Source organism: Balaenoptera ricei, chromosome 8 (assembly GCF_028023285.1).
Source record: "Balaenoptera ricei isolate mBalRic1 chromosome 8, mBalRic1.hap2, whole genome shotgun sequence".
Lineage (NCBI taxonomy): Eukaryota > Metazoa > Chordata > Mammalia > Artiodactyla > Balaenopteridae > Balaenoptera > Balaenoptera ricei.
Genome location: NC_082646.1, coordinates 23,031,442 through 23,175,620, shown reverse-complemented (window position 1 = coordinate 23,175,620; position 144,179 = coordinate 23,031,442). Strand labels below are relative to the sequence as shown.

Genomic DNA, 144,179 nt, shown 5'->3' with positions numbered 1-144,179 from the left:
TCTGGCTTGTAGAGTTTCTGCTGAGAAATCAGCTGTTAACCTTATGGGAGTTCCCTTGTATATTATTTGTCATTTTTCCCTTATTGCTTTCAATAATTTTTCTTTGTCTTTAATTGTTTCCAATTTGATTACTTATCAGAACTTGTAATCAGAACGATTACAAGAGACAGAAGAGGCCGGGTGTGTGGCACCAATAAAACCGCACACACCCTGTACTTCTCTCTGCCTGTTGCTGGTTTGTGCATTTCCCCACCACACCTTCCGAGAGCAGTTTGTTTCCCGGAAGCAGCAGAAGAGAGGTCGGGAGAAGGAGATGCCTTATTGTTGTGAATGTGATGGACGTGGTGGCACCACAGGGGACTGGACACCAAGGCAAAGACTCCAGTGTCTGATGAACTTACTGGTTGAACTTACTGCTTACTGGTCTTTGGCAGGTAATCAGCTTCTAAGAGTCTCTGTTTCTTCATCTGTAAAATTGGATCACGGTACCTGCACTCATTGATTTAACAAATAATATAAACATATAAATCCATACTCTGGCGTAGTCTAGGTGCTGGAAATCAAGCAGTAAACAGAACAGTCTCTCCTCTTTGGATGTTAATAGTCTAACATGGGAAGATGGAAAACGGCAATGACATCTGTGTCAGGTGGTTATGATACTTAGAAGAAAAATAAAGCCGGGCTGAGGGGTAGGGGAGACAGTGTATGCATGTGGGGTGACTTTTCTTAAAGGACAGTCAAGGAAGGCATCTTTGATAAGATGATACTTAAACAGAACCTGGAAGAAAATGAGGTGCCATATAGATGTCCAGGTACGGCAAAGAGCTAGTTCAAAGGTGCTGGAGTGGGAGAGTGCTTGGCAAGTTCAAGGAGCATGAAGAAGCTCTGTGTGGCTGGAGGGGTGGGAAAGTGGGGGTCAAGGAGAAGAGGGCAGAGAGGGTGTGTGTGTGTGTGTGTGTGGGCACGCAGGGGCTGGTTGGATCATACAGCCTGGCAGGGTTACTCTAAGTGAGATGGGAAACAACTGGTGGCCTTGAGCAGAGAAATGACCTGATGTATATTTTAGAAAGACCACTCTGGTTGTTCAGTGGAAAGTAGCTTTTAAGACTGTAAGCTCGGTGCTCTGTGACCACCTGGAAGGGTGGGATGGGGGGGAGGAGGGAGGTCCAAGAGGGAGGGGATATATGTATACCTATAGCTGATTCACTTCATTGTACAGCAGAAACTAACACAACATTGTAAAGCAATTATACTCCAATAAAAAAAACAACAACACTGTAAGTGGAGAAGCCAAAAGACCAGGTCGGAGGTGACTGCATCTCCACGTGAGAGAGGAAGAGAGCTTGGATTTCTGCAGTGGTCGTGGTGATAAGTGACCGTCAGAATCTGGAAATATTCTGTAGGTAGAACCTGTAGGATGAGCTAGTATGAGGGGTGAGTTGGGTGAATAGTGAGACACAAAGAGACACCTCGAGATTTTGTCCTGAGATTGGGATTGACACATACACACTACTGTGTATAAAATAGGTAACTAATAAGGGCCTACTGTATAGCACAGGGAACTCTACTCAATACTCTGTAATGGCCTGTACGGGAAAAGAGTCTAAGAAAGAGCAGATATGCGTATCTGTATAACTGATTCACTTTGCTGTAAGCCTGAAGCTAACACAACATTGTAAATCAACTCTACTCCAATAAAAATTTAAGAAAAAAGAAACAACACTTTTGCAATAAAAAAAAAGATTTTGTCCTGAATGATGGGTAAACTGGAGTTGTCACATATTGAAACGGAGAACTGGGTGAAAGGAGAACCCTTTGGTTGTGGGGTGCAGGAACCAAGAATTTGGCTTCAGGCGCATTAAGCAGCAGTAGTCTCTTGGATACCCAAGTGGAGGTGATGGGTAGACAGAGGCGTGTGAGCATCCGGGGCCCCGGGAGAGGCCGGGGCTGGGATACGCTCATCAGTGTGTAGTTCATTAACAATCTTGGGGCTGCATGAGATCATCAAGGGAGTGAGTGAGGATGGAGAAGAGGAGTGGGTGGGACATTCCAAGGTTTAAAAGTCAGAAAAATGAGACAGAACCAGCATGAGAATCAAGAGAGCCTGCTTAAGACGGGACATAGTACAGAGTGGGTGCTCAGTAAATCACAGCCACTGCCATCACCATGACCATCGGTATTTTCATGGTTAGAGTACGGAGAAGTGAAGTTTGAAACCAAAATAGCAAGCGTTCAGGAGGACGCACTTCATCTACTTTTTCCTCTTTTCCTTCCCTTTCCTCTGGTTGTGCATCAACCGTGGTCTCAGACTTCCAGCTACTTAATAAAAACAAAACCATAAAAAATTTCTGGGCACCTTACAAGCCCACAACTCAGTTCAGGATATTCAAGAAGAGCTGAAGTCTTTGGGTTGTTGGTAGCGTGAGTAATCACTGAACAGAGTCAGGGAACTGGATGTGACTTTCTCCTCTTACCAACTCACTATATGACCTCAGGCAAGTCCGTCCCTGCCTCAGTCCTGGAGGAGGATAGAGACTTCCATTCAGGGGAGAATACTGATTAGCTCACCAAGTTTCCTACTTGGATGGCATCTCTGCCATTTGCTTTTCTCCTCTCCAAAGCATATAGATCCTATCCTCAATTATTAAAGCAAGATAACAGTGCTTTTGATTTCCCTCTGAGAGTCTAACCTCGAATTGTGGGCTGTTTAGTACTTACAAAGTCTGGGAGAGGAGTGCCCTCTAGGAGTGACCATCCAAGGTCCCCCGCCCCATCCACCCCTGTAGGCATTCTGAGGCAGATGCCTCTCACTGGTCTACCAGAAGGCCAATTACTTGAACCATATTAGTTTATTTCCGTGTATAATTATCTTCACTGAATCGCATTTTAGGAATCATGCCCTTGGCTTTCATTAAACATCCTTGAAACAGTCATGCAAAGTTCACTGCTGCATTTGCACGAGAACTACTGTTGCAGACACGACCTATACGCTTCTGGAAAAGACTTCCTGAGTGTTGTTGTGAAGCACAAGTCTGCAGGATATTAATAAAAATTTCATTATGGGAAAAGTTGAGTGAGTTTGGAAAAAAACCCAGGTGTCTTTCTTAAAGGTTATCTAAGAGGCTTTACTAACAAGAAGTACAGTGGGTCCTTAGAAAGAGGACAAACTGCAAGATTTCCCATTTTGTCGACCCTTAGAATCCTGTTTTGGTGGTGCATCTCTTGGGATCAGTGCTCTGTGCACCCAGCAGAAGAGGCTCTGAATGCTTCGGGCTCAGTTAGTCAAGCACCGTGAGCTGCAACAGGGAACATACAGACAGGAGGCCAGGTAAGCAAGTGACAGGGGAGCCTGCAGGGGGATGAGCAGCGAGTGGGCAGCTGGCTCTTCCGTGCACAGCGATCCTGGGTGCCTGGGGTCTCAAGAGGCTTTGCAGCGTCCTGGCTGCATCAGCTATTAACTTTGCTATTCATGGAGTTAGGGGTCCTAGTCTCAAATATATCCCTCAGTGACCCTCCTGTACAACAACACACAGAGTTAAAATATTTTAAAAAATAATTCATTGTTAGGAAAAGGACACAGAGACATGTGCTGTGTTTACAGTTTCATGGGCGAGATGGCGAGGAATGCCACTCGCTCCGACAGCTCACTACCTAGGAAGACCACTGAGAGTCTCTCCCCTCCTCTCCCGCAGCTGGAGTCTCTCTCTTTCACTTCCTAACGTGTACACCCCGTCAACCCTCAAATTTCAGCCTCCGAAGCTCCGAGAAAGCCCCTTGGGGAATACTCTGCTCCTCCCTTTCACTGGGCAGAGCGACCAGCACAGGTGTGTGTGCAGACTGCCTGCCCTCCTGTCCATGCAAGGTGCATTATTTAGAGGCTAATGATTTCATTTTAAAGTGGGAAGTGGAATATGTTTCGCTAAAGCTTCCAAAGTGAGGGAGGAAGGAGGGAGGAAGAGGGTAGGTCAATGGGTAAATATGATTGCCTGATGGTCTGGGTCCAGCCATCTTCCTAAGGCTGTGTCTTTAACTGGGAGGTACAGCAAGATGATCGATAGATATCACAAGCAACCTTAGGAGAACCACACCGGCCAGCCCGGATCAGCAGAGTCTGTGTGGTGAGATTTAAGGGGGTGCTTAGTTGGGCCTCCAGCTGTAAGTGTTTGCCAGATGACTTGTAACTTCACCACTGGAGCTAAATTCCTTTGACTCTTAGGGCTCTTTCTGCATTCAAGAGCCCTTGGAAATGAGAAATCCCTGAAATGGGTTGTCCCCTGCTGTCAGCTAACCCTGACGCTCAGGAGTAGAGTTGGGGTAACGGGACGCCGTGTACCCGGGGTCCTTCCTGGGCGTGTGTAACTCTGAGGCTAAGACAGTGAGACTGGCAGTTTAAGAAGAACCTCCAGGACCATGTCACCTACTGGCAGGCGGAGTAAGGACCCTGCAAGGTGGACAGACATACCTCTTCTCTTATCATTTGAGGGTTTGAGAGAAGAGGCACCGGGAGTTTAGCCTGAGCCCTTCCCACAGGTCTAGAGGTGGGAAGAGAGAGGGATGGGCTTTGACCCTGGGCGGCTCCTCCCTCCAGGCCAAGACCCTGGAGGAGGTTTAGTTTGTATCTTCAGAGGGGATGGGGTGCCCAGGCAGGTGACTGAAGACTTTATCTCCGAAGGAGCCAGCATTAGAGAGCTGAACAGCCCCAGACCCCGCAGGCCGGGAGAGCTTCTGGGCATCCTTCCGTGGGGTCCCATCACCTCCCTGCTGGAGGCAGACTGGGTACCAGGACCCTGCGGTGAAGCCGACTGGGGAGCAGCTTCCTCCAGCCTCTCCAAGCACAGACGTCAGCGGCGAGGCTCAGACTTGGTGGCTGTGCTCTGTCTCTGCACAGGCTTGGGTACGCGCAGCGGGGGACCCACGCAGGGGACCGGGGTGGGGAAGCACACAGGAGGCAAGTGCAGAGTGGCGGCAAGTGGCGGTGGTGATGCTGGGGCAGTGCGAGCGGACAGCGGCTCTCCTGGAGGCTCCACCCCTCGGCGGGCTGGCGTGGGACCTGGGAACGGACAGTCCACGTGGAGGGGCAGCTACTCAGGGCCGCCCTGCCGGGGGGGCGGGCGGTGCTGTCAGGCGGGGGCTGCCTTCAGGGTGGAGTTGTAGCAGAGAAGTGGGGTCACCCCTCTTGGAAGCTTTGAGAATGCGTATGAGGAGGGAGCTGCGAACGGAATCCGGAAAAGGTAAGGAGTGCCAGCTTGGTGGAGTTGGGTGCTGGCAGGACTCGCCTTGGAGTCCTTCGAGCGTTCCCAGGAACATCCAGGGGATCGCCACCAGGGCCCCAGTGGTCCCACAGGCCTCCTGAGGCTGGCTGTGCTGTGCTGAAGCCCATATCAAGGGCCCTGGGGATGGCAGCAGAGGCCAGCATGGTTGAGGGTCCCCCGCACCCACCTCATCTCTGCAGGGACCACAGAACTGCACGCACAGTGGGTGTTCTTCACCTGCTCACAAAAGAGCCGGGTCATTGCATGCAGCAGGAAAGGCTTGACGGGGGGTGACGGGAGGAAGGGCAGGAGCAGAGATTCTCCACCTTGATGGTTTTGTTCAAGGCCAGCCCAGAAGCAGCTGACGTTGGCTTCATTTATCCAAAGGGCACGGCGAGTGACCCTCTACAACCCAGGGATCCTGAAATATTTAGAAGCTCTAATGTTTGGGTGGGAAGAGAACCTCTTTTGGATGAGAAGCTCAATTATTCAGGAAGGGAGAGCTCCCGTTGTCTGGGGCGTAGGGGGGGCACCTTCCTGTTGCATTGGCGGGGTGCCGGGCGCGGGGCACCCTGCCTGGGACACTTGCCCTGCTCTGTGGGTGAGGCCTCTCCCACAGTGCTGGGCTCTGGGGGACTTCTCTCGTGGCCAAACTCTTCGGGAAAGTGACACAACGGCCTGTTTCTTCCAACAGCACCTCTGATTCAGCCTAGGGTATGGTTCGAGGTTGCATCTCTTGTAAACCCCCCTTCAGCTGCTGTCAAGGGCTGGCACCGGAGTTCTTGAATTTAGGCTGATGTGGGTCCTGCTAGAGCCTGCTGTCATCTGCACCTGTCAACAAATGTGTATGCAGGTGTGGACCAGCTGGATCTCTCTCCTTCTCTGGGAAGCGTGGTTTTCAGCAGCGTCAGGCTGGGAAGACAGACATTTCATGAACCCTGAAGTCCTGTGCAGGCAGTTGTCACACAGTGTTCCACCAGCGGCCCACGGCCGGCACAGAACACTGCAAAGCTCCATCTAGCACAAGTGACCACGGGGAACGGGTTGAGAATCCTGCTGCCTTGTACACGTCTCCTAAGGGAAGAACATCAAGAAAGATGAGCTCGCCGCGGAATTGGCGAACTGTGTGGAAGGGGCGGGATCTGTAGAGCTCAGCAGCGGCGAGCTCCTGTCATGGCTTGGCCAGTTCGGGTCTCCCCCTGTCACTTATGAGGGTGCGGCGATGTTTTCCCAGATGCGGTCCCCGTGTACAAAACAAAGAATCGCTTTGCACAAAGCCAGAAGGGATACATTGAAAGAATTATCAGAAGAGAATAATACATAGGAAATGTTTGTGCTCGCATGCAAGGAAACTTTGTGGGGTATCTGTGGCTGCCAAAGTGACATCTGGCAGGATTAACTGGATCACCAGAGCCAAACAACGAGGACTGGGAAGGCAGCAATAACTGTGAGGCCTGGGCCCATGTGGGGGCAAGATTTTGAGAATGACCACTTAGGTGACAAAATGGGATTCCCACGAACCGCAGCTCTGGTTAGTTTCTGGTCTGGAGCCAGATCCTCTCTCTGATGCAGACGTGGGAGGACGGAGCGGCAAGAGCTGCCCAGCTGCTCATCTGGGAACTCATCCTCCAAGGGACTCTGTCCCTCGTTCTCCTCCCGTACCTGGAGGCGGCAGTCAGCGGGCAGTACCTCTCACAGCACCCCCACGTACACCTGCTCAGACCACCTGCTCAGAGCTACTCTTTTGCCCAGCCCAGCATACCTGTTCCACCTGTCTGAAGACCCGCCGCACGTTTCCTCGAAGCACACCCCAGAGCTCTTCGTCACTCCAGCCACGCCTCAGCAACTCCTCTATCAGTACCGGGTATATGGACACGTCCTCCAGCCCCTGTGGGAACCTGTGTGGCCGCCAGCCAGCCAGCTATTGGGCCTCAGACCTGTTCCCTGGTCCTGAGTCAGAACCAAAGCCCTATGTGTCCAGGGTCCACTGAACCCCAGCCCTGGTCAGATATGGAAAATGGAGACTTGGAGAGAGTAAATGATTCACTCCTGCTCTTCATCCTTCAGAGGAAGGCCCCAAAAGCGCCTCGACTATTCGTCAAAACTCATTGACTTGTACTGTTAAGATCTATATGCCTTTCACTGAATGCAATTTTTGCCTCCATTTATAAAGAGAAGAAAAGCTTTTTAAGAACTGGGTTGACCCCCCTGCATGCACAAACCCAGCTGCAGGCAGAGAAGATGGTCAGCCCAGCCCAGACCTTGCGAAGAGTCTGCTCAGAGGCCGTGGGTCTGCTGGCACTGGATGGGCGCAGATGCTGGGCAGATGAGCTCTGTGTGGTGTTTTAGACAAATATGATGACCTAGAGTAGGGCCAAACAGACAGGAGAGCCCAGGAAGCAGACCCTGGGAGAGGGGAGATACCAGTTGGGCCAGCACACCTGAGGCTATGGTCAAGGCCATGAGGACCACAGTGTGGTGGGCACGGTGGCTGTGAAAGCCCCACTGCTGCCCAGCCAGCCCGAGACAAGCCATGGGGAAGCACTCACCGGCCAGCCCCGTCATAATCTCCACCAATCCCGATGAACTTGCATCCAGTGACTGCCCTGATGTGGTCGAAGTGATCTGAAGAATGGGAAGTCAGCAGTGTGGGGCTTCCAGGGCAGGGGTGGGGGTGATGACTGGCCTCTGTTGATTCCCCTTTTTGCAGCCTGTAGGCCAAACAGTCCAGTTCCTTCGTGGCCTGGCACCGAGAGTACCAACTAGAGGGCCCTGAGGTTTGATCTGAAGTGATCCCAGCTGGCTCTAGACTGGACTTCAGATTTGGAGTGGACCCCAGAGCCCCCTGTTTGGGCCATTTCCCACCCACGATTCACCCTGCCTCCCAGTCTCCTTGAGAACCTGTGGGGGCTCCTTTCCCCGGGTGTGGAGGATGAGAGAGGAACAAGAGTACAACTGATGAAGACCCCAGAGACCTAAGGAGCTGTCCAGTCCCTTGGCCAGAGGTAGGGGCAGTGCGCTTTAGGAGCCCCTGCAGAGGCACCGATGGGCAGCACCCGGGCTCTGTGTCTGACAGCCTCCCTGATACCCATCAGTACCGCAGTTTTGATTCCGTGGCTCCAGTTCCACATGGCACCAAGGTGCTGTGTACCGTCCATTATTGGGTTTTTGGGAGCTGTACCTATTGCCAACAGGTGGGTCAAACCACTGGGGCTCTTCTGAAGTCCTCCCCAAGTTTGGACCCAGCTTCAGCTCCAAATCAGAGTTTTCAGAGAGCCCAGGGTGAGGCTCACCTGCCACAGTAGGCACGTTGGCTAACGGGTTGCACTGCAGCACCCGCACGGACAAGGGCACCATCACGATGCCACCGTTCTTCTTCTGCAGGGGCGGACCGGTGGACAGTCAGCTTGGCCCCCAGCACAGCCACCTGCCTGTTCACTCTCTCGGCCCCTGTGAGGAAGGTGTTGAGGTCAGAGTCGTCTCCTCTCTGGGTTTGTGTGAATGGAGGAGCCTCAGCCCTGGTCTGGGTGGTGTCTTGGCCCTGGGTTTCCGGGTTTGGTGGAGTATCTTACCACCTAGACCCCCACCTAGGGCTCAAGAGTTCAGGGGCTGTGGACCGTGGGTTTTGGGGGCAGAAGATATTTAACCTGGGGTTTGAGGAAATTGAGGGAGAAGAGGCTCAGGTTCAAGGGCTCCCGGTTTGAACCTCTTGCTTTAGGTTTGAGGGCCAGGGCAGTCTCTCACCAGAAGCTGCAGGATATCATCAGGATCATTCCGAGTGTTCTTGCACACACCCCGGGCAGCTGAGTGGGAGAAGATGACAGGTGCCTGTGACACTTCTAGGGCTCGCCGTGCCACAGCATCGAGACATGGGACAAGTCCACCACCATGCCCAGGCGGTTCATTTCTGCCACCACCTTCTGCAGGGACAGGATGGGGAGAGGGCATCAGGGCTGCACTTACCTTGTGTGCATTTATCTGTAGGGAACAGGCGGGGCTGTACATTCATGTGGGGCAGGGTATGGAACCCGGGTCCTTACCTCGCCCAAGCCGGTCAGCCGACTGACATTGCTGTAGAAGGGGTGGATACCCTTTGCTGAGCTCTGTGCCCTGCAGGATGGCCAGGAGGCAGTCTGACTGGTGGCCATGACTTGGCTACAAGAGCCTAGAAAGAGGTTCTGTCGAACCGTCTACACCTGCAACTCCCTGGTGCAAGAGGAGGGACCCAAACTGGGCTGTGCCTGGCAGTAGGAGGGCCCTTCTGGGGATTCAGTCTTGTTCTGCGAACCTCCATTCCCCTCCCCACCCCAGGTTCAGGGCGGATCCCAGGGGTAAACTTGCTTTGGGCCGCAGCGTGATCTTGGGCAGATCCCTGCCTCACTGGGCCCTTACCATCTGCACTGCGCTCACCAGGGCGTGTTGCAGGTGTGGGTGAGTGTCACGTAGCGCACACCCAGCGCATAGAAGGTACGCAAGATGGAGAGGCTACTGTCCAGTGAGTGGCCGCCCTCCACACCAGTGAGGCAAGCCAACTTCCGGGTATTGTTGAGAGCTGGGGGCAGGTAGGTCAGATGATCATTTTCAGAGGCAGGGGTAGCTTACTGAAGTCCCTAGCACCTACCACCACCAGTCTGTTTACCTTTTTTTTTTTTTTTTGGTCGTGCCGCGCAGCATGAGGGCTCTTAGTTCCCCCACTGGGGATCAAACCCGAGCCCCCCCTGCAGTGGAAGCGTAGAGTGTTAACCTCTGGACTACCAGCCAAGTCCTCCGTCTACCTTTAAGTGAGGTCACAAGCTCCAGCTCAGAATAAGAGGCACACATGAGGCGGATGAGGTCAATTTGATCCAGGGTGAGGCGCACAGCATCCCGTTCGTGGGTCTGGCATGGGACGTAGGCTGACCAGAACTGAGGGAAGGCCAGGGCTTGGTTTGGGCTTTGGAACTCCTTGGGCTTCTCATAGCCTCCTCAGCTGGCACAGCACTCGCTGTGCCCAGAAGTCACATGGAATGCGTTGCTTTTTCTGTGGTACTTGGATGCCCGTCAGGTTGGCTCACTGTGACCCCTGTAGCCCCCAGCATCCATGGCATGGCACTTTCTAGGCCACTATGGTAACTTAGTTCCAGTGTGACTCACCTGTGGTCTCTGAGGCCCCCAAACTGCCCCACATTCCCCAGCAGCCATGGTGGCACCTTGCGTGTCCCTTTGGTACCTGGGCACCCACGAGACCGTCTTTCAGCCTGTCCAAGCTGGTCTGGCCATGGCTGAAATTGCACAGATTAACATCCTGGAGCCCATTGCGGTAAAACTGCCTCAGGACCAGGGGCATGTCGTTGTGGCTGGAGGGAGGTCAAGGCAAATGGGTGGGCTCCTTAGGTCTTGGGATCAGGCAGGACACGTTGCCTGGCCTGGGCCAGCCGGGGGGTCCCCCACCTCACACTGTCACACAGACTATACTAGGAGCAGCTGAGGCCTGGGCTGAGGGGTTCCCACCAGGGAGGGGATGACAGAGAAGGGGAAGGGCATCCATAGATGATGGAGAGGACGTCCAGGGGTGGTGTGAGGGAGCCTCCCCCACTAGCTCTGCATGCTCCGGACCTCCTCCCCTGCCCAGGGCCAGGCTAGGCCCCCACCGGCCCCCACCAGCCCACACACTGCAGCCCCCCCCCGCCCCCCGTCCACAAACGGGAAGTCCCGCCTCAGGGCCCGCGTGCGCTCCCGCGGACTCGGGGTGCTGGAGGTGCCCGGCGTGGTCTGGACGCGGGTTCCCGGCCGCAGCAGCAGACGCAGCAGCAGCAGCAGCAGACACAGCAGAGGCCGCTGGCTGAGTGCGCGGGGACCTTCGAGGCCCCCGGGCCGCAAGCTGCGCAGGGCCAGGCAGGTGGGCAGAGGCAGGTGTGAGAGGGGCGGGCGATGGGGTTGTGCCCGTCCACACAGGCCACGCAGCGGCGCGGCCTCGCGAGGGGGGCGGGGTGAGGGAGGGGATACAGAGTCACAGGGCCCTGCGAGCCGTGTGCGGAGAGCCGCGATCCGCGAAGCCCGGCAGCCCCGGGGCGGCACTGCCCTCCCGCCCCCTGCTCAGAGGCAGCTCCCGCGGGCTAAGCTGGCCTCTGCTGAGAGCCCACTCGCCTCCCGTCGTGGCTTCCCTCCGCCCCTGCGCCTCTTCCCACTCCCACTGCTCCGAGGGGGTGCCCTAGGCTGCTCTCCCCCGCCTCTAACCTTCCTGGCCAAGCTGGGCCGCTTCTCTCAGAGGGCCACCTTCAGCCCGAGGCCTCCCGGGAGCACACCGCGTCCCCATCTGCCTGCAGCCGGCCCCGCCCACTCCGAGGGCTGCGTGCCAGTGTCTCTGCGGCCATAGGTGCTCTGGGCTCCTGGTTTCCCGGTACGGGGCCATGTGGGCTGGTGTGGGGGAAGAGAGAGTTTCTGGAAATGGGGGGGGGAACCTTGTGAGCTCTTGATTCAGGAAGGGGCCCTCTGCCCCCGACCTTCTCTCTCCACCTACTTGACTCCCCAACCTGCATGACCATTCTCTGGGGACTTCAATCAGCACCCGGGAACTCTCAGGACCCCCCCCCCCCACTTCTGTCAGCCAGCCTCAGGAAAGAGTGCCCTCAGGAGCTGCTACACCTCCCCAGGGCCTGAAGAGAGGGACTTTTGGGATGTGAACTGAACACCTTCTGGGGAGAGTCACCGACCCTTTTCCTCAACAGAGCAGGAACCCAGTCAGTAGGCTATTTGAGTGGAAGGAAATGAAGTCATTTCCATGGCAGCAGAGCCCCCATCGCAGCAACCTTCCTCCCAGAGCTGCTGGCCGACCTTCTGGCCAGGATCCCTCCTACCTCAGCATGGAAGGCCTGACCTCGTGAAGAAGTATAGGTTCTGAGGAAAGACCTGGCACCTGGGTTCTGCTGCTACACTTGCCTTATCTCGTGGCCCTTGTGACTCTAGCTTTCCCAGAAACCTCAAGGGCTAAGTGCCTGTGCTTGCTCAGAGGCCGCACGCCACTCCCCATTTCCAGCCTCAGGCCCTCCCCCTAGCTGCCTCCTCTGGAGACCCCCTCCCTCCAACACACACACACACACACACACACATAGAGGGGATGTGCCTCCTCACAGAAGCTCAACCACTGAGATGCCTTAGGGACTGTGCCCAAACTCCTTCATCCCCAGCCTCTCAAGTTTTTGCTCCGATCCCTGGCACCCCCTGGAGCTGTTCCACCTTTGGAACCTTTCCTGGGTAGCAGGAGTGCTTAGCACAGGGGTAGTGACCTAAGTGTGAGCACTGGCGACCCTAGAAGTCTGTTACAGAAAAACATTGAGCAGTAAGGGACCCCCCTGGGGACAGAAAGGGCTGGGAATAAAGGAGCATGTGAACCTCGGGGCAGGGTGCGTGCTGCTTGACTCTCCATCCTGGTCTTGCTTCAGGGAGCAGGTCTTCCTGGGTCTCTCTATCCTGCCTCCTGAGACCCCAGGCAGGAGGCTCTTTGGGAAGCCACAGATTGCTGCTTTCAGTTTCAAAAAACCCAGCTCCCCCCTGGTTTGTGGTGGTGGCCGCTGACAATGGCTCAGAGCAGGAGCCCATGTGGTAGACTGCTAAGGCTTCTCTGCACCCTGTCTCTGCTCCTGCATTCTTCTCGGCTCGCAGAGTGCAGACTTTTCTGTCTTCAGCTGACAAAGGGGCCCCTGAGGATTGAGCAGAGGAACGTCACGTTTTCTTCCAGGCCAGCTTCAGCCCTGGGATGTTCAGGGCAGACTCTCATTTCAAACCTCAGTTTCTGAGGCTCCTTGCTTTTGGCCATTTAGTGTGGCAGGAGGCTTCTGGCTGAGGAAGGCTCAAACAGAACGACGCAGGTTGTGATCTGTGGCAGTGGGCAGTGGGGGGACGGGGTGGGTCACTGCAGGAAGAGGCATTCGCTGCCTTAGGCAGTTAAACCATTGCCCTCTCTTCAGAGTGCCTCAGCCAGCAAGATGCTGTGGGGTCTACCTCCTGGCACCATGCTCCAGTCGCCGGATTTTGGGTCTGGGGCAACCCAGGTCTTCGTCTGAGTCTTCCGGAGTGCGCTTTCTCTTGGGAGCACGTCTAGGGACTGGCTTCTCTGCTTCCACCTTTGCTGGCGTGGCCAAAGGAACTGCTGCTGCAAAGAAAATCAGAACTGATCAGTCACTTCTGCTGTACACAGTCTCCTGCCAGAATTTCCCTCTCTCATGTCTCTCCCAGTTTCTGGCTGAAGACCTTTAATCGACTTGACATCCAAAACACAGCCTTGGCCCATCACCTCTATGAGTCCCTAGAGAAGGGACACTGGCTGCAAAAGCAATTCCTAGAGCCTACGGCTGCAGCACACGAGGAAGTCTCTTCACCGTTTCCAGGGAAAACAGTAGAACCCGAAAGTCATTGCAATCATGAGCCTCTCCATCTCTCCCTTCCACAACAGAGAAAACATTTCTTGCAGTCTGTCACTTCTGAGGCTTTAATGGAAATGTCTTTCAAGTTTTGGAAAAAAATAATCTAATCTAAGTCGGTTAAGAACCCCGCCCACCTTGGCAACCCCTCTTGGGCCCCATTTATCCTGCCTGTTTCGACCACACTGAACTCTAGCCCTCTGATACTTTTATGTAGATTAGAACAAGGCCAAATACTGAGGCAGAGTGATCAGGAGACTGAGACCCGCGTTCTGGGTACCAAGTCTAGGCTCACATCAACCCAGCCTCCTGGGACACCATCTCCTCAGCCCTCCAGTCTCATTAGCACTTCAACAGCCCTCTTGGTTCTTCCGGTCTTCCCATCAATATGGCACCACCCTCTCCCCTAGAAGTAAAAATCATTATAATCCTCCCTCTCTCCACCATGAAAGGATGAGATAAAGGCTCAGCAGCAGCCCCCGTGAAACACATGGTCACCACTGTGAAGAGGTGTTACTAAGACGATTTGGTCCGACTCAGAGAAGGAAAGAGACAACTTTGTCCTTAGCCTGATCAGGCCCACAGGAAGGAAGCACACTGGGGGCAGCCTTTGAGAGTGTGGCAATGCGAGAGAACCTTCTTTAAGAGGGGACTCCCTGTTGCCGACCTTGAGAAAGTAAGGATGGGGCATTCGTTTACTGGGGCTATTGCAGAGGGGATGTGCCCAGAGGTTGGGCCCCCCTGCTTGAGAATCAAAGCACCTTGTAGTCCGAAGCTCCTTGAATGCTCCAATCGCCGGATTTTGGGTCTGGGGCAACCCAGGTCTTCGTCTGACTCTTCCGGAGCGCGCTTCCTCTTGGGAGCATGTCTGGGGACTGGCTTCTCTGCTTCCACCTTTGCTGGCGTGGCCAAAGGAACATCCCCGTAGGCCCGGTAGCCACCAACCAGGCAGTATGTCTCCCCATGCCAGCCCAACTGCATTTCTCCACACCCTCGGTAGAGGACATGGTAGTGACCAGGGTTAGGGGGAGAAACGGGAGCCACTGCTGCTGCAAAGAAAATCAGAACTGATCAGTCACTTCCGCTGTACACAGCCTCCTGCCAGAATTTCCCTCTCTCATGTCTCTCCCAGTTTCTGGCTGAAGACCTTTAATCGACTTGACGTCCAAAACACAGCCTTGGCCCATCACCTCTATGAGTCCCTAGAGAAGGGACACTGGCTGCAAAAGCAATTCCTAGAGCCTACGGCTGCAGCACATGAGGAAGTCTCTTCACCGTTTCCAGGGAAAACAGTAGAACCCGAAAGTCATTGCAATCATGAGCCTCTCCATCTCTCCCTTCCACAACAGAGAAAACATTTCTTGCAGTCTGTCACTTCTGAGGCTTTAATGGAAATGTCTTTCAAGTTTTGGGAAAAAATAATCTAATCTAAATTGGTTAAGAACCCCGCCCACCTTGGCAACCCCTCTTGGGCCCCATTTATCCTGCCTGTTTCGACCACACTGAACTCTAGCCCTCTGATACTTTTATGTAGATTAGAACAAGGCCAAATACTGAGGCAGAGTGATCAGGAGACTGAGACCCGCGTTCTGGGTACCAAGTCTAGGCTCACATCAACCCAGCCTCCTGGGACACCATCTCCTCAGCCCTCCAGTCTCATTAGCACTTCAACAGCCCTCTTGGTTCTTCCGGTCTTCCCATCAATATGGCACCACCCTCTCCCCTAGTACTCAGCAGCTCAGGATGGGATGTGTCTGAGGGCACCGATATAGATGTCTACATGACAGCACAGAGGTGCCTGGCTTTGAAGGTGTGTCTCAAGAGTGGCCCTCTTCCTCAAACTGCTGCATTTACCATTTGCCAACAAAAATGCACTTGTCTTTTGCTAAGAGGCCAATCAGGAAAGGGTCTGAATGGAAGCATCCTGTAGCCCAAAGGGGAAAGCTACATTTATAAAGATCAGGACCATCCTGCACACTTGTCCAGGGATGACCTTTCACTTGTCCTCAGCAGTGAGCACTGTGGGTCCCTGAAGGTGTCCCAGGTCACTGGTATTACTTACAGCTGGGGCCGCGCTCAGGTATACGTAGTGGGCAAGGCCCACAGGAACATGAGGCAGCCAGGTGAGGTTGTGTGTACACCATGCCTCCGGGCGGTCTCGGTGTACCTGCCGCACTGCCCACCCATGGAACAGAGCACAGGTCTGAGTTAATATAGACGATCCAGTCACACATTCTCTCTCAGACAACCAAAGAGATTGGTATCTGGTGGAGAACTGTCAGGGAAGTTTCTCTGAGGGCAGCACGTTGGCAGTTACGCTGCCAGTTACGCTGCCATGGCAACTGTGAGAAGGCCGGTGAGGTCATCACTACCCAGTGAGGTCATGATAAGGAACGTGTGACTTGGGGGTCAGGCTTCAGGAGGAGGGGCAGTTTTGTGGAGGAGATCAGGGGGGAGGCAGAGGTACTCTACCTGGCCCCTCACACCTGGGCCTCCCCACCCATGCCCTAGTCTAGCAGACACCCCACGTGGGGCGTGCCGGTGGGCTGGCACAGCCCCAGGGGCCCCAGGAGGGCAAGAGAGACCCACAGTCTGAGATTGGCTTGAGAGGCAAGATTAACGTAAGAGACAGCTAGGTTGTATGGCATTGACCCTAAGAGGCAGAGATTTGTGTGGACTGGGGAATCAGGGAAGGCTCCTTGGCAGTGGGACTGAAGGACAATTGAGATTTGGACCCATGGGGAAGAGAGGGAAGACATTCCAGTTTGGAAGAATAAAAGCAAAGACACACTCTCCTCGACCTTGTCCTGCCCCAAATATAAATTCATAGAACCCTCACATTTTCACAACTGAGGACTGAAGAAAACCAAGAGGTTAAGGGGCCTACCCAGTGTTACACAGGTAGTGGAGAGGTGTTCTGCTCAATGGTTAGGTTCATGTTGGGGCTCCGGATTTACAGCTGATAGGAATGTGAGGACAAGCTCATGCCATTTCAAACATTTCCAAGTGATACTGAGAGAGATGTTAAAGGTGCAAAATGAGAGTGCTGAATGACCTCACAAAGTGGGAATGGTGGGCCTATTTTCATATGAAATTCAAAACAATTTCATGACCAAAGGACATAATACAAAATGACAACATAATCATTACACTCCCCTCTCCCCTAGAAGTAAAAATCATTATAATCCTCTCTCTCTCCACCATGAAAGGATGAGATAAAGGCTCAGCAGCAGCCCCCGTGGAACACACGGTCACCACTGTGAAGCGGTGTTACTAAGACGATTTGGTCTGACTCAGAGAAGGAAAGAGACAACTCTACCCTTAGCCTGATCAGGCCCACAGGAAGGAAGCACACTGGGGGCAGCCTTTGAGAGTGTGGCAATGCGAGAGAACCTTCTTTAGGAGGGGACTCCCTGTTGCCGACCTTGAGAAAGTAAGGATGGGACATTCGTTTACTGGGGCTGTTGCAGGGGGGATGTGCCCAGGAGGTAGAGACTGCTTGGACTACTGTTTTAGAGGTTGGGCCCCCCTGGTTGAGAACCACAGCACCTTGTATTCCTAAACTTCTTGAATCAGCGGGTGCACGTTAGGACAGACGAAGTCAGGCCTCATTGGAGCAGACTGCCTTTGGGAGTGGTAGAAGGTAAAATGTGAAGGGAAATGCTCTGGAGGAGGTTTGTCATGGCAGGTGGGCCAGCACGAGACCATCCAGATTCTCCAAGGCTCCAGAGATTACTTGGCTGGGAGCATCCCTCTGATGTGGTGCGGGGACTCCTACCTTAACAGGACCTGGCTGGGCATCTGCGGGAGGCAGAATAAATGGTTTATTAACTTAAGAGAGCGAGAGACTCACCTGGGGGGTTCCACAAAACCACTTAAAAAGACTTGTACCTGGATTCTTGAGCGAACCCTCAGAAAACTTATCTAGATCTGGAGTAGGGCTCAGGAAGCTGCACTTTTAATAAGCTTCCTGGGCAGTCCCACCACCGTGGTCCATGGATAGAGTGACCAAATTATTGTGTATTCTCGGTTGCTTTTGGGAGTCAAAGTGGGCAATGTGAAAAACTGCAGCAGGCATACTTATAAACAGGGAATATTCAAGGCAAACAGAGGTGCATAGTTATTCTATGCATGAATCAGATTTGAGAAAAGCTAGCCTGGTGGTTAAAGAACACAACCCTTGGGACAGACAGACCAGATTCCGTCCTACTTACTTGTGTGATTTTGACCAAGTTCTTTTATCCTTCTGACTGTTTCTTCATATGGAAAAGAGCTATGGCTGTACATTTAGCACAATATTCTCTTTTGGCAAAGGTTGCTCTGGGTCCATTTGTGTTCTCTGCAACTTAATCCTTTCCGGTATGCAAGCATTTTTAAGTTGTTTGGTGAAGTATTACATTTGACTTTCAACTGTTCATTACTTTGGGCAAAGCTTATAGAATGCTGCAGAGACTAGAACCTATGCAGAGATAGTGAGAGAATATGATAAGTTTATTCTGCCGGTTTATAAAAAAGTTTAACCTTTTCTCCTCTTCCTCTGCCAGCCACCAAGAGACAAGAAAGAAGGCAGAGCCTGGAAATGCACACCAAGCAATACTTCTGTGTCAGTTTGCCTTTTATTCCTCTGCCAGTACTTCCCAGAGAGATTTCACCAAAAGTGCCTAAGCTTGCCATGGCCATTGTTGTGAAGAACATTTCTCTCTATTGCTAGTCACATCCCCTTTTCCTTCTCCTGGGCACTTAATGGATGTTTGGGGGCAGGAAATAAAATTTAAACTAAAACATAAAAAAAAAAAAAAAAAAAAGAAAGATGAGCTCAAGTAGGCATTATTGTGGTTCAGATAAGGTTTGGTTCATTCACTCCCTCGATTAGCATTTATCCCCCTTTGTGCCAGGCATTCGGGGAGAGAGAGAAATGTCTTCAAAGAGTCTGTGGTTGTATGGGGGAGGGAGCTGTGGAAATCTGTCATTTAGAAACAGCATGGAAGTGCTAGGGAAAAATTGTTTTGTTCATTTATCACTCACTCATCCGTTCACCCACAGCAACTACAAAGGGTTTCACCCGGAGGAACTGGATGCCCTGAACTTGACATTCTCGTGGGGGAAACAACAATGTAAACCACCAGCAGTGGTAATAAGTCACCAGTAGTGATTTCAAGCCAGAAGGAACCACTCACCAATGGAGAGAGGCACAGGGTGAGCAGTGACTTGCAGAAAGGAGGGGTTATTCATTCCAACTGCTGAGTTCAAGTTCATCTGGGTTGTTGTGTGGTTCGTGCTTACTGCATCTTTTTTTGGAACGTAGCTCCACCCTCCAAGAAGGGTGAGGCTGATCACCCTTCTTTCCTCCTGCTGTGCCCCGGGGTCACCCAGCGAGTGTCTGCAGGGATGATCTGCTCTGTACTGGCTTTTCAGTCCCACTCCCGGGAGAAGAGAGACAAAGCTGTGTCTCCACCGCAGCTTGGCCTGATTCAGTCACTGGGTGAAAAGGTGGGAAGAAGGTCAAGTTCATGAGAACTGATACACTGCAGAGTCATTTAGTCCTGAAGTATACCAGCTCTGGTTGCTGGTGAGTTGCTAAATCCAGGGACCTGAATTTAATTCCTCCAGAGCCACTGAGACATCACTTCCAGGCCCATGGCAGGCTGTAGGGGTGCTGACTTTTCTCAGTGCTAAGGAGCAGCCATCTTCCACTGGGAGAGGACTCTGTGTCAGCAGGAGCAGGACCACACCAGGCACCAAAAAAGGTTCTTCATCCCAGCATCTTCCAACACAGTGATAGATAAACGGGTAGAAGATGTGACAGGGCATTCACAATAGAACAGAAGCGTATCCCCAATAAATATGGAAAGATGTTCAACTTCACTACCTAACAAAGAAATGCAAGTTATAAATCTTTTTTTTTTTTTTTTTTTGCTAATCTAATTGGTAGAAAGTTTTAAGAATGCACAAAATTTGCTGCTAAGGATGTAAGGAAAAGGCCGTTTTCATCTGTTGCTGCTGATGGGGATGGAAATTGGTACGAACCTTCTGGAGGGTAATTTGGCAATTTGTGTATCAACAGCCTTAAAATGTTCATACACTTTGAGCCAGTAATTTTGCTTTTAGGATCTTATCCTAAGGTGAAAGTCAAATTTATGTACAAGACTTATGTTCAAGAATATTCAGCTCAGCCAGTAGTGTAATAGAAAAAATATTAGAAGCTACCTAAAAATCCCACAATAGGGGGTTGGTTAAATAACTGATGGCCCAACTTAAGAATGGAAAATAAAGACGCAGACGTAGAAAATGGACTTGAGGACACGGGGAAGGGGAAGGGGAAGCTGGGACGAAGTGAGAGAGTGGCATGGACTTGTATATACTACCAAACGTAAGCTAGCTAGCTAGTGGGAAGCAGCCGCGTAGCACAGGGAGATCAGCTCGGTGCTTTGTGAACACCTAGAGGGGTGGGATAGGGAGGGTGGGAGGGAGACGCAAGAGGGAGGAGATATGGGGATATATGTGTATGTATAGCTGATTCACCTTGTTATAAAGCAGAAACTAACACACCATTGTAAAGCAATTATACTCCAATAAAGATGTTTTTTTTAAATAAGGATGGAAAACAGTTCATTCATTAAAAATGAGTTTCTCCAAGAATATTTAATGGTGGGAAGATGTAGTGTAAAAGCAGGGCACAAAATACTAGATGGAGTATTTCATTTTGTTAAAATTTTAATAATACAAGTGCAGAAAAAGTGATTAAAATAACAGTACTGATTTGACTACGGGACATCTTTTTCTTTAAATTTTTCTGTATTAGGTGTTATAAAGCATCATATATCCTCTCTGAGTCTCAGTTTATGTTCTGTGAAGTGGGACTGATCACATCTACACTGCAGTGCGCTCGGGCAGAGCAGCACAGTATTTGAAAGTACCATTGACAATGACCAGCCCATTGTAATACTCCAGGAATGGTTATAATATCATTGCCAATGACACCCATAGTCTGGATATTATCCGTAATGATTACTAAGGTTGTTTATGAACTTCTTTTCACTTAGGGACACCTGTACAAGGATAATTAATATTCCAAGTGACAGTCCTTGGTATTTGACAAACACAAGAAAAACTATAAATATGTAAATTCACTATATGCTACACCCTACTTCATGCTTTCACTGGCAATGTACTTTCATATACATCTCTCAAATACCAATTTTTTTTTTACTCTTTCATTCAGTTAACCAGTCTCTATTAACTGGGCTCTAACATTGTTAGAAGAAATTTAGTAGTTTAAAAAAAAAATGGATTCTTATTAAAATTTCCTCAAGGTGAAAGCAATTTGATGCCTTTTTCCTCGCTAAATAAATAAATAACCACAAATAATAGCCTCACTATGGAATTCTCTTAATGTGAGTTGAATTCCCTATTGATGAATGATCTTCCTTGGTTTGAAAAATCTGATCAATGCTTCAAAGCCTGACTACAGTTAAAAACACACATCTGGTAATGTGAAATCAGTTGTATTATTTATGTAATAGATGAGATTTAAAGGTAGACCAAAAGCACATGATATTTATACTACTTTTAAGGTTACAAACCTTTCTTCTTGGGAGCTATATTCTCAAACCTGAAAGTAAATGTAAATCAATAGATGATACAAGATTTTTTCTTCTCAAAAAATGATCCCTCTTAGAAATTAACTTCAATATAATATGCTAGGTTTGATAGAGCCGAAGTTGATTCTAATACTTTAAAAACCTGGAAATTCTATTTAAAGTCCTCCTGATTTCAGATTGCCATGAATACAAATTACATTTTTATAGAATTTAAATTATTAAGAGATTTAAAACTTAAAAATTCCAAACTTCGAAAAACTTAAAACCTTTTGTTTTTTAAGGGAACATACAGACAAACTCTTCCTCTGGAACTACAGTGTATATTACTCACCATTTGATGCTGATGAACACGGAGTCAACAAACTAAGCGGGGGAAAAATGTTATCTGTTAAAGTTAGCAGCTGTGGGTGCTCCTCCAAGGGGTGGCCCAGGTCCATACATTTGACCTCCTGAAAGGTTTGAGGCAAAGTTTCCCAAATGTGTAGAAGAAGGTGTTACAGAACCATATGGTGAGTCCATATTGACAATACCTATAATGTAGAAGATAATCATAATTTACAATAGTTACCCCTAGGAGATATAATTAGAAAAACCTAAAATTCCAAGAGGTCCCTAATATATCCAAAAATATTTTAGATTAAAAAAATTTCTCCTTGCTTACTTCTTCCAGTCATTCCACTCATTATTTCCCCCTTTATTTTATAAAGATAAAAAAGAAATTACCAAGGAAAACATTTTACATTTACTTTTAATTTTGACATTTTACTGCTTATTATAGAATACATATAGATTTAATATTAACACTAGAATTTAAATAGGTTTGGTGGCCAAGGAGTTGTATAAAATTTTACCTTTAAAAAACGTATGGGCAAGGGAGGGATGAGTGGGCAAACCACAAAGGATTTTTAAGGCACTGAAAATACTCTGGATGATAGTATAATGGTTACTATACTAGACTTTCGTTCAAACCCACAGAATGTACAGCACCAAGAATGAACCCTCATGTAAACTACAGACTTTGATAAGGATGTGTGACTGTAGGTCCATCAACGGTAACAAAAATACCATTCTGGAGTGGGATGTTGGTAATAAAGGAGGCTATGCCTGTGTGAAGGCAGGGGGTATATGGAAAACCCCTGTACTTTTCTCTCAATTTTGCTGTGAACTTGAGAGTGCTACTAAAATAAAAAAACAAAACAAAACCAAAAACACCCCACAAAACTAAAAACAAACCAGAAAAAAACTATAGGAGAAAAAAAAAGATTGTAGCTATACTTTATAATAGAGAGATCTGACAATCAGCATCTTAACTAAGTGGCCATGCTTTCCATAGATAAGAGAAGAACAATCTGTCATTGAGTACCTCCTGATACAATACAGTGTGAGATTCAAACATTACCTATCTGATGTTCCTGCTAGAAATGTTTAACCAGAATGGAACCACAGATTGAGAAAACGGGTGAATCTGAAATGCAGGATATTCTTCAGTACAACTGGACTCTTCAAAGGATTCAATGTCAAGAAGAACAAAAGAAGGTGGTGAGATGTTTTAGACTGTGGGAGATCAAAGAGACATAACAGCCAAAAGCAATGTGTGAATCTTGATTGGTTGGATCAAAAGGAGAGAAAAAAGAAACATACAGGCATAAAGGGTATATTTGGGATGATGGTACTACATAATGGGTGCTATTACTGAATTAATGTTAATTTCTAGGGTGTAGCAATAGTGGTATAGCTGTAAAGGCAAACATGCCTATGTTGACCTGAATCTAATACTTCCCTCTGATAGACTCTTAAGTTAAACTTCATTGCTAATTTTGGCTCTAATCAACTGCACACCCCAAAACCTTACCTCCCGATGGAGCGTCTTTTTTCTATACTTTTCCACAAAACAAGAATTTACTTCTTTTTTCTCTAAATCTTAATTTTAGTCTTTCTTAACACATTACCTAGATTTCACATTTTTTGAAAAGTGAAGTATTTTCACTAAATTCCAACTTTACAAAAATGAAATATAAAAGCATTTCCAATTACTCCCCAAAATATACAAACAGCTCATGCAGCTCAATATCAAAAAAAACAAACAACCCAATCAAAAAATGGGCAGAAGATCTAAATAGACATTTCTTCAAAGAAGACATACAGATGGCTAAAATCACATGAACAAATGCTCAACATCACTAATTATCAGAGAAATGCAAATCAAAACTACAATGTGGTATCACCTCATACCGGTCAGAATGGTCATCATCAAAAAATCTACAAACAATAAATGCTGGAGAGGGTGTGGAGAAAAGGGAACCGGCCTACACTGTTGGTGGGAATGTAAATTGGTACAGCCACTATGGAGAACAGTACGGAGGTTCCTTAAAAAACTAAAAGCAGAGCTACCATATGATCCAGCAATCCCACTCCTGGGCATATATCCAGAGAAAACCATAATTCGAAAAGATACACGCACCCCAATGTTCACGGCAGCACTGTTTACAATAGCCAGGATATGGAAGCAACCTAAATGTCCATCAACGGAGGAATGGGCGAAGAAGATGTGGTACATATATACAATGGAATATTACTCAGCCATAAAAAAGAATGAAATAATGCCATTTGCAGCAACATCAATGGACCTAGAGATTGTCATACTGAGTGAAGTCAGACAGAGAAAGACAAATATCATATATTGCTTATATGTGGAATCTAAAAAAAGAGTACAAATGAACTTATCTATGAAACAGAAATAGAGTTACAGATGTAGAGAACAAACTTACAGTTACCAGGGGGTAAGGGGTAGGGAGGGACAAATTGGGAGATTGGGATTGACATATACACACTACTAGACATAAAATAGATAACTAATAAGAACCTACTGTATAGCACAGGGAACTCTACTCAATGCTCTGTTATGGCCTATATGGGAAAAGAATCTAAAAAAGAGTGGATATATGTATATGTATAACTGATTCACTTTGCTGTACACCTGAAACTAACACAACACTGTAAATCAACTATACTCCAATAAAATTTTTTAAAAAATAAAAAAAATGAAAAAAATAAAAGCATTTCCAATGTACTAATTAGCATATGAAGCTTTTACAACCAAATTATATTGATTCTATTTAGTATTCAAGAGAAAGTGTTTTTGAAAGTACATGAAAATATTTCAATCAACCCCCAGCAAGGAAATATTTACTGACCATGTTCTTTACATTATATTTATGTGTTATAGAAAGACGTAAAAATAACAATCAGTTCCCATTATATTTAGAAATTTTTAGTCCCAGAATGTCATCTCTTCAATAACACGTAACAAGTTGGCAACCTTTCTGTAAAGGGCTAAATAATAAATAGTTTTAGGCTGTCAGCAGAACATGGAAGCAGCCATAACACAATATGTAAATGAATGGGCATAGGTGTATTTCAATAAAACTTTTATTTATGAACACTGAAATTTGAATGCACTATTTTTTTTTAAAATATTTATTTATTTATTTATTTATTTTTGGCTGCATCGAGTCTTAGTTGCGGCACGCGGGCTTCTCTGTAGTTGTGGCACACGGGCTCCAGAGCAGGTGGGCTCTCTAGTTGCAACACCAGGACTTAGTTGCCCCGTGGCATGTGGGATCTTAGTTCCCCGACCCGGGACTGAACCCACATTCCCTGCACTGGAAGGCGGATTCTTAACCACTAGACCACCAGGGAAGTTCCGAATGTACTATTTTTTGTGTCACATATTATTCTTTTTAAAAATAAAAAAAAGGTTTTTTTAAAATCTTACACAATTGTTATAACTCAATTAAAAAAAACCCACAAATGTAAAATCAGGTAGTATGCCATACTTGGCACATGGACCATAGTTTGTCTATCTCTAGCATGAAATTATCTTTATTTATTCTTATTTTGTTATTGCTTTAATGGTAGACTTTTTTTTTAACATCTTTATCGGAGTATAACTGCTTTACAATGGTGTGTTAGTTTCTGCTTTATAACAGTGAATCAGCTATACATATACATATATCCCCATATCTCTTTCCTCTTGCGTCTCCCTCCCACCCTCCCTATCCCACCCCTCTAGGTGGTCACAGAGCACCGAGCTGATCTCCCTGTGCTATGCGGCTGCTTCCCACTAGCCATCTATTTTACATTTGGTAGTGTATATATGTCCATGCCACTCTCTCACTTCGTCCTAGCGTACCCTTCCCCCCTGCCCGTGTCCTCAAGTCCATTCTCTACATCTACGTCTTTATTCCTGTCCTGATCCTAGGTTCTACAGAATCATATTTTTTTTCCGATTCTATATATACGTGTTAGCATACAGTATTTGTTTTTCTCTTTCTAATTACTTCACTCTGTATGACAGACTCTAGGTCCATCCACCTCACTACAAATAACTCAATGAAATTATCTTTAATTATTTGAAATATTCATATTAAAACACAGAGCTCAAAATGCAACTTGGTATCCTGGACACTGCAACAGAAAAAGAACATTATTGAAAAACTGTGGAATCTGAATAAAGTCTGTAGTCCAGTTAATTGTACTGTACCGATATTAATTTCTTAGTTTTAATAAATATATGGTGTTCAGGTAAGAATGTTTAATTAGGGGAAATTGCGGTAATTATAGAAGAACTCTTCTATAAATCTAAAAATATTTCAAAGTAAAAAGTTAAAAAAGAAAAAGCAGTCACTCAAAACCAGATCTTTAGATCCTCTTTAGATATCAGCACTGTCTAACAGAACTTTTTATGTTAATAGATGTGTTCAATATCTGGGCTCTCCAATATTGCAGCTACCAGCCATTATGTGCTTATTAAGGAAGCACTTGAAATATGACCAGCCTACAACCATCATGGAAAACAGTATGGGGGATCCTTAGAAAACTAAAAATAGAACTACCACATGATCCAGCAATTCCACTTCTGGAACTATATCCAAAAGAAACAAAAACACTAACTCGAAAAGATACCTACACTTCCATGTTCGTAACAGCATTATTTACAATAGCTAAGACATGGAAACAACCTAAGTATCCATCCATGGATGAATGGATAAAGAAGCTGTGGTATGTATACATATATGTATATATACCACACACATACACACACACAATGGGATATTATTCAGTCATAAAAAAAACACACACAAAAACACGAGGAAATCCTGCCATTTCTGACAAAATGGATGGGCCGTGAGGGCATTATGCTAAGTAAAATAAGTCAGACAGAGAAAGACAAAAACTGTATGATCTCACTTATATGTGGAATCTCAAACAAACAAACTCATAGAAAAAGAGATCAGATTTGTGGTTACTAGAGGTGGAGGTGGGGTGGGGGGGAATTGGAGGAAGGTGGTCAAAAGGTACAAACTTCCACTTACGAGATAAGTAAGGATTAGGGATGTAATGCGCAACATAGTAACGGCAGTTAACACTACTGTATGATACATGGGAAAGCTGTTAAGAGAGACTAAATCCTAAGAGCTCTCATCACAAGGAAAAATATTTTTTCCTTTTTCGTTTTTTTTAAAAATTGTATCTATAGGAGATGATGAATGCTAACTAAATTTACTGCCGTAATCATCTCACAATGTATGTAAGTCAAACCATTATGCTCTACACCTTAAACTCATATACAGTGATGTACATCAATTATATCTCAACAAAACTGGGAAAAATTTTAAAAATGGCCAGCTTGACTGAGTTGAATTTTTAATTTCATTAAATTTAAATAGCACATATAGTTAGTACCTACCCTATTGAACTATGTAGCTCTATATTTTTCTCATTATTTTTAAAACAAAAAAGACAGTAGGAAGTGAAATCAAATTTTAAAAATCTTTGGTAATTATTTTTTATTTGAACTAAAAACAAACTTCTGATGTCATTATCTTATTAAATTAAAATATGAGACTTTTCAAAAAAATTTTTTTTATTTATTTAGAAAAAATATTTATTTATTTATTTGGCTGCTCCCGGTCTTAGTTGTGGCATGTGGGATTTATTCCCCTGACCAGGGATCGAACCTGGGCCCCCTGCATTGGGAGTGCGGAGTCTTAACCACTGGACTACCAGGGAAGTCCCCTTTTCTTTATTTTGAGAGAGAAAAATATACCTGATGAAGAAATTTATTTACAGTAAATTTAAGATAAAAATCCATTACAGCTTCTAAAAAGATTTAAAAAGTAATAATGCCCTACTAGACACACTCAATACTCACAATAGCATTTGAATTAGTACTACAATCTGTCTATCTGACCCAGTCACAGAGTAAAAATATTAGAAAATAACCAAGAGTTTCAACATCATTTGTAGAAACGAGCAGCTGAAGAATGTCAGAAAATACAAACTTATCTGAGGGACTTGGAGCAGGTCTCTGTAATGGTGGTCTAAAACCTGGAGCTTTGGAAGGATCAGACTGATGTAAAGGATCTGAATTTGGCAAATATGCGGATTTTCCTGATAGCGTAGATTCTGGTGTTGACTGAGATGAAACAACAGATCCTCCCCAGAAGGCATGAGCAGGAGTAGGGCTACTTTCACACAATGTGCTAAAGGGCCCAAATGGTAAGGGGGCACTGAAATTGGGAGCAATCGGCTTATTTGCTAGATGTACTGAATTTTGACAAGCACTTTGTGTACTTAAGGTCGAAGGTAGCTGGACAGAAGAGGGGACACTGTGAGGTCTTTTAATGTGTTTGACACTGAGGACTGCAACAGATGAATTTTGCACAGGAGCTGGATTCTTGTGAGGGGCAGTTGTGCCATGAGAGGGTGGTCTCATAGCAGGGGGTTCCATTTGAGGTGGAGGCTGGGAGCATCCCATTTGTGTCTGAGGCATAGGGTAAGTCACTGGGGCAGTAGAAGGCACCGCCACTGGAGCAGAACTTGTTGTTCCTAAAGGAGGAACAGTCATTCTAACTTCCGGGGGAGGAACCTGAGACTGCTGAAGAGGTGGTCTTGGCTCCTGAGAAACAGATCCCGGAGGTTGCTGCTGAGTAGAATGAACTGATGAACTCCCAGAAGAACTGCTGCTGTTTGGAGGTCTACTGTTTGTTGTTTCTACTATTGGTGGACTACCTGCTTCCTGTTCAGAGGAAGATGCCCCTTTATTTGGAGATGCTGTTCCACAATCCAAAGGTTTCTAGAAACCCCTCCTGGCTGGGCTGGTGGTGATGGGGAAGATGGGGATGATGATACTGGGTAGTGTTCTTTGGCAGTAGGCATAGGATATGTGGCATTTGTGGGTGCAGTGCTGTTGTTACTTGCTGTGGTGGTGACTGTTGTGGTGGTGGCATTGGATGCCTTCACAACTGTGACAAAAAGCTGCCTTCTAACAGAAGGTGAACTTGGGCTGCCATTTGTAGATGTACCAGGCACCGTTGAAGCTGATGAACTGGTTGTAGTTGTTGGACTTGAAGTTACAGAACCTGCTGAATTCACCTGAGAACCACTGCTATTCTGATTGCTATGGCGAGGCACCATGTGAGGCTTAGGCGAGTTAGTAGCTCTGGCAGGGCTCAAAGGCCTGACAGGAAAAGGACCCCAAGTGGATTGAGCTGGTGGAAAAGTACCTCCAAAGTGCGTCATGGGCAACCTTGGTGGACGGATCTGCTGGAAAGTCTGAGCAGCAAGCAAAGCCTGTGCACACTGTGGAGGAGGCTATGCTAATGGAAGAGAAACTGGAAGACCAGGCCTCGCATTATTCACGGGTTCTTAATGGTTTTGTGAGTAGATGCAGAAGAAATTGCAGGCACAGTGAGTGCTGCGGCAGTCTGAGATGTTGATGACAGAGCTACAGTCGCCATTTTAATTCCCATTAAGGAACTGTTAGCAGCAGTGGTGGCAGGTGCTGATGACCCAATTTTGGAATTTGCTGAGGAGCTTTTCAAATGATTCTTTGGAATAAGTTCATCAATTTCTTTGTCTGGATCCTTGATCAGAGCATTGATCAACTGAGTTGCTTGTCTTGTTGATTCAGTGCCACCCCTATAAGTTGACAAAAAAAAAAAATTAGGTCCAATTTCGCCTTTTTAATATGTAAAGCCTAAATTAATTCGTGTGTGTATGTGTATGTACACACATACAAAGAACAGATAAAAGTTAAGAAGCAATTTTCTGACTATTTTTGAGGTATTATGCAAACAAAGCAATAAACTGTCCTGACACACCACTATATTTTTCAAAGGAAAAGTAAATGACTTCTTTTCCAAGAAATTTAATTTCACTATTGTTTCCTCAGACTAAGCAATCATCTTCCTACTGTGAAATACATTCTAGACAGAAAAACCATTGCACTTTAAAATCCTATGTAATCCATATTGTTACCATGAAGTTAAACAGCTGATCAATATCAAAAGCAGTACAAATAAGCAAGAAAAATAATACCACTGAGTAAGAAAACAGTATTTTATTTTAAATCCTGGTAGCTTAGATGACCCCATTTATATTTATTAGTGGTTTCTCTATTAGTAGAGTGATTATTATAACTCTTTTGGACAGATGTCTCAAAATGAGAGAAGAATCCTGATAATGACAACCATGGCCATAAGGTCAAACTCCAGTCTTGGATGTTCAGGAAAATATTGGATTGAGCGGAAAGCCTTATGGAGACCCTAAGGGGGAAATTACTTATAAAGGGTATATGCTTCCCCTCTTCTCTGGGTAAGGCAAGTTGTGACTACACCTATCCCAGGGGAGGGATAAACAAGATAGGAGAAGGGGATAAGTGCAAAACAGAGCTGGTTAATTGCCTCCTTCCTCTTGAGGCAGGCTAAAAAACTATCTGCCCCTCTACCACTGGGAAGGGCATCTGTCTCTCACAACCAAATTTATGATTTCTTAGAATATCATCTTTACTCTAAGGGTATTCGACATAGACATGTTCAAATATTCAATTTAAAACAAATATCCACTTCAGATTTAAATCTATTACTGAGCTCATATTCTAAGGATACAATCTCAGAATAACAAATCTCAAATGCTAATTTAAGAGAAAGATGGAAAACTACAGATTAGAATGTGTTAGAAACCCATTCCTTCTTAAAAAGAAGTTTTTAAGAATGTCATATTAAAATTTTTTATAAGGAAAAGATTATTCAAACCTTTGCCATACACACACAAAAGAAAAATTCCTTTAAAGCCCTTTGAAATACTTCACAAGATCATATGAATAAGAAAAAAAACTGTAAAGCTTATCTTAAACACGAATCAAATTCCCATTTAAAAAAGTATGCTATTAAATACAAAGTTCCATTGAAAACTCAAATGCTTATATATATTGATAATTAAGCTCTAGTGCAACAAAATACAAAAGAAAAAAACCGTAAGAGACAAAACTTTGCCTTATAGTTATTATCCGGTCTCCTGTCTTGTCTTTCTGCTGATCAATATCTATGTGTGCACCAGTGAACTCCCGAATAGCGTTAATATGACAACCTCCTCTTCCAATCACTCTGGATATCACAGTTGATGGAACAGATACTTTCTTTGACCTGTTTAACAGTTGCAAAAATAAATTAAGATAAATCACAAGTATCAGTGGTTGTACTTAAAATAAGAATTATTACTAAAATATGTGTCTGTAAATGCAGAATATTGTCGAATAAGCCTCTTCTACCTACTCTCACTCTAAGTGATAAAAGGCAACTAAGAGCCACAGAAAAAAGAGAAAGACAGAGAGAGAGTGAGCTTTACCACAGCTTCTCATCTCATTACCAAAAACTGTTTGCTTTTTTGACTTTCGTCCTTCATTAATATCTGTGAAGCACATACATGTAGATATACACTGTGTTAATGCAAATACTAATGGCAAATAAGACAGACAGGGGCTCTTGCCCACATATACTGACTATGTAGAAACCAAGTAAGAAAACTACAACACGATGTTGTAAGTGCTCTAATAGGGTATCATAAAGACACATTGCTTGGGGCATCTAATCTACCCTAAGGAGTCAAGAAAGGCTTCTTGTGGGTACCTTTGGGTATTTGACTCACATGATTGTTTTTATTCCCTAATACATAACTGAAAGGATGATACTAAAAATTCATTGCTGCCTTGCATTCTTCTAGAGGCATTAAAATGATTATCCACAAATATGGAAACTTGCTAAGGGATGTTTAGTTGTGTGAGGAAAGAGAAAAGCCTGCTGGAATTCCAAAAAAAGCAAAACCCACCTAACACAAAATTACATTACAATTTTAAACACTCAGATTCAGGAAAGGTAGATATAAATTTCTGACAAGTCTAAATTAAAGAGTACTTCTAAAAGAAAAACAGTGTAACTCTCAATAAAAAGAAGGAGCCAATTGTGCTTCAATGAATAAGTAAATTATTTATTTAGAATAGATTAACCATGAAATTATACATTATTTTTTTAAATGGTAAGGTATGATCCCTGCCCTTTTGTATACATAACTAAGTTACTTGATAATTCCTTTTTCCCTAAAGGACATAATAATCAGTCAGTGATCATTATTTTAAGTTAGTTAAGAATTTGCTTGCATACTACAATATAAAATACATGCAGGAAAACTGAATTCTCTTACTTTTGTACAGAGAGTATTCTGATGTTGTGATTTCAGTTAGTTCAAAAGAATGTGTGTGAGACAGAGAAAGAGATAAAGATAGAGATGGGGGTTGAGGGGAAGTGTTGGCCCAAAATAAGATAAAAAATGTACAGTACGTCTTGAGATTAACAGTAATAAGCTTGGTTCACTACAGATTTTGTTTTAAAACAATCAAAAGTTTAATTATTTGATGGAATTTCTGGAGAGTTCCTTAAAATAGGTTATTAAAGATTTATAATGGATCACATCCTTTCTAGGTCTTTGGTATCTTACCACCTTTTAGTTTCTGGGATGTTGTTTTACTTTTTAACACATATTATTTAAAAGTTCCAAGCAAAATACAGCAAACTATTTTAGTCCTAAAACCCTTGAAATAAAGGTATCCTATGATTTGAAGACAAGAGTAGTTTAAAACCAATACTTAATTCATTCTCCAAATATTTACAAGTTTGTAGTAGACACTACATATTGGGCTCTGAGGTTACAAAGCTGAACAAGACAATCTATCATCTCAAATAAATTAGTTCACTACCAAATACCAATACCCATGGGGGTCAAGCAGACACCACAATGATCTAACTTTTTATGTAAAATTTCCCAATTTTAAAAGTGTTAACATATACTTTTTTTTTTCCCTCTAAAATATAGTATAGGTTGTCTCTGTTGGCCAGATGCAGCCTTGGGCCACCAGTTTGTTTGCAACCTTTGGAAGAGTTAGGGGAATTTAACTGTAAGGTAAACTATGCTTCATTGTGAAATAGAGCACATATAAAAATGAGAAAAACAATCAAAGAAATAATCAGTCACCTTCTTACAACTTCTTTCCATCCTTCTTCCCTCTTTTGTCCACGCTTAGGACTTGCTACTGTTAATTTCCCATTTGGAGAGGAAAGGGGAGATGGACCAGATTTTGTGCAAGTGGAGAGAGAATTACTGGTCACTTCACTGATAGTCTCTGACAATCTTTAACAGGGAGGAAAAACACATTAAATATAGAAGAGATGTAGAATTTTTTAATGATAAAGGCAAACTATTATATGATTTGATTCTTTATTTTAAGAATACTATGATGAATAAATGAGAAATTTATTTTTCACTTTTCAATACTTAGCATAATATGAAGGGCCAATTTTAAGAAGATATTATCTAGAGGTCAAATTTAGCAGAACTGAAATACAATAATAATCCCTGAGAAACCATAATCAATACTCTTCATGGGTTCAGTTTAACAACCAAAACGAAGAAATTACACAGTAATTCTTTAATTCAAATGAAATCATGCCTTCTTTAGAGCAAAGACAAACCCTTATTTTGTCAGTTGTTCATCTGCCTGCTTTACTAAAAAATTCAGCAACAAAGTGTTTCATAATGATATTATAAATCATGAAAATGAAAATTGGAACTAACTTTACTGAAGCCTTGCCAGAAACAGATTTTCTCTCTTCCTTTGGAAACGTAACCAGAACTGATGGCTGCTTCTTGCTGGTCACAGTGGTGGTGACCATAGCAGGTGAATGATTGTCACTCTTTCGGCTGCTGTTGCTGTTGCTACTTTCATCACTGCAATTGGAAATTCTCATGTTATCACTGTCTCCACTCTCGCTGGTACTGCTGCTCTTGGACTCTCCATTCACCTTCTCTGGCTGACTGTATGAGATTGGTAGTGGATCATCAAATATAATTTGAACATTTTCTGGAGTAATTTTATTTTTCCTGTTTTTCCTCTTTGAACTGGTTGTAGTTATGCTATTGTTTCTTTTACCATGGGAACCTGCCAAAGTGGTCCAGGTTGCAGATATACCTATGGTAGTAGTGGTTGTGGCACTTGGAGGCTCTGTCGAGACTGCAGGCTCATCTGTAGAAGTAGCAATATTGAATTAGCAAGTTCTAGCGTTCTTGGCATATATTTAGCTTTAAGCACTCGACAAAATAAACGCTGAATTTACTTTACTACTACTATTAGATATAAAGTTATCAGTCATTCCAGCATTCACTGGTAATGAGATGGATATGACTGATCTATTCTCTCTGTCCCTAAGTTCTAAACAACGCATAGTAGGCAGTTATAAAAAATATTTCAGGGACACTTTGGGAAATATGAATATGTACTGTATATTACATATTATTACATAATTATTAAATGTCTTAAGTGTAATAATGTTATTGTGGTTATATAAAATAATGTTCTTTTACTGGGAAACACTGCTCAAGTATTTAGGGGTAATTTCGTATGATGTGTACAACATATATAAGACTATTCAAAAAAAGAGAGAGGAAAAAAGATAAACAAATGTGCCAAAATGTTATATGAATCTAGGTGACTTACAGGTGTTCATTATACTAATCCTTAAACTTTTCTGTAGTTTGAAATTTTTCAAAATAAAAGGCTGGAGGAGGGGGAAATTAACACACACACACAGCATAAATATTTGGTGGTTTAATGACAATGGTTCATTCTAACAATATCCTCATCTCAAATAATATTTTAGTTAGAACCTAGTTAAAAATAATCCCCTCATTTAAGAAAAATCTGAATATGGTCTTGACTGTAGATGAAATTATGGAATTACTGTTAATTTTTTAAGGTATTATAAATGGTATTGCAATTATGTAAGCAAATGTCATTCCTTGGATGTGTGCTGATGTTTTATAGATGCAATGTCAGATGTGTGTAATTTACTTTCAGACGGCTTAGGAAAAAACTATGTATGTATATTTAGAGAAAAACATAAAGCAAATATAGTAAAATGTTTATTTTTAAATTAGGTGAAGGGTATTTCAGGTGTTTGTTTCATTATTCTTTCAACTTGTGTGTAGGTTTGAAATTCTTTATAATAAAAAGCTGGGAAGAAGTCAATAAATGAAAATAGCATATAAATACTTTAGGCCTTAGTAACGTAGAGATCTTTTTTCACCTGAAGTTACTGATATTTAAGGAAATATAATTTTGAGTAGCATGTATTACATGAAACAAATTAGATGGTTTAGAGAAAATACCTTCAACTTTATGCTTTTCTTTTTCTTGAGCAGCTTGGAGTTCAAAGTTTTCTTTATTTTTGGCTTCGATCTCTTCTAGTTTTCTTCTTTGTTCTTCTTTTTTCTTTCTTCCCTTCTCCTTTCTCTTTTCTCTTTTTGCAGCCAAAGCCAGCCTCCGGCTTTCTTCCCTTAACTGTTAAAGAATCAATAAAACAGAATTATAAGACTGGAATTTACCTTGGAAAAAAGTTGTCACATAATGTCATTTTATCATTAAGAGTACTGGGATACCATACAATTCAAAGTCATCTTAGTTCAATTCATTGTTTGATCAAGATCATACTCAAATCACTGTAAAGAGAAAATAATATTTTTAAATGTCAAGATCAAATTAATGATAAAAGACAACCTAATCTCAAAATGGATGAATGTAAAGATATACATAACTTCATAATCACTACGGAAATATAAATTAAACTATCAAGCTACCATGTTTTGTTCATTAATTTGGGAAAATTCAAAAAGATATCAGGTAGCAAAAGTTTGGGAAAATTAATTCTTCCCTACACTGCTGTCAGTATAAACATTAACATTTTTAGAAAGGTAATTTGAAAGCCTCCTATGAAAATTACAAAGTGCTTATCCTAAGAATATATTCTATAAAATGACTACCTCTAGTGGAAAAATATAGGCTCAGTACTTTCCATTGCAAAGCTGATTACAATAGTAGTAAATGGAAACTAGGTAAATCCATGGGGTGGGGTCGGGGGTGGGGATAAATTAACAACAGTATACATTCACAGAATACTAGGCAGCCATTAAAAGTTATAAATGTATAGCTGGGAAAATGCTCACAATTTACATTTGCTAGGGAAAGAAAGGCAAATTGCAAATCAATGATCTCATTTATGGGGGGGCAGTGCTTTATGTGAATCTATCCGTGGGAATTTAAAAAAAAAGGCTAAGAGGATACAAATCAAAGGCTTCCTAGTGATGACCTCTAGAGCATGGGCTTGGTCAAGAAGTAGCAGAAAGATGGTGACTTTCAATGTTACTTTATATGACTGTACATTGTTTCTATTTGTTAAACTGGATACATATGACTTTCACAGTCAAAAAAACTAGGAATAAGTTTTAAAGTCCAATAACATCTCTTAATAAGCTATTTTAACTATTAAATTTTCCTCTTTGGCTCATAAAATGGTAAAATCATCTACAAACTCTTTTGTTTGCGTGTTCTCTAAATGACATTTTCAAAGTACATATTCCTTGATATAATCTAGCTTTCTATATATTTTGTGTGTATTTTAAATATGTGTCAAAACAATGATACTCAGTTTATGGAAAATGTCACAATATCCTAACTGCTGAAACCAGCCCGTAAAGACAAACTTATAAGGCAAATCAGACTTACTTTTCTTGAGAAAAAGTCTGACGTTTAATTAAGTCTCTAGCTTTTGCTAGACACTCCTCCTCCCTTTTGAAATAATCGCTGTTGGGTGCCTAAAAGGTTTTGCCCACCTTGAAAGTTTTCACACCCTGGGGCAATGCACCATAATTACATTCTCTTGGGTAAGAGATATGACCTTTGCTTCTGAAAAGGTAAATAAGGAGAATCTATAGAACACCAGATACTTTCTCAAGCAGATGGATTTTAGGAAAGAACACAAATGGAAACTGGAGATATAAAAATTGTCTGCATAGTACCTACCCCCTAGAAATTTTTGCTGGTCTTCCAGAAGTACCCAAGTTTCCTCTGAAGACCAGTAAAGGAGGAGCTTTTGACCTTTCCAAAGGACTGAGAAGAAAACAGTAATTGGTGACCTTCACACCCTAGTTCACTACAAGGGAGGAGTACTACCTGATTGGTGAGTTTGAAAGAAGGAACTGAGCGTGTATGACTCAGCTCATTCAGCCTTGCTTTAATGTAGCTAAGATGCCTGTCCTCAGGAGCTGTACTTTCTACATCTTTGCCTGAGCTCCAGTGAGGGAGGCCTGGGGTTGATGTGTTTTGCTGACTTTCACGAAATAAACAGGTAAGTGTAAAGGGAAGAGAAGGAGTAGAAAGGGGGGTGAAGGGTGTGCCAGAGAAACATTTTCAAAGCAACTGTGGCTATAGATAGATACTAACCTCTCCAATTTAGAATCAGGAATCATAAAACTGATATTTTATCTATATCACATCTGTATGGACAAAAAAGCCTTGAGAAAGGTACAGGAAATAGCTTTAGGGGGATAAAAATAACAAGTGAGGTTTAAGACTTTTGGCTCAGCCAGATGAGTTATTAATTTTGCTTGATTTTAAAAATGTGTCCAGTGGTAAGAAGTAATTATGATTGGTATTCAAGGGGGGAAGAACTTTTAAAAATAGAACAACTAGAAAGCAGGCTTTCCTCTAAAACCATCTGGCCTTAGGGGTGGGTAGGGGTGATGGGCTGGGATGGGTCTTAGTGTATAGGTGTGGCTGGGTCCTTAGGTATGAATGTGCCTCAGAGCTTACAGAGTTCAGTCAGTGGAGGCTGGCCCGCTGGCAACAGTCTGAATTATCAAATTTTAGAGTTTAGCTCTAAGGGATAAGTAGTTACTCTTATTTCTAAATTTTGAAGTTATAAGGCTGGTATTTTGATAATTTCATAGATCTTACTAACCCTTTAGACTCACTAAAAAGTGAGATACAAATTCAGAGGTCCTAGGGAAACAATTTCTTTCTGGGGGAGAGATCTCAGACTATGGCTGCAAAAGGACCTACAAGGTATGAAGCTCTCTAAAACTAAGCAGAATTTGACAAGACAGATACAGACTTAAGAGGCATTATTAGTTTGCAGGTGGTAGCTGAAACTAATAAATTAAAGGAAATCACCAAAGGTAAAAGGCTATAACAATGTGTGTGTGTGGGGTGTGTGTGTGTGTGTGTGTGTGTGTGTGTGTGTGTGTGTGTGTACACATAAAGAGGGGGAAGGTAGTGGGGAGGGAATATCCGTTATTAAAAGGAAGACCAAATGAGACTTTTAGAAAGGCATATATCAGGCAGAAGAAGACAATCAGGAGAAAGCAGCTTCAATAGGAGCAGAGTTTCATAAAGGAAGGCAAATCGACATTGGTAAGTATCACAAAGTATCAGTAAGGACACAAGTATGAGATGTCTAATCTTATTCTGGATTTGGCAGTAAGATGCCATTGGTGACCTCTGCCATAGTTAGTTCACTGAATTAGTGGAGAAGTAAGCAAATGGTCCTGGACGGAGAAATAAAAAGAAAAGTAGAGTCAACAAGACATAGATTATTCCCTTAAAATATTTAGATAAGTAAACAAAATACTAAATTTGAGGTAAGGTTTCATTAGGAGAGTTAACTTCATGAAGTTGTACAAAGAGGGTAGGAGTTAATGAAACAGCAGGCACTAAAGTATGGGAGAGGTGGTAATAACTGATACAAGATCCGAAAGAGAAAAGATGAAAACAGAGTATTTAAACCATGAGACTCGAGTAAGTCTGAAGGTGCAGGTAAACAGGGTTAGAAATTCAGCCTACGGGCTTCCCTGGTGGCGCAGTGGTTGAGAATCTGCCTGCCAATGCAGGGGACACGGGTTCGAGCCCTGGTCTGGGAAGATCCCACATGCCGCGGAGAAACTAGGCCCGTGAGCCACAACTACTGAGCCTGCGCGTCTGGAGCCTGTGCTCCGCAAGAAGAGAGGCCGCGATAGTGAGAGGCCCGCGCACCGCGATGAAGAGTGGCCCCTGCTTGCCGCAACTAGAGAAAGCCCTCGCACAGAAACGAAGACCCAACACAGCCAAATAAATAAATAAAATAAGTTTAAAAAAAAAAAAAAAAAAAAAAAAAAAAAAAAAAAAGAAATTCAGCCTACATTCTATATTTTCTCACAAGGTACATGCCTAGACCTCATTTCATTTACCGGGGAACTACTACATGTTTGTGAGCATGTGTGGGGGAGGGTAGAGGTTTTGAAGAAAAGAGTCAAATTGCAGAATAAATAACCTCATTGTGGAAAAGGAAAGAAAGAGCACTAGTCCAACTGATTTTTTTTTTCTGGCTGCAGGATCTTAGTTCCCCAACCCAGGCCCCAGCAGTAGTGAAAACACTGAGTCCTAACCACTGGACTGCCAGGGAATTCCCTAACTGGTGATTTCTAATTATAGATTCAGGAAACAAATTGATGTTTGAGAGTTAAGCTTTTTAAGATGAGAATTTAAGGATTTAGGGAGAGGCAGTCCAGACTAAAGAAATACCATGTGCAAATCTGTTTTTTTCTTTTTTTGGTCGCACCTCGCGGCATGTGGGATCTTAGATCCCTGACCAGAGATAGAACCCACGCCCCCTGCATTGGAAGCGCGGAGTCTTAACCACTGGACCGCCAGGGAAGTCCCCCATGTGCATATTTGGATACAGTTACGTGAATGAGATATGTGAGTAGAAAACCACAGTGAGTGAGGAGCCTAGAGAAGACAGGAAGAGCTGAATGTCTGAAATTTCCCATGCAGACAATGAAGACAGACGGAAGGATTTCGAGTAGGGAGTAAAGGCAATCTTATCTGTGTATCAGAAACTATGGGAACTGAAAAAGTTACATCGGAACAAAGAAGGATTAAACTGAAGGCAAAAGATGACAGAGGCAAAGGTATTTATTTATAGACAGACTGTTAAGAAGCCTACTGCAATACTTCAGGCGAGAAGTGATAATTTAGGAGAGGATGGAACAGAAGACATAAAGAGACTGCCAAAGCTCAGTTAAAGGTGATGATGATGATACTGATACCATTAATATTTAGGGGGTTAATATGTGCCAGATACTGGCTTAAGTTACTTTACTACACTAACTTATTCGATGGATATAGAGAATGCGGAGCAAAGATAATTGAGAATCTGAAAACGACATCAAGATTTCAGTTATTTCTGAATAATCAGTAGTGGTATCAATAACAAAAAGAGATCAAGGAGTACAGGGGAAGGGAAGGGCAGGATCCAGCAAAAAATTTTTGATAACTATGTACTAAGCATGGTTCTAGTCTCTTAGGACTCAGCAGCAGACAAAATATCCCTGCCCTCATGAAGCTTACATTTAGTTGCTGGGGGAGGCACACAGATAGCAAACATAATACATTATATAGTTTTTTAAAAAGGTGTTAAGTACAATGTAAAACAGGAATACTGGAGCAGAGGAAGAGAAGTGTGTATATGGGCACATGTAGGGGAACATGAAGGTGAAGTTTAAGTAAACATTTAAAAGATTTGAAGTAGAGCAGGCAAAGAGAACAGTCAGTATATAAGCTATATGTTCAAGTAGGCCTGGAATGTTTAAGTAGGCCAGTCTGGTTGAGAATAATAGAAAATGACTTTCAGAAAGCATATCAGGAGACTTCATCACCTAAGGTCCCACGGGGCATTTTAAAGACTTTTTATCTTTTACTGTGAGGGAAATGGCACTGTAGGGTTTTGGGCAAAAGAGTGGTTTGATTTAAGTGATATAGAGGATCACTCTAAGTGTTAAATAGAGAACAGACTGCAGAGCAATGATGGAATCAGGGAGACCAGATAAATGACTACTGTGGAAATACAGGTAAAAGATGATATTCATGACTTGAATCAGGGTGAGAAGTGATAAACAGTGACTAGGATCCTAGATATAGTTCTAAGGCAAAGGTAACTAGATTTTCCAACACAATGGAGGACAGAGAGAAATCAAGCATGATATCAATATCTTTAGCCGGAGCAATTACAAGACAGAGCTGTGGGTTTGGAGTGGGCAAAGATGAGGAGTTCACATTTGAACAGAAGTATGAGATGTCTAATTAGGTATCCAAAAGGACATGTTGAGTAGCTAGCTAGATATAAGAGACTGGAATGTAGGGAAGAGGTCTGGGCTAAAGATATAAATCTGGGATCAGCTAGATTATATTTAAAGGTAAGAAGCAGGATGAGATGACCAGTGGATAAAGAAGATCATGTAATAAGCTAAATGACTTGCCAACTCAGAGGGGAGAAGAGGAGGAACTAGAGATACAGAAGGAACATTCAGGAAGATAAGAGAAAAGCCAAGAGTGTGTAGTGTAATGGAAGCCAAGTAAACAGAGTATGTCAGGTGTTATTAGGCTTAGTACAATAAGGATAGAGACATAATCACTGGATTTAGCTAGTGAGAGTCCCCAAAGACCGTAAAGGCATAGTTTTGGTGGCGCTGTAGGAGTGAGAACGTGGTAGGAGTAGATTCAAGACAAAAAAGAATTGGAATACCCAAAATAGACAAGTTTTGCTGCAAATGGGAGCAGAAATGGGCTTGTAGCTGAAAATGGGGCGGCGGGGAGGTACGTGTTGGAAAAATCAAAAGTTTTTTTTAAGATTGGATAAAGAAGCTTCTATGATGATGAGGATGATCCAGGAGAGGGGGGAAAATGATATAGAAGAAAAGAAAACTGCCACAACAATGTTTTTGAGTAAGAGATGGCAGACAGAAAATATGATGTAGTTCACAAATGGAGGGATTGGTTCCAAGTTTATTTAGTAATTGGTAGGAAATATATGGGTACAGGGCTTGGTGGGTTGGGAAGATGAGGTAGGGGAAGTCTCTGGCAGTTTTCTTCTGGTGCTTCAGTTTTCTCACGGAAGTAGCATGCAAGGTCATCAACTGAGGTTGAAGAAGAGGATGTACCAGAAGTCACAGGATAAAGGAGAAAGAAAGAATGGTCTAGAAGAGTGGGAGAATAAATTAAACTACTAGGGAAATATATAGTATGACTACTGGACAGCATTAAAGGGTTCACTGTCACACATTTAAAGTCAAATTAGTCATCAAGGTTGAATGCTTTTTTTTCCTTAGACACCTTTAGTTACTAGGCTTCAGTTAAGAATAAGGAGAAAGAAAAGAGTAAGGCCAGTGAAGGGTGGTACGATAAATGGATCCTACAATTTATTGGTAGACAGAATGTTTTTAGCATTGCTGGAGGTAGAATTCTAGAGGGAGTAAAGCTGAAAAGACAAGAGGTGATAATCAGAGAATGAAATGTATGAAACTGAGATTGTGAGGTGGGCATATTAATAGCTTCAGTGGTGGCAAAAAACCCAACTGAAAACATCTATGAGGAATATTTTAAAAATATACCATACATAGCTCCCTAAAAGGTTATGAAAGTTTACAAAGAGAAAAAACAATAAGTGATAGAGTAGAGGGGTAAAACATTAAAAATGCAGACCAATAATACCCACTATGGATTCTAACAGCCCAAAATATAACCTAGTTGTTAATGTCCTAAGAGAAGAAGCAATCAACTGCCAGAGTATTCCACAGTTAGACCAGATGAACTGCTCTAGAGCAGGGACTCTTCCACATAGTGTTTGCTGCATAAGGAGATAAGGGAATCTGATGAATATAATGAGCAGTATTCTCAGCAGCAATGTTTACAAACCTATTACCCAACATTTTCAAATTAGAAAGGTTGATCACAGGAGCATTTTCACACAAGCAGTAAGTTACCCGTGCAGAGCATCCAAGTCAGACCAGACAAGACCACTGCAATGATACTTCTAAATCAGAAAGGGTGGAGCCAGAATGTACTGAGCCTCAAAAGGCAAAACAGTGTATTTTTCCAGATGTAAGTCATACATAAAAAATAGTGAACCAAACCCTATCTCAATCTGATCATTTTTTAAATAGAAATAGAAAGGGGCTGGAGTTCAGGAAAGAAGAGTCTCATCCACAGTCTAGAATTCTATGTACCATCCCCATTCAAAACTGTTTATAAAGTATCAGTGCATGCAGAAGAATTTGCATCTAATTAATTTATGATTAGGAATTAATACTGGAAAATATGCAATGACATTGAAAGAAGTTCCTTTTGAATTGCTTTAAATCTGAGGCTCTGCAAGCATGAACATCTAGGTTAAGAAAGACTGGCGAGAATTCAAGGAAACAACACTTATGTATTGCTGATGGTAGTAGGAAAATATTCTGAAAGTATCAAATTTAAAATATACTGACCCAAGTGAAGAAACTTACTCCATAAAAATAAAAGCACCAAAATATAAAGAAATATGTATAACGATGTTTATTGCAACATTATTTGTAGTGACAAAACTGGAAACAAACCTACTATGGAGTATATTATGCAGTTATAAATCACTATCAGTTGACAATATTCTTCACTTATTGAGAGAGGGAAAAGCAAGTATTAGAGTAATATGTTTGCATGATTCTAATTTTTAAAAAGTACAGTTTTCATATACATGGATATTTATTTGTTCAACAAATGTTTACTAACATGCCAGGTACCATTTTGTAGTTCATACAATCTAGTGGTAGAGAGAGACAAACACGATAACTAAGTAAAATACAGTATTTAGAATGTTAGAAGATGAAAATAAAGGGAAGAAGAGTAGGAAGAATGTAAAAGGGAGACTAAAATATGAGGCAAGTGAAGTGACATTCAAGGCAGAAGGCATAGCAAGAGCAAAAAGGATGGTCATTATGGATAGAGCAAAGTGACCAAGAGAAAGTAGTAAAATAAGATCAGACAGGTGTAAGAAGTGGTGTGAGTGGGCAGAACATGTAAGGTCTTAAAAGGCTTTAAAGGTTAGAAGTGAGGACTTTTAGTTAATTACTGTACCAGGTTTTGAACTTCAGTTACCTTACAATGATGGCGTATGCTTTTCTTTTAGTTATCTTTGCATAGTTCACAGTTTAAACTGAACACATTATTGTAATAAAGAAAAAAGAAAAAAAATCATTGAAGTTGATTGAGAATAGACATGCACAATAGGACATTCCTAAAAGCTGCTTCTTGACTTTGTGATCCACAGGTATGCAGTAAATCTCTAAATGTATTTCATGTAATGTATAAACAACAAAGGTACGAAACAATTAAAGATTTTATTTAAAAACAGATATCTATGTCTCAGCTATAGAAAGGATGCCTTCTAAGATTTATAAAAATGCAAAAGGAAACAATATTATGAAATAACTATTACTTAGTGATTCTAACATCTAAATATGAGAGAGTAATGCAAAAACAGGATATTATAATATTATAAGGAGAAAGCACTAAAAGGTAGGTTGACTTCAATTAAGGGAGGAGAGGAAAGCAGGGAATTTAGAATAAAAAAAGTGAATTTAAATCTTAGCCTAGCTTCAGCAAGTTACTTAACTTCCCATAGATTCAGTTTCTCCATCTGTAATATGAGGGTAATAATATTTCTTACAGAGAAGACTCAAATAATACATAATCTGTCATACAACTTGGCCCTATTTCATTGCCTGGTATTTAGTAAACATTAAATAAATATTTGATGAAACTGAATATTAAAAATAGATAAAGTAACAGTTACAATAATTATAACAATATCTGTTCTCAATGTGTTCATATTCAATTAAAACTTCAAAGTGGCCAAAAAAGCTAATTTTCATTTGATCAGAATCTAAACTAGGAAGTTGTTAAAATGAAGAACCTCTGATGTTAAATATATTTTTCAGAAAATAATAGTGTATTTTCACATTGACTTTAGAACAAAATGTTTAAAATAATTCATATTTTCTTTATGTGAGATGAAATATATAGCTTAACAAAGTCAGTAAGTCTAATTAAAAAGAATGGACCTGACTCAAATGAAAAATGTTATATATACAATTGACCTGTGAATAGCACTGTGCAGGCCCACTTTATGCGGATTCTTTAAAATAAATAAGTACTACAGTACTACATAATCTGTGGTTGGTTGAAATCCATAGGCTTGAAACTGCAGATATGAAGGGCCCAAGTGTAAAGTTACACCTTGATTTTCAACTGCATGGGGGTCGGGGGCCCCAGCCCCCACTATCACTGCATATCCTTTATAAATCTAAAAAGTGTATGTTAAATTTCATAGCATTTTTAACCTTTTTAAAAAAGATGAAATATGGCAGAATATATATTCCATAATATTCAATACCAACCAATTCTTTTCCTACTATTACATTCTAGAGTACAGTTATTGATAGGAACAGAGAGTAAAGAAGCAGCTATGGGACTGCCCAAACTGTACATTTGTTTGGAGTGTTTTACTCCCCATGGGAATAAATGGGAATGATACTGTAGCGTGCCTGAAAGAGAAAAATACAAGAGAAATCATCCATTTAAAAAGGTACACATTAAGGGGCAGGAAAGGAATAAAGACGCAGACGTAGAGAATGGACTTGAGGACACGGGGAGGGGGAAAGGTAAGCTGGGACGAAGTGAGAGAGTGGCATGGACTTATATATACTAACAAATGTAAAATAGATAGCTAGTGGGAAGCAGCTGCATAGCACAAGGAGATCAGCTCAGTGCTTTGTGACCACCTAGAGGGGTGGGATAGGGAGGGTGGGAGGGAGACGCAAGAGGGAGGAGATATGGGGATATATGTATATGTATAGCTGATTCACTTTGTTATAAAGCAGAAACTAACACACTATTGTAAAGCAATTATACTCTAATAAAGATGTTAAAAAAATAATAGATATACAATAAATTTCATGCATTTAAATTGTACAATTTTATAAAAATAAAATAAAATTAAAAGGTACGCATTAAACATTCCATCAACTGGTCGTATTTCACTAGTTGGTCATGGCTTGGTAGTGTATGCCTTCGTAGTGTATTTGGTACTTCTGATAAATCCGTTGGCAACAAATTACAAGGTCTACGATCAATGAAGTACAGACTTGGATGGGGATTAAGAGAACAGTTGAGATAATTGAGCATTAGAGGCTAGGTTCCCTGACTTGCATATCAATGCAATTCCTACAATAACATTTTGTTAATTTGATTATAAAGAAAACTATTTTAACGATATAATGATGTTTAAAATACTCATAATTCTCTCCACTATTTGAGCCAAACTTGGAGAGAAAACCATGTACATAATTTAAAGCAAAACCAAAACGAAACAAAAAACCACAGATTACAAATTAGGAGGAAGAGAAGCTGAAAGGAAAAAAGTAGGTATTTTTCATATGTAAAGGTTACCATTACCTTTTCCAAGTCTAACTCCTCTAATAAAATGCTGGCATTTTTGTTTGCTTCAGCAGCCTGTCTATCTTTGGCTTGTACTATCGACTCATACAAAGGTGACACTTCTTCAGCATCTCCTAAAATGAAAAATTAAGATGTTTCCAGACTCAAAAAATTAACAATTAGAGATTCCTGAAAACATGAAAATATTAAGGTACCTGAATGAACATAAGCAATAAAGATCAGTAGTAGGGCAAAACAAGAGTGCAAATAAAAACATAATTTAAATGGTATATTTTAAAAAACACATAAGCAAAGAGCTTCTATTGTTCTTCAAAATAATATCCATTTGACTGGTACTAAAATTATTTACTCCTGTAATTTAAATATGAGAAATCATACTGCAAATAGAGCTGCAATAATCTGTCAGCTGGTTAGTGGGCTAAAGGAAAAGGTCAATGTCAACAAAAGAAAATGGGTTTAAAACAATTTAAAATACTTATCTGGCAAGAACTGTTCTCAAATATTTAAGCTTTGTTGCTATAACTTCTTGTGCTAGAATCATTCATAAAAAGCACGTATTTATAGACTTATCTCAGTGATTTCATTCTTAGAACATACACTTTTTGACAGGAAAGGGATATTTCCCTATGAAGACAAAAGCTTTATTTTTAATCTCTGCCCCCCTTCCATAAGGGGTATCCAGGAATATTAATTGTCATAAATGAATCTAGAGGCAGGCAAGACAGTGGATTAGCTATGTTAAATAAAACTTATGGGAAAAAGCTGTTCACTATCATGTGATAACTGCTGAGAAAATGAAAGACATTTTTAGATTTTCAGAGGCATGTCTTAGGATTTTATTCAAATATTTTGATCTCAATTAGAATTCTAAAGGGATTTATTTTATTTTCCGTACTTTCCCTGCAAAAATCCTAGCTAATTCATTCTTAAACTGACAGTTACTCCAACTTTTATATTATGTTGAACATGTTAAGAGTTTTCTTGACCATAATTAAAAGTACTGTGTTAATTTTTGTTTAGGTCTAAAAAAAATCCACTGACTTGTTCCTCTCAGAAGAGATATCTGTCTGGATAGATTATAGCACTAATGAATAGTAACAATAACTTGCTTTAGATTGTTTAGTATTTACATTAAAATTAAATTAGCTTAAGTACTATTTAGAAAGATAAAGTAATTCTAAAACAGAAAATGTTTTATTACTTCATGAGGTAAGTAAATCATCTGAAGAGCTTCTTAAATATTATACTTCATTCCCAAATACTAGACAAATGAAAATTGCTATGTACCACACATTATTGCTCAAACTAAGACTTTTTTTTTTTTTTTTTTAAATTATTAGCACCTTTAATTATTATTTATTTGTTTGTTTATTTGTCTGTGTTGGGTCTTCGTTTCTGTGCAGGGGCTTTCTCCAGTTGCGGCGAGCGGGGACCACTCTTCATCGCGGTGCGCGGGCCTCTCACTATCGCGGCCTCTCTTGTTGCGGAGCACAGGCTCCAGACGCGCAGGCTCAGTAATTGTGGCTCACGGGCCCAGTTGCTCCGCGGCATGTGGGATCTTCCCAGACCAGGGCTCGAACCCGTGTCCCCTGCATTGGCAGGCAGATTCTCAACCACTGCGCCACCAGGGAAGCCCCAAACTAAGACTTTTTTTATCTTAGTGTGGAATGTACATATATATAAAAAGCCAAATGAGATCCCAAGCTCATATAATGGGAATGAATTTAATCAGTATATTACCTTATCAGTGATCGTTGCTATGTATCTCATACATTCAGAATCTGATGGAAACTGATTGACTTCTTTGACTAAGTAGCACACCACCTTCACATGACCCTAAAAAATAGATATTAATGTCAGACTGAAAACAGACTCTATCAGGATTCAGTGAATCTAGTCTGTCTTAACTAAGATTCCATTAACATTAGTGCCACAAAATAAAGACTTAAATTGGGTATTATTCGCACTTTGAATGAAAAAGAGACAGGCTTTGGTTCTAATAAGTTAGATAAATCTACATTGTTCATTTTCATCCTACCCTCCAAAAAAAAAATACAAAATAACGTGACCTAAAATTCTAAACCATACTGAATTTAAAAAAACAATAAAGTCAGTATGAAGAAATGCAGGATATGTGTGAAAGAAAAGAAAAACCTCATCTTTTTTTTTCTAGCTAATTCGTTAGAACTGAGCATCCTGTTTCAATTTTAAGCATTAAAAGAGCAGAAATAACAATTTTGCTCTTTCTTTGAGATAAAAACTGAATGCATAGCACTATACTAGGTAGTGCAAAAGAAATAACATACACTTTCTTAAAGCTTGAGCAATGATTATATTATTCACTGTAACACAGTTCACTAAGTTCAAAATCTTTAGACCAGCCTTCAAGAGGCTCTCTACTTTCTCTAATCCACACTATTACTGACACAACACATATAAACAGATGAATAAACATCTGTTTATATTTAGTACATTTCCTCTATTGCATTTATTTCTTCCTTCTCATCTGCATCCTTTTGAACTATCCCTATCTTTTAATGAATAGCTTAAATGCCATTTGCACCTTTCCTTGATATCTCACCAACACTTCTACAGTATTTAAACTATTTATATGGGACAACTCATACAGCTACCTGACTTTGTGTGTGGATCCCTGATTATTACATTTTGTACAAAATACAGCAGTTGGAATCTGTACAATGTAATATGCCAACGATTACAGTTGTACATGGTAGGCACTAAGAAAATAAATAATGGAATGAATACAAAGAGTATAAAAGATAAGTGCCTTTCTTAAGGAGCTAAGTCTATTTGGAAAGATGAGATATATGCATGTTAGATGTTAAGGTAATAACAATATGTATTTGTCAAAATAAATGATAAAGATAATAATGAATTGTAGAATTTCTACAACCTTTAAGAGATTAGGTATCTCAATGTGAGCTCAAATGGAATGGGAAGAGTTTCTGTAGAAGGGGAGATTTACACTGTACCCAAAGAATGAGTAATTTTGGAAGAATGAGGAAGGACATGGGCATTCCCAAGATGAGAACAAAGGTGTTATGAGAGACAGTGACAAAAGACCAAGCAAGGAGAAGACTCCACATTAGGGACTCAATGGGAGATGAGTTCTAAAAGCACTAAATTGGGCTTTGAATAACAAACTAAGATTGGATTTCAAAGGATTACAGAGACTGGGGAGACATGAAAAGGTACTTGAAGAGGATACTAACATAGTGAAATGGTTTGGATGATAAACTTGATATGCTAGCTTGCTTGGAGAAGAGGTAGGTAGCCACTGAGAATAAGTTTGATTAGCGAGGAAAAAAAATTCAGAGAGTCAGTGGGAAGGTAGTCTAGAACACCCAGGGAGGAGGTGGTATAAAGAACAAGAGTCAGAGAGAATAATAAGAGAAAAAGGAAAAGATGATTTTTTACAATTTACATATTAAAAATTTTCAATACAACAAAGTAATTTGGAATCTATAAGAGATTTTACCTACGTGAATGACAAAACTCAAAATTATAATCCCTGGAATAGTAGTCTGGCTTCCCCAATAACAAATCAGACCTGCATTTAAGAGATCAACCAAAACATTAAATCAAATTACTTATACACAGTTCTGTGCTATGCATTACAGAAAGCTTCAATTTCACAAGATTTATTTCTACTTCTGAAGGTTTCAAATACTGGCAGCTGAATTTTCATTTTTCCTTTTTTCCTAGAAATTAAAGTGAATAATTAAAAATGGAATCAATTTAAGTTAAATTTTTCTCTGCTGTGCTAATACAAGAAAACACTCATTCATAAACAGGTAATTAATTACTCTTAGTTGGATTTATATTTTGTGAAAGATTAAGATTGCAACTAGATTTTGCAAATACTACTTAGAACAACTTTTTAAAAGTTTACTTAGCTTTGACATCCAATATGGATACTATTAATGGCTTTTCTGGCATGCCTGTAACTACCTTTCAATGTTGCCATCAGAGTGATTATTTGCTTATTATTTTACTGCTTTCATCACTACTGTTAGATCCTAAAATGAGAGTCTTTAGTGATAATTAAATTATGCACTTCCTAGCCTAAGTGAAAAATATCCAAGTGACTGAGGATGAAAGACTTCTACCTCCCTAAATGCTGCCATAAGAGGAGTTATCTTGCGGTTATCAGCTGCATCCACACCTGCACCTGCTGGCACCAGTAACCGAACCACGTCAAGGTGTCCACCATTTGCTGCCAGCCACAATGGAGTGTTCCCCTTCTTGTTACGTACATCAATGTGAGCACCCTTAAATGCATGACACAAATGTCACTTTTAAATGAAATGACACAGATAATAATAAAAATCAACTATGAATTTTGTGAAAATATTTTGTAAAGGAAAAAATTGTTTAAAATATATAGGTCTAAAATATATTTCTCTCTCAGAATTACATTACAAAGAATTTCCAGTCATCAAATTAAAAGCCACTGAATCAAAACTAACGATACATCAATAATTGCTTTTCTTATTTTAAAAATAATGACTCTGTGCATAATTCTGAGCTTCAAATCCTGAGAAAATGTAAAATTTTCTTTAGTGAAAAATAATGGTACATCCTGTTAATATCATAATATATTAAACAGTATCCTAGAGCATAAACAGTATCCTATGAGGGGATTATATCTTTCAGATTATTTGTATTCATGTATTTATATTATGTGGCTTCATAAAAGAATGAATCTTAAAATAACATGAAGATTTAGCACTCAGTGGTTATCATGGTAGATAAGACTCATGGTAAATAACTAGTTGATAGTAGCTACTACTCATTACTACTGTTAGGACACCATGCAAAAGTCTTTCAGACTGTTAAAGTAGGAAATCCAATTAGCATACAAGCAACTTTGAAAGACTCGCAAGTAACTCCTAAGTGACTGAAAACAAGAAATATCCTGGACTCTATCTTATATCTTGAACAGTTCCATAACTGTCTCTTAAAAGCCCTAATTACCATAAAGAACAAGAAAATCAACAATGAAGCCTTAGATTATTGCCAGACTTAACAAGACTTAAGGTGATATCTCTGCAAAACTGTGTGGGAGATGTGAATATGGATGACAATAGCTGGATGTTCAAATAGCTTATTATAGTACTTTAAAAGTATACACACAGACAAAAAAGGAAGAAAAGAAGTATTTCAAGATTGCACTGAAATATATTAAACAATGCAGCATAGCTCTGGATGGGTGGAAAATAATAGAGGTAAGTTTAAAACAAAAAAAAATACACTGCAGTTTATAGAAGTAATCACATTTGATTTTTTAATAGTTCAATTTGCACAGAGAATAGTAATCACTAGTAACACCATGTTCATATATGAAGGGTATGGTAGCATCATACCTGCCAATGAGAAGCTCACAGAATTTATAATGCCCTTTATCTGCTGCTATGGTTAAAGCTGTATCTCTCGAGGAGGGCACTGGAGGGGCATTAACATCAGCACCTTTATCCAAAAGAACTCGGCCCACCTCTGCATATCCACCAGAGGCAGCTTCCATTAGCGGTGTGAGGCCAGTCTAGGTTTAGTGAAAAACAAAAAACAACACGTAAGAGACCAGAAAGTACTAAAATGTTAAAGAAAAACGATCTGGGGGAGCAATACGGTATAGCTATTACAAAATTCACGACTAAATTTCAGCACTGACACTGCTAACCTCTCTCAGTTACAGTGAGGTCTACTGAAAGCAGATGATTCTACCCAATGTCCATTTGTTGGTAAAACTTTTAAGACACGTGTACTTGGCATATAACTGGCACTTAATAAATGCTCCCTCTCTTCTCTTTCATAATACTACACAGTTTTCAGCTGATAACCCCCATGTCATTATTACCTATAAAAATCTATTGCTGAGGTATTTTCAAGAGTTCATGCTTAACTGAGTCATACAGAATGATTTCTGTTTAAATATATATGTAAGAGATAAATGTTACTACAAAGTACTAGAAGTATAATTAGCATATTGCTAATGTACACCTTAAATGTCAAAGCAATAAATCCATGGGTAAATCTCAGACTTTTTCTTACCTTAGCTCTGTGTTCCACATTTGCTTTTCTATCAAGCAGAAGACTAACCACTTCAGTTCTTCCTTGGAAGCAGGCTAAGGTAAGGGCAGTGTTCCGATTGGTTTCTCTTTGAGCATTTATGTCAGAGCCCATGTCTAACAGGAGCTTAATGGCAGCTGTGTGCCCATTCATAGCTGCTAACATCAGAGGAGAAATAACCAATTTGCTACCAGTTCTGGGGGTGGAAGTATGGGGAGAACAAAGGGAAAAATATATTTTTTAAATGTCCCACAAAAACTAGATGATAATACAGAATTCTACCTTAGGATTTAAGATTCTTTATTCTGCAGAATTATTTAAAAGAATCATTCTTCTCAGCCCTACTAAATCTTTGACATATTACCAAGACTACACTACAAATCTTTTACTACCCAGAACTAGAATACTTTCTGTATCTCATTCAACATAATGACTTGGGCTGAAAAGTGATAAATTATTAAGTCATTATTAAAAATGAACTTTCCATTCTAAAGTATATACTTGCTTGCTTAATAAAAACATAAGACAGATGTGTTTACGTTTATCATAAGAAATAAAGTGATAATTTTTTCAAGTTCTATGTCAACAGTTTTAAACACTTAAATTTGAATTCTAAATTTGTAATGAAGGCATTTCCTAAATATGGCATTAAAAAAAGTGTTCTACAAATATCTTTAACATAACACTGTTAAAGGACTTGGAGAGAGAGAATAGAACTTGCCTAGAATTAATCTCAGCTCCTGCGTTTAGCAATATTTTGATAATGTTCACATAGCCACCAGAAGCAGCCAGGCTTAGAGGTGTGCAATCAGAAACATTCCTGTGCTCTTTATTTGCCCCTCGAGCTAACAATAGCTCCACCACCTGGAAAAAGAAAAGGAAAAAATGTGTTTTCTTCTTATGGTGAGACAACTTGCAAGGTGTATATTTCTGATTTCTCTTTTTTTCTACTTTATTGTATAACAAAAGAAGGGGGAAGTCATTCAACCTTTGCACAAAATCAGTCTCAAATGAAAGCAAAAGGTCTTAGAGGCCAATAAGGGGATAGTTTCTCAACTAAAATCCATTTTGGAATCTGCTGAAATGGCACAGTGTTTTCATTGAAAGATCTTGACCTCATGTGTTCTTGTGCAATGCTGTTTTGGAAATTAGTATTTCTGTACTATTCTATCACATAGTGGTAAAATAGAATAAGATTTTTTCATTTATACATGTAAATGTCCTTAAAATATTTTTTAAACTTAAAATCAAAAACTAAATGCTAAAAACATTTTTGGAATAAAGCTAACACTTATCTTCCCCCAATATTTTACCATAAAAACTTTTAAGCACGCAGAAAAGTTGAAAAAAATTTACATACAATCATCACCTAGATTCTACCATTAACATTCTCCTCTACTTACTTTATCACATTTATTCGTCTGTCCATCATTTTTTGATGCATTTCATTTCTAAGTAAATTGTAGACACCTGTAATTTCCCTTAAACACATCAGCATGTGTACCATGAGCTAAACTCTTATTTGTTTTTAAGCTTTTTAGGTTTTTTTTAGGTGAAATTTGTAACTTTCAATAAATGCACAAAACTTAAGTGTATATTCACTGAGTATCGACAAATGCATAAACCTAATTTAAATCTGTTATTTACTCATGTTCTTTTTCAGTCAATCCTACCCAAAGATTAGTTTCATTTACCATAGATCTTCATATAAATCAATCACACAGTCTTTGAGAGTCATCTGTGTGTATTGCGTAGCATTCCATTATGTGAATATGCTGCTTTATCTATTCTATTGATAAACATCTCTACTGTTTCTAGTTTTGGGCAATTCTGAATAAAGTTGCTATGAACATTTCTTGTGGAAATATATTTTCATTGCTCATGGGCTCCACCTAGTAGCAGAATTTCTGGGTGCATGTTTAGTTAAGAAATTGCCAAACCTGTTCCTAAAGTGGTTGCACTATTTATACTCTCATCAACAAGGAGTTCTGGTTGCTCCACATCCTCAGCAAAACTTGGTATTGTCAATCTTTATAATTTTAGCCATTCTAGTGGATGTGGTTGGTGGTATCTCACTGGGGTCTTAATTTGCATTCCCTGATAGCTGAGAATATTTAGCATTTATTTAAGTGCCATTCATAGATCTTTTGTCCATTATGTCATTTAATGCACAAAACAACTCTTTGACACAGGTACTAGCATCTTCATCTTCATTTTACAAATGAGGCATAAGGAAGTTAAGGATTGCTCAAGATCATAGCACTTATCCTTGCTCTTACTGTTAAAAATACATCTAACTGGGAAATAAATAAATGTTAATGAACAGTGCTTTGCCTTACTACCAGCTAAAACTTTACTCGTTTGAATAAAGCTATGACCAATTTTATTTTTATTTTTTTGAGGGGGGGGGTTTTAAGTTCACATTCATAAGCATTTTCTTTTTTAAATTTCATTAAAAAAATTTTCTTTGAAGTATAGTGGATTTACAAAGTTGTGTTAGTTCAGGTGTACAGCAAAGTGATTCAATTATACATACATATACATACTTTTTTTTTTTTTCAGATTCTTTTTCCTTAGAGGTTACTATAAAATATTGAGTCTAGTTCCCTGTGCTGTACAGTAGGTCCTTGTTGCTCATCTATTCCATACACAGCAGTGTGTATACGTTAATCCCAACCTCCTAATTTATCCCTCCCCCACTCCTTTCCCCTTTGGTAACCATAAGTTTGTTTTCTGTGTCTGTGGGTCTATTTCTGTTTTGTATATAAGTTCATTTGTATTTTTTTTTTAAGATTCCATGTATAAGCGATATGATTCTTATCTTTCTCTGAAGCTATGACTAATCTTAGATGACTTTCTATCACATTTTTGCTTTTAGAACCAGTAAGACTAACTGGCTTATGTAACAAGATCGTAAAAACAAGCCCCCAAATTGGCATTAGGCTATTTTATTTTACAAACAGTCCCTTAAGCAATAAAGTAGAAAACCCTAATCACATTTCTAAAGTTTTCTTAATTCCTTTATGCAAAGATAACTGACCCTAGTTATCTCTCAGAGGGAATGGTCTATTCCCCAAAAGTAATAAACATTCAATATAAAAGAATTATTTTGTGATTTTATAGTAAAATGACTTTCTAATATTTTATTAATTACTTCAAAATACTTTACTGTTCTAATGACACCAAATAAAAGCAAGAGTGTTATAGGCAAAATTATTACCCTAAAAGACTTCTATAATTATTATAACCTCATCTGTTACATTTTAGTAAGAATACATAAAGATTACAGTAGGCTTTAACATTGCTTTGAAAGGAAGAAAATCAACTGATTTCTTTTTGATTCAATATTGAAAAATGTTATGAGACAAGTATTATTTCAAACCACACAGTGATTGAAAATTTCAGTTAAGTCAAAATTTTACTTTCATTATATACCAAAAACAGAACATTTACATTTCTGACTGATAGAATCACCTCCACTGTGGAATACAGAAAATAATTAGAATGGTGAAATAAAAAAGAAAAAGATTTTTAAGCTGAGAGTAGGAAACTCACCTGGAATGACCGAGAGGGCTTCCTAAATATAAGATTCAACAACTCCCTAATTGAGAAGTTAGCAATCCATAGAGACAGCACGACTGGTGAATAGAACTGGATTTAAAAAACTGATTTAAAATGAGGTTATCCAACTAATTATTAAATGCCAGCAGAATGAGGTTATCCAACTGATTATTAAATGTCCGAAGAAGACACACAATGGAGCAAAGCTATGACCTCTTGGGCCTACACCTAAGCACACTAGCTGTTCTACCTAAAGAAACTAAAAGGTCATATAATATAACCGAGAACCTTTCCTCCAGAGTTGAGAAGGGCGGGGGAAAAATTAAAAGACAAAAGTACTCAGGACAACTAAAAATTGAACACTCTTAATTCCCTTCTAATCTTATACATAGAGAGCAACAGAGGCTGAGCTTAAGTACCTTTCCCACTAAGTACTCTGGGACAGGAAAAGATGAGTGAATATAGGCCCCACTTATCAGGAGCTTGCTGATTTGATTTGGGATGTCTTAATCATTCTCTTAGCCTGAATGCAATATAGAGGGATTCCTATGGCAGTTCGTACTTTTACATGAGTAGGATAATAAACAATGTATGATTTTTCTGGCAAGACAGCTTATGCTAACACGAATTCTTATCCTTTTGCTAAAAGATTATAGTTTCAGTTAGTGTGATAAATCTTAATGTCTGTCCACTGTTACCACAAAATCATGTAAATTGAAGTGAACATCTGTTAAACAGAGAGAGACAAAAAATTACACTTGGGGACAATAATACCTCCTGTCTTCCCCCAGAACAAGCCAAAGATAGTGGTGTGTCCTTGGTTCTTTCTGACTGGGCTTCAATGTCTGCACCATTGTCCAGCAATATTTCCACAACACCAACATGACCAGCTGTAGCAGCCAAGATGAGCGGAGTAAAACCTGGAGTAAAATAAAGATCTTCTTAGCTAAGCAAAGAAACAGTGCTGTTTTCCATCAAAATAGGGCTACAAGTAGTATTTCGTCACAGAACACAAATAATTCAGAAGAAAAGTTAACAAAAGTAGGCCTTACCTTTCTTGTCTCTGTGCTCAATACTAGCTCCTCTCTCTAGCAATGTCTGTACCAGTTCCTCATGACCACCAGCACAGGCAAGCGTTAGCGCCGTGTCATGATTACTCTCAGTCTGTAAAAAATTGTTGATTAGCTCATTAGACAATTTAAAATGTTAACATCAATTACATAATATGTACATATACCAAATACACACACACACACACACACACACACACACACATATATACCATTCTACTATATCAAACATTTGGATAGTAAGTTTCTTTTTTTTTTCCACTAATGGTCAACTTGTGATTTTTTTAAAGACTACAAATAATATTTGAACTTTACGGGCAATTCTTAAAGCAAGCAAGAAGAAAAAAAAGTATGATTTTCAACATATGCTGTTTTCAACTACATGCTTTAAGAAATACTACTGTGGACTCACTTTCCCTTCTACCCATAAATGGAGTAACATAGACAAGATTTATCTTCCTATCCCAAACGACAAAAAAAGACAAACTATTTGAAATGATGTTAGTTAGACAGGCAACACATGACAGTGATCACTGAGGACAGAAATGATTAACTTATTGTATTGCCTGGAGAGTTTCCAGGCTAAAGTGCAGGAAGAGGGTACCCAAACAGAGCCTGGCATTCTCCCTGAGTTGAAAAGAGAGTTTGGAGAAGTGAAGGTGGCTAGAATTCATGGGGTAGACTACTGGAGAGGAAGGCACTACATACAGAGAGTACTCCAGAGATCTGCAGAGGGCTCCCCTTGAGTCTTCAGCTGAGTTCTGATCAACACACGTGCATAAGAAAAATTACTGGAGGCCAGGGAAAGACTACCAGAAGGGACTGAACAACACCTAGAGCTTACACAGAACTGGGAATAGTTTGGTTCCCACAGCCAGAGCAGAAAGACCCTCAAAACACACAGAATATCAAGAAAAATCCTCAGCCATTAGGCCAAATTAGCTACTCTGGACCCATCTAACAAAGCTGAAAAACAAGTGTTGAAATGAAAAAATTATTTCCAAGTAACTTAACTGCATTAGAGGAACAAAGCCCCTAAAAGTTTAAAGGAACAAAAAAATATAATATACAATGTATTTTGAAAGACAAACACAATTATAATTGAGACATGACACTGTTTATATACAGTTTACTTCTGACTTATGCCAGTGATAGTGACCAATAATAGATTTGACCAGTGGTCACACTCTATCATAGTTTAAATACTTATTTAGTGAACTAAGTCCTCATGCTTTTAGTGCTCTAAGCTTGTGCTACACAAAAAAGGTAACTACTAGCTACATGTGGCTATTAGTACTTGAAATATGGCTAGTGTGACTGAGGAACTAAATTTTAAATTTTATTCACTTTTAATTAATTTAAGTTTAAAATGTGATACTCGATTTGGTTATTGGAAACCTTTCCTGTATGTCTGGAGCAAATTGAGTAATGAAATCTACTTTTTAGCCATACATTTAATCAAATCTAAATGCAAAACAAGTATTTCCAATGAAGTCCAAGTTGAGATATATTTTAAATAGGGTGGCAAACCATCTGGATTTGCCCAGGATGGAAGGGATTACTGGGATGAGAGACTTTTGGTGCTAGAGTCAGGAAAGTCCTGGGAAAACCAGGATGATCTGACCACTCTAACCTGTAACTGTAACATACACACTGAATTTTGAAGACTTTTAGTATGAAATAAAAATGTACAATACCTTAGTAACTTTTTAGTTTTGATTACATGTTTAAACAATATTATGGATATATTAGGTTAAATAAAATATTCTTTAAATGAATTCCTATTTCTTTTTGCTTTTTATTAAAATAAATTTATTTATTTATTATGGCTGCGTTGGGTCTTCATCGCTGTGCGCGGGCTTTCTCTAGTTGCGGTGAGCAGGGGCTACTCTTCGTTGCTGTGCGCGGGCTTCTCATTGCGGTGGCTTCTCTTGTTGCAGAGCACGGGCTCTAGGCACGCGGGCTTCAGCAGTTGTGGGGCATCTGCTCAGTAGTTGTGACTCGCGGGCTCTAGAGCACAGGCTCAGTTGTTGTGGCACACGGGCTTCGATGCTCCGCGGCATGTGGGATCTTCCCGGACCAGGGCTCGAACCTGTGTCTCCTGCATTGGCAGGCGGATTCTTAACCACTGAGCCACCAGGGAGGTCCCTCTTTTTGCTTTTTTTAATGTGGCTACCAGAAAACATAAAATTATATGAGTCTTGTATTATTTTTTTATTGCATAGCTCTGTCTAAGCCATCTTCCCGCTTTTACATATTCACCTCTATTACAGCATTTATCACCAATCTTCCTTATGTTAATATTACTTACGTGTCTATCACCCTCAGGGGACTATAAATTCCTGGAAGGTAATGAACATGTCTTATTTATGTTTGCATTCTCTACCTATTAGTGATGTCTTGCCTAGGAAACAATAAATGATAGTTAAGTTGGATGAATGACAGTAGCTGTAAGGATCACAGAATAAAAGGCTATCACTAATAAAACAAAGGATTACATATATGAAATATATATTTACTGTGTTATATAATATTATAAGGAAGGAATTATTACGTCTGATTTCAGAGAAAAGGAGACAAAGGTCAGAGAAATAACCTTCCGATGGTCACACATGCTAACAACTGGTAAAGACTGGTGTCAAAAAAAAACAAGAGGATCATGGATAACAAAATGCTGCTTACCCTCTTACATCAGAGAGCAGCCCTAAGGCACAGCTGACTGCGGTGAACAGAATGCTAAGTCTGTCTGTATTATGTGCGCTCCATGTTAGTGTATAGACAATCAGTAGAAGAGTAATCTTTATGATGAAGAGTCAACTTTATGATGAAGTTTATGAGGTTTCTAGAAGTCTTCTAGGGGTTAAAGAGTAATTTAGGAAACTGGTGCCAATCGTAATAGAGAATGAAGAGACAAAACTTGGAAAAGGTAAGCATGGAAAATTTTAGAGGATCAGTAAAATTTGAGTTTTTTCCACATTATAAAACATCAATTCAATTGACATTTATTAAGCACCTTTTATATTCAAAGTACTCTGCTAGATACTCTAGGGCTGACAAAGATAAGTAAATATAGTCTCTGCTCACTAGGAGTTTACAGGTTACTGTACAGGGCAAATTTAGGTTGAAACAAAGAGAGAAATACGAACAATGTGAGAGTTGAAGGAAAAGATATTTAAAGCTGAAGAAGAGGGGGAGGTTAGTCAAATTCCCTGGGCAACGTGAAAGTAGGTAACTTCACTATATTTCTGCATTAAGGTGAAATTAAAGCAACTAATATTTTACAACAATCTTTTTAAGATAATAATGAAAGAATTTAAAGATTCTGAAGTGAGACTTTCAACGCCCCCCGCCCAAATACATACTACACATTCCCAAAATGGTAAGAAATATCCTGATTTGCAATATATCAAGAAACAATTTAACTGAAGTAGGAGTTTGGGTTAAAATTCACTACTGATAAGATACAGGTAGTTTTGAATTAAAGAAAACAGGTGTTTTGAATACTTCTAATCAAGGAAATGAAATGTAGGTGATGACTTTCTAGAAGGCAAAGTAACACTAAAGTTATGTTATTATACTGGTTACCAAGTCACATTCTTGGTCATATATCTAAGAGAAACCTGGAAAGGAAAAAGATGCCCAGAGCTTTGTTAACAGCTTTCCAGGTTTATATTTTAAAGAAAATTTCCATTTAGCTCACAATATCATAAAATATACCATTCTGTATCATAACATGTTATGATGATTCAGGCTTGTAAAAAATGATAAAATTATATTCAATGTAAAAATATTCTGTAAATTACCAGTATGACTATTCAATTTTACAAGATAAAAACAACAAGCAAGAATCATAAGACAAATGCAATATTAAAGGAAAAGGCAACTTTGAATGAGCTAGAATATAAGTGAAAAAAACATATCTGAACTATAAAAAAGGAAGTATATCTATTAATTTCATTTAAAGTAATTAAATAAATTATTTTGAAAACTATTAGGATTTAAAGGGCTGAATATTTTTAGACCTCCATAGTCCCAAATATCTCATTCTCTAACCATGTTAGGGGTCATATATAACATTAAAAAGGATGGCACTTTAGGGCATTCAATAAATGAGAAAAATCAGTAAGATAGTAAATAACCTATTTAAAACACTTCATATAAACAAGTAGAATGAATGCATTTTAAAGTAGAATGCTTTAATGGCAGAGTATTTCATATTACTATTATGAGTTAAATGAGTTTTTTCCTGGTCTCCTTGATTTCTCATTAAATCGTGGTGAAACTGTTTTCCACGTTGCAAAAACAGAAGAAAAGAGAAATACCAATGATATTTATACCATTAAAGGTAAAACATAATTTTACATACTCTACAATTTCAGTCTTGATATGTAGGTTAAATTTAACATCTACCTTCATTTAAAAGATAATGGAGGGCTTCCCTGGTGGTACAGTGGTTGAGAATCCGCCTGCCAACGCGGGGAACACGGGTTCGAGCCCTGGTCTGGGAAGATCCCACATACCGCGGAGCAGCTAGGCCCGTGAGCCACAACTACTGAGCCTGCGCGTCTGGAGCCTGTGCTCCGCAACAAGAGAGGCCGCGACAGTGAGAGGCCCGCGCACCGCGATGAAGAGTGGCCCCCGCTTGCCGCAACTAGAGAAAGCCCTCTCACAATAACGAAGACCCAACACAGCCAAAAATAAATAGATAAATAAATTAATTTAAAAAAGAAAAGATGACTACTATCTTTAAAAAAAAAAAAGATAATGGATACATGTTAATTATTAAAAACAGGAAAAAAAGGCAAAATTACATGAGGAGGTATTTATTTTTCTCATTTTTGAGATGTGCTACAATAAGTTACTCCAAGTTCAAGGAAAGCCTTTAGAAATTTGAGAATAAAATGTCAAGCAGTTCAGAACTAGAACACAAGTTCAGTTCATGCCAGAACACAGGTTTTAGAACCTATGAACAGAACAACTAATTCTTTCTCACTTTTAGTGGCTAGTAGAGTTAATAAAAAGTTCACACTATAAAATACAGAAAATATTTAATTAATTCAGGGGATTCAACTCTAACCTTCAACCAGATTTATTGTTTCATATAAAACCACAGTTCTCAAAAATCTATATGTGATTCCTAATTTCCATATCTAGAGTACCCAGGTATAAGTTGTATTACACCACTCAAGCAAAATAAAAATAGAGATTAGAGCTATGTTATCAGAATGTATAGTAAAACAGTCCCAAATAATTACTTCAAACTATCATTTATTGATGTTTCCTAAAATAAATTTTGGTAACAGCACAGTGTGTAGTATTAATCTTAAAAGTTTTGATAGTATCCAGACAAACTTAATTCAATAAAACCATTACATGAGAGGGGGAGAGCCTGTGGCACACAAACCAAGGGTGATTTCTAGTTATAGAACATAAGATTTGAGGAATGTTATAAAGAATGCAAACTCTTATCGTCAGCATTCTTTAAGGGCCAGAAATTACACATATGATTCCAGCTAATCCTTGTTTAAAATATTAGTTCCCTACTATAATGATCAACTAAAGGACCATTTTTCAAGAATCATTAGCATTTTAAAAAAGAGACTTACACACTGAGGCATTAAAAAATCACACTTCTTTTGTTCTTCCTTAAGTTAAGATTTGCTGTAAATATGCCGTATGGCCAAGGCAATATGCTAAACAGATGTAAAGATTAAACACATGTGACCCTTTGCTATCTAGGCAGACCCATTTTCTCGATTTTAGACCCAGAGTCTTTTTTTCGTTTGTTTGAAAGCTGGCTCCACTAAAAATTGGCTGTTAGGCAAGGCCTCTTTCCTTACCTGTAAAATGGTAATAGTAACAGTACCTACTTCATGGGATTGTTACAGAGATTAAGTTAAAGAAGTAAGTATCTGTAAAGAGTTAAGAATGTACATGTTAAGTTTTGTTAAATAAACAAATGAAAGATCCAATTATTAGAGGATTTTTAATCTTTCAAAATAGAGGAAGAATCTTAGTATGAACTTTTTCATCATATCACCTGTCTGTAATGGCACAGTATTGTCACACATAAACCAAAATATCCATTATGTAAAATCTCATGGAATTTGTATTGAGAATCTAGAAAAAACTTCAAGTGGATGAAGCATAAGAGAATCTTTGTATTTATCACTTTAAGTACCTTCTTGGTATCATAAAAACTAGTAAGTTAAAAAAACTAACACTGAAGGTTAAAGAAAAAATGGTGAACAATTATTTCCAAATAATTATTTTGTATTATGTGTTCCAAAACAGGAAATTTCTAATTTCTAACTATGCAATTATGGTAAACTCCATGAAAAGTATTGTAACCCATATTAGGCTAACCCAACTGAAAAGCCTCAATGTAAAGACCGGATAAAGAAGCAGATTTTTAAGGAGCCATAGTCAAATCTTTTTACGTAAGTATGTCTACTACATTTAAAATGTACGTCATTTTTTCAAATTAACTTTTAAAAAGTATTTATATGTAACTTCTTAGAAATTAATTTATGGTTGGTTGAGTGGTATAGTCAGGTAAAATTTCATTATCATGATAATCTCAAATTCAATAAAATCATGATCATACTTGATGGAACCTTTTCTGTAGCTGATTGATTGATTGATTTAATTTTGGCTGCACCGTGCAGCACGCGGGATCTTAGTTCCCCAACCAGGGATCGAACCTGCCCCACTGCAGTGAAAGTGCAGAGTCTTAACCACTGGACCACCAGGGAAGTCCCTGTGGCTGTTTTATTTTAAAGCATTAAAAAAAAAAAAAAGAAAGAAAGAAAGAAACCCTTTATATTTTGGTCAAGTTTTACTTTTGCTTATGGATCAATTCTTGATCCCACAAAATTAGAAAATATACTTCTGGTTAAAACATTAACAGACTCAGAGCAAAACAGATTAGAGGAAAATAATGCAAATTCAATAAAAAGTTCAATCCAATTCTATAATGCTATCAATATGAAATGTAGACCATTGTGGTTCACCAAATGAATGTCTAATTTTTTTTATGAGACTAAAAATGAAGCTCTATAGTATGGTATTTGGAAGGGTGCCTTTGAAGTCAAACCAACCTAAGTTTGACTCCCAGCCCCACCATTTCTTAGTTAAATGAAGTGATTGTAAGCCAAATGCTTAATCTCTCTCTTAGCCTGGGTTTCTTCATCAGGAAAATGGGTGTTTAAGAGGAGCTACCTTATCTGTGTACTCTGAAGATTGAATAAAGTTATTCCTTAAAAAAAGCCCCTAACTATTTTAGGTGCTCAAAAAAGTTAGCTCATATAAAATAAGGGAAGCAAGTAAGAACAGAAATGAAATTCCTTTTTCATAGTATTACCAAGAAACATCTTAATGAAAAGGAGGCTTTATTTCAATAGCTTAATAGTACAGGCCCTTAAGGATGCAATAATACAAACACACGCACACACACACACAAGCACACACACACGCACACACACACACACACACACACTCTCTCTCCCTCCATCCCCCCTCCCTAAAATTGATGCTTATAAAGAAGTGATCATTTATAAAACTGCAAGTTTTATAATGTACACCACCACCCTCACACTAGTCTCTCCATCAGGCATTAATCAAAACACAAAACTAAATAAACTGCAAACATTTCTCAGTCCTGAAGAAAGCCATATACCCTTACCTCATTCAGCAGTCTTCTAAGCTAGGCTGCTTGGCATTTCTTCAGGACAAAACACAAGCTACCTTCTCTTTTCCAACCTCACTTTGCTCTGACATTTCATGGTAAACTAATTCTTTTAAAAACCTTTTTTTTAAACTTAACAGTGTTATAGAAACAGACACATAGACTTACTACATATTTCAGTCAGCAAGATCAGAATTTTCAAAGACAATATAAATGCAACTGAGTATATATGCTATATAAATGGAATCCAATATGAATTTTATAACACATCTTCTAATTTAAGTTTAGAAGAAAATACATAATCTTAAATAAGTTCTTTCTTTTTACATCCCTTTTGAAACTAAAGTTTAAGAAAACAAGATTACTTGATGACATCAGAAACCAGATCTTCACAATAATTATCAGTAATAATCTGTATTTGGCATTTTATTTCTTTAAATGTGGATTCTAATTTATAACTGTGGCTCAGGTCTTTGCCCAGAGACAAAGCAGTCTAAGATGATTTAAATAACTGATTAATGTTTCTAATGATGATATCATTCCAGTTAAAAACTATCACTCCTGAGTTTGGAGCTTGCCTGTGCATCAGTATCAATGGCAGGGTAGATAGGAAGCATGGCTGAAGGAGAGATGATAGGACTTGGAGTTGGAGTCTGAGGTTGGGAAATGGAAGCAGCGATACTGTGGGTAGGAGTGTGTGACATTGCAGATGCTCCTCCACTGACTGCTGTTGAGCAAAATAACTGTACTTAATGAGGATGAAACATTGTTAGGTAACAGCAAGAAACAGTTGTCAGAAAATATTTAAATATCTTTAAAAACAAAATATCTACAGGTAGACTGCCATAGCACTAATAACTCATTGTCCTGGTTATTTCTGACACTGGACAACACACCAAAATTTAAATATATATTGAGAGTAACCCATTTGCTAAACAGTTAACCATATGAAAAACAAATTCCCCTCTTACGATATGTAATCACAAAAATTAATTCAAAATAACCCTGAAAACAAAAATATTTTTATGAAGTAAAATTAAATATATATGCAAATGGTTACCCATTATATCTTCTTAATCAGAAAAGGAATAAAAGTTAAAATAGTCAAATTCAGAAGGAGAAAATGTGTCTTTTACCTGCCAATTTCACACCTTATTTTCAAGAACTAATGAAAGTAATATCACTGTTTGGGGACATTCGCTATTGAATATTTAAAATACTTCCTATTCTTTTATTAACTGCAGACAGGGGGTGGCCCTCAGTATGACAGCATATATATATAAAAATTGGATCCTCACACAGAAACAGTTTCTCACATACGGAATTATTCTGAAGGGCATAAAATGCTCACCAATCAATCTAGCAATCACACTGACTTAGGAGGACAAAATTAAAACATTAGGGTAGAAATAAATGTATGCATGCAATCAGCCTTCAAATATAGATTACTGTTAGTTCTTCTAAGTATAATTTTGCCATGATATTATTTTCACCAAAATAAGCAAATTAAGAAGGGGCTAATTAGGTCAGTACTTGAGATGGGAGAATTCCAAAGGTGGTAGCAGTTGAGGGGTACTTTATTCCCTCATCAACTCACTTCTGGAGTTGACATGTGAACATCAATCCTTTTTCCCCCTTATTCAAAATGCTATAGCACTAGAGTCTGGGCATTAATCTTTGAATGATCAACAGTAGTGTGGATGTATGTTACCAACGTAGTTATCAACTACATCAGACAGAAAACAATCATGATTCACAACTGGATCTGAAACCAGGCAAAAGAGGTTATGCTCCTACCAAGAACAAAACTGAAATAGACCTTATCGTAACAATTATAAACACAATTGTCAATTAAGAAATCTATTTTACATGAAATCCTTAGTTCAGGCACAAACATACACTATACATTATAGCAACACTCATTCTACAATTATACATTTTTAAGTCCACTTAAAAGCCAAAGGAAGAACAAAGGAGGAAACAAAACAAAACAAAACACACTATTTGAATCCTTAGGGATCCAGATCAATAGAAAAGGGCATCATAATACAATTAGAAAGAAACTACACATTAACATTCACAGGGGATAAATCACTGACATACAGTATAATCAAACCTTATTTGGTTTGGTACTTTATTATTGTTGTAAAAGTATTTACGTTTTTTGTTTCTTTTAAATATCCATCAGGTTTGAAGTCTGATCCATTACAATATAAAGTATTTCTGTTCACAGATAAGCTTTCTGATATATTCTACTAGTTTTGCACTTCAACTTCTATCAATTTCCCGGTTTACTGGTGTGAACACAGAAGAAAAAAGCCAAAATTCTATCAGTATTCTGAACTTAAAGGGAAAACACAAAAACAAACAAAAAAATCAAACATCAACCTGACTACTGAAAAACCTAGATTCCCAGCCTACCCTCCTAAGTCAGAAAGTTTCAGCCTCTTGCATTGAATGAGTTAATCTTTCATTTGAAGTGTATCCATATGAGAACGTCTGAGATTGAACTAATATTTCTAAAGATATACATGGTTCAAGAGTCCAAAAATAGTTCTCAAGTTTGGTAACGGCAAAAAATTCTGGCACACTCTTATTCGCCTTAAGCAAATCATATTTGATACCTGCTCATAACAATATAACCCACCTGCCATGATGTCATCCAGCGTGTCATTGAGGGTCTGAGCAGGGCTGGCTACCATTAACCCTTGTTGTGTTTCTGTCAGAATTCCTGGCCCCAGCCCTGCCAACTGTGCTTGGCCCAGTACTGGCTGTCCAACTATCACTCCTTGCAGTTCTGTAAGATTTGCGATGGGCCCTGGAGGCAAGGGACCTGCCGCCAGAGGCAAAGCTTGAGGCATGGCCAGAGGCTGGACTGGTGCAAAACCCATCTGAGCAGCAGTTTGCTGGGGTTCATCTTTAAGCAGAACGGGATCCACTTGCTGTAACCGTGCATAGTCTCCCTCGGAAAGCTGTCCTCCAACCCCAACAGGAGTTAGCAGTCCCAGATGTTGGCAAGACTGTTGCTGCTGCTGCTGAAGTTGAATTCTTTGAGCTTTAACCTCTAGATACTGCTTTTTTAGCTGCTGCTGAGTTTTCAGTTGTAATTCTCGTTCTACTTTCTGTAGTTCCTCCAAAATCTTTTGTTTCTTCTGAATTTGTTCCTCCCTTGTTTTGTTCAGCTCCTCGATCTTCTCCTTGGTAAGTTGGTCAGCATGAGCCAGTTCCAAGGACTGCAGCTGTGCATTCTTTTCTATGGCTTCTTTTATCCTCTGTTCCAGTTCTGTTAACTTGCCCTGAGCCTCTTCTACAATGCTCTCTGGAGACTGATTGGTGATGTAACCCTGTACATCCTGGCTGTTTGCTGGCAAATGGCTGCTGGACTTTTGTTTGGAAGCAGCTGTGTGAAAAAGAAACCCCCTCAGAAGCGCACATGAATGGCATCCTCATTACAGAGTTACTGTTGGGAGGTTTAGTGCCAACAGTTATGCACCAAGTTATTATGTCCATAGAAGGTGAAAATGCACTGTTAAGGAGTTAAAAACAAATCCACCTTCTTTATCATAAATATAAAATGTATGTATTTTATGTGCATAGAGTAATCTTTGGGAAATTAATTTCAGAATTTTAAAAATATCACATGGTTAAAATTAGACAATAGAGGGATGCAGGTTTGTGATATCTAAGTGGTACAATTAAAGTAAAATCTAAGGCTATGTGTAGATAGATACCTCATCTGGCCATAAAGATGTAAAAACTTATCATAAGAACAGAAAAATAATGCTAAATTATTAAGATGTAGGGAAAACTTAAACCTCTAAGTCAAGGTTTTTCTACATTTAATAGTCTGTGCCTTTTAAACACACACACATACACACAAAGAGTACTCAAACCACTGAGAAGTACCAGGAAATTAAAATCCAACTAAAATATATGTCTTTGTTGGGGCCTACCATCTTCAAGACTGATAAAAGTTAAGATAGAAATTCACATATTCACAAAGCTACTTGGCCAGTAGAGAACTGGGATTCAGTTTCCCTGGAAGAAAAGATGCTGAACTATGACATCCACTGTATCTTCTGACAGCCAGGTGAATAAACATATCTGGCTATCGGTATAGCAATCATTTGCTTGCTATACCAACTGAAAAAGGTGCCAAGGCTCTAGATTGGTAGTGGTGATTGAAAAGAACTGGTGGAAATACTTAGTATTCTTGTTGGTAAAAAAGTCAATTAAAAAGAAAGATTTCTAGTATCAATATTTCTTTTATATTTAACAACAAAAAAAATGAATGCTCCATTCTAAGAATCCTAAATTTCTGAAGGTGGAAAGGATCTTAAACATCACCTAATCAATGATAACCTATTCTCATGGTTATACATTGAACATTTACACCTTTTTCGAACTCTGAAGTTTTACGTTTTAATATCTAGCCTCTATAATTCTATCATTTTGTTATTATCTATTAAATCTTATTTAACTGCATTCTAGGATCCTAACCTTTACTCTTTCGTTCAGTCTATCCGTTCCCTTCTGGATCATTTCCTTCCCGACGAATTCACAAATAAACGTGCCCACCATCTCAAGTATTTTATAATCACACCCTTCTGAGCTTCTCTTCCTGGACTAACTCATTTAAATACTAATATGTCCCCTTCGTTTCATCTTGAGTGTTTTTGTCTGTTTAAGTTAGGTAAGTTAACAAGGTAACGTCATCCATAAACACGTTTTAACTGATAATTTAAAATATCAGTTTCCACTGATAATTTTCAAATATTTATCTCTCCCAAATAGACTTCTCTGCTGAGCTTCAGTTCTATTTTATCTAAACTGTTTGATATCTCTACCTGGATGTGGTATAGACACCTCAATGAAACATATCTTAAATTGATATCTTTCTGTACTCTTTTCCCCATCTCCAAGAAGAGAAAGCTCTTCTTCCTCCTGTATTTCTTCTCAGAGGAACGTACAGAGCCTTACCTTTACTATCTTCACTGTCTCACTGGCTCCACTGCTCAGAGATAATACTCTACAATGGACAGCAACAGAGGAGAGGATAGACTATCATCCAAATAAATGATTGAACCCTATCATCTAAATTATATATGTTTTAGGTTTTATATATATATAAATAAATAATATATATATAAAACCTAAAACTTAATCAAGCACAAATAATTAAAAGTCAGATTTCTAAGTATTCCAATTCCTTTTAAAATGTAAATAAGATTTATGACTCTTTTGTTAAAAACTGGCCAATGGCTCCCATTTCACTTAAAGCAATGCCAAAGTCTTTACAATGTCCCAAGGTAGGAAAAATTATTATATTTCAGTGACTCATGTAACCAAAGCTCTAAGAACACAATAGGTACTCAATGAAATAATTGCTGAATGAATAATTTCCAATATTTGGGTAAGGTCTAAAAAAAAGAATATTCTTGGCATATCAAACAATGGTGAGCAGCAGCAACCTTAGGACACTAGATACTTGCTCACTTAAATTCCTAAGTATTTATGTACCATATTTGATAAATTTCAGTAATAACTGGAACAGGTCACTGCTACCTATTATAAAAAATACTTTTCTTTATCCATTAATTTTACTTTATTTGAGTCGAGGTAGTATTTAAAAGGAGGTACATTTTTTATGCCATGTAATAAGAATAAAGACACTACTTCTGCTCGCTTGTGACTTTCACTCAATTTTTAAATCCTGAAACTAGAAAAAATGGTAACCCTTTTCGTAGGTGAGGCTTTAGAACATTTGTATTATCAATCTCAATGAACTTACAAAAAATGCCTTTTAATTTTAAAATTAATTGTATTTTGCATAGAAATGAGTCCTAAAAATCTGAATTTATATATAGAAGCCAAATAGACTCTACAACCACATAAAGGGTAAAGCAATGCTTACCCTCCTCCACCCACACCAAAAAATGCTTCAGAAAACAGGCAATCACCTTGTCATGCTTCCTTGTTTGGGGAACACACATTAGTCCAAAACAGTGCAAGACTAAGATATAAATATATACAAAATTCACATGATAATTTTTTTAAGGCAAAGAAATATTACAAGGTTAAAAATTTATTCCCAGTCTTCAATTCTAAATGCTGGATGGACGTTATTATAAAGAAACCTTTCAAAGAGCACATTTTAAACTACTTAGTAAATGATTTCACTGTAGCAATCAAGAATAGATAGCTACATAGAGGAAAAATGAAAACCCCAACTGTCTTAAGCTATAAGAAGAGGTGTTTGTGGCTTTAGATACAATCATTATAGACAGCTGTGAAAGTACTTTATCTCACTAATCTTAAACTGAAAGAAAGAGGTATTTTGGCAAGCTGTGCTAATGACCCAAAACATTGTGTTAAAGACATGTATGTCAAGGTATATGTGAAGAATAATGAATAAAATTAATTCATAAAATGTTAGCATGGACAAGAATCAATATTTTTCAAAATTACTTCATAAAGTAAGTAGACATTTAAGTAGATCCTCTATATCCTGAAGGTTATACTTAAGTAGCTATTATCAAGTAACTAGATTCCTTGCTTAGCACCGACCTCAAGAACCATTTCAAAGGACTGAAATACAGTAAGAGCTCTCCCTAACTAAGTTGGTGAGTATTTTTTGGCATGACCTGATAAAAGGTTCACAAAATTAGTCAAATGGCCCCTGGAAATTATACTGCTCTTTGCAAGCTGTCATTAAGTAACTCTTACTCTGGAATAATTTTGCTAGACATACATAAAATCACAATCATGAAAATACATGCCTGGGAAAAAAAAATTCAAACTTTGTCCTATCTTGGTTTCCCCAGTGAAATCTTACTTTTTAAATTCACTGATTTTGTTGTCTGCTGGCAGACAAGAAGTAGCAGGCATGCAGTCTGCATCACATAGTGTTTCCACAAAAGTTTTGTTTCCCTCCTAGGAATAGGACTATTTTGCAATGAGTTGACGCAAATATGAAATTTAAATATCTTAAATTACAAAGATTAAAAATTAATTATCGTTGACATTATTAAAAGAATCTTCATGGCCAATTCAACTCAGTAGATTTTCTTAGCTAATTAATTTGGATGTGAGACTTAATAATGAGATCAGTAACTCCTGGTTGGTAGGATCTATGTCTTTACTAATCTATTTCTACCATAGCACTTCACACATGAAATGTCACAGACATAGCATATTTTATTTACTACATTTAAAATGTTTGAAAGAAACTAATACATTCAATTTTCAGAAAGAGCTTTGTAAGCATTCTCTAACTAAAATGTTCTATTTGTCTGCTGGTTATCAAGAACTCAGGATGCATTCTGAATAGCACCCTTTTAGCCTCCAACTCCCCACCAAACACTCTAAACTGAGCAGCTCTGAAATAGTTGTTAGCTCTTGTGTTACTAATATATCCTACCCACAGTAAGAAGGGTTCTTGTGGTAGAAGGTGGAAAAGCAGTTATTATGCCAATACCACTGGAGTCTTATATTCCTATAGTCATATAGTAAATACCGTTTACATTATGGAAATCAAGGTTTATGCAATGTTTACGGCATAGACAATTGTGCTATAACACAATAAATGCATCCCGACGAACCTCATATTCTGCAAAATAGCACATTAAAAATAATAGGACTTAGGGAAAAAATAGGACTGGGGACATTCCACTCAAAACTTAAGCAACTCTAATCAGAACACCACAAATAAAGAAATATGTCTTAACTTTTAAAAGAAAAGAGAACCCTGTTACAGCACTTTCAAGAAAGAACCTTTAGGCAAACTAAGCCAAGACAAAGAAATTCAGGTGAATGAAAATCACATTAAATATATTATTTACTCTTTGACCTGGGGTATTCAAGTGTGTTAGTATACTTTACATTCAGCTCCTATTATCCCGTGGTACACAACCTAAAAATATTGGGAAAAACCATGTATGAACCAACGTACCCTCAGACTTATACTACTGCCACCATTCACCTTAGATAGCCATATGTATAATCTAAATCAACACATTTTTGAAATTACCCCAGGAAAACAAATATAGACTAGAATTGTCCCAAGCAAACTGAAACATGGTCACCGCATCTACTTAATAATTGTACATGATATATAATATAGGAATATAGGCAACCACTAATCTCCTTTCTGTCTCTACAGATTTGCTATTATGGGCATTTCATATAAATGGGACCATACAATATGTGATCTTTTGAGAGTGGCTGCTTTTCTTTACAGAATGCTTTCATGGTTCATCCATGTTGTAACATGGATCAATATTTCATTCCTTTTTATAGCTGAATGCTATTCTATCGTACGGATATTCCACATTTTGTTTATTCATTTGTCAGATTGACATTTGAATTTTTTCCACCTTTTGTTTTTAGAAATATGCTTCTATGAACATTCACGTACAAGCTTTTGTGCAGACAAGTTTCTATTTCTCTTAGGTATATATTTAGTAGTGGAACTGCTGGGTCATAGGGTAACTCTATGTTTAACACTTGCAGGAACTGTCCAGCTGTTTTGTAAAATGGCCGCACATTTTGTAAAGTGGCTCAGACTGTACTTTCTATCCAAAGGTCTCCAAAGCCACTTTAGATGCAAAATTTTTAAAGTTGACCTTTGGTGCTGCCCAAATCGTAGCCACTGTGGGCAGTCTGCCAGATGGCATCTTAGGTTTCTCAGGAAGAAATTAGAATACACAAAGGGGGAACTAAGTGTACAATTACATAATGTAGATTTCATATTTAATTTTTGGGAAAAGCAATAATTAGGTGGCTTTTGGTTTTAACTGGAAATAGCCACTCATTGGGAAATAATTACTCGCTAATGGCCTTAGCGAGTCACTCTGGAGCTTCTCCTAGAACTAGAAAACCTAAGCTCTGCTCCCAGCAGAACCTGGAGCCGCTGCCCAGTGCTGGCGAGGCAGCACAGAACAGGGGCGTCGTCGCTGGAGGGAGCGGAGACGGCGCAGCCCCTCTGGAAAGGAGTTGGCCAGCTCCCTAGAAAGCGAACCGCCATTGCCCACTTTTCCCCAGTGTCACCTCTTGTGCAAGTCCAGTCCGCGTCCCAGCAGGATCCTGACGTTGACACGACTGCCCCTGTCATCCGTTGCCCTGGGAAGGCCCCCGGCGGCTTTCGGTCTGGGGCTCTTCCCAGTCAGGCGAGCGTTTGTGTACAGCTTCTGTGTGGACTTCAGCCTCCATTTCCCCGGGGTAAGTGCCCATGACTGCGGTTGCCGAGTCCTGCGACGGCTGCTTTTTGAGGAAGTTTCGCGGTAGGGGAGCGCCTGGCCTGAGCCCCGCGTGCCGGCCTCTGCCCATCTCTCTGCCGCCTCAGCCCCAGGAGGGAAGGTCCACGTGGACCAGCGCTTCCTCTGCACCTGCTGTGCCCTCCGTCCTCAGGGTCACAGGGCTTCCCCAGACAATGGGCGGCGTGGGCCCCTCCCTGCGTCGCGCCCCACCCCCGCCTCATCCGGGTCCCCCGCCCCCCGTGGCTTTGGTGGGAGGGTCTCAAGGAAGGACCCCCTCCTCCGAGCCTACTCCACCCTCAGCCCCGGCTCCCACAGAGCTTCCGTCCCGACGCCAGGCCCGTGGGGCTCCCGCAGCAGCAGCGCTGGGACTGCCGGGTTTCTGCAGCTCTTCAGTTCGGACTCCATCTACCCGGAGTCAGAGCCCGCAGGTCAGGGCTTGGCCCACGCCAGCCACAGGTCCACGTCGTCCTCTGCGCTTGTGGCCGACAGGCTGTGTCAGGAGTTCCCACGCCCCCAGCCCGAGTTCCGTTCGTTGGCTAGCGCGGGCCCCCAGAACACAGGCCCCCAGTCCACGGACTAGAGCACCGGGCTATTAGAAAGGAACAGCCAGGTGGAAGGAGGAGGTGGGGAGGCGTGGGGCGGGGCGCGGGGCGCGGGGCTTCCAGTCCGCCTGCAAGCACCCACCCCGCAGCTCTCTGAACCCCGTGTTTACCGAGATTTTGTTCCATGAGCACGATTACAGCGGGGGCCATGGGCAACGGATTCACGTTGCAACCCCTGGCCCTCTCCCCTCGCAGGAGGTGGGCAGGCAGGGGGGCCGTAAGATGCAACCCGGCCTGTGGCTTTAGGTTTAGGAGCTGTGTGCCAGGACTGGGGGCCAAGACCCGACCTCTTTCTCCCGTAATTCACAGCACGGCTCATCCTGGGCACGGAGGCTGGGGGACGATGGGAGGCTGAAGAGCATGGCGTCCGCCTTCACCCCCTCCCTCCTCTCTTGGCTGAGCCCTGCGCCCGCGCGGGTTCCCAGTGGGGCCCCCCCCGGGGGGCCTGTCCCTTCAGGTCCTCCCAGCTGCCTGACACCCCTCTGCCCCTAGCGTGGACCCACAGAGCCCCCAGCTCTTCCCACTCCTGGTCCAGCAGGATGGGGTCCCTGCGGCACCCTGGACAGGCGGGCGATGGGCAGCCCAGCCCCTCCCGGGAGGCAGCCCCGTGGGGTGGGGAGGGGGGCGGGCACTGCGAGCCACCCATGGTCGAGCGCGTCACCTCGGTGCGTGGCGTGGGGCGCCGTGGCTACACGCATCTTGATGGCCGGGATCAGACCCAGCTCTGCCACCAACTGGCTGTGTCCCCGGAGGCCGGTCACTGGACCCCATTGTCCCTGTTCACCATCTGCAACGTGCGTGACCCGAGGACCCCCTCACAGGTGGTCGTGAGGGCTGACCGAGTCGGTTTGTGTGGAGGACAGAGAACAGTGAGGCCAGCAGGTGCGGAAAGAGCTTGTCACTCATGGTGCTGGGCAGGGGCACGCCTTGTCACCTAGGGCCTCCCAGGAGCACGAGGGTTCGGCAGGAATGAGGGGAGGGGTGGCTGGGGACTGGAGCCTGAGGTGTGGGTCCCCGGGAAGGAGCAGGCTCAGGATTGGCTAGAATGAGCCCGGGGCTCCGGGCCTCTCCGGGGTGATGAGGGCAGGGGGACGGTGGCCCCGAGTGTGGGAGCCCCGTACAGAAGGGGCTGGGGTGCAGCCCTGCGCTGGCTGGTTTGCGTCAGAAAGTGACAGACACGGTGAACGCGGGTACCAGGCCCGACCCAGGGCTCAGCGACAGTTCTTGTTCCTCAACAGAAACGCTGTCCCGCTTCGGCCGGTGCTGTGCCTTGCGGTGGAGGAAAGCGGGACTCAGAGGACTGTGGGACTCCGGCATCCAGGGTGGGGCCCGGGCACGTGGGCCCCGAAGTCCACCGGAGCGGCGGGCACATGGAGCTTCGAGGCTGGGGGAGGTGAGGGTGTGGACAGTGGGGCTGCGCAGACCGCCTTGACACTTGAGAACCACTGGCCCGAGGGACCACGGGGACGCCCGTGGAGGGGGGCGCCCAGGAGAGGCGGCCTGCTGGCGCGGGGCGGGGTCCTGAGTGCCGCCCCGCCCTGCCAGGGCGCCCTGTGCTCCTGCCCAGTCGTGGCCGGTGGGGCCGTGAGGCTGCAGGGAGGCCAGTGCCCGGCACGGCGCCTGCTGCCCGCAGAGGCCCGGTGTCCCTCAGGCTGCTTCTGAGCCAGGCGTGCCCGACGAGCCCCTGCGCCTGGCAGAGCCAGCGGGCACGCTCCCCCAGCGCCCCTCCTGTCCTCCGACAGGCACGTCTGCTCAGCCCGGGAGCGGGGCCGGGCGCGCTGAGTCCTGGGCTGGGCAGGGGGCGCAGCCTGGGCAGGTCCTCGAGGCGCCCCGCCTGCTGCTGGCCCGGCAGGGGCCCCGGGGAACCGGCACCTTCCTCTGCGCCCCACGTCGCTCCCTCCCCCAGGCTGGTCCATTTCTACCTGTTTCTGCGAACCAGATAGACCCTGAAGGGAGAGAAACTGAGCTCCGTTGAAATGGCTGAAGCTTAGGCTGTCACCTTGGGGTAACTCCTGAGGAGGGTCCTAACAGTTAGCACCCGAGGCCCTTTCTTTCCCATCTCCCTCCTCTCGTCCGCCTCATCCACCTCTTCTCCTTGAACCCCCCTCCGTGCCCCCGCCCCCCAATTTTACGGCCATCTTCTTCCTTCAGAAAATCAAGAGCATCAAGAAGAAGCTGAGGACTTCCCTGTTAGCGCAGCAGTTAAGAATCCGCCTGCCCATGCTGGAGACATGGGTTTGAGCCCTGGTCCGGGAAGATCCCACATGCCACGGAGCAGCTAAGCCCGTGCACCACAACTATTGATCCAGCGCTCTAGAGCCCATGAGCCACAATTACTGAGCCTGTTTGCCACAACTGCTGAAGCCCGTGCGCCTAGAGCCCATGCTCCGCAACAAGAGAAGCCACTACAATGAGAAACCTGCTCGCCGCAACTGGAGAAAGCCCGTGTGCAGCAACAAAGACCCAATGCAGCCACAAATTAATTAATTAATTAATTAATTTTAAAATTTTTAAACAATTTTTTAAAAATAAAAAAAAAAGAAGCTGAGTCTCCTGTGCATTGACTTCAACAAGAACCTGAACGGGGACGTGACCTTCCTGCCATTCACACGCGAGGAGCTGGGTGCGTGTGGGCCCCGCGGGGTGGTCGAGAGGCGTCCGTGTGCCCTGCCCCCGGGAAGGCCTTCTTCTCCTGAGGCGCTCAGAGTATTTGGGTCCCAAGGTTCTGGATCCTTCCTAGGGGAAGGTGGCGGTCTGTCTACCGAGATTCTGCCCAAAGGAGGTTGTCCCTCGAGACCCCGCCCCGCCCCTGCTCTCTGTGATGTTTCTTTAATCTCACAGGGTCCTCCTGCACCTGACCCGGCGTGGGGTCTTGAAGGGCTGGGGCCTGGGCGTCTTTTTCAGCTTCTGCCCTCTTCCCCGAATGCTTTATTTTGAAGTCTAATTTTTTTTTTTTAACAGCTAACATTATTTATTTATTTATGGCTGTGTTGGGTCTTCGTTTCTGTGCGAGGGCTTTCTCTAGTTGTGGCAAGCGGGGGCCACTCTTCATCGCGGTGCGCGGGCCTCTCTTGCTGCAGAGCACAGGCTCCAGACGCGCAAGCTTAGCAATTGTGGCTCAGGGGCCCAGCCGCTTCACGGCATGTGGGATCTTCCCAGACCAGGGCTCGAACCCGTGTGCCCTGCATTGGCAGGCAGATTCTCAAACACTGCGCCACCAGGGAAGCCCCCGAATGCTTTAGTTTGAAAACTTCACACCTGTAGGGAAGTGGCAAGAATAGTACCAGGGAGACCCCGTGTGCTCCCCGGGCCGGCCTCCCTGAGTGGATGCCATGTGTGCTTTTCCTGCGCTGGGGCTTCTGGACGCATCGCCAGGAGCAAGGGCGCCTCCTGAGTCCCCGGGTGCAGGCCCCCCTCGGGAAGCAGAGCGTGGAGCTGTCCCCCAGCCATCCCAATGGCGGTCTTCTTTTAAAAATTAATTAATTAATTTTTGGCTGCGTTGGGTCTTCGTTGCTGCACGCGGGCTTTCTCTAGTTGTGGCGAGCGGGGGCCCCTCTTCGTTGCGGGCACATGCCTCTCATTACGGTGCCTTCTTTCGTTTCGGAGCACGGGCTCTAGACGTGCCGGGTTCTGTAGTTGTGGCACGGGGGCTCAGTAGTTGTGGCTCCCAGGATCTAGAGTGCAGCCTCCGTAGTTGTGGCCCACGGGCTTAGTTGATCTGCGGCACGTGGGATCTTCCCGGACCAGGGCTCGAACCCGCGTCCCCTGCATTGGCAGGCGGATTCTTTTTTCTTTTCTTTTGGAACCAAAACTTTAATCCCAAGGATTGTCACAAAACATATTACAAATGGCAGCATGAGAAAAAAATTGCACAGTAACTCAAAGTTCAGCTCTACAATATACTCTTAATCTGGCAGGACATTGGTGTCTTGAATCCTCTCAAATTCCCAAGTAATATTACAAAGAGCTTTGTATTCATGTACAGCAATCACACAGGGGACTTATGACCTAAATCAATGGTAAACTAACTTTCTTGAAACTTCTTCGATTCTAAAGTCACTGGACAACCTCTTGTCCGGTGTGAAGACTAGTGGAATTTTTAAACCTCTAATCTAGGGTAAGGGTGCAGCTTTAAGTTTTACCTGCTGCCTTGTGTTCACAGCACCTTTTAAAGACTGCTTGCTTAACTACAGCTGCATGCCATATCCCAGCTACAGAAAGCCTTTTCAATGTTTGCCAGTGTTGTTTCCATAATAGTAAACATCACACTTTAGCTGGGCAGGAGTCAGAGTTTTATTATCCGTCTAGGCAAGACCAAAAATTCAAAGCAAATTCAATTTTGCTTAAGGGAACATTGGAAGGTAACAATTCTTCATATTACATGCCTCATAGGACCCATTTCAAACCATACAGAATGACACCTTTATGTGTCACTGTCCCAAGAGACAAACAAATGTGAACAGCTAAAACATTTAAAAAGTGCACCAAGCTTCGGAAGTCGCAAACAAAACTTGAATTTTCTGTACATACTCCTGTCAAATGAAGTTATTTCCTGTACACCACTCCTCTTGCAAAGTGGTCTTCTATTTCCTTTCATTTGACCTAGATCGGCTAGGAGACCTAGAGAAAGATCGGGACGGCTTGTGATTTCTCTCCTGGGACAGGGATCTCTCTCTTCTCCTATATCTAGAAAGGGACCTGCTCTGGCTGAGGGAGAAGCTTCTCCGTCTCGGACATGTGTGGCGAGGTGGAGGACTCCTCCTCCGGTAATCATCTCGAGGGCGACGACCCCAAGAAGGAGGCGGTCACGATTTCGACTTCTCTTTTCCCCATTCAACAGGTCCACTCTTACTCGGCAGCCACATAGCGTCCTCCCATCTAGTTCTCGGACAGCATCGGCTGCATCTCGGGGATCTTCACGTTCAACAGGAGCGAAGCCGGGAGGGTTTTTAGCAACCCACACACTTCAGAGTGGTCCATAATAGCCTAAAGCTCGTTCCAAATCAGCCTTGTTACCACTGTTTCCAAGATTCCCTACATAAACTTGACAGTCCAACGGACAGGAATCACGATGCAAGACCCTCGTGGCTCCTGGGTTTCATGGGCCACAGGGTGATCCCGGGCCTCTAGAATCTGGCAGCTGAATCTGCTCGCACAAGCTGTCCTGTGGAGATGCTTTTCCCCCTATGTGTCCAGCCCGGGGCCCTACTGGCTTGGCCCCGCCTCCCGGGTGAGAGGTTGAACCCCAGCTCCCTGGAGCAGACACTCAGAGCCCTGTTGACCGGACGCACGGGACTGGGGCAGCGGCTGGACATGTGTGGCCAGCCTGGTGGTGTTTGGCCCCGTCTGCAGTTCCAGTTCCAGCTGAGAAAGAGCCTCGCTCTGTAATTTTCTCCTGGTTATGTAAGGATCCCCGCTGTCATTTGACAGAAATGTAGATGGTGTGTTCTTTCTCTGTTTTCTCCCTGCTTCCTCTCCTCCCTCTCTGCCTCCCTCTCTCCCTGTCCCTCTTTCCCTGTTCCGCTCTCCCTCTACCTCTTTCCCTCTCCCTCTCTCTCTCTCTCTCCCCCCGTCTCTTCCTCTCTCCCTCCCTCTCTCCCTCCCTCTCCCTCCCTCTCCCTCTCTCTCTTTCCTCTCCCTCTCTCCCCTCTCCCTCTCTCCCTCTCCCCTCTTCCTCTCCCTCTTCCCTCTCCCTCTCTCCCTCTGCCTCTTTCCTCTCCCTCTTTCCTCTCCCTCTTCCCTCTCCTCTCTCCCTCTCCCTCTCTCCCTCCCCCTCTCTCCGTGCCTGTTTCCCTGTCCTTGTTTCCCTGTTCCGCTGTGCCTCTACCTCTTTCTCTCTCCCTCCCTCTCCCTCTCCCTCCACCTCCTTCCCTCTCTGGAGAGGGAGGGGGAGAGGGAGAGAAAGGGGGGGAGAGAGAGAGAGGGATAGAGGGATAGAGGGAGGGAGGGAAAGACATCTCTCCCTCCCTCCCTCCCTTTATCCCTCTCTCCCTCTCCCTCTTGGAGGGAGAGGGAGAGAGGGAGAAGAGGGAGAAGAGGGAGGGAGGGAGAGGGAGAGAGGGAGGGAGGGAGAGGGAGAGAGGGAGGGAGGGAAAGTCGTCTCTCCCTCCCTCCCTCTCTCCCTCTCCCTTCCTCCCTCTCCTCCCTTTCCCTCTCCCTCCGTCTCTCCATCTCCTTCACTCCCTCCCAGAGAGGGAGAGACGGAGGGAGAGGCAGAGACAAGGGAGAGGGAGAGAGGGAGAGGGAGAAGGAAGGGGGAGCAAGGGAGAGAGAGGTCTCTTCCTCCCTCCCTCTCCCTCTCTCCTCCTTCTCTCCCTCTCTCCCTCACCCTCTCTCCCTCTCCCTCCCTCCATCACTTTCCCTCCTTCTCCCTCTCTCCCTCCCAGAGAGGGAGAGACAGAGGGAGAGGGAGAGGGAGAGGGGGGAGAGAGGGACACGGAGAGGGAGGGAGGGAGACAGAGAGGGAAGCAGGCACCCTCTCTCCTTCTCCCTCTCCCTACCTCCTTCTCCGACTCCCCCTCTCCTTCGCTCCCTCCCTCTCCTCTCCCTCTGTCTCTCCCTCTCCCTCCCTCCCTCTAGGAGAGGAAGAGGAAGGGAGGGAGAGGGAGAGAGGGAGGTGGAGGGAGAGGGAGAGATGTCTCGCCCTCCTTCCCTCTCCCTCCCTCGCCCTTTCCCTTCCTCTCTCCCTCTCCCTCCCTCTGTCTCTCCCTCTCCCTCACTCCCTCCCAGAGAGGGAGAGATGGAGGGAGAGGGAGAGACGGAGGGAGAGGGGGAGAGGGAGGGGGGAGAGAGGGAGAGGGAAGAGGGAGAGAGGGAGAGAAGGAGGAGAGAGGGAACGGGAGGAAGAGACCTCTCTCTCTCTCCCTCTCTCCCCCCTCTCTCTCCCTCTCCCTCTCTTCCTCTCCCTTGTCTCTGCCTCTTCCTCCGTCTCTCTGTCTCTGTCTCCTGCTCTCTGTCTCCTGCTCTCTGTCCCTCTCTCTCCACCTCCTTGCCTCTCCAGAGAGGGAAGGAGGTGGAGGGAGAGGGAGAGGGAGCACGAGAGGGAGAGAGGGAGGGAGAGAGGGAGAGGGAAAGAGGGAGAGGAAGAGCGGAACAGGGAAACAGGGACAGGGAAAGGGGGACAGGGAGAGAGGGAGAGGGAAAGAGGGAGAGGGAGAGCGGAGCAGGGAAACAGGGACAGGGAAAGAGGGAGGCAGAGAGGGAGAGGGAAATGGGGAGAGGGAGGGGGGACGGATAGAGGGAGAGGGAAAGAGGGAGAGGGAGAGAGGGACAGGGAAAGAGAGACAGGGATGGAGGGAGGGAGAGAGGGACAGGACAGGGCAAGAGGGACAGGGAGAGAGGGAGGGAGAGAGGCAGAGGAGAGATGGAGGGAGAGTGAGAGGCAGGGAGGTAGAGGGAGGGAGGGAGGGAGGGAGAGAGGGACACAGAGAGGGAGACAGGGAGAAGGGCTGATGGGGGCTCCCTCCCCCTCCCATCCTCTGCCCACTGCTTTCTCTTTTTTCTGCTTCAACAAACACCAGGCGCCTTTTAGATCAGCCCTGAAGTCAACGTTGATGCTTGGACGGCCTGACCTCCCTGCTGACTTCCAGCCCTGGACCACAGCTGGGAGATGAAGTCTGCGGGACCCTGGGCGGCGGCGGCGGGCTGCACAGGCACCTCCTCTGACGCCCAATCTCTCCTCGTTTACGAGGCAGCTGCCAGCTCCCCTCCCTGACTCCCCAAGATTTGGGGCCTTTTTAATATGTGTCCATAATGCCATGAGCTACTATTTAGCTTTTCCACGAGGACCCATCTCCCGAAATGCAGTGGTTTTTGGCCTTGGCTGCACTAGAGAACCCCCAGGGAAGGGAGAGAAGTCTCTCCCTCCCTCTCTCTCCCTCTCCCTCCGTATCTCCTTCTGGCTCTCTCCCTCTCCCTCTGGGGTGATGCCCGATGAGCTCAGATTCGCAGAAGTTCCCCCCATCCCCTCTCTGTGCCTTGCGTGGGGTCTGGGCCTTCTCACTGTGGCCTGGGTACAGCCTTGACATTCAGACATCGGTTCCTGCAAGGACACTTGCGTTTGGTCCATACCGCTGCAGCCTATGCTTCTCCCGTTTAGCATCTTCAGTAGATGGGGGCTGTGCACGAGCCCTTCATCTTCCCCGCAGACACCACTGGTGCTTGCTCGGCCTCGCGGGTGATGCGGAGGGCACGGGGGACAGTCCTGTGTCCCCACCTTCTTGGGCTGCAGACAGGCCACGTTGGTCCTGTGGTGACTGGGGGCTCCCAGGAGAACCCCACCGCAGACCCGGAGAGGTGGCCCCAGAGAAGGTGACGTACGCCTGGGGCCGGGCCTCACCAGCCAGCCACGGGCCACCTGCAGCAACAGGCCTCTCGCCGTCCAGGGGCTGGGTGTTCGGGCGCCGTGGGGATGAGCTGCTGTCTGCACGGTAGCCGAGTTTGTACTGTTGAGCCCGGGGAGGCCCCTGGGTGGCTCCTGGAGAGGCTGGTCGCATTTCTTCCTGCCCTTGGCCTTAGAGCTCATCACGGTTCACGCTGTTTCTGGTTCCAAAAGGACCTGTGTTCATAAAGACCACGTGTTAGGACAGCACCAAAGTGTCTAGAAATCCGGGCCAGGAGGAGGAGGGAGGGGGATTGGCTGTGCCCGCCAGTGGCCTGAGAGCCCTGCCCGCCCACAGAGACCTGGCCCGGGGCCTGTGGGGAGGGCGTGGCCCACGGTCCCCAGCGCTGGCCGTCTCTGGGTTCCAGGAGAACTGCGCCATCCTCGGGGAGCTGGTAAGGCTGCAGGCTCAGAAGTCCCGCCTGCTGGGGTTCAGCACGCGTGCCGACCCCGTGCTGGAGATGAACGCGGCCAAGACCAGCCAGGTGGTGGCCACTTTCCTAGGTAACCCCGCCTCCCCGAGTCCCAGTGGGGACGGGGGTCAGGCGGACCTTGACTGGACGTGGTGCTGCCTGAGACCCCACTGTGTCAGCCCTTGGGGGTCGCCTTCCCCAACCCTTCATTCTGCCTCGAGGGGCGTGGGGTGGGGTGCGGCTGGGGGGCTGCCACAGGGACATAGCCGAGCCTCTCCCCTCCGCCCGCAGATGAGCTGGCCCAGAAGCTAAAGCCCCTCTGGGAGCAGGAGCGGCCGTGATCCTGGAGCTAAAGAAGGCTGAGTGCCAGAGGCGGGGCCTGCACTTTGACGGGCCCATCAACGTCTAGGACCCACGCTACTACATGAACCAGGGGGAGGAGACGCGCTACCACGTGGACCAGCACCTGCTCAATGAGTCCTTCCCCATGCAGGTGGTCACGCGCGGGCGGCTGGGCATCTCCCAGGAGCTGCTGGGGCTGACCTTCGACCTGGAGAAGGGCACCAACGTGTGTGACGAAGATGTGAGGCTCTACACGGTCCGGGACGCGGCCTCGGGCAAGGTCATCCATCGGCAAGTTCTACCTGGACCTCTACCCTCGGTGCATGCGTGGGGGAACCTGTCGGCCGTGGGCCGGGGCTCCTCTGTGGAAGCGGGGCCTCACCCACGTCCCTCCCCAGGGAAGGGAAGTCCGGGCACATGGCCTGCTTTGGCCTGCAGCTGGGCTGCCTGCAGCAGGATGGGAGGCGCCAGATCGCCATCGCGGCCATGGTGGCCAACTTCACCAAGCCTACGCCCAACCCGCCCTCCCTGTTGCAGCATGATGAGCTGGAGACCTACTTCCATGAGTTCTGGCAAGCGATGCACCAGCTCCGCTCTCAAGAGGGTGCGGGCGAGGGGCTGCAGGCAGGGGGCGGGGAGGGCCCGGGCTCTCCCATGGTCCTCAGGCAGACCCTCGCCACCGGATTCTTCCGCTGATGTCACCCCGCACGTGGTGACGCCCTCGGTGTCAGTTTCCATCATCAAACCCCACGCACTGGGCGCGTAAACAAGGGAACTGGATGGCCTCGAGACTCTGGAGGCTGGAAGTCCCAGATCAAGGAGTCAGGACTGGTTCCCTGCATGTTAAATACATGTATTCAAGAGTTGCCTTTAAAAAAGACAAAAGAGAAGAAAGGAACGTTGCATGCAAATCTGGTGACAGGCGGTGATGAGAACCAGAGGGTAGGCTCTGAGGCCGGGAGCGCCGCGCCCTGTGAGGCCCTGGGGCTGCTGCCAGTCTCGGTGGAGGCTCAGCAAGTCCCAGTGACTTCCCCACGGCGGGGTCCCCAGCTGAGCGTCTGGGCCCAGGACCCAGTGCTCGTTCAGTTTTCCTGCGGTCAGCCCTTCGTCCTGAGAGCGATGCTCTCACACGCTGCACCGGAGCGTGTGGGGACACTTTACTGAGCTGTGCAGCCGTCACTACTGCCCTGTTCTGGAACATTTCCCTCACCCCAAAAATGTCCCTCACGCCCTTACTGATCATTCCCTCCCCTCCCCTCCCCTGCCCCTGACAACCAGGAACCCACTCTGACTCTGTGGATCTACCTGTTCTGGACGTTTCCCCTCAGTGGGGTCACACCCTGTGTGTCCTTCTGTGTCTGACTTCTCTCGCTGAGCATCGTGTTCTCAGGGTGCATCCACGTGGCAGCGAGTGTCAGGGCTTCACACCTTTGCGTGGCTGAGGGCCGGAAAGAAGACAAACGAAAAGAAAGGCACGTTGCCTGCGACTCTGGTGACAGCCGGTGATGAGAACCAGAGGGTAGGCTCTGGGGCTGGGAGCGCCGCGCCCTGTGAAGCCCTGGCGCTGCTGCCAGTCTCGGTGGGGCACGGGCAGCGCCGTCCCCCAGGGGCTGCTGGACAAGCTCATCAAGTCCCGGCTGGCCAACCCCGGTGCGGCCGGGCCGAGGGAAAGGAAAGGGGCTCCTGGACCGCCCGGCTGGAAAGCGCGGCCTGGACACAGTGCCAGCCCCCCGTCTCCTTCCTCCCGCCCCCCAGGCCTCTTCAACCTGCGCCAGATCGTCCTGGCCGAGGTGGACCAGGCCCTGCACACGCAGACGCCCTCGGACCCGGCCCAGGACAATGCCCGCCTCTGCCAGGAGATCCTCGGGGTCCCAGCCACGCCAGGTAGCCAAGCGCGCACTGGGCCCACCTTAGCGGTCGGTTGGCGGCTACTGCCCAGGTCAAGAGGATCCTCTGGTGGTGTGTGAAGGGGGACCGGCTGACGGGCTCTGGCCAAGGCCCGCTGACCTCTGGCCTCTTCCTGCCTGGGTTCCAGGGCTGGTCCCTCCAGCTGTGGCCCGCGGAGTCCGAGGGTGGGGTGGGCGTATCTGCACGTGCTTTCTGGAGAGCCTGCAAGAGGCAGGAGAGGGCTTCATAGCCCGGACGGAACGCGTCAACGAGGTTTGCAGGTGCGTGTCAGTGCGGAGACGCACTTCACTCCCTCGTGAGCGCTTTAACCCTCGCTCTCCCCGTGCCGGAGGGCGAGCCCTGACTCATCCCTCGGAGCCTCGGGCAGCTGTCCTTGTAAGAGACTTAGGGGTGAACCCTCGTGAGCTTCAGCAGAAAGTCGGCAAAGATTGATTTGTATCCCTCCACTGAGTGTTGGGCCAATACTCCCTCTAGTGGCAGGGGACTCAGACAGGGCTGCTTTGAGGCCCCAAGCTCTGCGCTCTGGGGAAGGGGCACGGAGCGGCCAGGGGGCCGGGCAGGAGCCTCTCCGCGTGTGTCCCAGGGACCCACCTGCCTGCGACCTTCGGCCGCCTGGCAGGAAGATACAACGCCCAGTCCTATGGCTACCCGTGCAGCGAGGTGTACTCCGCGGACACGTTCCACACACGCTTCAAGCAGGAGGGCGTCCTGAGTGGCAAGGTGAGAGGCCGTCCTGCCGCGCAGACCAACACGGTGGTCCTTGGCCTGGGCCTAGATGCTTGTGCCGCCCGCCTGGGCCTGCCAGGCTCTGAGGGCCCTGCCCTGGACCTCCTGCTCCCCCTGCCCTTTGTTCAGTCACAGCAGAGGTGGCCACACCCACACCCTCAGTGAAGGCGGAGCTCCACCCTCCTGCAGCCCCGCCCCCTCTTGCCAGGTTGCCATGGACTACAGAAGCTGCATTCTGAGGCCAGGTGGCTCCAAGGATGCCAAGGGCATGGTGAAGCTCTTCCTGGCTTGCGACCCCACGCAGGATGCCTTCCTCCTGAGCAAAGGGCTGCAGCTTGAGGGCTGCAAGTTCTGCCCACCCAGGCGGGCCCGGTGCCTTAGTGCCCCGCCGGGGCGGGGGAGGGGCCGCATGTCCTCCCAGCCCCTGAGTCCCTGGCGGCCGGCCTCGGCCAAAAGTCTCCACCTGGACGTGTCTGGAGAGCCTGGTGTCAAGGCTCCCCCTTGTTGCACTAATGCCATCCCCTCCTGGGGAGCCTTCCTGCTAACAAAACGGTTCTTTGAAAACGCAGCCGTTAATAAAAAGACTCCACTCCTGGTCTCTGCCTGCGGTCCCTTCCACCACAGGAGCGGCATGGGGGCCATCACACTGGGGGGAGTTCTGACCTTGGTCGGGGATCAGCCCTGCGGCCGTTGCAGGCTGCTCTCTGCTGGTGTAGCGTCTGGGTCACTGGGAGATGGCTGAGCTGTGGGGTGAGTTCACACGGGGATGGCTCCCCCAACCCTGGCCGGCCGGCTCTCCAGTGAGGGGGTGTCAGGTTCCTGCCGGCCTCTCGCCTGCCCTGCACTGTTTGGCATGGCGGGGGCTGTGATTGGCTGCAGCTGCTTCTGGCGGTGGGCACAGCTGCGGGAAGCCCGGCTGTGGCTGTCCCTGTGCCCGTGCCCTGTCCTCCTGCTCACGGCCGGCCGGCTGGCTCCCTCCGCTCATCGGCAGCTGGTGAAGTCTGGACCACAGCAAGGGGCCGCCTTCCTGGGTCCTAGCAATTCTGCCCAAAGGCCTTAGGGATGCGGTTTGGCGGCAGTAGGAATTCAGAGAGGGTGCTGCCCCACTGGAGCGCTAGGGTGGGTCTGGACCGTCCCGTGTGTCCTTCCCTGGCCTTTGAGCTCCTTGGGAGCCCTGCCTCCGGCCCTTCGCCCCCACAAAGGATGCCAGGCAGCGGAGCGAGGGCGCGGGCAGCGCCCCGACCTTCTCCCCGGGGCCCAGGCGGGCAGGCTGTGCCACGTTCTGTCCTCCCCTCAGCCTGCCCGCCCGTTCTCACCTGCCCTGGGCCAGTCAGCTGTGGACCAGGCTGTGGTGTCTGCCCTTCTGCAGACCCGGCTCAGCTCCCTGCACCCACTTCTGTGCCTTCTGTGTTCTGGGCTGGTCGCAGGCCCAGAGCCGGTGGGCAGGCACCCCGTGGCCGGGAGGGCTGTTCCTGCAAATTCCCTGGGGCTCGAAAAGGAGCACAGCCGGCCTTCCATCCGGCACTTCTCCATGGACATGGAAGGGGCGTGTCGAGGCCTGGGGGCTGCTCGTCTTCCCGTGCACCGAGCCCCCCGATGGTCCCCGCGCAAAATCCAGGTGTGGCGTTGGCACCCCAGCCGTGCGCCGGGCAGTCTGTGGCGGGCGCCACAGGCCTCGGGCTGGTGGGCCACAGGGTTCCCGAGCGGCAGGTCAGGACTGAGAGGGTGAGGTCTTTCCCCGGGTCCAGGGCCCAGAATGACGCCGGCTGGAGGCCCCTCCGCTCACCGCCCGCACCCCCCAGCCCCTGCCCTCACGTGAGCCCCCAGGGCTGAGCTCAGGTGTTGCATGCCCAGGCTCTCCGGCAGCCCAGCCCGTTCCCACTCCTCCATGGTCACTGAAGGACTTGGAAGCAGGTTGCCCCACAGAGACTGCTGTTCCCCGAGCCCTGGGCAGGGGGCAGGGAGGACGGGCACAGGGCCCTGCAGGAGTGTCGGCGCCGGGGCAGCTGGAGCAGCTCCACACAGTAAGAGCATCTCACCAAAAACAGTGCGTTTCTCCAGCCACCCCGGGACCTGGGCTCAGGTCCTGGGGCAGGAAGGGGCAGCAGTGCAGCTGTTAGCTGTCACTGGGGGTCGACTGTGGCCCGGTGCCACCTCTTAGATCCTCCCCCGTCCCCTTCCGGGGTTGCGATCGGACCCCTGCCAATCGGGTTCTCATTCCTCCCCATCCCATACGCCGGCTCCATGAAGGTGGAAGGAACACATTTTTTAAAAGGTTAGAGCTCGGGCTTCCCTGGTGGCGCAGTGGTTAAGAATCCGCCTCCCAATGCAGGGGACAAGGGTTCAAGCCCTGGTCTGGGAAGTTCTCACACGCTGCGGAGTAACGAAGCCCGTGCGCCACAACTACTGAGCCTGCACTCTACAGCCTGCGAGCCACAACTACGGATGCCCGCGTGCCTAGAGCCCGTGCTCCGCAACAAGAGAAGCCACCGCAATGAGAAGCCCACGCACCGCAACCAAGAGTAGCCCCCGCTCGCCGCAACTGGAGAAAGCACGCACGCAGCAAGGAAGAGCCAACGCAGCCAAAAATAAATAAAATAAATAAAGTACATAAATAAATTTTTAAAAATCATATTAAAAACCTATTAATGAGATTTTAAAAAATAGTCAGTTAGCTACTTAGTTAATTGTGCTGGGTCTTAGTTGCCACAGGCCGGCTCCTTAGTTGTGGCAATCAGATATTTTATATTCTTTTTTGTTCCTGAACAAAGGCCTCAGAATCCAGTACCTATTTGATAACGCTCACAGCATAGCTCAGCATGGAATAGCCACATTGTTTTTCTTTGGCTGCTATGTACCAAACAGCCGTTTGTACTGTTTTACCAAATGCCTGTATTTAATACCTGTTTTAAAAAACATAGTGAGATCTCAAAACTTTAAATTGACTAAAGTAAGATTCTCTCTGTAGTACTACTTATTTGACCAACAAACACTACCTGATGACACCGGTGTGGTGCACTGAGCCTTACTCTAGCATATCGGGATAAACCCTGTTGCGACAAGTGTTCATCCTCCAAGTCCCCAAGGCCTGTCACACACTGCCAGCGAAACTGCTTCCTGCTTGGGAAAGAGTGCCCCAGTTCGTTTCTTCAGAAGCTTGAAGGCTATGGAAGCCCTCCAAAAGGTTAGAGGGCAAAGAACAACTCTAAAATTGGCACATTTGTTTAAAAAAAAACACTTGTCAGTATTACAAGAGCCAGCTTGCTTTCCCTTGTGACACGGTTTCTTCGGAGGCAAGGGGTGTGGCCATGGGACTTGGACAAGCTGTTTCCCTCTGTCTCAGTGTCCCACCTGTGAGTGGGTAGTCTGACTCAACTTCATTACAGACATCTGAATAAGGATCATGAACAGTGGCATCTAATTTCCAAAATAAAAACAGGAGAATCAGTATGTCTTTTACAACAGGACGTCAAGTCTACCTCGGTGATATTGCTAGCCTTGAGTCCAGTGCTTCTCGCTCAGTGCAATTGTGCCCCCCAGGGGACATCTGGGAAAGCCTGAAGGTGACTTTGGTTGTCACAACTGGGAGGAGAGAGAGGGAATGTTACGGGCATCTCGTGAGTAGAGGTCAGGACCTTGCTAAACACTCTACGATGCACAGGACTCACACCCACAGCAAAGGTTTATCTGGCCCCAAAAGTCAATGCCTTGCTTGAGAAACCCTGCCTTAGAGCAAACCACGGATACTCATCTTTAGCAGGTAACAGGGCATTTACTACCCACCTGTAAACCTACAGACTTCCCGACTTCCACAGCTAATCCTGTGGCAGGAATGAAATAGATAGCGTATGACCGACCATCTGGTAGTATCTAGGTTTGCCCCTCAAGTCACACGGGACAGTGCTAGAGACTGACATTTTCTATATTGGAGGCCTTTGGCAAGCCACCAGTTTTCTAACCTAAAAAGTCTAAGCAGCATTATTACAATACACATAATAACACGACAACTCTGCTTTTATAGACAGATTAGATGTGGGAAAGGAGCTTATCTGACATCAGAAGGAAATGCTTTAAACGCATCACATCTGCTGGTTTGACTGTCAAATCTTGACAGCTGGAGAGGTAGGAAGGTAGACAGGAGAGAACACACCAAAGTTACGGGCCTGCTGAGTCCTCGGCTCTAACCAGAATACACTACGTACTGCCCTGGGTCCAGGGATATGTTCTAACACCCTCTCAGTCACTTACGGTCCAGAGACAGACCAAGTGTAAATTCACAATTACCAGCAAGTGTACCAAAATAAGGCAGAGTTAAGAAACTGAAACGCGAGCCCTACCTGCTCTTTTTCTTCTTCATCGACAGAATCACCTGATTTTGCTTTTTCAGGGTCTTCCTCAGGTATCTGTTTGGCAGGGCTGTCACACACAGTAAGGCCAACTGGTAGCTCAGCCAGACCCTAGATTTGCAGTGGGCACAAAACAACTTATATTCCTCCCTACCAAGAGTACCCTCTGTTTGGAAAGATTCAGGGCATGGACACCCTCTTCCCTCCAAGGAGAAGCCCTTTTTGCCAGGACATTAAAACAAGCTTTGAGCTTAATGTTTCTTTGGATGACAGGTTTAGAATACCACCGTTTTGCAAACCCTAAGAAATAATGGATCTAGACTTTGATCAACGGCGGCTAGAATCACCGAAGAGACATTACATGCCTCTGATGGACAGCCCCATACCGTCAATGAAGTCGCACAAAATAAAGCTGGAATCTGATCAGGACTCTAGACCTAACTACCAGTTGACAGAAAACTGGACACAAGGGAACACATTCACCACTGAAACGATGCAGTCAGCCAGACCTAGAAGCTATTAGACAAAAGACCTATTTTCTTTAAATAAACGGCAAGGAAATAAGGAATCTATCACTTGAAAGGCTTAAGGAACAAATCAACCAAACCCTGTTACACAAGGGGAGGTATGAACACTACTATATATTTGTTAGTAAGGAACTGTTACACTTTGTAAGGCATGTTTTGTCTTCTTCAAAAGACTGTTTGCTAGATGTTAGCAATTATAGCAAAATATGAATAAAAAACTTGTCAGAGAAAGAGACCTTGTCATCTAGAAATATCGTATTTGTGGATAAGATGACATGTCCGATTTGTTTCAAAGTAATCCAACTGGGGGGACATGGGTGTGTATGGAGTTGTAATCCATTTGGAATAATTTTCACTTGGAGCATATGGGGTTATAGATGAAACAACAGCCAGGAGCTGTTAACTGTTGATACTGGGTGATAGGTACACAGGGGTTCATTTTACTATCCTTGGTATTTTGTGTATGTACATTTGAAGTTTCCCATGCTAAGAGTAAACATGGATGAGGTCTTCAGAAATGCTGTTCATGAATGTCTAAAAACAGAATATCAAAAGGGAAACCGAAGCAACGTGGAAGTCAGAATTACTAAGTTACATCCTACTAATTCTATATGTGTTTTACCAAAAACAGTTGGCCCCTAAAATGGGGGCTGTCCATTCATTATATACTGACCCCCCTGTGAAATGAGATGTGATGGTGGTCTGCCTGGTAGTTTGCCTTGTAATCCTACATGAGGGGCTACATGAGACTTCAGCTGCTTACAGAAAAGAAACAAAAAAGCCACTATGAATAAAGAGTTCAAGCCAAGGTATAGTTCTTCAGCATTAGCAAGCTGGTGCACAGACCAGGTTCTGAGGATTAAGTATCCTTCTCTTCTTATTCTAAGCAACCACCGTCTTCATAAAGTCATCAAATTAGCACCTGCCAGTTTGCTAGGCCATTTTAACACAAGCTCTTGGATGAAGGGCCCAACCCTGAGACGGACAAGGAAACAGAGCCTCTGCTTATTTCGTCAAACGATGAAGTGGCCAAGCACCTGACCTGAGCTCAAGTCCCAGGCTCTTATTTTTAAAAATTCCAGAAGAGTTACTCTGACTACAAGCGGGGAAGGAGTCTAAATGTTTAGCTTCAACAGGCATGTCACTTACAAGTCATAAATATCAGCAGGTCCTGTTTTCTTATACCTCATAAATTCAACCACATTTGGGGATCTAATGCTCTATAATTTGGTCGAAGACAAAAATTTTAAGTATATATCTAAGCTAGTTCGAAGTATACACAAGAGGGAATTCCACGGCGGTCCAGTGGTTAAGACTCGGCACTCTCACTGCCGAGGGCCCAGGTTCGATCCCCGGTTGGAGAACTAAGATCGTACAAGCCGAGCAACACAGCCACCCCCCACCACCCCCCCCCAAAAAAAAAAAAAGATACACAAAAAACAAGTACTGCCGGTGGAGGGGTTGTGTGTGGGGGGAACAGACAGACCCTATGGCACCAAGTCTGTCCTCCCCTTAGGCGGTACCAGACTCCAACGAGGTCAAACGAGTCAAGTGCTCTTACATTTTGTTTCTCCATCGGACTTGCTTCTCCTGGGCATGCAAAGTTTGCAAACAGGTTTGGGGGACTTCTTTTTCTCTGCTATTTCCACTCTGCGCTCCTCACCACTTGTCTGGCTCCCGTTTTCTAGACATCCATTCACTTCCCGACTGAAAGCATGTTCTCCAAGGACAAATCTGTATTTAAAAGGGATTTGACTTCAGCCAGGTAGCCCTCCTACAGCAGGAAAGGATAATTTAAGTAGCAGTGAATGTCAACAAGTGGCCATGAGAGAATAAGGAAACACATGCACTTCCTTTATAACTATCAGGTAACAGGGAGAGGTGGGATGATCCTGCCTCCCTGGTCAGACAAGTTACATGGGAGGAAACGTTTTCTAGCCGCCGGGATGCTGACGACTTAACCTCTGATAATTCTTCTTTATGTCATTTGGTTTCCAAGTCACATAACTGATTCTTTATTTCTCTCTGCAGAAATTCAGGCAAGAGATTCCATTTCTCCTTCACGCATTCCTAAGGGAAGGATATATGTTTAGAAGTCTCCACATTCCCAGGCTATGAACCAATGGACTAATACACAAATAGTTACACTGCCTGGTCACATAACAATGACTGAATGGCGGGCAATGCTGAGTCGGCCAAAAAGAAAACTAAATATTCACAAGACATGTTCCTGTTGTTTTCGTTAAGATCATATCACACCATCTCCAGAGTGGTGAAAAATGGAAAGATTAAAGGTGAAACAGACACATAATAGCATACTAGAACAAACCTGATTTTGAAAAACAGTGTGACCAGGACAAATTATAATCCAGACTTGATGGTACGGAACCCAGACTGGGAAACTCGATGACTTACCAAAAGCTAACCAATAATAGCCTATTAGTCCAGCACGTTAGACAAAAACATCCAGGTTATCCTCAACTTCAGGGAAAAGAGAGCCAATTCCACTTAAATTTGTTTTTAGGAACTACATAGTGTCGGTCAAATGGTCACATTTGATCATACATTTTGTTAAGGTGGAGATTACCTTACCTTTTCTGTTAAACTATCTCTTTCCAAATCTTTGAGCCTGGGGGAAGAAAAAGGGAAGAAACAAACACTTGTTCGGCAACATTGTCTATCTGTAAGAATACCACAGTTTAAAGAACTTTGGAAAGAAGTTTAACATGAATGTTAGAAAAAAATACAATGGCTTTTCCCTCCCCCAGTGTCTAGAATGCCCTAAGGTAATGCCTACACGTTAAGAAGTTATTTTCCATATGAATGAGGTCCCCCTTTTGGGGGGTAGTTTTCTGATGGTGGTAAGAGATGGTAGAGGAGCTCTAGAACAACATTTTTTCTTTTTTTTTTTTAAACGTTATTTTAAAGACACTGGGAAAGGGGAAGCAGGTCACACAGTTGGGTTCCTTCCCAAGCTAACTGACCTATAGGTGGTCTTCCTCCAGTTGGACCTGACAAGATTTCATAGAAGGGCATACAGAGGTTAGAAAGAGTGGACCAGGGTGACAGGATGCTGTGGGGAACAGCCAGCTAACATTCCCAAAGGCCAGGATGGGGTGGTGGCAGCATTCTGAGGAGGAATATACGAAAATGGAGGAGTCAAGGCATCTGGGGCAGCAGGGGGTGCCCACACACAAGCAAGAGAGATGAAGCTAGAAAAGTGGGCTGGCGCCTCACCCAAGAGCTCATCCTTGCAAACGTTTGTACCCAGTCATTCAGAAGTGCAGAACTGTCATGAGTTTAGCTGGAAAATCATGGCCTGATTTGGTTCTTGAAGATTAGTATCTTGCCTCTTTGGGGAGGAAGGCAGCGAAAAGAAGAAAGGAACAAAACTAGAAGACACCGAGGAAATGGGGAGACTGCTGTTCCTAGCCTGGGCGCTGACTGTGGGCAGTTGGGTGCGAACAGGTCTAACCAGCTGGGCAAGCGTCCCTCAGCAGAGGGGCAGCACCCTGGGCAGGCGCTGGGCCTCCACCATCTATGGATCCTCCCCTCCAGCACCCAGGCTAGGTACTCAGTTACCAGCAGCCCAAAGGGCAGGAACAGAGCTCTGCCAGGCTGGCCTTCCCAGAGGGCACGTGTAAGCAGCACAGCCAGGAAGGTGAGCGACAGGCTTTGCTGGCTTGTCGGGAAGGAGGGCGACGTCTGGCTCGGCACGGCTGGAGTCAGCGCTAGCCTCCCCTCGGACACGGGCACTGGGCCCCTGGCCTCAGGCGCACACAGGCCTCCAAAGCCCTTCCCTCAGGATGGCGCTCAGACCCTCCACCCAGCCCACCCTCCCACCCCAAACACCAGCAGGTCAAGCACCACTCACAGAAGGGGGCCTTTAAAGGGCTTTAGAAAATCTTAGAATCCGGATATGGAAGCTACTATGTTTCACTTGTAGCTGAGAGCTCTGCTCCCAGAGCACAGGATGGCCGAGGGGGGCGAGACGGGAGGGTCTCGCTGTGACCCCCAGGCACGGCTGGCCTTTTCAGCCACATGCCTGCCTTCCTTGGAAATACATTTCATTAACAGCCAAACGGAACACCCTGAGAAACAGGAGGAATTATTGCTTCGTTTCAACCCTTAGCAACAGTGAATTTTCACCACCGGGTATTTCGTCTGCTCTCTGCAATGCGCTGGAACTTGACTTTGTGCTAAACGTGCCTCAGCTGTCCACGGCACCCGACACACTTGGCGACTCCTAATATAGGCCTCCTAATGTGCATGTGGTTAATACTGGCTCTTTTAATTTTAGCACATCGGAAAACATAAGGGGTATAAGTTCTAGTAGCATTAAAAACAAGAAAGAGTTAACCAATTCTAATAGTAGCTTTTCCTTTTTGACCACTTCCCAAAATTATAGTTCCCTTTTTCTGTCTAGCAGTTGTGGATGGTTCCTTCACCAATGGAGAAGTTATCCACTGGTACTGAGACAGAAATGATAAATATGCCATTTAAGTTACAGGTAATTTAGGAGAGTTTGATCTTCATTGGAAATTAAGATACTTTAAGTTAGTCAAAGGTTTTCAATCTGCATTTCTGGGAACCTAAATTAAGGCATCACACAATATTTTCAAAAACAGAAAAGCCATTTCATTGGACTAAAAACTTAGTTTTAAGATGGCACAAAGCACCTTGATCATTTTCTTTTAAGAAAGAAAGAAAAACGAGCCATTAAGGAGAAATTCTTCCGAGAGAACTAAAACATGCTATATACCTCTGACTTGGCACTCCTTCCATCTGGAGAACTTTTTGGATAACTGCTTTCATCACAGAATGATCTAAAGTAAAATAAATTGAAATTAGAGTAATTATTTCCCAGTGAGTGGCTATTTCCATTTAAAACCAAAAGCCAACTAATTATTGCTTTTCCCATAAAATTAAATATGAAATCTACATTATGGAATTATACACTTATTTCCCCCTTTGTGTATTCTAATTTCTTCCTCTAAAACCTAAGATGCCATCTTGCAGACTGCCCCCAGTGGCTACTATTTTGGCCGCAGCAAAGGTCAACTTTAAACATTTTGCATCTAAAGTGGCTTTGGATACCTTTGGATAGAAAGTACAGTCTGAGCACTGTCCAGACACTTAGATACCTAAAGCGCATCTAAGATAACAAACCAAAGTCCTGATATCCCCTCAAAAGCTGCTCCTCCCATCAGCCCCCTTTTTCTAAGTGATACCACCCAGTTGCACACATAATCATCAACGACTTGTCTCCTTGTTACTATTTCCTTCATACCCCACATCTAATCTATCGGCAAGCCTTGTTAGCTACCCCCGCAAAACACAACCTGATTTCAACCACTTTTCACTTGCTCCAAACTTCCAACCTAAGCTAAGCCATAAACATCTCGTATTTGGACCACTGTGATAGTCTCCTAACTGGTCTCCCTGTTTCTCTTCTTTATCCCCCCAAGTCTATTCTCTATACCAAGTCATCTTATTCAGATACTATTTGGATCATGCCTTTTTCCAGTTCAAAACCCTCTACTCATTTAGAATAATCCACACCTTTACTCTGGCCTTCAAGACTTTACAAGATCAGACCCCTGGCTAGCTCCTTGACCTCATGTCATACCACACTCTTCTTTACTCACTACTCTGACCATGTTGGCCTCCTTGCTTTTCCTTAAATACTCCACCCACCTACATGCCTGCATACTCATTGCCTCCTTGTCCTGGAATGTGCTTACCCCAGATCTTCCATGGCTTGCTCCTCTCTTCATTCAGGTCTCCATTCAAATGCCACCTCTCCAGTGAAGCTGTCCCCTGACAAACCTATCCAATGGAGTCCTACCTACTCCCCCTCACTCTCCTTACATTAAGATATTTTTGCACTTCCTACTGTCTAAAATTATGTTACTTATCTGTTTACTCATTTCTATCTGAACCCCTTCACTAGAATGTAAGCTCCACGAGGGCAAGACTTTTGTCTGTCTGGTTCACTGCTTTATCCCTAGTGCCTGACCCCGTATCTGGCACACAGAAGCTATTAAAAAAATTACTTGTGAAACTGACAAATGAATAAAGTACTCCTTGCAAGAATTCAGAGGTTGCACAACAAGGAAATAATGCTCTTGGTGGAAGCAGGCTTAGTATCTAGGTTCACCTCTATTCAGAGTAGAGATAAGAACAATTTAAAGGTATAACTCACTTTAATTAGTACATTATCGGCTAAAAACATAAGGGAAGTGCAACATTAGAAAAGTACAGTTGACACTTGAACAACATGGGTTTGAACCTCGCGGGTCCACTGACACACGGATATTTTTCAATAAATATGTACTATCGTCCTACACGAGCCAAGGTTGGTTGAATCCACAGATGCGGAACCACTGACTATAAACTTATACTCAGATTTTCAGCTGCGTGGGGGGCGGCACCCCTAACCCCCAAGCTGTTCAAGGGCCAACTGTATACGATGAGGAAAGTGAAACACGTTAAGTTTTAAAAACTGTCAATACGTGAACAAACTTTTTGTTTTGCTATGTGTTACTCAATTTAAAAAAAAAAGTGACCACATACCAACAAGTGGATTTTTTTCTTATATCCAAAACGACCAGAGTTCTGTTGCTTTCAAGGGCCTTTAGTAAAGCCTTTGCTCCTTCACTGGTGAGGCCACACTGCTGCAGGTCAAGTGCTTTCGATGAAAGACAAAAGGTCACTTGCGAAGTCCATACAGATTTAACATATAGACAACTCTCATTTTCTCACGTGTGGAAGAGTCCTGCACAAGACCAGCCATGGCAGGTTTGTAATTTTGGGTATGGAAAAAAACAGAAACGTATATGCACACACATAATGCATAATCCAATTTAAAAACCTCTTCTTGGAATGTTCATTGCAGCTCTATTTACAATAGCCAGGACATGGAAGCAACCTAAGTGTCCATCGACAGATGAATGGATAAAGAAGATGTGGCACATATATACAATGGAATATTACTCAGCCATAAAAGGAAATGAAATTGAGTTATTTGTAGTCAGGTGGATGGACCTAGAGTCTGTCATACACAGCGAAGTAAGTCAGAAAGAGAAAAAGAAATACCGTATGCTAACAGATATATACGGAATTTAAAAAAAAAATGGTTATGAAGAACCTAGGGGCAGGACAGGAAGAAAGACACAGGTGTAGAGAATGGACTTGAGGACACGGGGAGGGGGGAAGGGTAAGCTAGGACGAAGTGAGAGACTGGCATGGACATATATACACTACCAAATGTAAAACAGCTAGTGAGAAGCAGCAGCACAGCACAGGGAGATCAACTCGGTGCTTTGTGACCACCTAGAGGGGTGGGATAGGGAGGCTGGGAGGGAAATGCAAGAGGGAGAAGATATGGGGATATATGTAAATGTATAGCTGATTCACTATGTTACAAAGCTGAAACTAACACACCATTGTAAAGCAATTATACTCCAATAAAGATGTTAAAAACATTTTTTTAATAAAAAGTTTTAAAAATCCCATTTCTAATCTTCATTGACCTCCAACATATCCTGTGACGTTAACATATCCCTGTACAAACCAAATAATTTTTTCCACTTAATAACCAATACTTTTAGTAAATATTCTTTTACTTTACTGTTTTCAGTCCTTTCTTGTATGAATATTTATTATATATGATATATATGCCTTAAAATAGTAATCTGATGAAATGAGATTTTATTTTAACATTTAGAAGGCAAGGCAAACATGCTGTCCACCTGAGGAATACCAAATTCCCTGTAGTACTGCCTGTAAATATGTCCAAATTTGTGAGTGCTTATATAGGCAAAATATACAAATAATAGATTGAATTATCTATATGATTGAACAATTGGTGCTGTGATTTTTAAAAATCTGATCACTATAGCTATCACATATAATTATATAACATATTAAAAGTTTTCAATAAAATCATAGCAGTACCTTCCAACAAAGGTAGGATTTTTTCAGCTAGATAAATATTATGAGATTTCCTAGTCCGAATTCAATTTCTGAATTATAATAGGATTGAAATGACTCACTGAGATTGACTTGTTTAAACGATCTTTTTACTTCTGGACCACTAATCTTTATCCTATACCACACAGCTAGCTGCTAAGGCTTCTATATATACTTCATTAACTGTACCATTGATATGGCTGATGTGTAAAAAAGTCAATTCATATAAAGTTCTGGTTAGCAATTTCTGGTTTTTATTTTACCACAAGACAATAATTTTAAACCAAATTTTTATTAGCAATGTATAATAATAATAGTGAAAATAATCAAATGGTAATATTAAATAGCAATAGCACGGTTTAACTACATATTGAGAAACTGGACAAATTACTTTTGGGTTTTAATTTTTTTCAATGCTGACCATGAAAAACATCTTAAAACTATCTCCAAAGCTATCTATCTGCTATTTAAACAAAATATTCTAAAAGAAAAAGTGCAATATTGTTAAATATTATCAAATTAACTCACTGAGTCTTCTTTTAGAAATTTAAGAAAGGTTAGGAGGTTTAAGAAAAAAAAGAAGAGGATCCATATACAATTTAAATAGTTTACACTTTTATAAAATATGCCAAATATTTGACTCTCAAAAGAAAAGCTATGTGTCATATTAATGTCCAGCTTAATGCCCCTTTTAAATCGAGAAAAGAAATTTAAGGAGTTTCCCCTTCTATATTTAAGGTATACATTTTCTTAACAACTGGAGAGCATTCAGAGCACAAATGTCATTCTTTCATTACAACAATAATAGGTTTAAATTCTCAGCTTATTTTAAGTACACAATTTTATCTGTGTAGTGTGTTTGCAATCACTGTAAACCTCTGTCTCAGGAGCTCTCTTTTCTGTATTAGGAAGTTTTCAATAGTATTGGCTTCTTTGAAGAGTCCATCTATCTCGTCAATATACGATGCATCTACTGCTGCTCTCTCACTAATGGGGAAAAAAAAGTTTTACATTAAACTAAATAGTAATAACATCTAAACACACTATCATAGTCATGTGTTCTATTATGCTATATTTGTTAGCTATTTCATTTAAATGGCTTTGTACATCAAAAAGCTTCATTAATTTACAAACACTGCTCAGTAAAAGTTAAATTAGTTCCACAAATATTTTTGACTACTCAAAGTCCCTTGACACAGCAGAATCTGTATCTTACACATTATAATTCTAATATTAAACTATATACATTAACAGCCACACAAACCATTATTCAAATACAGTGACTGTCCAGTAGTTTTAAAAAACACCTTATAAAACATGATAGTCTCAGGCCAACAGAATATTTAAATTCAGCCTTCAAATATATATTGATAATATTTAAATATTTCATAAATATATTTACTTTATCTTTAACATCACTCTATTATGGTTAACTTCACCAAATGGTATTTTTCTGAAAGTTTTTTCATAAAATTTTAAGTGTTTTATCATCTATTGATAATTAGAGAACAAAATATATCCAGCCTCGTTTCAGCTCTGAGAGTATCAAAACAAAAGATGTTTAGTGGAAAAGGTAGTCTTTGAAAATAAACAACTAATCTATTATAAGAAACTGAGGTAGAATAAAAAATTTCAAAATTATAATTACTAGATAGGTTTTGTAGCCCCTGAACTAAACTTCCCATTATGGAGTTTCCAGAAGAAAACCTCTATGTGTAAAATAAAGACTCAAGAGAATATACTGTAAGTACTTGCCTTAAGATCTTTGCATATGTAGACAACATTAGATTAATTTCCTTGCTCATATCTGTTCAAAAATAAATCACTAAGTTAACTATAATAAACTTTCCATATTATAATATCAATGTATAGAAATATAAGCACTTTATAGATCACCATTCAAATCTTTCTCCAGGGCTTCATCTTTATAAAATAGTCCAGAGCTTTCAGAGAAAGAAGAATCTGATTTTCCAAGAGAGGACAGTTGTGGACTATCTGGCATTTGAGGCTAATAGAAGAAAGTAGAGAAAATAGGTAAATTGCTAGCAAGATGCTTAAGATATATACATTCTGTTAAAAAAAAAAAAGCAAATAAAACATCTTTCAGAGAAAAGCAAACATGCTGGAAATTATATACTCTTGTGTCCTGGTTAGTTATTTGTAATTTTATTAACCAGCAAACTTTTAGGCCCAACTTTGTTCAACATAATAATTTTATTATGTGTTTAGACTTTGAAAATAGTATTAATCTCCTGATGAAAAAGTTTCCTGTATCTTGCGCCAGCAGATGTTTTCCATAGCAAAAGAGCAAAACTTTCATTTGTATAACAGCCATATGCTTGCAAACTTTTGCAAGATAACATAATCTTTAAGGGAACAAATAATGTTCTAAATGTAAACAGATCAATTGGTGGGGCAGTAGTGAAGAAGGGCAGGATACAGTGCTCTTTTTCAAAAATATCAGCAAGTATAGTACCTAGGTATCCTACTTAGGTATCAAAATAATTATGTAAAGTCTTATGTATCATAAAGGCATGAACCCACTTCTGTCTCTAGATCACAAATTACCACAAAGAAACCTCCCAATAGTTTCCTGGAGGCCTATACTTAGTGAAAAGGCAGCTGGAGTCAACAGAGTTCCTGCTGGGACAATCCCAGCTCTGGGAATATGAAGACATTAAATTCCATTTATCAGTCGAATTATCTTAAATGGAAAAAATTTGAGAAGTATATAAAATAAAAGAGTAAGGCTCCACAAGCACAAAGATTACCTCCAACTCTCTTGGTCTCTTGCAATTTCTAGTATCAGGTTTTACAAGGTGACTGGCCATCATATTCTGGAGGCAAGAGCTGCAAAGTTTAGAGCAATGTCAATTTTAGGTACAAACTCATGCTGCTGCTGTCTTGAATCCTTCCCTTTCTTTCCACTCCTCCTGCCACTGTTAGTTTGGGCTCTCATTATTTGTCACTTACCTAACCTACTCAAATTCTCCCTTCTCTGTTTCATTCTACCAACTGCTGTTTGGGCAGTCTTTCAAAACTCTGATTACTGCATTCCCTTAACTCAAAAAACCTTCCCTTGACCATTCATTGCTCCAGAATTAAGTTCAAATTCTATAGTAGAGCATCCAAAGTCCTACATCACCTGGGCCAGCCTACCATCCCCATGATTTCCTTCTACTCCCTCTATATACAGTCAGCCAAGCCTGTCTCTTTGGCACTTTCTGCCTTGTCTCAGGATTCATTCAAGATTTTTCTGCCTTCACAAAATCTTAATGTTGAAACAAATCTTACAGTTCATCTAATTCAATCTCAATTTTACAGATGTGAAAACAGAGGCAGAGATAGATAGTTGATCAAATTCAAACATGTAAAATTGGGCCAGACTAGAACCAAGATCTCTTCTAGTCTAAAAGAGACTTCTGTTTCCACTGTCCTATCTTACCTTCATACGGCATCAAATTTTACTTTTAAATTACTTTCCCATAAATTCTTAAGATAATTTTCCTGGGAGTCTGAAAGATTACGTTTAAACCTGAAAAATGTTGAAACCTAGAATGGTATAGTCTCTACACCCTAACGGATGAGGATCTCTGTCTACACTCAAGTTATCATTTGCTTTGCTTACTTTTTGAGAAACTATGCTGACCTGGAAAACTGTAATGAATCTGTCTGCTTAGTCATGTATAATATTCATATATATGACAGAAAGGCAGCAACAACAAATAATAAAGATGTCTGTTTAGTAAATTCCATATAGCGCTTCTACATTCCTGTCAGTACCTTTCTAGTATGTAAATTTAAGCGCTATAACGGTAATACCTAGAAAATACTACACATGCACAGTTCTCCCTCTGCCTTGGGAAGTTTGAGAATGTTTCAGAGAAGCAACCACGACAGCGGTTCTCGTCTCCCTTCCTCTTTTTCTCTTCCCTTTTCCTTTTACACCTCGTCTCGCCTCTCTCACAGTAAAAGAACATGCATGTATGTCAAGTCAAAATCTAATTAGGTAATTCTGCTTCTGTAAAAACAGATTAATTTTTCTGTCAGAGTTTAGGCCCTCAGCTGAATCAAGGCCTGGTCTAGAGGCTGGGCCTCCACCTGTGACAAATACCATTCACAGCCACTGACCCCGGCTGTGCAATCTGAGGCGTTGGTGCCTTCGTCATTACCAAGCACTACCGCCAGGCCTTGTGCAACCGTTTTCTCCTCACCTTCTCTTTCCTCCCACCGCCATCTCGGCCTCCCAGGCCATCCCACCCATCTTGCTTCTCACTTCCCGCCGCGCCCCTCCTTTCCTCCCCACTAGCGTTTCAGCCCCACTAGAGACCCTGCGGGTAAGCGTCCACCCTCTCTCACTGCCTTGCTTCACACCCTGTCACACTCTCATGGGCGCTCATCCGCGCAGCCCCACCCCAGGAGCAGTCTATGGCTCGGCGGCGTCGGGAGCTTCCTCGTCAGCCAAAGCACGGGAACGAGAAGGCCCGGCGTGCGCGCGAGTGCGCAGGCTCGGGGAGGCGGTTTTCCCAGCGTGCAGCGCGCAGATTACGTGAGGCGCCTGCCCCGCCTCCCGCGCTGCCGAGGAGAGGGGGATTTTTCCCGCCTTGCCTCGCGTTTTGGAGTCTCCGTGAAACAGAACTCGCCACCTCCGAGTGAGTGTCTGGGGAAGAAGGGAGAGATCTGAGACTGGTTTCTCAAGAAAGACCAAGGAAGAACTGCCAGAGGAAGGCCGGGTGTGTCCCAGCCTCTTGGAACCTCAAAAAAGGAACACGAAATAGTAGCACACCACCACCACTTTCCAAGTAAAAGTTACATCCTGTCCCAGGTGGTGGGTCTGCAGCAATGGTTTAAACCTGAGTTCCCCTGGCCCTCAAGCCGACACTTTGTATCCAGAACCTCAGTTCCTTCGCCTCTTTCTCTTTGGTGCAACCAAACTTCCGGAATCACACCGGTTGAGAAAATTCCCTTCTTGATGTGTCAATAACTAATCAACTTCATTGGCAACTTTGAAAAAAAAATTTTGAAACACACGTGGCTCACGTATTTGAAGTTTAGCCTTATGGGGAGCTTTAATGTGGTGACTTTGACCTGCAACTTGAAAGATAGACGTTCCACACTTAATGCTCCGTTAGTTGTGGAAGAAAATAAAAAGCATATCACCTCATAAAGCAAAGGTCAATAACACTTCCCATAAATTCCAGGTCCACAATCTTACACCTTATCAAATTATGTTTAACACATACATAGTATTGTTTTTTCCCCTTTGGCTTATTTAAATGTTAGTTGTCAAGACGTTAAGTATTGTGTGTATGTTTGTTTATTGGTTTGTGGAAAAGCCAATTGTTTCAAGTAAACTCCTAGGAAAAAAGTACTCAGTTTAACTTGAGTTGGCATTATTGTGAAATGTAAGTCATTTAATAAAGCTAGACTAGTGATTATGGTGCAGTTATTGATAGTCTTTAAAGGATTCTAATCACTATCTGAGGACTGATTCCAATCTGTATTGAAATGTTCCCTATTTGTGATAAAATGAAGGGAAAAGTAATGAGTTTTTCCTAAAGTTAATGTACTCACTTTAAAAGATTCTTTTATTCTGTTACTATGTCATAAAATTTTTGATGTTAACCTGTCCTCTCAAGAAACAAAAAATATAAAATTTTTTACCTTTTTAATGTCCTTACTTGATAAAATGTAAAGTTATCCACTCAGTGTTTATCTCTTCTTCATTATTGTCATTATTGTTGTTATTATTCTTAATGGTCCATCAAATCCAAAAGTCTGAGAAATACTGACCTAATTCCTCTCCCAGCCTTCACATTGTATGATATCTAAACAGGTAGTTATCTAGTTGTTAAAATATTTCCAGGAAAAAATGATTCCACCTAATACATAAATGTTTACATCAGATTAAGAGAACAGCATAAACATTTTTTAAATCTTTTCTCCATTGTATAAGCTACATGAGTGAGAATAAGTGAGAGGGCACACAGGGTTATAGTTGTCTGGTGCTTTAGAATATTCAAAGAATGAGGACACAGGGAGGAGGGAGTGTAACCTGGGACAAAGTGAGAGAGTGGCATAGACATATATACACTACCAAACGTAAAATAGATAGCTAGTGGGAAGCAGCAGCATAGCACAGGGAGATCAGCTAGGTGGTTTGTGACCACCTAGAGGGGTGGGATAGGGAGGGTGGGAGGGAGACACAGAGGGAGGGGATATGGGGATATATGTATATGTATAGCTGACTCACTTTGTTATAAAGCAGACACTAACACACCACTGTAAAGCAATTATACTCCAATAAAGATGTTAAAAAAATATATATGCTCTTATCTAGGATCTCACAAAAAAATAAAATATTCAAAGAGCTGTCATCATCTCATTTAATCTTCACAAACAACCCTGTGAAGTAGGTAGGACACAGAGACATTTGGGTTGCTCTACGTCAAAGGAAAAAATGTTTGTCCCAAAAGTAAGAAATGGGTGAATTATGCATTATATATCTTTATAGCTGGAGAGAAATAATTGGCAATGGACCATTTAAAATTAACTTGCTTAGTGTTCTGCTTATTTAAATCACAGTTTACTTAATGCTTTTGTGTTAATTGGCCCAATTGGACAACACAGAGGATAAAAACTTATCATTTCAGTTTCACTCACGTGTATAGTCTTATCATACACTTTTTTTATATATATAAATTTACTTATTTATTTATTTATTTATCTTTGGCTGCGTTGGGTCTTCATTGCCACGCACATGCTTTTTCTAGTTCCTGCACTTCTTAAATGTGCTTTTTGTTTTCTTGTGATAGTCACTGCACCAAGCACCTTCAACCATCCTATCTTAGACTTTCTTTGTAATCACTGCTGTGGACATGATGTTTTATGACCTTATGAAATGAAAACTCTATCTTGTTAAAAACAAAAACAAGCAAATAACAACAACAAAAGCACCTCAACTAGCTGCTTATATAAGCATTTTGTTTCCTAACTCTAGAACCCCTCTGTTTCCATACAGTCTCTGTACTGGCAAAAAAGCAAAAACAAACAAAAATTGCCTTGTTAATTCCCTTGCTAGCAAGGTAATACAGTTTAGCACATGTTCAAGAGAAAACTGTCTAAGAAACTTTGTTTCTTCTAGTTACTTTCAAAGCTGTGATAGTAACGCTCTGTTCTTTCAGAGTTTCATTTTCGGTGGTGTGATTACATTATAGGCATTATCTTGTAGGGCTGATTATTCAGCAGTGTTAGATGAGGAAAAAAATGTGCTGAAGTCTGAGTAGAAAGTCTCAAAATAGAAAGATTAATGCGAGAAAAGATGCTTCTAATTGACCAAGCAGGTGCTTTTTTTTTTTTTTTTAAATGTTTGGATGTATTTCGGAAAGAGGTACAAGCTTTGAAGGGCCAGAACTGCAACAGAAGAAATGATTTCATTAAAACCGTGATTTTACATTAAAAGAAATTCCCGTATTCTCTGACACTGTATTTCAGGTTCCATTGCCCTGGGAAAGAGCCCACGTTTAAGGCGGGTCTGAGGCGTGCCAGAAGAGTCTCCTCCCTCCACCTTCTTCCTCCTTTCTCCCAAGGGCTAGGCACCCTCCTCCCCCAGACGGCTGTTGGATCCGGACAAGCAGCGGGGAGTTCTGCTACCCAAAGCTTTCCACATTCCTGGCTGGCTGCTTCGGCTGCTGAAGGGCTGCCTTCTATCGGGAAAAGAAAGGGACTTCAAACCTTTCAGATAACGTCCTCTCCTAGGAAATTATTGAGCACAGGTAAGAAATATCATTACTCGTTATTTAGAAACCCAGGCATGGCAATTAGAGGTAAATAAATAAGCTAGAAAAGCGATTGAGAGGTAACTTCTCTGACATCACCATGACGGGCGACTAGTCAGTAACAACATAAGGAACATAGCATAGTCAGAGGAAAATCTTTTTCTCTCTTTTAGCCAACCTTGGAGAGTATCACTTCAGAGGAAATGTTCTCAAACTTCTTGGTCTTGTGACCTCTTTATACTCCTAAAAATTATTGAGGATCCTGAAGAATTTTTGTTTCTCTAGGTTTTTTACTGTAGTACTGTCATTTGCTGTATTAGAAATTAAAGCTGAGAAATGTAAAAAATAGTGACCTATTAATTTATTTTAAGATAACAGTAAGCACATAACATGTTAGCATAAATAACATTTTAAATTACGGATAACTATATATTCCAAAAAAACTACTATGAAGAGTGACATTGTTTTTATTTTTACAAATCTCTGTAATATCTGGCTTAGTAGAAGACAGCTGCATTCTCATCTGCTTCTGCATTCAGTTTATGCAATATCACTCAAAATGTAGCCCCTGGTAAACTTTATTGTACACTCATGAGAAAATGAGAGTGAAAATGACAAATTACATCTTAGAATTATTATGAAAATCGCTTTGACCTCGTAAACCCCTGAGAATCACTGCTTTAGAGTGTTAAAATAAATAAGCTTCTATTTAAAGGGAGTCTCAACTCTGAATCACTTATTTTAAAAGCAAACAAAAAAATTGCAAAAGGTTGATAATCTTGATGGAATCTGCATCAGCACCCTTAGGCTGGCCTACGTTGGGCAATATTATAGCATTCCCCAGGAGAATTTTATTTCACATGAAGGAAGGGCTGAGTAAATATCTCCATTTGAAAGTATAAATAACAAAAATTAGGACACTCTTAAACTCTTCTTTTTGCCTATATCTAGCTATTTCAAGTTCTATTAAATCTTTCTTCAAAATATCTTTTTAAATCTGGCTTGTTCATAATATCCCTACATGAATATTATGAATTCTTACATGAATTCTTATAGTTTCATAGCCTGTCTCTAATCTTTTTTCATAATACCCTTGCCAGCTCAGTAATCTGCTTTCCTATTGCCTGTGAGATTAAATACAAACACTTCTATGTGAGTTCCCAAGCCCTCCATAATCTAACCCCACCCTACCTTGTGTTTACTGCAAGACAGCAGAATTGTTCCACTACAGTAAAAAAATATCTCCTTTCAGTCCACCCCCCACCATAATTTTGTGTTAATTATCACATAAATGCTCTTCCATGTTCTCCTCCATCTATTCAGTCAAGCAATCAGTATTAAATTCAATTCTCCTTTTCCCACAAGGCCATTCCAGCGGTTCTATTTTGGCTTCTTGCTTTGAGTCTGTATTTAGCAATTGATTATATACACCTTTTATCTTTAACTGTTTACCTAAATTTTTACCTGAGTCTTCTTCCACCCCCACCTCTACCACGCCCACATACTTACCTTCGTAAGATGGCAAAATTTTGAAGGACGAAATGACTTATAGAACTGAAAATTTAGATTTTGATCTTGTTGCTGTAGAGATGATTTCCTGCCTGATTTTAGTGAATTAATTGGGTAACATGCTTCCTCATTTCATCCCATACCTATTCCACAGAATTAGAATTCCACAGCAAAGATAAACATAATCATTATTGCTTTTCAAGTTCAAGACATTTTTACTTTTAATCTAATAGTATGCTTTTAAACTCCCAGTGGCTTAGCAAAGCTGGTTATATAATAAATATTCCGTCAATATGTGTTGTTTTAGAATTATGAGGAAGTGGTTACTAGGGCATTTGCCGCATATAAATAGTTCTCTCTTTGCAGCCTTAACTAGAATCTAGAATTACAGAATCCTGGAGCTGGAAAAAAACTTAAATATTGACCATGCAACTCTCTCTTGTCTAAATGAGGAAACTGAGACCCTCAGAATTAAATGACTTGCCCCAGAAAAGATTGGAACACATGTGGTTTAATCTCTATCATGATTTTCTACTGTTCACTAGCCTCTGGCTAGTTTCCAAGGCTTGTATAACTGAAACTTTTTGTTGTTGCAAAGAATCAATTATCGCTGCTTACTCCTGGGAGGATCTATCTGGGGTGGTTTATAACTCTTTTTTTTTCAAGTCAATAATCTCAGAATCTTAGATGAAATATTCAAAACATTTTTATCCAATGGGGACTATAATTTTCACAGATTAGAGTTAAGAAAGCAAAGGAACATGGATAAGAAAGGAAAAGAGGAAAATTAGGGGAGAGGAGAGGAAGAGGAACACAATACTTGTAATCATAAATGTATTGAGATCTAACAAAAAGAGTGCTAAGAAAATAAAGAATTCAAAATAAACACTCACATGAAATAAAAGAGAAAGTAAAGAAACTACTAGGAAAAGAAAAAAGAGGAAGAATATTAGAGAAATTATTCTATTTTTAAAAATCTGTTTTCAGACTTCCCTCATATTCTTTCCCTTTCTCACTGGCTTTCAGATGGAGTTTAAGTTTTAAGACAGAAAAAAATTTCTGCCATTCCCTTTATACACTGTTGTCATGGCGACAAGGCTTATCATAGCAAACATTTATTTAACATTTATTGAGCTCCTACTCTGTATAAGCTCTTTCCAGGTGTTAAAGATTGAAAAAACAGAAGACAACTCATTGTTTAAGAGAAACTCAGATGGAAGTCGGGCACACCTATTTGTAATCTTAATTAAGGGTAATAAGAGGTATTTTAGAAGCATGAATGCGGGGAGGGGGATGTGGGCACTGAGGAGAGAATGATTAGCTAGGAATGGAGGAGTCAGGGAAGTTTTCCTAGAGGACATGTTTGAGCTGTGACTTTAAAGGATAAAGGGTGAAGAAGGGTTTGGCAGGCACAAAAGGGAGGGGAAGTTCTGGCCTAGCAGGGGGAATAAATGGGTACAGCATGGAGTGAGTGAGAATCTGAAAGCAAGAAAACCAAGTAGAGGAATATTAAATAGAAAATACAAGAAGTGACAAGGCCTAGATTTAAAATAGTGCTGGTGGAGATGGAGAGGAGATACCAAATTCTAGACACATTTCTGCGTTATAATCTACAGTATTTTTGAGACAGGAGAAGGTTAGACAAAAGAGTTGAGAAGGACTCCCAGGTTTCAGTTTGGGACAGGTTATTTGGACATACTTTAGAAAGTAATTCATTAGTATATCTTACAGTTGGAACTGTGGATCTGGAGCCAGAAATTGAAATTTGCAAGTTATATATCCCCCAGTAACCGCCACCCTCTCTCTTTACTTTATAGCTAAACTTCCTGAAAGAATAGTTTATATTCACTGTCTTTACTTTTCTTTTTCATCCCATTCTGTCCTAGATCTTTGTCCACCTGCCTTCCGTTCCTCCACTTTCCCTAAACTGTTCTACTGATAGCAAAACTTCCTAATTGCCAAATTCAGTGAACAAGTTTAAGCTTGTATCTAAATTATGGACTGCAGCTTCAGACTCCAAGCAGCTCCTTCTTGAAGTTCCTTTGTTTTTTGACTTCTGTGATATCTCTTAGATTTGCAAAACTGCACTATTTTCCACTCAAGCCTGTCTTTCATTCTCTGTTTTCTTAATGAGGTAACCACTCAACAAATTGCCCAAGCCAGAAACTTTGAAGTCATCCTCAGTTCCTCCTTCTTCCATTTGACCCACAACCAGTCAGCTAAAAAATCCTGCTGTTTAAGCTCTCTTGAATCATCCCCACAGCCACTGCCTTAGTTTGTAGCCTCATCAACTCTTAACTGTTAAAATTGCTTCTGCGGTTGTTTTCTGGCCTCTGTCCAACTTTATCCCATCAAATCCATTCTCTACAGCTGCCAGAGTGAGGGTTTTTTTTGTTTGTTTGTTTGTTTGTTTTTTCCAGAGTGAGGTTTTTGAAACATAAATTTGACCATGTCTTTCTCCTACTGAAAGTAAGTCAGTACTTTCAGAAAAAAAGTTCAAACTCTTTAGCCTACTTAAACAAGGACTTTATAATCTGACTCTCCTTTACAAGCTTTTGGCAAACAACTACACTGCAAGTTACATTTTATCTGAATTGAACTAGGCAGAATGAAACTAATTTAATATAAAAATAATAGTCTCACTTTATAGGCAAAATGAAATATGTGAGCTCCAAATTAAATAGTTTATCTAGAATGACAATTTCAAAGCTGGTAGGCCAAGTGAGTTGTGAACTGTTGACACTATTGCCACACGGAAGTGTCTTGTATACCTGGTAGAAATATCTGCTTTCATGTCAGTATAATGTAAGCTCAGCTATTCTTTAAATATCTCAGAAGTTCTTGAGACATAATAGCTTATTGTGGTATTATTTTTTAACATTTATTACTATTATAATTTTAGATATTTTTTCATTTATTCATTCATTCAGCAAACATTTATCAGATGTCTGCTATGTACCAGGCACCATTCTAGGTACTTGGAATACAAAACTGAACCTAACAGAGGTTCTTTCTCTTATGGAACTTACATTCTAGCAGGGGAAAAATAATAAAGTAATGAAGAATGTGCTAACCATGTTAAAATATTTGAGGCCAGATTTTGATGAAATTGTCAAGAAGGTATAATTTTTCTTTGGGAATCTCAGCCATTTATTTTCAATATCCCCACCCCCACCCCTGCCATGATGCCCTTTCATCAAGGCACTTAGATATTCCAAAAGCTCATTCTTTCTCTCTTTTGTTTTTTTATTTAAACAATATCTATAGAGAACCCTGTGGTTCTCTCCACAGGGTTCTCTATAGATATTGTTTAAATTAAAATATAAAACAAATTTAAAATAAATTTAAAACCATACATATGTGTATATATATATATATACATATATATATACATATATATGCTTATATATTATATATGAACTGAATCTAGATAAAACTGTTAAATAGCCACCAAATAGAGAGTTGGTTCAAGATGGTGCCCTCAGAAGATCTTGAACTCACCTCCTGCCACAGACAGCAGATCTACAGCTACATATGGATCATTCCCTCTGAAAAAGACCTAAAAACTAGCTGAAACCTCCTCCAAAAAAAAAAAAAAAAAGAGCCACATCCAGATGGGTAGGAGAGGGAGAGACATGGTCTCACCAAAAACCACACCTATGGTGCAGCAACCCACAATCAGGATTGATATCACAAAACAGAGCTACTAGCTGAGGAGTGAGAGGTCAGTGCCCCACATCAGGCACCATAACCCTTGGGAACTGCACCAAACAGATGAGCCCCCAATACATCTGGCTTTGAAAATCAATAGAGTTTACATCCAGGAGAACCATAAGGCTGTAGGAAACAGAGATTCCACTCTTAAAGGGCTTGTGTGCTGACTCACTCACCACAGGACCCATCACAAAAGTAGCAGTCTGAAAAGCACCCAGACCATATGTGAAGGAGATTCATTTGCTAATCTTAAAGCATCTGAGGGAGATGCGGGAGCCTTTTGGGACTCTCTCCACCTGGATGGAGGCATTGGCAGGCGCTGTTTTTGCATTTTCCCTCTATCTTGCTAGCACCGGCACTGGTGGGTGCTATCTTTGCACTCTCCCTGTAACCTGCTAATACCACTGGGCACACCACACCCCCACACTGCTCTTGTGGCCCTGCCAAGGTGAGGCAGGTGTGCACAGCCCACATGAGGGATGCTCCTCCAGCTCCTAGCTCTGGTGGCTGGAGGGGTTGCATTTCTGGGTCCCATGAATCTAAAACAATCAGGGAGTTCTCCGAAGGCTACCACCCTCAGGGTACTGCACAGACAGCAGACTGTACCTCCAGTCTCCCTGTGAAAAAGGACTGATGACTTGTCCTGGAGCTTCAGCCTGAAGGGCACACTTCAGGTTTACCACTCATCTAGAGGCTATAGAAGTGCTCTCAAGGAACACAGGCTGGGGGAACCATCTCTGCACTCTCTTTCACCTTTGCTACAGTTCACCAGCACCTACCAGAAAGGAGCTCACACACTCTACTGGAGCCCCGATTTTTGCAACTGTAGTCAAAGAGACACCTTCAGATGACCAGGTCTGGAGGCTAACAGAGCTCACAATTGCAGTCCCACAGGGCAATATATATTTGCATATCTTAAAAGCTGCTGCCTGAAGTTCTGGCTTCTAATCAACCTGAAACTAGGGGCTGACTGAGGTCTCCCCCTCTGGAATACTCACAGGTCTTGGCACACCCTCAGCACTTGGGACCTATCAAGAATAAATCAGGCTGCATAGACAATCACAAAGGTTGAGTGACAACCAAGAACTGGGCAAGGTTAAACAGTAAGTTTCATCTCTATACAAGGCCATTCCTTCAAGACTAGGAGAGATAGCTGTTTTGCCTAATACATAAAAACAAACACAGAGAGTCAAGGAAAATGAGGAATGAGAAGATTATGTTCCAAAGGAATTAATAAGATAAAACCCCAGAAGAAAATCTTAATGCAAAGGAGATAACTAACTTACCTGATAAAGATTGTAAAGTAATGGTCATAAAGATGCTCACTGAACTCAGGAGAAGAATGGATAAACACAGTAAGAACTTCAACAAAGAGATAGGATAAATAAGAAAGTACCAAACAGAAGTCACAGAGCTGAAGAATACAACAACTGAACTGAAAAATACACTAGAGGGGTTCAACAGCAGACTAGATGAAGCAAAGAAAGAATCAGTGATCTGGAATACAAGGCAGTGGAACTCACCCTAACACAGCAAAAAGAAAAACAAATTTTAAAAAGTGAAGATAGCTTAAGGGACCAATGGGACAAACATCAAGCAGAATTGCATTCACATTACTGGGTTCCCAGAAGGAGAAGAGAGAAAAGGGGGCAGAAAACTTACTTGAAGAAATAATAGCTGAAAACTACCCTAACCTGGGGAATGAATCAGACATCCAGATCCAGGAAGTCCAGGGAGTTCCAAAAAAAGATGAATCTAAAGACACCAAGACACATTATAATTAAAATATCAAAAATTAAAGAGGGAATCTTGAAAGCAGCAAGAGAAATCATTTGTTATATCCAAAGAAGCCCCATAAGAGTATCAGCAGATTTCTCAGCAGAATCTTTGCAGGCCGGAAAAGAGTGGCATGATATATTCAAAGTGCTGAAAGAAAGAAACTTCCAACCAAGAATACTCTACCTGGAAAGGCTATCATTCAGAACTGGAAAAAAGATAAAGCGCTTTGCAAATAAACAAAAGCTAAAGGAGGTCATCCCCACTAAACCAGCCTTACAAGAAACGTTAAAGGGACTTTTTTAAGCTGAAAAGAAAGTGCACTAATTAGGAACAAGAAACATATGAAAGTAAAAATCTCACTGATAAAGGTAAATATATAATAAAGGTAGTAGATTAATAACATTAGTATAAAGATTAAAAGACAAAAGTAATAAAAAATAACTACACAATAACTAGTTAAGAGATACAGAAAGTAAAAAGATGTAAAATATGACATCAAAACATAAAACGTTTGGGGAGGAAGTAAAAATGTAGTTTTATAATGCATTCAGTCTTAACTTCTTATCAACTTAAAATATACTCTTTTATATATAAACTGTTACATGTGGCCCTCATGGTAAACACCAAGCAAAAACCTATAGTAGATACATACCAAAAAAATGAGCAAGGAATCTAAGCATAACCCTATAGATAGTCATCAAACAATAAGGGAAGAAAGAAAAGAAGAAACAAAGAGGAATGATAAAACAAAGAGAAATGAAAACTATTAACAAAATGGCAACAAGTACATACCTATCAATAATTACTTTAAATGTAAAGGAACTAAATTCTCCAATCAAAAGACAGAGAGTGGCTGAATGGATAAAAATATAAGAACCATCTATATGCTGCCTACAAGAGACTCATTTCAGATGTAAGTACACATACAGATTAAAAGTGAAAGGATGGGAAAAGATATTTCATGAAAATGGAAACCAAAAGAAAGCTGGAGTAGCTATATTTATATCAGACAAAATAGACTTTAAAACGAAGACTGTAATAAAAGACAAGGATGATCATTACACAATGATAAAGTGGTCAACCCGGCCAGAAGATATAACATTTATAAAGATCTATGCACACAAAATAGGAGCACCTAAATATATAAATCAAATATTAATGGTCTTAAAGGGAGAAATTCACAGTAAAACAGTAAGAGTAAGGGATTTTAATATCTCACTTACATCAATGGATAGATCATCCACACAGAAAATCAATAAGGAAATATCTTTAAATGACACATTAGTCCAATAGACTTAATAGATATATACAGAACATTCCAGCCAAAAGCAGCAGAATACACATTCTTCTCAAGTGCACTCTAGTTCATGTGGAACATTCTCCAAGATAGACAATATGTTAGGCCACAAAACAAGTCTCATAAATTTAAAATGAAAATCATATCAAGCATCTTTTCTCACCACAATGGTTTGAAACTAGAAATCAATTATTAAGAAAACTGGAAAGATCACAAATATGTGGAGATTAAACAACATTCTACTGAACAACCAATGGGTCAATGAACAAATCAAAAGAGAAATTAAAAAATTATCTTGAGACAAGTGAAAATGGAAAATTAACATGCCAAAACTTATGGGATGCACAAAAGCAGTTCTAAGAGGGAAGTTTATAGTGATACAGGCCTACCTCAAGGAACAAGAAAAATCGCAAGTAAACAATCTAACTTTATACCTAAAGGAAATTAAAAAAGAACAAATTAAGCCCAAAGTCAGTAGAAGGAAGGAAATAATAAAAATCAGAGCTGAAACAAATGAAATACAAACTAAAATGACAATAGAAAAGATCAAGGAAACTAGGATCTGGTTCTTTGAAAAGATAAACAAAATTGACAAACCTTTAAGTAGACAAGAGGAAAAGACAAAGAGCTCAAACAAAAAAGATCAGAAATGAAGGAGGAGAAATTACAACTGATTCAAAGAAATACAAAGTATCATAAAAAACTACTATAAACAATTATACAGCAACTAATCAGACAACCTAAAAGAAATGGATAATTTCTAGAAACACACAGTCTTCCAAGACTGAATTGAATCAGTTATCAAAAAACTTCCAACAAAAAAATTCCAGGACAGGAGTCTTCACTAATGAATTCTACCAAACATTCAAAGAAGATTAATACCAATCCTTTTCAAACTCTTCCAAAAAACTGAAGAGAAGTGAATGCTCCCAAACTCATTTTACAAGGCTAGCTTTACCTTGATACCAAAATCAGACAAGGAAACCACAAAAAAAGAAAATTACGGACTAACATCCCTCATGAAAATAGATGAAAAGTCCTCAACAAAATATTAGTAAACTGAATTCAACAGTACATTAGCAGGATCATACACCATGATCAAGTGGGATTTATTCCAGGAATGCAAAGATGGTTAAACATCCACAAGTCAATGTGATACACTAGATTAACAAAATAAAGGATAAAAATCATATGATCATCTCAATAAATTTAAAAAAGTCTTTGACAAAATTCAACACCCATTCATAATAAAAACCCTCAACAAAGTGGGTATAGAGAGAGTGTACCTCAACATAATAAAGGTCATGTATGACAAGCCCACAGCTAACATCATACTCAACAGCAAAAAGCTGAAACCTTTTTGTTTAAGATCAGGAACAAGACAAGAATACCGCCTATTGCCAGTTTTATTCAACACAGTATGAGAATTCCTAGCTAGGGCAATTCATTAAGAAAAAGAAATAAAAGACATCCAAATTGGAAAGGAAGAAGTAGAACTGTCACTATTTGCAGAAAACATGATTTTATATATAGAAAACCCTAAGACTCCAAAAACAAAACTGTTAGAATAAATGAATACAGTAAAACTGCAGAGTACAATATCAATATACAAACATCTGTTGCATTTTTTTTTTTTTTTTTTTAAGAAATTCACGTTCTTTTATTTATTTATTTATGACTGTGTTGAGTCTTCGTTTCTGTGCGAGGGCTTTCTCCAGCTACGGCAAGTGGGGGCCACTCTTCATCGCGGTGCGCGGGCCTCTCACCATTGCGGCCTCTCTTGTTGTGGAGCACAGGCTCCAGACGCGCAGGCTCAGTAGTTGTGGCTCACGGGCCCAGCTGCTCTGCGGCATGTGGGATCTTCCCAGACCAGGGCTCGAACCCGTGTCCCCTGCATTGGCAGGCAGATTCTCAACCACTGCGCCACCAGGGAAGCCCCCATCTGTTGCATTTTTATACACTAACAACAAAGTATAAGAAAGAGAAATTAAGAAAACAATCCCATTTACAATTGCATCAAAAAGAATAAAATATCTAGGAATAAATTTAACCAAGGAGTTGAAAGATCTGTATGCTGAAAACTATAAGACATTGATGAAAGAAACTGAAGAAGACACAAATAAATAGAAAGATATTCCATGCTCACGAATTGGAAGAATTAATATGATTAAAATGTCCGTATTACCCAAAGCAATATACATATTCAATGCAATCCCTATCAAAACTTCAATGGCATTTTTCACAGACATAGAACAATAAATCCTAAAATTTGTATGGAACCACAAGAGATTCCAAATAACCAAAGCAATCTTGAGAAAGAAGAACAAAGTTGGAGGCATTACACTCCCTGATTTCAAACTATATTACAAAGCTATATTAATCAAAACAGTATGGTATTAGCACAAAAACAAACACATAGATCAATGGAACAAAACAGAGAGCCCAGAAATAAACCCACACGTATATGACCAATTAATCTATGAAAAAGGAGGCAAGAATATATAATGGGAAAGGACAGTCTCTTCAATAAAGTGTATTGGGAAAACTGGACAGCCACATGCAGAAGAATGAAACTGGCCAACTATTTTACACCATACAGAAAAATTAACTCAAAGTGGATTAAAGACTTGAATGTAAGACCAGAAACCATAAAACTCTGAGAAGAAAACATAGGCAGACATCTCCTTGACATCAGTCTAGCAATATATATATATATATTTGGCTCTGACTCCAAAGGCAATGGCAACCAAAGCATAACTAAACAAATGAGACTATATCAAACAAAAAAGCTTCTGCACAATGAAGAAACCATCAACAAAATAAAAAGGCAGCCTACTGAATGGGAGAAGATATTTGCAAATCATATCCAATAAGGGATCAATATTCAAAATATATAAAGAACTCATACAACTCAATAACAACAACAACCACAAAAAACCTGACTTTAAAATTGGTCAGAAGGGGCTTCCCTGGTGGCACAGTGGTTAAGAATCCACCTGCCAATGCAGGGGACACAGGTTCGAGCCCTGGTCTGAGAAGATCCCACATGCCACGGAGCAACTAAGCCCATGCACCACAACTACTGAGCCTGCACTCTAGAGCCCGTGAGCCACAACTACTGAGCCCACATGCCACGACTACTGAAGCCCACGCACGTAGATCCCGTGCTCCGCAGCAAGAGAAGCCACTGCTATGAGAAGCCCGTAGCCCCCACTCGCCGCAACTGGAGAAAGCCCACGTGCAGCAACAAAGATCCAATGCAGCCAAAAATAAATAAATAAAATTTTTAAAAATATTTTTTAAAATGGTCGGAAGATCTGAATAGACATTTTTCCAAAGAAGACATACAGATAGCCAACATGTACATAAAAAAGATGCTCAACATCACTAACCATCAGAGAAATGCAAATCAAAACCACAATCACTTATCATCTCACATCTGTCAGAATGGCTATTATCAAAAGAACAAGAAATGACAAGTGTTGGCGAAGATGTGGAAAAAAGGGAACTCTTGTGCACTGTTGATGGAAATGTAAATCTGTGCAGACACTATGGAAGACAGTATGGAATCTCCTCAAAAAATTAAAAATAGAACTACCATATGATTTAGCAATTCTACTTCTGCATATTTATCTGAAGAAAACAAAAAACACTAATTCAAAAAGATGTATTCACCCCTGTGTTCATTGCAGGATTATTCACAATAGCCCAAATATGGAAACAACGTAAGTGTCCATCAATGGATGAATGGATAAAGAAGATATGGTATACATAATGGACTACCATTCATAAAAATAATGAAATCTTGCAACAACATGAATGCACCTTGAAAGTGTTATGCTAAGTGAAACCAATCAGACAGAGAGATAAATACTACATGATTTCACTTATATGTGGAATCTAAAAAACAAAACAAATGAACAAACAAAACAAAATAAAATAGAGCTCATAGAAAACAGATTAGTGGTCAACAGAGGGGAGGGGGATGGGGCGGGCAAAATGACTAAAGGGGATCAAGAGGTACAAACTTCAAGTTATAAAATAAGTTATGGGATGTAAAGTACAGCATGTAGACTATAGTCAATAATATTGTATTGCAAATTTGAAAGTTACTAATAAGTTGTCTTAGAAGTTCTCATCACAATAAAAAAAAAGATTTTTGTAACTGTACAGTGACAGATGGTAACTAGATTTATTGTGGTGATCATTTCACAATGTATACGAATTTTCCATAATAAAAAGTATAAAAAACAAAACAAAAAGTAGCCATCAACATTTATTTTGTGTTAGCTTAATTTGGATTAAATGTTTTCAACTGGGTTTTAATTTCCTGCTTCCTCTGTATACATTTGGCCTCAGCAAACTATGCTAGAAAACATTTGAGTCATTTCTCAACCTCTAAGTGTAGACGTATGAACGCCCCCATATATACCAATTGACAACTGTGACCCAACCACCTTCCTTGGAGCACCAACCATAAAACTGTCCTCAGAAAACCAAGGGACTTCTGAACTCTAGAGTAGAATTTCTGTGGCATGGACCCTCATGGACAATCTGGTGAAGTCTGTGGACCCCTTCTCAGAATCATGCTTTTATATGCATAAAATTAAATCCTTAGAATGAGAAAGGAAACCCTTTGTAATTAAAGGGTTATCAAAAAAATTTTAACAAATTTTGATAAGGTATATATGTGCATCTTTATTAACACATTAACAACAAGATGTCCTGTTGGGACTAATAACTTCCATATATTTCAAAGTAGTAATGAGTTTAAACCATATTTCAAGATCTCTGCAACAATTACAATACAGTAAGAAATATGTATGTCTATTAATGATAGTCACAGGTACTGTGAATAATAGTGTGGTTTGTTTCCTACACCATAATGGAAGGAACTGTTAAATTTCAGTTAGAAGTTGGTGAAAAGGGCTTCCCTGGTGGCGCACTGGGTGGGAATCTGCCTGCCAATGCAGGGGACACGGGTTTGATCCCTGGCCCGGGAAGATTCCCACATGCCGCGGAGCAACTGGGCCCGTGTGCCACGACTACTGAGCCTGCGCTCTAGAGCCCGTGCTCTGCAACAAGAGAGGCCATGGCAATGAGAAGCCTGCACACCACTCGCTGCAACTGGAGAAAGCCTGCGGACAGAACAAAGACCCAACACAGCCAAAAATAAAAACAAATAAATCAATAAATTTATTTTTTTTAAAAAAAAGAGGTTGGTGAAAATAATTGTGTAATTTTTTCCCCATCCAAGTTCACAGATTTCCCAGATTTTGAACCCCTGCTCCATAAACAAAGGTCTGGAAGGATACACGCCATATTGGAGTGGGGTTGGGTGGGGTGGCACAAAGGAGAAGAGCAAAAAGAATGTTTAACATTTTCAAATCCTATATTATTTGATGTTTTACAGGAAGATTGTATTCATGTATTACTTGTGCAAAAAGCATAGTATAGTCCAGACTCCAGATCAAAAGCTGCTATTGCTCAGAGAGAAAGAGAGCCATCAGATGCCAGAGCCCTTCAGCCTCCTCCCACCTAGCCCCCACTCCCAGTCAGAAACACCATTTTTATCATTGCCACACCTGTAGCACTTTGACAATGAAGTCACAATCTTCAGTATCTCACTCACAGGATCCCATTTGTTGTAAGACAGAGATAGAACCAGCCCCTACTTAAAGGACAGGATTAGGTATGTTTCTGGCATCCTATATTTATTCTGATAATATATGTATATTTCCACCAAAATACTGGAACAATAATTCAGTTCAATAATGGACCACTTATCCACCCTTTATAACATTGTTTAATGAGAAAATGCTTTCTAGATTCCAAATATCTAATGGTTTGCAAAAGAACATTTGAAGTTGTACATTCATAAACTGAAGACTCCTGGCGTTTATTAAATGTCCAGAGTGTTCATCAGCATGCTGGATTTCTGAAATTGGAGGTAGAACAAGGCAGTAAGTGGTAAAAGATTCCTTTTGTGTAAAAGGAGCAATCACTACCTTTTAACAGATGACTCTTTGCTTTCATTAGGAATAAAGATGGCTGCTGAACCAGAAGACAATTGCATCAGCTTTGTGGAAATGAAATTTATTAACAGTACACTTTACTTTGTAGGTAAGTTCAAAACCGTAGACCAAATACAGGGTTTAGATAAATGTATTCAACTAGAAAAGATGTTGTAAGGTGAACTATTAAGTGACTTGTTTTTTGTCACCAAATTCCATTGTAACACTAACAACACACTTCTCTGGAAAAAAAAAAAATATTGGGTCTCTAGAAATTAACCATAACATGTCCAAGGTCCCAGCACCTTGTCCTGCCACATGTCCTGGCACTTAGTTAGTAATAGCCCACTCACAAGGTGGCTGCAGGTGCACGTCATGAAAATCCCACAAAATTGGATATACAATTTCCCAAAGCAACCTGGCAAATTATGTAAGAGATACATATCTGAAATCTAGAGTTCTGTGAGTTATACCATTTTATGTAAATACATTTGACAAATAAAAACAGATTCTTATTATTAAGCTTCCTTGGGCAGTTTGGTTTCATTTGAAAGCTTCATAGAAAGCTCTTAGGTGACTTTCCATTGAAGCAATAAATTTAAGAGTAAAATCTATCATTTTATAAAATTTCTTTTTGGCTACAAATTTAAATTTATAAACCCTAGATTTAGGTTTTATATCTAACATACCTGAGATCACACTAAGTCTAATTAGCTTCATTTTATGGGACCTTTTGGATGATTATATTATATTTTTATGGGGCCAACAAAAATCATCACCAGTAAGATAGGGGTTAAAGAATGCAGAGGGGCAGAAAAGAGTAATAAAAGAGAAGGGTGAGAGGAAATTGAGTAGAAATATAGAATTTAACATATTTTGTTTCTCTTTTTTCCCCTTTAGCTGAAAATGATGGTAAAGTATAAATTTATTTCTCTTTCTTTGTAAAAATAAATAGCTACTTGAGTAAGCATCCCACCAGCACATCCATATCACCATTCTCAGCTGAAAAACTGGTACCGATCTATTTGAGAAGCTAATATTCCCTCAAAGGAATGTGGACTCAATAGCACTGCCTTGGAATAAAGATGACTATAAGGGAATTTCTAAGAAAATACACTTCTCTACATCATAGGAAATTCTCAGCTATTAGAATCTACAAAATAGACCTTGCCAATTACATAGATCCTGAGATTAGCAGAAAGTCATGGATTCTCTGGAGTACATAGGAAAAGGGGTTGAAGCATGAGAATTGTTGTCCAAAATCAGGAACATCTTCCTTCTTCAACCTTCCCTCTCAGAAGTGCTCTGAAAAGAAGCCTGGGAGGCTCCCAGGGTTCAGAGAATTCTGGAAGTAGAGGAGATGGGGGAAAGTAGAGCAAACAGAACTATTAGGTTGAGTCATTCTCTTCCTAGGTAGATGTACCCATTCCTTGTCCTGTTGGCATTCAGGGAGGGTCATACGCATATAAAGCCTATGATCCTCTAACGCAGGGGTCCCCAACCCCTGGGCCGTGGACCAGTACCAGTACCGGTTCGCGGCCTGTTAGGAACCCAGCCGCACAGCAGGAGGTGAGCAGAGGGTGAGGGAGCGAAGCATCACCTGCTGCTCTCCATCACTCGCATTACCGCCTGGACCATCCCGCCACCCAAACCACGGCCCCAGTCCATGGAAAAATTGTCTTTCAGAAACCGGTCCCTGGTGCCAAAAAGGTTGGGGACCGCTGCTCTCATGGACCCCCAGATTATTAAAGGTCATTAGTTTCTCATACTTTTCCTTAAAAAGCACTTTCTCCATTCTTAAGGTGATCCTTACTGGACTGGAAATATACAACAGGAACTTTTGAAAAATACTATTCCTTCCAGTTTCTTTTCCAGACTTATTGAAATGTCATTGTCATATAGCTCCTCATGTTTCTTAAAATTTGCCCTACTCCCATTTATTTGATTCAATAAATATTGGCATCTGTATCTCTGGCACTATGTTAGGCCCTACAAAACAATTGTGAGCAAAACACAGTTCCTATAGGGAGAAGCAGGCACATTAGGGAGGCAAATGGAATGTGGTATGTTAAGTGTTATGAAGGCACAGATGCTATGGGAGCACATAGAAGGGCACCTAATTTAGTCCAGTAGACTCTGGGAGGGCATTTTGAAAGAGGAACAGAATTGAAGAGTAAATAGGGGTTAGCCAAGAGAAGGTATTCTATGCAGAGAGAAGAACACATGCAAAGATCAAGATATGAAAGAAAGCATGGTATGTATGAGGAATTAAGAGTAATTCAGAATGGGAGTAGAGTAAGAGTAGGAAAATGATGAGAGAAGAATGATAAATAGGGTGCAGATCAAGAAGGTTCTGTTATTCCAAGATATGGAATTTGGACCTTATCTTTGGGGTAATGGGGATTCATTAAGCACAATATGTATGATCTAGAATACAGATTAGTTTGCTGTAACAAAGAGATCCAAAAATACAGTAACTGAATAAGATAGAAAATATTTCTCTCAAATACGAATCCAAGTAGGCAGTTCAGTATTAGTATGGCTGGATGCAGCCTGATGATGTTGGAATCTAAAGTTTCTTCTGTCTTCTTCTATTCCATCTTTCCTAGTTGTTGAAATCATTTACATACTTGAAAATCATCATTACACTTCCTGGGTCCACATCCCAGCTAGCAAGAAGGTGTTCAAAATAAGAGGAAGACAGGCCCACTCCTTTTAAAAGCTCTATTTAGAAGTTGTAAACATCAAATCCACTCATACTCCATTGACTAGAATTTAGTCATATGGCACCAACTGCAAGGAAAATATGGAAAATATAATCTTTATTCTGGGTGGCAGTGTCATTCATTAAAATTCAAAGATAACATGATCGTATCTCTGAATGTTAACTTTAATTAAAATTGAATTTTAATTCCTTCTGGCTTCCATATAAAGAATTGCTGTGGGGGCAGAAAAAGAGGAGAGGGGAATGCCAACTAAGAAGCTATTATGGTAGTCCCTATAAGAAATGATGGCGACATGAATTAAGGTAGGCACAGTGGGGTGCCATTGAAGAGCTGTGAATGGATTTTAGAAAAACTTGGAAGAATCAACAGGACATGGATTTGGAAGGGGATGGAAAGAAAGACAGAAAAGCTGATGCCTATGTTTTTTCACGTAGGCAATTTGTACCATTCAGTGAAATAAGAAACGCAAGAGGAAGAGCAGGGTAGAGAGGTTTGCAGGGCAAAGAGGAAGATAGATGATGAATTTATTGATGATGAATGATGATATCTGTGGGACATCCTAATGGAGATGTCCAGTAGATTCTTGGACATGTGGTTCTAAACTCAGGAGAAAATTTGGGGCTGGATATACGGATGTGGGAGACATATATACAATAGAAATTACATCTGAAGCTATAAGAATAACATGACAAATCAGAGGAAATGTGTAGCGTGAGGAAGTAAAAGCCAAGGACTAAACTCTGAGGAGTACCTACATTTAAAGGATTCAGTAGAAAGAGAAGCTAATAAAGAACAGAGCAACCAAAGAGGAAGAAGAAAAACAGAGAATGCCACAGAATCCCAGGAGGGCATTTCAAGACAGAGATAATAGGCACTGTGTTGAATTTTGTAGCCTTGAAAACCAAGAGCCAGAAAGTATCTATTACATTTAGCAACAGGGATTTTGGTGATCTCGGTGAAAACAATTTGATGGAGGAATGGAGCCAGTGAGGAGAAGCTTGCAATGAGTAGAAGGGTGAATGGAAAGTAAGGAAATGATACATACAATTCTTGCCAGAAGCTTGGCTATTAAAAGGAGGAGGGAAACAATACTAGCTATAAAGTGGGATTCTGTTGATGGAGGTGTTTTAAATCTCAAAATAAAAAGCCTTATGTTTTTCTGATTATAAAAATAATTTGTTTATTATAAATAATTCAGGCAATGAAGATAAGAAAATGAGAAACTAAAATATGAAAAAAACCCAAAATATTCATTGCTATCATTTTGATGTTATATATATATAAAATACTATACCTAAGCTTCTTTTTCTAGTTTAATACACATGGACATCTTTCCATCTTTCCATGGCAATGAATAATTACAATTATATTAAATTCATGATAATTCATAGTAAGGGCATATCAAAATTTACTTGATCAATTCCCAATTGATGGACATTTAAGTTGTTTCCAGTTTGTTTTTATTATTAAAGTGTTCCCAGAAGCATTCTTGTAGAGAAATATTTACACATTTCTCTAATGTTCCTTAGGATAAAATCCAGGAAGTAGAATTGCTGAGTTGATGGAAGAGAGGGAATAATTGATAAATCAAGGTTTCATTGAAAGTACATGCAGAGCACAAATGGGGTTAACCTTAGGTAGCAGAAGAGGCACCTTTTTCACATTTCCCTTGGGACAAGAGGGTAGAGAAAATAACAGGTGATGCCATAGTTAAGTTTGTAAGTGGAGTAGCAGGAAATCATTTGCTGAAAGTGAAAGCAGAGGTGATGATGCAGAGATCCTGAGGAAAATGAAGAAGGCTTGGAATTGAAGCTATGGACTATGGAAGAGAATGCTGAACTGGAAAAGAAGTATTGACAATCGATGTGTTTGTTATGGCACCAATTTGCACATTTGTATGATTGTTTACCAGCAGCACACTCAGCAGCCAGGTTTAGAGTTTTGTAGTAGAAAGACAAATGAGTTTGGGATTTAAGATACTGGCAAAAGGGTAGATAAAATGATGAACCATGAGGTCCAGGCTGCATAGAGAAGAAAGGGAAGACAGGGAGAGGTTATAGGAAGAAAATGTAAGAATCAGGAAGCCTCAGTAAAGTGGAAGAAAAGTATAAAAAAACTAAAAGGATAGGAGATTGTGGTCAAAGGTAGGATATTTGAATTTAAGATTTCAATAGTAGAGTGGTTCTGAGTGATAACAAGAATCAAGGTATGCCCCTGGAAGTGGGTTAAAAAACACTGCAACTTTACCTTAGCTTCTATAACAGAAGATTGTGATTGTTACTGAAAACTGGAATATATAATATGCCTATTTGTAAATTTAGAAAAAAAAGATTATTTTTTAAATGAGATTTCATGTGCATTGTAGAAGACCTGGAATCAGATTACTTTGGCAAGCTTGAACCTAAGTTCTCAGTCATACGAAATTTGAACGACCAAGTTCTCTTCATTAACCAGGGAAGTCAACCCGTCTTTGAGGATATGCCTGATTCTGACTGTTCAGGTATTTTTTTATATACATTTGTAAACATGGAAATGACAAGCTACTTCTTCCCATTCCATTTACTGCCTACATTTTCTGTGATAGACCTAATGCTTACATGAAAAGTCATGGTAGTAATAATTTCACTTACAAGAAACTTTATAGGGTATCCATAATTTTTAGTTGGGCTGAAAAATTGATACAATAAAGATAGTGCTGGGGTCATGATCTTTGAGCCTACATTTGGATCACCATCCCTTCACTGTAATTGCATTAACTGTATATGCTCTCCATTGAGTTGGATCCTTAATACCTGCTGGTTATAGCTGAAATTGCTGATAACATTTTCAGAAGTCAAAATTAAATATAAATATACAAGCACTTCAAATAAGTCTGTCTTCCACCAGAAATTTAGAGTGCCTTAGAAAATGAATAACTTTACTGTGCCTTCCAAGGAATGAATTTCAAATATCAGAGTTTAGGCAGAGTTGAAAAAGTGAATGATGCACTCTTGAAAAATGCTGAATTTTTACCTTAACAGATAGAGCTTTAATATTCTATTTGGCGTTTAAAAGCTAAAGACAATCTTTTAGAATTCAGAATATCTCTAAAACACTTTAAAAGTTGCTGCATTTGTATTATAATACATATTTAAATGTGTTTTAAAGAATATGTGTGTCACTGTGTATAGTCTCCTTCTGCTACATGGCTGAATCTCAGAGTGTGGGATTGGTAATGGGCCTATTAAGGATTGTCCTTTGGCTAATTTCCCTAAATGCTTATTTGCAAAAATTCTTCTAACTAGTGTTCTCATTTGTGAATGTTTATTTTAGATAATGCACCCCAGACCATATTTATCATATGTATGTATAAAGACAGCCTCACTAGAGGTCTGGCAGTAACCATCTCTGTGCACTGTAAGAAAATTTCTACTCTCTCCTGTAAGAACAAAATTATTTCCTTTAAGGTAAGACTTAATTTGTTTTAGTTATATTTATGTGCAAAATTAGAAAACCAAAATATCCCCAGTCCAACCTTTTATCTAGAATAAGAATAGCAAGAAGTAGAGAACCATTAAAATAGACAGTTACTAAAAACTGTCAAGCTCTTTAACCTACTATAGTAACATCATGGTTTTTCTGAGCCTGCCATAGGGAGGAAGGGGATCAACACTTGTTTCATAACCTAGGTCTTCTGAATAATCAATCTATAGATAAATAATAATACAGAATATATATATATATATATAAATTATCATGTTTAAGAACTGCATGTGACTTTCCAGAATAAGTCTTGCTACACAGAATGAAGTTAATCGTTCTTCTGTAAACCCTCTACTTTGTAAATTATGATGATAATATTTTAATCCCTAATTGTTTTGTTCCTACTTCTTAGCCTAAGTCGTAGCTACAACCTTCAGCTTTCAGTTGATGTATGTTATTTTTAATGTTAATCTAAGTGAACAAAATTAATAGGATCTGTTGTAAAAGCAATGGTATAATGTATCTCAAAGCCAGGTATAAATTATTTCTGACCACTGCTTTTTTCTCTATCCTCCATCATTATTTTTCTCTTTTTTCCCCATTATTATTAGATAAACAACCATTAACTATAGATATGGGTTGACCCAGAAAACTTTCCTCCCAATGAGAGCAGGCAGGGTATGCTCACAAATTGGCAGTGTTTCAAAGGTGAATCCCATGTCTTGAAAACTTTCTGAGTGGGAATTTGCCAATAAAGAACCGCAATAAAGATCACCCAGTTCCCACTGAAAGTTAGAGTATGACTTTCGTAGACATGCCAAGGGGCAACTTGGGAGGGAGGAAAAAGCCACTCGAAAATATAATGCAGATAAGATCAGTGTGTCTGTAACAAATAGAGCCTCCAAACAAATCCCTTAGCCATCCCCTTCCAAGCAGAGTACCACCCCTTCAGGTGACAATTTGGAGTCCCTGCTCCCTGAACTGACAGCTAGGAAGCTCAGTTATTGTAATGGCGTTAGAAGCCTGGAGGTGGACAGGCAGGGTGGAGAGGATTAAGCATGTTGTTACTTAGCAACAAAATCAGAAGGGAAAGAGGGAGATGGCCAAGCTCAAGCCATGTGGGATAGAGGAAAACTAATTCAGCTGCAGAGACAGAGTCAGAAACTGGGAAAATATATAAGTGGATTCTTGTTGAGAGACTGATCTATATATAAGTGGATTCTTATTGAGAGACTGGGGAGAGTGTCAAGAAGATGGGAAAAGTGCTTGGCAAATAATAGAATGGGAGAACTAATTTATCCTCTCATTAATTCAAGACTCACACTTGTTGATAGAGGACAAAGGTCAAGAGTTATGGCTATAAATTCTATAATTGATTGAGAAGTTTGGGGGGAAAAAAAAGGTTCTTTCAGGCATCTAAGGAGGATGCTGGGATGCTATTTTGGGTCTGAAGGTCTCTCTGTCAGTCCTTAGGATCATGAAGATCTTTGCTACCAGAGGGTCAAAATTAAGTTCAAATTTTCTACTGGTTCTGGGATTAACATGGAAAGAACCTGAGGTGGTCCTCACATTTTCTAGTCCATCCTGAAAGTAGGCATGTTGCAAAAATAGGAAAAGTGCAGGCAGTACTGTCAGTTAGGTGGATTAGCAGGATTCTGGTTAGCAGGATTATAGTTTCAAGTGATCTAGCCATTCTTAGGAAATCCCTACTCTGCAGCTGAGATATAGGAATCACCATCTGGCCTCCCAGGGCAAGGTCCAGCCAAGAGACAGACTACTTTCAGGATAGAAACTCAGGACTACTATGGAACTGGAATGCTTGGCAGGGAAGCACCAAAAGCTGCTAACTAAGCCCTAGAACAAGTAATGGGTCTACTTATAGCCAGTTTCAGTTCTAGGCTCCACTGAAGGAAGCAGCTGAGATTACTGCCACTTCCTGCCTCTCTCACAGTTGGTTCACAAACTGGAGCTACCCTAGGCCTATGGTGGAGGTCATCAATGTCTTTAGCTGTGAATGGCTGGAGAAGACAGGAACTGACATTAGCCTAAAAAGGTTGTGGTCTTTGCTGGAACTCTACTTCATCTTAAGCAAATATGGACTCCACTTAATGGGAGAGGAGAGAAGGAAATCATCTGATGGGTATATTGGGAAAAACTAGAGGCCTGGACCTGAATGTGCATTCCATAGTGTGAAAAGCCAAAGTGGACAAGAAGAATGGAAGGTTAGAAATTAAGAGGGAAAGGAGATCAGTATTCCTATAATCAGAGATTGTTTTCCTTAACTCTTGAGAATATAAACCTCTTTAGTTCTGTGTAGTAATATATTTCAAAATAAACTGCACGTATTCATATTGATCATGTCCTAAAAAAATTAAGTAATTTTTTATCTCTATAGGAAATGAGTCCTCCTGATAATATTGATGATGAAGGAAATGACATCATATTCTTTCAGAGAAGTGTTCCAGGACATGATGATAAGATACAATTTGAGTCTTCATTGTACAAAGGATACTTTCTAGCCTGTAAAAAAGAGAACGACCTTTTCAAACTCATTTTGAAAAAAAAGGATGAAAATGGAGATAAATCTGTAATGTTCACTGTTCAAAACAAGAACTAGATATTAAAATTGCATAGTTTGAACTTTCTGAGTTTTTGTGTTTCAAAAGGGTTATGAGTTCGAACCTACAATTATAATGATGAAATAAAATGAATAATGATCTCAAAAAATACTACTGAGAAATGAATAATAAGCTTTCATGAAATTGAATTGACTTCCTCTTGTCCAGGTGAATTAAATATTTGTATAATGTAAAAAGAATGCATAGTTTGAAAACACATTCTACAGTGTTAATGGGAAAATAGATTATATTCAATAGAAGTGTTTTGAATATTTTGGGTTATTGGTCCTAATGATGAATAAAACTGATATTTGAATTTTCTAGTTTTTAAGAAAATAATTAAAACCTTAAAGATTTTAAGCTATAAACAGTGATTCACCATGTAGTCTTAATCTATTACCTCATCCTTTGCCTTTACTTTTTGTTTGAGAAACTATTCCAACCTCTCTCCCAATATACTTCACAGAGATGTTGTGAGAAATCATATGATTTTCTGGAAATTGCTTTCAATTACTATAAAGTTGCAGAGAAAGATTATGTGTAAAGCAAAATTACATAAGCATTTGTGTGAGGGAATAAATAAGGAAGAGTATTTCAGTTCAAGAATTAATGCTTTGACTCAAGTTATGAATAAAAGGTATCATAGTTACTGGAAATTTTTTTTAAAAACCTTCAAGATTTTATAAAGAGACCACTTCACTTGACTAATTTTTGCATTTCTTCCAAAGTCAGGATATCTTTAAAAGTCAGATTGCTCCTGAATCCGGCAACATATGAAAAGGATTATACACTCTGATCAAGTACCATTCAATCCAGGAATGCAAAGATGGTTTAATATTCTAAAATCAATTCATATACCATATTAATAGAATAAAGGATAAAAACCCACAATCATCTCAATAAAGGCAGAAAAAGCATATAACAAAACTTAGTTCATAATAAAAATTCTCAATAAACTTGAAAGAGAATTTCCTCAATGTGATAAACAGCATCTATGAAAAGCAAACGCTAATATCATACTTTAATGGTAAAAACAAAAAAAAGCAAGAATTTCAGCTCTTGCAACTTCTGTTCAGCATCATGCTGGAGGTTCTAGCCAGTATAATCACAAGAAAAAGAAAGAAAAGTCATCCAGATTAGAAAGGAAAAAGTAAAACTGTCTTTATTTGTGGACAACATGATTTTAAATGTAGAAGATCCTAAGGAATATACACATATGTGTGCACACAAACCCCTATTAAAATTAATAAACAAGTTCAGCGAGGTCACAGAAGATTAATACACAAAAATAAATTGTATTTTTATATACAAGAATGAACAATCTGAAAATAAAAATAAGAAAACAATTCCATTCACAATAGTATTTAAAAGAATGAACGCTTATGAATAAATTTAGCAAAAGAAGTGCAAGTCTTGAACACTGAATATTTCAAAACATTGCTGAGGAAAATTAAATATGATCTAAATAAATGGAGAGACATTTCACATTCACAGTTTGGAAGACCCAATATTGTTACGACAGCAGTTCTTCCCGAATTGATCTATAGATTCAACCCAATCTCCATCAAAATTCCAGCAGGCTATTTTGCAGAAGTTGACAAACTGTACCTGAACGGTATATGGAAATCCAAAAGACACAGAATAGCCAAAATTTTTTGAAAAAGAACAAAGTTGGGTAACTTTCATTTCCTAATCTTGAAACTTAATATAAGCTGCAGTAATCAGAACAGTTTGGTACTGACACAAGGATAAACATATAGATCAATGGAGCAGATTTGAAAGTCCAGAACTAAACCCCTATATTTATGACCAATTAACTTTTGACAAAGGCAAATTGATAGAAAAGGAGGGTTTTCAACAAATGGTGCTGGTACAACCGAATATCCACATGCAAAACAAAAACAAACAAAAACAGATGAACTAGATCCTTTCTTCACACTATATATAGAATTAATTCAAACTCAATCAGAGACATTAATGTAAGAGCTGAAGTTATACAACTTGTAGAATACAACAGGAGAAAATGTCAAGACCTTTGGTTAGGCAAAGATTTTTTTAGACACAACCCAAGAAGCATGATCCATAAATGAAAATATTTAATAAATTGGACTTAATCAAAACTCAAAATTTGGGAGTTAAACTGGATGAATGGTACAGGGACCTCTTGATAATATCTTTGTAACTTTCTGAGAATATTATTTCCAATTTTAAAATTTAAAAAATACTTTTTTACTCAAAAGATGTCACTAAGAAAGTAAAAAGACAAGCCACAGAGAAAATATTTGTAAATCACATGTATGGCAAAAAACTTGTATCCAGAAAATACAAAGGACTCTTCAACTCAATAAGAAGACAATCCAATTTTTAAATGGGCACAAGATTTGAATAGACAGTTTTCCAAAGAAGATGTACAAATGGCTAATAAGCACATGAAATGATGCTTAACATCATTAGTTATTAAGGAAATGCAAATTAAGACCACAATAAGATACCACTTCACATCCACCAGGATGGCTATGATCAAAAAGAAAGACAAGGAGGGGGCAAATTAGGGGTATGGGATTAAGAGATACAAAGTACTATATATAAAATAGATAAGAAACAAGGATATATTATATAGCACAAGGAAGTATAGCCATTATCTTGTAATAACTTTTAATAGAGTATAATCTGTAAAAATACTGAATTACTATGCTGTACACCTGAAATTAATATAATATTTAAATCAGGTATACTTCAATTTAAAAAAAAAACATAACAAGTGTTGACAAAAATGTGAAGCAACAGGAATTCTCAAACTTTGCTGGCAGGAATGTGAAGTAGTACAGTCACTTTGGAAAATAATTTTGCAGTTTCTTAAAAGGTTAAATATAATTTTTTCATATGACCCAGCAATTCCATTCCTACATGCCTACTAAAGAGAAATAAAACCTATGTTCATACAAAGATTCATACATTAATGTTCATAGCAACATTATTCATAATAGTCAAAAAGTGGAAAGAGCCCAAATGTCCATCAACTGGTGAAGAGATAAACAAAATTTGGTATAGCCATAATGGAATATCAATACTAATAAAAAAGTAAAATACAGATAAATACTACAATATGAATGAACTTTAAAAACATTATGTTAAATGAAAGAAGCCAAACACAAAAGATTGTATATTATATGATATTCTATTTATATGAAATGTCCAGAAAAGACAAATCTATAATGACAGAAAAATAGATTCATGTTTGCCTAGAGTTGTGGGTGGGAATGGGGATTAACTGTAAACAAATATGAAAAATCATATTAGGGAGAAGAAAATGTTCTACAACTGGATGTGGTAGTGGTTGCACAACTTGGTAAACTTTCTAAAAATCCTTAATTGTATACTTAAAGTTGGTGAATTTATGGTATGTAAATTATACCTCAATAAAGTTACTTTAAAAAAGTCAATTTGATTGAATTTTTACATTAACTTTTATTGTTTTTTCCTCACTATAAAATTGACATGTTTGTTACAGAAATTTTAGAAAATACAATATAACAGAAAGAAGAAAATTCAAAGCACCCATCCTTCCATCTTCAGACAACCATTTTTCACATTTTGACATAGGTCCTTAGTTTTCCTTTCTATAAAAATGTGAGCTGAAAAACTAAAAAACTCCCTACCCCTTGACCTAGACAGAATCTGGTATACCTTTACAATAATCTTTCAAAGCTGCAGTTGAAATCTTGGAATACAAAGGGGTAGCCTGAGCTGAGTCTTGACATAAGGAATGGTTCTACATAAGGAAAGAGGGGGTTCTGAGAGGGAGAGTACAATGAAGGTTCTAACTTGAGTTCTCTGCCCCCCCCTCACCAAAAACAGAGTCTACTACAAGGACTTGTGTGCAAGTAATTTGAGAGGTGATCCCAGGGAGCAAGAATGAGAAAGCTAGGATGGTGAGAATGGAAGGTGCAAAAGCTAGTATAAGGTGTGCTATCAAGGTTCTCACTGTGGGCCTAATTTGTCCAGAACCACCTGAGAAGCATATAAAATGCCTCCCAAAATTATCCCCCTGGAGGAAGGGAGGCAGGGGCATTTACCCACTAGCTCCAGACACCCATTAATTGAAGGTTGCCCCTGGGGATGTTAGCCCCACATTTCTGAGCACTGTTTGGCCAGGCAGATTTCCCTGTGGCAGAAAGTGAAAAAACACACAGCACACTCAAGGCAGTACTGTTAGTATGAGCTACCATGGAACTGTCCACTGCAGTTACTATGGAAATCAATAGTGGGCTAAAGCAATGTGACATAGGGCACCAGACTGGATCAAGTACCACAGCAAGAAGGTTGAGCTCAAGTAGAAAGAAATCACCAAAAGTCTTTTTAAGAACAGAGAAGCAGGGGCTTCCCTGGTGGCGCAGTGGTTGAGAATCTGCCTGCTGATGCAGGGGACGCGGGTTCGAGCCCTGGTCTGGGAGGATCCCACGTGCCGCGGAGCAACTGGGCCCGTGAGCCTGCGCGTCTGGAGCCAGTGCTCCGCAACAAGAGAGGTCGCGATAGTGAGAGGCCCGTGCACCGCGATGAAGAGTGGCCCCCGCTTGCCGCAACTGGAGAAAGCCCTCGCACAGAAACGAAGACCCAACACAGCCAAAAATAAATAAAATAAATTAATTAATTTAAAAAAAAAACAGAGAAGCAGAATTCCCTTGATCATTGAATCTAAGATGTCATTGATTATAAAATGCACCATTATTTCATGTACCACTAAGAAAGAAAAGACACTGCCAACTAAACTATGACATGCCTTCAATTGTCAGGTGTATTCTTATTTCAGATATATTAAAATGTGAAAAGTTGCATGTCTTAGAATTGATGAAATACAGATACAATTTAAAACTATTTGCGTCACTCTAATGTAAATGCCCCATCTCCATAAACATTTAATAAAGTCTGCTAAACACATAACACTATGTGCAACACATTTTTTGTGGAAATTAGGTAGAATAGCTGAATTTCACATTGAATCAGTATGAACAGGGAAAGAGTGACATGCTTTGGATATCAAGATAATCACTGTTGGAGAAAGCAGGTGCTGAGAACCAAAGGTGGCCCTTAGTCTCAGGAATCTGAAGGAACTTTGAGAACAAACATTGGACTTTCTTCAATTCATAGAATGGGAACTTGGGCCAACCCTAACAAGACCTTAATAGACAGGGAGAGAACTTTAAAAAAAATACAAATATAGGATCATATCAAACAGACTATTTTGTGTTCTTTTCCTCTTAATTACATAGTTTGATCACTTTTTAAATTGGCTGAAATTGGAAATCAGTCTTTGCCACAGGCCTGGGTCTGGGAACAGAAAAAAGGAAATTATTAGCAAGGAATGCATTGTTTTAGGCAAGTTTGCCCTCCTAAGGAGAATGGAAGGGGCCTGTTGGGTGGAATATCCCATTAACGCTGGAATTACCTAATTCCAAGTTGACTGGTGAAAGGCTACATTGCTGGAGGAGGTTGTAACTAACAATTCAGTGTTACCCCTTGGTTTGCTAACATAGGGCCTTAACACAAGTGACTCCATTTGTGGTCTATTTCTTTTTAACAATTCCCCTTTTTGATCAGACTCTCAGCTTAACTGAAAGATGTGATCAATATTTAAGGCATTAGTGCCACTCTCACCACTCTGTAGTTCTTGCAGATTTTGTTGATCCTCTGTATGGTTTACACAGGTCATGGCTTCAGGTTCATAATCTTTAAGTGGTCATTCTCTTTGGTCCTTTTCTGACGTTCTGGTCTTAGGTAGATCATTCGCTCGGTGGTTAGTCGCTGCAAACTTGCATTGAAAGCTTTTGAGAGAATACAATGCACAAGGGAGATTATTATGATTATAATAAATGGGATAATTCCTAATGTTTGGAGTACAATTTGGAACCATGGTCCCCAAGACCCAAGCCAATGAAAATAAAATAAGTCAAAGAAAGACCTCACTGAAGGAGTCACCATTTTAAGCCAAGTAGGTTGTTCAGTGATCTTATGTACTGAGTTTCAGCTTCCCCAGAATTGTTAATCCAGGTGCAGCAAGTGGTGTTGGCTACAGCACAGACATTTCCCTACTAAGCCAAAAGATAATCAAGGTCTATCCCATTGTCAAGAAGAACTTTCAGAAAGAGAAATTAAGGAAAAAATCCTATTTACCATCACATCAAAAAGAATAAAATACCTAGGAATAAATCTACCTAAGGAGGTAAAAGACCTGTACTTGGAAAACTATAAGACACAGATGAAAGAAATTGAAGATGACACAAATAAATGGAAATATACAGCATGTTCAAGCATTGGAAGAATGAATATTGTTAAAATGACCGTACTGTCCAAGTCAATTTATAGACTCAGTACAATCCCTATCAAAATACCAAGGGCATTTTTTACAGAACTAGAACAAATAATTTAAAAATTTGTACAGAAATACAAAAGAACCTGAATAGCCAAAACAATCTTGAGAAAGAACAGAACTGGAGGAATCAAGCTCCCTGACTTCAGACTATACTACAAAACTACTGCAATCAAAACAGTATGGTACTGGCACAAACACAGACACATAGATCAATGGAACAGAATAGAGAGTCTAGAAATAAAACCACAAACTTACGGTCAATTAATCTATGACAAAGGAGGTAAGAATATACAAGGCAGAAAAGACAGTATCTTCAATAAGTGGTGCTTGGAAAACTGGACGCCTATATGTAAAAGAATGAAATTAGAACATTCTCTAACACGATATACAAAAATAAACTCAAAATGGATTAAATGGAGGCAGAGTCAAGATGTCAGTGTGGGAAGATGCTGAGTTAGCGTCTCCCCACAACTAGCGCTCCTGTCGGCCACTGGTGGAAGACCCTGACGCCCAAGGAGACGGGAGGAACCCCCAAGTGGGGGGACTGAAGGGTGAGGAGAAGTGAAGGCCAGACAGGATCGGCGCCCCTGAGGCCAGGGAGATCAGGAGAGGCAGGTGGGAGGGGTCCCCCGGGAGGAGTGGGAGAGAAGCGGAGGGCGATCACCCAGCCCACTCAGGCCCAAGGAGCCTGCCAAGCTCAAAGGCCGGTCCCCTGGCCTCCAAAGCCCCCTCCAGGCTGCATGGGTCCTTGGGGACATAGGTGGAGGTCAGGGAGATCAGGAGAGGCAGGTGGGAGGAGCCATCAAGGAGGAGCGTGAGAGGAGTGGAGGGTGTTTTCCCTGCTCACTTGGGCCCAGGGAGCTTACTGAGCTCCCAGGTGGGTCCCCTGCCCTCCAAGGTCCCCCCCACCCCCCAGCCACATTGGTCCTGGGGGCATAGGAAGGAGGCCAAGGGGAGAATAGGAGAGGCAGGTGGGAGAGACCCTCCAGGACTGGAGGAGCAGGAGAGGAGAGGAGGGCATTTGCCCCACCAACTAGAGCCCAGGAATCCTGCTGGGCTCCCAGGTGAGGTCCCCCATTCTCTGAGACCAGGGGTGGGGGGAACGCCTGGGCCCCTTCTGTTCTATTAAGCCTAAGTCCCACCCCCACAGCCTTTTCCAGCCGTGTGGGTCCTAAGAATAGGTGCCACCCACCACCCAAACCTCACCCTTGCTTAGGCCCTGCCCTTCACAGCCAAGCCCTTTCCCCCCCCACTTTTTTTCCCTCCTCCTTTTTTATTACTGTTGTAATACGGTTGTACCTTCTAGTTGTTGATTCATCTATATTTTTATTTTTATATTCTTTCTAATGTATCTGTTAGTTTCCTAGTCTAATTTTATTTTTTACTTTGTTATTGTTCTCTCTTTTTTCTTTTTGCCACCCTATGCAGCTTGCAGGATCTTGGTTCACGAGCCAGGGGTCAAGCTGAAGCTCCTGTAGTGGGACCTCCAAGTCCAAACCACTGGACTAACAGAGAAACTCAGACCTCAGGGAATATTCATCAGAGTGAGGTTTCACGGAGGCCCTCATCTCAGCACCAAGACCCAGCTCTACCCAATAGCCTACAAACTCCAGTGCTGGAAGCCTCAGGCCAAACAACCTCAGGTCAAGTAAGGCAGGAACACAATCCCACTCACAATCCCACTTTTTTTGTTGTTGTTAAAAAAAAAAGGAGAGAGACGGCAAAAAAAATATGTCACAGATGAAGGAGCAAGGTAAAAACCTACAAGACCAAATAAATGAAGTGGAAACAGGCAATCTACCTGAAAAAGAATTCAGAATAATGAAGTAAAAATGATCTGGAATCTCGGAAATAGAAAGGAGGCACAGATTGAGAAAATACAAGAAATGATTAACAAAGATCTAGAAGAACTAAAGAACACACAAACAGAAATAAACAACACAATAACTGAAATGAAAAATACACTAGAAGGAATCAATAACAGAATAACTGAGGCAGAAGAACGAATATGTGAGCTGGAAGACAAAATGGTGGAAATAATTGCTGAGGAGCAGAATAAAGAAAAAAGAATGAGAAGAATTGAAGACAATCTCAGAGACCACAGGGACAACACTAAACACACGAATATTCGAATTATAGGGGTCCCAGAAGAAGAAGAGAAAAAAGAAAGGGTATGAGAAAATATTTGAAGAGATTATAGTTGAAAACTTCCCTGACATGGGAAAGGAAATAGTCACCCAAGTCCAGGAAGCACAGAGAATCCCATACAGTATAAACCCTGTAACATAAACAACCATGAAAGGAGAAATCAACAGTAACACAATAATAGTAGGGGACTTTAACACCCCACTTACACCAATGGACAGATCATCCAAACAGTAAATAAAGAAGGAAACACAAGCTTTAAATGACACCGTAGACCGGATAGATTTAATTGATATTTATAGAACATTCCACTCAAATGTGGCAGAATACACTTTCTTCTCAAGTGCACATGGAACATTCTCCAGGACAGGTCACATCTTGGGTCACAAATGAAGCCTTGGATAATTTAAGAAAATTAAAATCATATCAATGCTATGACACAACGCTATGACCACAACACTATGACACTGGAAATCAATTACAGGAAAAAAACTAAAAAACACAAATACATGGAGGCTAAACAGTGTGCTACTAAATAACCAAGAGATTACTGAAGAAATCAAAGAAGAAATTTAAAAATACATAGAAACAAATGACAACGAAAACACGACAACCCAAAACCTATGGGATGCAGCAAAAGTGGTTCTAAGATCAAAGTTTATAGCAATTCAATCTCACCTCAAGAAACAAGAAAAATCTCAAATAAACAATCTAACCCTACACTTAAAACAACCAGAGGGGCTTCCCTGGTGGCGCAGTGGTTGAGAATCTGCCTGCCAATTCAGGGGACATGGGTTCGAGCCCTGGTCTGGGAAGATCCCACATGCCACGGAGCAGCTGGGCCCATGAGCCACAATTACTGAGCCTGCGCGTCTGGAGCCTGTGCTCTGCAACAAGAGAGGCCGCAATAGTGAGAGGCCCGCGCACTGCGATGAGGAGTGGCCCCCACTTGCCACAACTAGAGAAAGCCCTCTCACAGAAACGAAGACCCAGCACAGCCATAAATAAATAAATAAATAAATAAAATTTAAAAAAAAACAACAACCAGAGAAAGAAGAACAAAGAAAACCCAAAGTCAGTAGAAGGAAAGAAATCATAAAGATCAGAGCAGAAATAAATGAAATAGAAATGAAGAAAACAATAGCAAAGATCAATAAAACTAAAAGCTGGTTCTTTGAGAAGATAAACAAAATTGATAAACCCTTAGCCAGACTCATCAAGAAAAAAAGGGAGAGGATGCAAATCAATAAAATTAGAAATTAAAAAGGAGAAATCACAACAGACACCACAGAAATACAAAGGATTATAAGAGACTACTACAAACAACTATATGCCAATAAAATGGACAACCACGAAGAAATGGACAAATTCTTGGAAAGGTACAATTTTCCAAGACTGAACCAGGAAGAATCAGAAAATATAAACAGACCTGTCACAAGTAATGAAATTGAAACCATAATTAAAAATCTTTCAACAAACAAAAGTCCAGGACCAGATGGCTTCACAGGTGAATTCTATCAAACATTTAGAGACGAGCTAACACTGATCCTTCTCAAACTCTTCCAAAAAATTGCAGAAGGAGAAACACTCCCAAATTCATTCTACAAAGCTACCATCACCCTGATACCAAAACCAGAAAAAGATATCACAAAAAAAGAAAATTATAGACCAATATCACTGATGAACATAGATGCAAAAATCCTGAGGAAAATACTAGCAAACAGCATCCAACAACACATTAAAAGGATCATACACCATGATCAAGTGGGATTTATCCCAGGGATGCAAGGATTCTTCAGTATTCACAAATCAGTCAATATGATACTCCACATCAACAAACTGAAGAATAAAAACCATATGATCATTTCAATAGATGCAGAAAAAGCTTTTGAAAAATTCAACACCCATTTATGATAAAAACTCTCCAGAAAATGGGCATAGAGGGAACCTACCTCAACATAATAAAGGCCATATATGACAAACCCACAGCAAGCGTCATACTCAATGGTGAAAAACTGAAAGCATTTCCACTAAGATCAGGAACAAGACAAGGATGTCCTCTCACCACTCTTATTCAACATGGTTCTGGAAGTCCTAGCCACGGCAATCAGAGAAGAAAAAGAAATAAAAGGAATACGAATTGGAAAAGAAGAAGCAAAACTGTCACTGTTTGCAGATGACAGGATACTATGCATAGAAAGTCCTAAAAATGCCACTAGAAAACTACTAGAACTAACTGGTGAATTTGGTAAGGTTGCAGGATACAAAATTAATGCACAGAAATCTCTGGCATTCCTATACACCAACAACGAAAAATCAGAAAGAGAAATTAATGAAAAACTCCCATTTACGATTGCAACGAAAAGAATTAAATACCTAGGAATAAACCTGCCTAAGGAGGTGAAAGACTTGTGCTCAGAAAACTATAAAACACTGATGAAAGAAATCAAATGACATAAACAGATGGAGAAATATACCATGTTCTTGGATTGGAAGAATCAATATTGTGAAAATGACTATACTACCCAAAGCAATCTACAGATTCAGTGCAATCCCTATCAAACTACCAATGGCATTCTCCACAGAATTAGGACAAAAAAATTTTACAGTTCGTATGGAAACACAAAAGACCCTGAATAGCCAAAGCAATCCTCAGAAAGAAAAACGGAGTTGGAGGAATCAGGCTCCCCAACTTCAAACTATGCCACAAAGCTACAGTAACCAAGACAGTATGATACTGGCACAAAAACAGAAATATAGATCAATGGTACAGGATAGAATACCCAGAGATAAACCCATGCACATATGGTTACCTAATTTAGGACAAAGGAGGCAAGAACGTACAATGGAGAAAAGACAGCCTCTTCAGTAAGTGGTGCTGGGAAAATTGGACAGCTACATGTAAAAGAATGAAATTAGAACACTCCTTAACACCATACACAAAAATAAACTCCAAATGGATTAAAGGCCTAAAGGTAAGACAAGACACTATAAAACTCTTAGAAGAAAACATAGGAAAAACACTCTTTTACATAAACCACAGCAAGATCTTTTTTAACCCACCTCCTAGAGTAATGGAAATAAAAACAAAAGTAAACAAATGGGACTTAATTAAACTTAAAAGCTTTTGCACAACAAAGGAAACCATAAACAAGACATAAAGACAACCCTCAGAATGGGAGAAAATATTTGCAAATGAAACAAGAGACAAAGAATTAGTCTCCAAAATATACAAACAGCTCATGGAGCTCAATATCAAAAAAACAAACAATCCAATTTAAAAAATGGGCGGAAGACCTAAATAGACATTTCTCCAAAGAAGACATACAGATGGCCAAGAGGCACATGAAAAGTTGCTCAGCATCACTAATTATTAGAGAAATGCAAATCACAACTACAGTGAGGTATCACCTCACACTGGTCAGAATGGCCATTATCAAAAAATCTAGAAACAATAAATGCTGGAAAGGGTGTGGTGAAAAGGGAACCCTCCTGCACTGTTGGTGGGAATGTAAAATGATACAACCACTATGGAAAACAGTATGGAGGTTCCTTAAAAAACTAAAAATAAAACTACCATATGACCCAGTAATCCCACTACTGGGCATATACCCTGAGAAAACCATAATTCAAAAAGACACATGTACCACAATATCCACTGTTTACAATAGCCAGGTCATGGAACTAATCTAAATGTCCATCGACAGATGGATGGATAAAGAAGATGTGGCACATATATACAATGGAGTATTCCTCAGCCATAAAAAGAAACAAAATTGAGTTATTTATAGTGAGGTAGATGGACCTAGTGTCTGTCATACAGAGTGAAGTAAGTCAGAAAAAGGAAAACAAATACCGTATGCTAACGCATATATATGGAATCTAAAAAAAAAAAGATGGTACTGATGAATCTAGTTGCAGGGCAGGAATAAAGATGTAGACATAGAGAATGGACTTGTGGACACGGGGTGGGAGGGGGAAGCTGGGGCAAAGTGAGAGTAGCATTGACGTATATACACAACTGAATGTAAAATAATTAGCTAGTGGGAAGCAGCAGAATAGCACAGGCAGATCAGCTCGGTGCTTTGCGATGACCTAGAGGGGTGGGATAGGGAGGATGGGAGGGAAGCTCAAGAGGGAGGGGATATGGGGACATGTGTATGCATATGGTTGATTCACTTTGGTGTACAACAGTAACTAACGCAGTGTTGTGAAGCAATTATACTCCAATGAAGATCTATTAAAAAAAAAAAAAAGAGCTTAAAGGAAAAGAAAAAAAAAGAACCAGGGGGCTTTAAAAAAGGATTAAACACCTAAATGTAAGACAAGGAACCATAAAATTCTTTGAGGAGGAAAACATTGGCAGAACACTCTTTGACATAAATTGTAGCAATATTTTTTTGGATCTGTCTCCTAAAGCAAAGGAAATAAAAGCAAAAATAAATAAATGGTACCTAATTAAACTTAAAAGCTTTCACACAGCAGAGGAAGCCATCAACAAATCGAAAAGACAAACTACTGAATGGGAGAAAATATTTGCAAATGATATGACCAATAAGGGGTTAATATGCAAAATATATAAACAGCTCATACAACTCAACATCAAAAAAACAAACAACCCAATTTAAAAATGGGCAGAAGAGCCAAATAGACATTTTTCCAAAGAAGACATACAGATGGCCAACAGGTGTATGAAAAGATGCTCAACATTGTTAATCATCAGTTAAATGCAAATTAAAACCACAATGAGATATAAACTCACTCCTGTCAGAATGACTATCATCAAAAAGAACACCAACAAATGTTGGTAAGGATGTGGAGAAAAGGGAACCCTTGTACACTGTTGGTGAGAATGTAAATTGGAGCAACCACTGTGGAAAACAGTATGGAGGTTTCTCAAAAAACTGAAAATAGTACTATCATAAGACCCAGCATTTCCTCTCCTGGGTATACATCCCCAGAAAATGAAAACATAAATTCGAAAAGATACATGTACCCCAATATTCATAGCAGCACTATTCACGATAGCCAAGATATAGAAGCAACCTAAATGTCCATAAACAGAAGAATGGATAAAGAAGATGTGGTATATATATATATATATATATATATATATATATATATATATATATATATATACACACACATATACATAAACACAATGGAATACTACTCAGCCATAAAACAAAATGAAATTTTGCCATTTGCAACAACATAAATGGACTTGGAGGGTATTATGCTAAGTGAAATAAGTCAGACAGAGAAAGACAAATACTATTTGATATCACTAATATGTGAAATCTAAAAAATAAAACAACACTAGTGAATATAACAAAAAAGAAGCAGACTCACAGATATAAAGATAAAACTAGTGGTTAACAGTGGGGAGAGGGAAGAGGGGAGGGACGATATAGTGGTAGGGCATTAAGAGGTCCAAACTATTATGTATAAAATAAATAAGCTACAAGGATCTATTGTACAACACAGGGAATATAGCCAATATTTTATAATAATTATACATGGAGTATAACCTTTAAAAATTGTGAATCACTATATTGTATACCTCTAACTTATATAATATTGCACATCAGCTATACCTCAACATTTATTAATGTACCTTAAAAAAAAAAAAAAAAAAGAACAACTTTGGCCAGAGACTAAGGATTCATGCTGGGCAGCTACTGTCTTAGCAATAGATTCTGTAATATCGTTAAGAATTAAGGAGAGATTTCTGATCATATTCTCATTTACATTAATCCTGACCAGGGAAGTATGACCTGCAAAAGGAAGTGAATCCTGAGTCATGTACACCTCCTGGCAGGTTCTTTACAACTTGACCGTGTAAGTCCAGGGGAGTTGACTAGTGAGGTGTCCCAGTTCATTTGTGAACATTTAGAGGCACAGTTAGATAAGTTAAGGGACAAGGCTCACCTGTGTGCTAGCTACCTAGTCATTTACAGGCCCAAGGAGAATGACAACCACCACAGACTAAGATAAATCCTTTCAGGCACAAACAACTTCCACTAAGGTGGTACACATTCACAGGCATTGTTACATTTGTCTCTTCAAGCCAGGGGTCAGTCAGGTTTTATCCTAG

General features: G+C 41.5%; 3 protein-coding genes, 2 long non-coding RNA genes and 1 pseudogene across 6 annotated transcripts; 2 read left to right on the top strand and 4 right to left on the bottom strand.

The window, feature by feature from the left end:
* Positions 1 to 11,205: 11,205 nt before the first annotated feature.
* Positions 11,206 to 14,500, bottom strand: LOC132370443 (uncharacterized). The gene is made up of 3 exons (XR_009504570.1): positions 14,413 to 14,500; positions 12,624 to 13,380; positions 11,206 to 11,672 (listed from the first exon to the last, which is right to left on the bottom strand). It is a non-coding gene; the product is annotated as an uncharacterized LOC132370443 (long non-coding RNA).
* Positions 14,501 to 78,335: 63,835 nt separating this feature from the next.
* On the bottom strand, positions 78,336 to 79,369 carry LOC132369686 (serine/arginine-rich splicing factor 3-like; annotated as a pseudogene).
* Positions 79,370 to 81,986: 2,617 nt separating this feature from the next.
* On the top strand, positions 81,987 to 86,565 carry LOC132369684 (thimet oligopeptidase-like). Its single transcript, XM_059929360.1, is given in 10 exon segments — positions 81,987 to 82,483; positions 82,733 to 82,938; positions 83,139 to 83,180; positions 83,183 to 83,475; positions 83,477 to 83,508; positions 83,588 to 83,793; positions 84,729 to 84,839; positions 84,945 to 85,073; positions 85,681 to 85,817; positions 86,032 to 86,565. Coding segments are annotated over 10 exon segments (2,187 nt in total).
* Positions 86,566 to 92,149: 5,584 nt separating this feature from the next.
* Positions 92,150 to 97,470, bottom strand: LOC132370442 (uncharacterized). Its single transcript, XR_009504569.1, has 4 exons — positions 97,273 to 97,470; positions 95,459 to 95,522; positions 93,289 to 93,325; positions 92,150 to 92,430 (listed from the first exon to the last, which is right to left on the bottom strand). It is a non-coding gene; the product is annotated as an uncharacterized LOC132370442 (long non-coding RNA).
* Positions 97,471 to 99,512: 2,042 nt separating this feature from the next.
* Positions 99,513 to 103,185, bottom strand: TEX12 (testis expressed 12). Its single transcript, XM_059929337.1, has 5 exons — positions 103,045 to 103,185; positions 101,442 to 101,520; positions 100,567 to 100,678; positions 100,426 to 100,477; positions 99,513 to 99,657 (listed from the first exon to the last, which is right to left on the bottom strand). The coding sequence occupies exons 1-5, from the start codon at positions 103,068 to 103,070 to the stop codon at positions 99,513 to 99,515; spliced, it is 414 nt and encodes a 137-aa protein (XP_059785320.1). The 5' UTR covers positions 103,071 to 103,185.
* A 3,114-nt stretch (positions 103,186 to 106,299) lies between these two features.
* IL18 (interleukin 18) lies at positions 106,300 to 129,566 on the top strand. 2 transcript variants are annotated; one of them, XM_059929335.1, is made up of 6 exons: positions 106,300 to 106,445; positions 120,787 to 120,870; positions 121,662 to 121,673; positions 125,853 to 125,987; positions 126,800 to 126,933; positions 129,345 to 129,566. In XM_059929335.1, the coding sequence occupies exons 2-6, from the start codon at positions 120,795 to 120,797 to the stop codon at positions 129,564 to 129,566; spliced, it is 579 nt and encodes a 192-aa protein (XP_059785318.1). In that variant the 5' UTR covers positions 106,300 to 106,445; positions 120,787 to 120,794. The 2 variants fall into 2 exon arrangements, with proteins under 2 accessions (XP_059785318.1, XP_059785319.1); XM_059929336.1 differs by lacking the exons at positions 106,300 to 106,445; positions 120,787 to 120,870; positions 121,662 to 121,673 and adding an exon at positions 122,983 to 123,015.
* Positions 129,567 to 144,179: the final 14,613 nt, after the last annotated feature.

Coding starts and splice junctions, on each gene's coding strand:
- TEX12 (XM_059929337.1), bottom strand. CDS start 103,070: ATGAGCGCCCATGAGAGTGTGACAGG. Junction 100,478..100,566: donor CCTGGAGAAAGATTTGAATG/GTGATCTATAAA, acceptor ATTTTTGAACAG/ATATGAGCAAGGAAATTAAT. Junction 99,658..100,425: donor ACATATGCAAAGATCTTAAG/GCAAGTACTTAC, acceptor TTTCCCCATTAG/TGAGAGAGCAGCAGTAGATG.
- IL18 (XM_059929335.1), top strand. CDS start 120,795: ATGGCTGCTGAACCAGAAGACAATTGCATCAGCTTTGTGGAAATGAAA. Junction 125,988..126,799: donor GCCTGATTCTGACTGTTCAG/GTATTTTTTTAT, acceptor TGTTTATTTTAG/ATAATGCACCCCAGACCATA. Junction 126,934..129,344: donor ACAAAATTATTTCCTTTAAG/GTAAGACTTAAT, acceptor TTATCTCTATAG/GAAATGAGTCCTCCTGATAA.